The following is a 118862-nucleotide window of genomic DNA, read 5'->3' on the forward strand; positions in this document are numbered from 1 at the left end:
AGGAACTCGGGGAGGACCTCAGCAACATACAAAGTGATCCAGTCAGAAACAAAGGATCCACTAACGGAAATAAAGAATAATTTACAGGGAAACAACAGTAGAGTGGAGAAAGCCGAGAATCCAATCAATCAGTGATCTGGAACATAAGGTAGCAAAAAACAACCAATTGGAACAATGACATGAAGAAAAGAATCCAAAGAAAATGGGGATAGAGTAAGTAGCCTCTGGGACAACTTCAAGCATTCCAACATTTGCCTCATAGGGGTGCCAGAAGGAAAAGAGGAAGTGGGAGTAACTGGAAATCTATTTGAAATAAATAATGGAAGAGAACTTCCCTAATTTGGTGAAGGAAATGGACCTGGAAGTCCAGGAAGCACAGAGAGTCCCAAACAAGATGGATGCGGAGAGGCCTGCTCCAAGACACATCATAATTCAAATGTCAAAGTTGAAAGATAAAGAGAAAAACCTTAAAATCGGCAAGGAAAATGCAGTTAATTACCTGCAGGCGAACGTCATCGGACTGTCAACTGATTTCCCAAAAGAAACCGCAGGCTAGAAGGGACTGGCAAGAAATGCTCAGAATCACGCAGAGCAGGGACCTGCAGCCAAGATTGCATACCCAGCAAAGCTAACATTTAGAATCAAAGGGCAGATAAAGAGCTGCCCAGACAAGAAAAAAAGGTAAAGGAGTTCATCATCACCAAACTATTATTCTGTGAAATGTTAAAGAAACTTATTGAAAACTACGAATAAAATCGCAAAAAAAAAAAAACCCAAACCAATCTGTCAACAGGTGAATTTACAAATCAAACTAAGGAAACAAGAAGAATAGAGACAGAATTCTGTTTGTGGGGAACATTTTGATGGTTGCCAGATGGGAGGGTGCTGTGAGGGTGAACGATTGAAGAGGCGAGGGGATTAAGAAGTACAAATAGGTAGTTACAGAATAGCCATGGGGATGGATGTAGAGGACAGTAGAGGAATGGAGTAGCCGATAAAGTATATGCATGGCCCGAGTACATGAACAGTGGTGTGGGGATTGCCTAAGGGAGTGAGTGGGTCGTGCTGGGTGGAGGGGGACTGAGGGGGAAAAATTAGGACAACTGTGATAGCATAATCAATAAAATATAATTTAAAGAAAAAAGGAAAAGTGAGCCTGGGAAGGACACTCAGACCCAGGATTTCGGTGAGAAGACGACAGCACTTACACCTATTGGATTCTCAAAAATTATAGAAAGTAAATAGTACAAGTATAACCAGCGGGTGGGAAAGTAGGCAACTGATACAATCCTGGTGGCAGGGCAGACTGGGTTGGTTATTCTCAAGGACATCTGCCTGGACTTAGTTATAGCAATAAGAACAGAATCTCTGACTCAGCAGTTTCCTGAAGACATCTAGATGTCTTGTATATAGGGTTAGATATAGATATGGATATAGATATAGATTTATAGATATCTCACGAGACTGTCCCAAAGATACCCTCAGACAGGTCCATAAGGAGTCATGTTGAGAACGTTCTTTGCACCATTATTTATGGAGGCAAACTGGTGCCCCTAGCTGGGAAATTGCCTNCAAGCGAAATCTTATTCTAATGTCATATGCACAAGTAAAAATCCAGGGAAGCAGGCATGCAGTGTTAAATCCCGTAACCTGGGAGCTTGGCGCCCCCTGGAGGCAGCCCACAGAACACAGCTCCGAAAAGGACGTTGAAGTGGAAATGTTCCCAGCTCCTCTAGATTTATGAAAACCAACAAACAGAAACACTAGTACTGTTAAGAACCTTTGAATCCTAATACAATCTCTCCTGAAAAGTTAAAGGTTTCAGTTTGCCACAGCAGTGGCACGTGGCAGGAAGAACCAGGGACAAAGGCCAGAAGCTTAGTTTCTAGTCCCCGAGGGCTACCACAGGTGCATCAGGCAATGCCTCTGGGCCATTTGCTTATAAAGGTGTAGAAGGGGTTCGGAGGGTGGGGACTGTTTGAACTGTTGTGGTGAGTTCTCCCGAGAGTTGGAGGCTGGAGGATGGGTTTCTGTTCAGAGGGGCCTAGTGTCCCCACGCCCCACCCCTTCGAAAGGAGCGTTTCCACCTGCCCTGTTCTTTTGCCACCATTTTCACATTGGGATTCATCTAAGATTTCATTTGAACAAAGAGCGGAGTTCTGTGGCTTAAAAATAGGTGTAAAAACAGCCCTACTGTACTAGATAATCTGTACAGTCATTTCTAGCTTCAATATTTTGATTTGGAGATTTGTTCTTTTTTTATTTTTTTAAAGATTTTATTTATTTATCTTTAGAGGGGAAGGGAAGGAGAGAGGGAGAGAAACATCACTGTATGGTCGCCTCTTGTGCATCCCCTGCTGGGAACAGGCCTGCAACCCAGGCACATGCCCAGACTGGGAATTGAACCAGCGACTCCTCAGTTCATAGACCGGCCCTCAATCCACTGAGCCACACCAGCAGGGCTGGAGATTTGTTTTTAACCAAGGCAGAAAATAAGCCTTTAATAGGAAGAGATTATTTTTAACTGAAGAGCACACCCGGTTGAAGCTTCTGTTGGTGAAGGCTACACACTGCGGTGGTTATTCCCAGCGTTGGCAGGGAGTCAACAGCCTTGACTCGGGCCCGGCAGCACTGAAGTTCAACTGATATCTAGGTAAAGGAATAAACACAATATTTCACTTTTCTGTCTTTTTTGTGTTATTGTCTGAATATGAGTGACACGTATTAAAAGTTCTACACTCAAGGAACTCAATTCAATGGATTGATGGAAAGAACACCAATTTTATTTTGATTAGCTTTAAAAACAAAACTTGTTATAATGAATCACAAAGGCTCTGAAAAAGTTACAGTCCTCTTTTGCCGCCTTAATAGAATGAGGGACATTTAAATACCCTCAAAATACAGGACAGCCCAAGTTGAGAAGTAAGAAACTACTATGAACAACGGACTGCCACTTTAAGCACACTAAGATATGGAATACGTGTGTGTAAATTACTGACCGGTTTTTTGAAGTACAATGAACATTCACAAGAGCTTATAGTACCAGCAAGGTTAAGGCGCCCCAAACATGTTCAGACAAAATAACAAATTCACCTCCTGGGTTCGATTAGGATAGAATGACGAAGAAACTTTTCTTTCACTGGGAAGATAAGCACAACCCAGCAGAAATGTAAATCAGTCCTCGCTGGGGCCCGCACTTCGGCTGAGAAGCAGCTGGAAGAACCCGGCCCAGTAACAGCATCAGCCTCCTCTCTCTCTCTCTCTCCTCGCCCCGAGGTGAGTTGGGAAGACTGGGGACTGAACACAAAGCAGCGCTGAGAACCCATCTGATCTGCAGAGACACGCCTCTTCCTTCCATCACGACAAGAATGAGCACTCAGGCAAAGGTGTGTGTGCAGAGGGTGTGATTTTGTTTCAAAAGGAAATCACGTTTGAATGGGCAGAGATACTTGCACTCTGCCCAAGGCTATTCTTCTTAATTTTGGGTGGAAACCTCTATTTTGAACATGAACACTTTTATACTCTTTTCGGGCCGTGAACCTAGCAGTTGTTGAAATTTTCCTTTGCTTTGTTGACTGCATATTTGGTCATAATAACAATACTCTTTAAGTTAACATTTCCCCCGATTTGTGGTTAGAGAAAGCAAAGGTGTTCCACTGAGGATGATCCACACTCCAAGGGGACTTCAGAAAACAATTGGGCATTTATCAAATGGTTGGATAAGGTTCATAAATCCCATTCTTTAAACTTATTTAACTTCTTACAAGGTGAGCTTCTGCAACATAAACTTACCTCTCCCGCTGGGAGGCAACTACTTTTGCAAGCCTTTGTTGCTTTGTATTGGCACACTTAGTAGAGGTGGTTCGTCTCCCTTCATATGGGAAGATGAGAATGCAAATGTGTGGAAAGGAGCCCAGTAACGAGGGAAAGGAGGACCGACCAAGTTCGCTACGTGATCAGCACACAGTGCACAGGTCTGCAGAAAGGAATCGTGTCCAGCAGACGGGGAACCTGATGCACCGAAGAATTCCACACATTTCCCACGGCTTAATTATGTCTGAGATTTGCTCTTTCATAAATAAAGCCACCGCCCATAAAAGTCTGTATGAAAATATGAAGCACAGTGAGGTGTCAATCTTGTTACTCCATTTTACGAGCACTGAGCGTCATCTCACTGCAAACTGTTTCCAGTCGTGTTGGGTCTCATTCTGCTTCCCAGGAGCCGCATCTCAGGCATGACTAACTATGGTTGAATCTCATCACTATTAAAATCTAGAAAAGGAAGCCCTGGCTGGTGTAGCTCAGTGGATTGAGCGCGGGCCTGTGAACCAGACAATCGCGGTTCGATTACCAGTCAGGGCACATTCCTGGGTTGCAGGCTAGTTCCTGCCAGGGGCCAGTTTCCAGCAGGGGATGCACAAGAAGCAACCATACACTGATGTTTCTCTACCTCTCTCCTTCCCTTCCCCTCTAAAGATAAATAAATAAAATATTTTTTAAAAAATCTAGAAAAGGCTACAAAAAATGTCAGTGCAATTGCTGGCTACCAAGAGCACAGTATTGAAAAGTAGTTCGAACCCCAATGGTACGAGGACCAAATAGGGAACATCAAGTTCATTGATTAAAACTACTAAGTCATTGACTTCAACACCTAGGATGTTTTTTATTTATTGTATCCTATTAGGGTAACGGCCCCTCCCCTTTTTTGCCTTTTTTTTTTTTTTTTTTTTTTTTGTGACTGGAGTCACTGCCTCTGAGTGTCTTTAAGAGGCTAACACAAGAAAAGCAGAAAAAGCACTGGCCTGGGAGTTGGGGATGACAAGGCCCCCGGGCCACCTTCCTGTGGGCTTCCAAGCACGCTCCATGAATTCAGTTCTAATCTTGTGACATGAGGATTAGACTCTATGACGTCCAAACTCACTTTTACCTCTGGGATGGGGATTCTGAGAAATCAAATCTTTTCCATTTCATGTCACAACATATTTTGTTATTGTAGCTGTTTTTTAGTATCATTGATAAGATCGCTTAGCGTCCGTGTACACAGATATAAAAATGCAAGGAAAGGAGCAGAATTATGAAAATACCCATGAGTATTACCATCATGGTTATCAGTTATCAATGAATTCTAATCTATTAGAAAGATTGTAATGATTGAGTAGCCTGGGTGTTAGCTGAGTGACTTGATGCATAAAGAAATGCCGCCCAAAAGCAAGAAGCTCGTGCAATAAATGAGAGCTTCCACCAGACCAAAACCAAAGTCGAGGTGACATCAAGTTCACAGAGCTTCCCCAGAGTCAGTTCTGGTCTTCAGGACCCAGTGAGAATAAGAGAGACAGACACGTCGACTGCGGAAAGAGCGAGAGATGAGATTTTTGAAAGAAAGGCAAAAGAAAGAAAACTTGGGAAAACTGCAAGGAACCTGCAACAGAGAAATGAAACAGTGTGACTGCTCGTCTTCCCACTTCTGCCTGGCTCAGGGCAGCGGTTTTCAAAAGCAGCCTGTTCAAAAAATGTAAGCTTTGTGCTTTCTCTTAGAAAACCACCTGAAAAAAAGGGTATGTGTTACCTGCACACAGCCTGGAGACTCTGTACGGCCACCTTCTAGAGACGGCCACCCCTGCCAAGTGGTGCTGGGCCTGTGGTCTTCCCAGACGTGCAGACTACCATGTCAGTGGCATGTGGCAGTCAAGGGCCACTAGTAAATGCACAGACGGGGGCTGCATATGCGAAGAATCATTCCCACCCAGGGAAGGCCTCACGATGACACCTGACAAGCATCACCCGCCAGCTTTCTGCAGCAGTTTCACAGAGACAGTTAGCAGGAGAACCGATGTCGCCATGTCTCAGGAATCCTCGGCAGTAAGAGGCAGTGACACCCCCTGTTTATTGGGCCCCCACCAGGTGTCAGGCACTGCTCTAAGCACTGTCTTAACTGATTTCATCTTCCCAGCACTCCTCTGAAACATTCTTTTAAAAAATATTTTATTTATTTTTAGAGAGAGGGGACAGGAAGGAGAAAGAGTGGGAGAGAAACATCAGTGTGTGGCTGCCTCTCGTGTGTCCCCTACCGGAGACCTGACCTGCCACCCAGGCATATGCCCTGCTGGGAATTGAACTGGCAACCCTTTGCTTCACAGGCCCATGCTCAATCCACTGAGCTATACCAGCCATGGCTGAAACATTCTTATCACAATGTTACAGATGAGGACATCGAGGTCAGGTAACTTACCCAACATCAAAAAAAGGGTTAAGGAAGATCTGGCTCCCGAGTCCACATTCTGGTTTTTTTTTTAAAGATTTTATTTATTTACTTTTAGAGAGAAGGAGAGAAACGTCAGTGTGTGAGAGATGCACTGATCAGTTACCTCTCATACGCCCCCAATTGGGGACCTGGTCCGAAGGCCCGATCAGGAAGCAAACCAGTGACTTCTCGGTTTTAGGCTGGAGCTCCATCCACGGAGCCACGCCAGTCAGAGCATGAGTCCACGTTCTGAACCACTAGACTGACCCGTCCTTCCCAGTGATAATCGTGATTCAGATCCAATGAGCACACAAGAAGCCACTCAGGGCCGTCCATCCTCTAGTCACACGGCAAACTGCGTTTTGATCTCAGCAAAATATTGTATCAGTACATTTCCTTTGGAATGTTAGTGTCTTGTACTTTCATTTGTAGGTGTTTTGATTTTATCGTTAAGAGTTATAAGCACAATGTATTTATGCCTAATTTGAAGTTACATTTAAGTAATATAATGAACGTCGCTTAAGGGAACTCTTAGGTGTTAGTAGAATCTTCACCCTTAAAGCACACACTCCAAGGAACACTAGGGCTGCTGGAAGCCGGATTCCAAGCCCAGCGCTAAGAAAACTGGATGTGCGCTTGCGCGTGTGCGTTGGTGCCTCACAGCACTGTCCGGTGTCAGTCTGCTCCCGTGAGTTCCCCATAATAACCACACGGGGTGGATGCACACTGGCTCAGTGACGGACGCTAGGATTTTCCAATCACAAGACTCATGGAAGATAAAGGCAGACAGACCCATGAGGAAGGGAAGGCTGGCTGGTCTGTGGGAGGAGGGAGAGGGAGAGGCTGCAGGAGACAGACGCCAGCGTGAGCCTAAGTCCTGTGCAGGCCCAGCCGCGTGGGGCAGGGGCTGCTGCTTTCCAACATGGTCTGTCTGAATCCATCGGTTTGACACTGGAAAAGTTTGATCTGCTCGGGGCTCAGAAGCTGTTTGGGGCCTACGAGACATTCTTACGGGTGCAACACACTACCAGGCATCTGACTTGATCCTCGAACGGCCCTGTGAGGGGAGCTCCATTTTAATGATGAAAAAAATCCAGAACTTTAAAAAGAGTCAGCAATTTGCCTGACATTACTGGACCTGTGAGTGGTAGACCAGGGCTTGGAGCGACAGCAGATCTGCTCCAGGCCAACCCCGCTCCAAGCTGGTGTTATTCCCACACCAGTTCGGGGAGCACTGTAAAGACTTGGGCCAAAGGTGGGAGTGGTGGGAAGAGCAGGAGAGAAAAAGAAGGTCCTCGCCATGGGCTGATGGAACATGGAGCCAAAGGGAGGAAATGCTTAAGGTTACCGCTGTTTACCTATTAGATGAGCAAATATCCAGAAGTTTGATAAGTCAGCTTTCTGTGACAAGGCTGAAGGACACAGGTACATTCCCCATGGCGTGTGAACAGGCAATATCTGTGCAAATTGCAAATCAAACTATTCTTTGGCTCAGTAATTTTGCTTCTGGGAATTTCCTGAACAGAGACAACTGCACAGAACTAAAAAGACCACGTGCACAAGGTGACGGCTACAACACTAAACCCCAATGTCCACTAAATACGGGGCTAGTTAAATAAAATAAGGTTTGTTCACACAATGGAAAAATATGCCACAGGGGGAAAAAAACTCTAATAGGAAAAGACCGCCTCCAAAACAAGGTGTAGAATAATGTATTTATTATGCTAGCTTTTGTGGAAAGAGTGGTGGTGGGGGGTAAAAAATAAATTTTTAAAATATGGCCCTGGCTGGTGTAGTTCAGTGGATTGAGTGTGGGCCTGCGAACAAGATGATCGTGGTTCGATTCCCAGTCAGGGCACATGCCTGGGTTGCAGGCCAGTTCCCAGCAGGGGACACACCAGAGGCAACCATACATTGATATTTCTCTCCTTCTCTCCTTCCCTTCCCCTCTAAAGATAAATAAATAAAATCTTAAAAAAATATGCACATTGGTTATAGATGTATTTAGAAACACTGGAAGAATATTCAGGAAAATAATTATGGTTGTAGGAGTAGGAAAGACTTTTTACTGATTACAACATGTTAGATGTTTTTTTAACCACAAATATACATCATCTATTAAAAAATTAATGTTGAAAAGCTTGAATGGAGAAGGCTCTGCCCAGTCTCCCTTCTCTAGTCGGTGGCATTGCTTCACGTACTTCTTGTCCATACCAGGCTGGGCCCCATTTATCTACCACCTCCTCCAGGCAGCATCCAGGGTTGTGTCCTCTGGGAGGTCATCTGTGAGGTCACAGAAGATCACCCTATGCATCACGCTTCCTTGTGCTTTTTGGAAGATGTAAAAGCTGTGAACTATTGGTTTTCTTCTCTCTAGATACAGAAGACAATCCTATTTTACACTGAGTCCCAGAGAGAATAAGTAATTTGTCACCCAGGACAGAACTAGAGCTTGAACCAGCTCTGAGCCATCTAAACCCATTCTCCTCACTGGCCCCATTTCACCTCCAGTTACAGCTCCAGCAACCTCAGTGCCTGAGGAAGAGGGACATGTTCCCTTTGCCTTTCCTAGCGCCCTAATAGAGCGCAGTGCTCCATGACGGGCAATCACACGTTAGGAAATGGGGGAGGGAAAGAGGAAGAGAAGAAAGAAGAGGAGGTAAGGAGTGGAGGAGGGGTGCTCACTCCTGCACAGACAGGGCTGAGTCATCAGCATTGGCTGTCCCCAGGTCTGAGTCCTCTGACTTGGGCTCCTCAGAACCACCCAGCCCTCCAGAGCCACTCTCCTGGCACAGGAGGCTGTCAGAGTTCGGGCTGCAGGACAGCTGGGACGAACAGGCCGTGTTCAGGCTGAGGGGGGAGGAGGCAGAGAGCCACCTGTTCTGTTGGGTCTTACAGCCCCAGTAAGACTGGGGCTGGACTTTGAGGTCTTCTGAGCCTGAGAATGGGAAGTAGAATGCAGACTTCTTCCGCTGTAGTTTTGCACCAGAGGGAGTGACAGGGTTGAGCTCAGAGAGTGGGCAGAACCCAGAGAGGGCCAGTGGGGTGAGCATCTACTCCTATAAGACGGTGGACCTGTTGGAGAGTTGTTGGGATAAGGATGCTAGGCCCTGCAGGAAGCTGGGGAGCTCGCCCCCTGGGCATCTGGAAGGAGGGCGGTGCCTGACAGCCCGGCACAGGAGGGCCTGCTCCCGGAGGAGCAGTTTCTGGCAGCACTCCTTCTGACCATGGCTGAGGGCCTGGCAGCGACCCGCGTCCCTGCTGACAAGGATCAGGTGCTTTAATCCTGAGATGATGTGTTTGTGGGTGACAGCTTTCAGGAGGGACCAGAAGACAAGCCGAGGCAGAGGCTTCTGGGGGGCACACTTCTTGTCCCATCCCCGCTCCACAATGTGCTCGGCAGGTAGGCCGTGGACGAACACGGCCTCCAGGGCGCTGCACATGGTATTGGCATCTCCATCTTTGCTAGTGCCACTGTGTCTGCTGACACATACTGCTTCTGCAATGCCTTCATGGATACCACTAGCTTCTCCTTGATGACCTGGATGGCAGCCCAGCGGTCTAGTCCACTTCCACCACTGAGAGCAGTGTGGTGGAGAATCCAATGCAAGCTGGGAGCAGGGTGGGTTTACTCCCAGCCACGGCCACCCCAGAGGCTCCCACCCAACCCTGTGGCCTCCTGGTTATGGACAATCTGAGCTGTGCCCAGGTGCCTAGCTCCAGGAGGGCCACGTGCAGCCCCACCCCCCAGTCCGTGGAGCCTATCACAGAGCCTGAAGATGCCATGGGGCGGGGCCAGCGCTCACAGAACCCCAAGGTTCCCAGCCACACAGCCGTTTCAGGAGGCTCCTGATTGGTTACCCTGGCAGGGTGGGTCTGTCACCCCAGTGGGGTGCAGAGAGCTGAAGTTCTCTGTGCAGGCCCAGCCATGGGCAGGTAAGGTTTGGCAGGCCAAACCTTGCCTGCTTCCCCAGGGTCTGTGTCTGAGTAGATTCTGGTATCTAGGTTCCTGCCCTTCCCTGGGCTCCACACCATCTGTGTACCTTCGGGGCTGTCGTCTGGCCGCCTTCACTGAAGGTTGTCCACTTGCAAAATGGGGCCAATAACGCCTACTCTTTGGTTGCCTCTGCAAGGGCCTCATTGCAGCCTGGCGGTAGAGCTCAGGCCAAGTCACGTGTCACAGCATTTTTACAAGATGGAACGATGTGAAAGGGAAACCAGAACGTCCCGTCTGAATGAAAGAAAGCGCTGCGCCTGACTTCAATCTCTCAGGATCTTGGATGGAAACATCCACTAACCTCAATGTTCTACGTCAGACTTTATGTTGAACTTGAAAGTTCCCAGTAGCTTTTATTTGGCTTTTAATTACTGATAGGTTTTTGGTAAATAACATTTTGAAGAAGCAGACTGCGAAAAGACTAGTTTGCCTTCCACCTGATTTTTGGCTCTCCAAGGGAACAGTTCTCACCATTTCTGCTCCTTGAACTAGTACACTTCTCAAAGGGATTTATTTCCAGTTTCGTCAGGTGGGTATGTTGAAAGAACCTGGGATATCAAGAGCCAATGTACCTCAGGTTCTATCTGCTGTCCTTATTAAGTGGAACAGTTTTCTCATCCTTCCAAATATTTTTTCTTAACCCAACTTCTCATTTTCTTTCCTCACAATTATTTAAGTAATTTGATTCCCAAGAGGTTATGATTTCTGAGGAAAATATGGCTGTGTTATGCTATCATAATGAAATATAAGTAGTAACTCAATTTCAAAGAAGAAAATATGTAGACAAACTCATTAAAAGGAATTTTTAAAAAAGACACAGACACTCATCTCTTGCAAAATGGTTCTATGAAATGTACATAAAATAACTGAAGAAGGACAGAGACCAGAAAACCTGTCGAGATCCTGGTTGACTTCAGAGTATTAAAAAGTTAATGAGCACTTTGTGGTTTTCTTTTAGAGTTTATATGATGGAAATAGAATACTACTTAGAAAAAATGAAAATATTAGTTTTCCCATTCAAACAAGCATAATATATGTTAAATAATTATACATGTATATTTAATTTTGGTTTAAGTTTTTCTTCAATTTATTTAATACTCTCAAAAAAAAGGAACAGAACAAAAAATGTGGGTAATTTGCAATGCTTGACTTTTTAAAAAGTTTTACATATTAAGGGTACAATATTCTTTAACTGGAAGGTAGAGGTTGAAAGCCAAGCAAAATAATAAAGTGTGGATTTTGGTCACTTAGAAAATTACAGTGAATAAGTATTACCCAAAAGGAAACTTAAAAATCGCCAACTGGCAGTGATACACACCTCTCTCGGCTTACAGGGCCCATTCTGCAACAATAAGTTAGAGCAACCAGGTAAGACTAAAAACTGGCAGAAAGCTGCATTTGGTGGCTGTCATTTAAACTGCCAACTGGCGATCTGAATTTAATCAATTGCTTACGGAATCACAAATTTGAACTGAATTTACATTGAGGCTTAGCAGTGAGATATACAAACACGACTTTATCACCTTGGAGTAGTTCAAGGCAAGGAAAACATACAAAACTTTTTTTTTTTAACACAACAGAGCTTAAGTCCTCAGAAACAAATTCTACCACAGTAAGAACATCTACATTACAAAAACATGTTACTGAAAACATACAGACATCATGCCTGCATCTCCTGCATGTTTTTCTCTTCGCGGCGGCAGCCACATTGGTGTTATCAGTCCAAACTCACACGAGCAACCCCTTCACTACATACGCGCCAGGCGCCGCACCCAAAAACAGCAGTGTGAGCAGACAATCGGCAGAGCCGCTGACCAAAAGCAAAGCATTGAGTTATGAGGCTTTTCTATAAAAAGGACTTTCAAGTCTGAATGGATCCCCCGAAATTAAAAAGATGCTTGCTTCCACTTTAGGAGGCTCAACCATCCACTGTGAAACGTAAGCGAGAAACAAATCTCACTTTGTTTGAGGGGAAAATGCAAACTATAATGTAAGCAGGGTAAAAAATGTCACCAAAAAAGAAAGTCTAGCCACCAAAATGATCGCCCCTGCATCTTCCCCTAATTCAGAGAAAGGGAGTAGGTGTCACTTCCCTTTCAAGCTGCAAAATGTTTCAATGGCCACCTTTCGAATGGCCTTCAGAAAAACCTCATCATTACCTCCTCTAATTTCAGTCTATGAATGACACCCACAAACATGCATTGCATAGAAAAACTTAAGGAGCGGCCAAAGACAGTTAGGTAAGCGGCAGGCTAGAAGATGGTCACAGCGGCAGACTGCAGTGGCCACCTGACTCACAATCAGTCAAGCTCAGGGCGACACGTCCCCCTTCCAGAGTAGCAGCTCTTCTCTGGGAGGGAGGGAGGGCGACACAGGAGGACAGTGGTGGTGCATCGCCTCCCTCGAGTGCCCAGCTAAGAGGATGACATGCACATGGATTGGTGCCTCCTGGATTCTGACAGTCGAAGCGAATTTGGCATTTCTTCCCCAAAGTTGAGGGGAAAAAAATACTAGAGAAAAATGATTTTCCATGGATTATTCTATACTTCAGGTTTCTTTTCATGCAAAAAATTTTAGGTATACCGAATAACAACTAACCTTTGATCAAGAGATTTCGTTAGAAGTTGTCGTACCAGTGCAACAATACCACACTAGATTCTTAAAACCATAAGACGTTTAAAGTCATAAAAATGGTACTGCACTCGGTGATGATGGTTTTAGCTTTCGGGTACCCAATGCTGCATGGAATCAGGGAAGGGAACATTCCTGGAGGGGGCTGTTTTCCTAATTTGCTACTATTTAAAAATGCTGCACGCTAGGGGCTAATGCTTCGAAGTGCTGTTCAGAGTATCAGTTAAAACCCTGAACAGGTAAAATCAGCCTCTACTCTGGACTGCCACGTCCGCAGTGCAGGCTTGGGGACCGCACTGCGTCTCACAGCCTGCTCACCTCACCTACACCATTGGCAGCAGTGCGCCGGCAGGACGGCCGCGAGCTGGGCGGCTGCCCCCAGGATGGCGCCGCCTTGCACCACCGTACCGGCGGGGCTCACGGAGCACAGCTGAAGGTCTGGGGCTCGCTCAGGGCTGTGGCGGGAGGGTCAGGGCGCCGCGTCTGGGTAATTTTCTGTTTGGGGTTTTTTGTTTCTTCTTCCTCTTCAGTTTCACTTTCACAGACGTGGACCACAACGCTGGGTGTCGACTCAGTTCCTGCGTGGAGTTCGTACTTCTCTCCTGGGGAAGCCAACAGCAAAAAGAAGGGTTTGGTCTCTGAAAACTTCTCCTTCTGCTCCCATTTTAATTGCCGATTTTTGGATTTTAAACCTTTAAATCTCCTGTCAGCGTGTTTTATCTTATTTTAGCATTAGAGCTTTGATCCTCTAAAATTCTCTGGGAAGTTTTGCTGTCTCAAGAAATGAGCTGTAAAGAGCCCTGAGGCCTGGGAGTTAAAATGCTAATTACTGTTCTAAGAACAGAACAAGTGAAACTCTTCATAATGGTGCTGGTTTTTCCTTGGGAGACACTTGTTTTTGTTTTGTTTTGCTTTTTTTTTTTTTTAGTGTTGTTCAAGTATGGTTGTCTCCATTCCCCCCCAAACTTCCCCCCACCCCAGCCAGCCCCATCTCCACCCCTGATCCCAGCCCCCTTTGGTTTTGTCCATGTGTCCTTTAGAGATGGTCTTGAAAACCCTCCGCTCCCCATTACCCCCTCCCACCTCCCTTCTGGGGGACATCTGTAAGGCTCCCGTCAGCATCGGCAATCCCTTCATTACAGAACCTCAGACATGCAAGATCCATCCCTCATGTCTGAATCAAAACGAAACCATTTCCCCTGGCTGGCGTAGCTCCGTGGTTTGAGCACAGGCCTGCGAACCACACGATCGAGGTTCGGTTCCTAGTCAGGGCACATGCCTGGGTTGCAGGCCAGTTCCCAGCAAGGGACTCATGAGAGGCAACCATACACTGATATTTCTCTTTTTCTCTCCTTCCCTTTCCCTCTAAAGATAAATAAATAAATAAATATTTTAAAAAACCACGAAACCATTTTCCTTCAAAATGACTCTTCTGTCCTGTCCCCTGTGACAGACGTGACACTGCCTTAGGTGGACAATGAGTCCAAACCAGCAACGAATGGCACCGATTTCTTATATTATTTTAAAGAGACGAGAGAAATAAAGGAGAAGGAAAAAAGAAGAAATGGAAAATAAATAAAGAGAAGAATTTGGAAGGGATAATATGGTATCACCACCAATTCCTTGAAACACTCTTCATGGGAGAAGCTGGTTGTCTGCAGTCGGACAGGGCGGGGGGGAAGGTAGCTGGTTCTCACCAACGGCTCGCTCAGTACTAGTGGGACTTGTAGCAGTGAAAACTGCAGTTAGAGTTCCGGAGTGTTGTGCGTATATCATTCAATCCTATGACCGCGCTGAAAAGCAGCTATTATGATCCCTAGTTTTTAAAAGATTTTATTTATTTAAGGAAGTGAAAAAGAGAGACAAACATCGATGGGTGGTTGCCTTTCGTGTGGCCGCCCGCTACCAGGGATCTGGCCTGCTACCCAGGCATGTGCCTTGAGTGGGAATCGAACCGGTGGCCCTCTGGTTCACAGGCCAGCACTCAGTCCACTGAGTCACACCAGCCAGGGGTACGATCCCTCTATGAGATGAGAAAACAGAGGCAAAGAAGACTGGAGGCTAAGTAACCTGCTCAAGATCACAAAGTTATTAGCAAATGCTAGTGAACCCGGGCTTGTGCGATTTCATCCTTCACCCCGATTCCATTGCCACTATTGGCTAGAACGCAAATTGCAGAATACGGTCTTCAATACAAAAGTTTCTTTGGGGGAAAAAAAAAGGAAAGAGAGGTGCTTGTTACCTGGTCCCAACTTGGAAACAGCACAGAGCAGATCATAATTTATCAGAGGCATTGAATCTTCACCCTGCTTCCACCCCACCGGAGGGGACGCTGGAGGGGAGATGAGGAACTGTTTGACCGGCTGGGGCGGCAGCAGGTACGACTTGTCCCGTGTTTCACTGGAGGTCTGCACCTGCAGGGAAGGAGAGGCTCAGAGTTCGCAGCCGGGCTACTTTCTTCACGTTCATCCTTACATTAATTGTGACATCTCTTGGGAGAAAATTCAAAATTTCTCTCTAACAGTCTCCCTCTCCCACTGGCTGGGTTTGGTCTTTCTGGTTTTCATCTGGAGTGTGAGACAACACACCTTTCTCTCTCTTTCTTTAATCTGAAAGCTGAGACCAAGAAAAAAACACTTTGCTGAAAATAAAAGGGTGCAGTCACTCCATCAGCAGGGCTCTAATGCCTTCATCTCACCACTTGGTCTGAGAAGAAACTGGCTTCTCAGAGGCACATCTACACGCAGCATCAGTACGGCCAACTCTCGGGAGCCCGCGGAACCTTCGGCAGTTTAAACCCTAAGACGGCTCTGTGGTGCCGGGCTCTGCTGCCTTCCTGCTCGCCCCGGAGGCCAGCAGCCACTTTCAACAGGGCATCTCAGGCGTTCCAGAGCAGAGAAGGCATTACGGGTATTTTCTCAGATCTCCCAAGAATGCTGTATCATGAGTGCCACTCTGGATGTTGGGAGAAAAGTGAATTCCCTGATCTCCAGTGTGAGGGCTTCCCCCTCGTAACACCCCACTTGAGAAAAGCCACCAGAAAAATGAATTCCTTTCACTATTAGTCTAAGCAAGACAGAGTTAGGAGGGCAAATATGCTTAATATATACATTTATATATCTGTAAAATGAAGAAACAATATTTTTATATTATTTGTTGACGGGGATTGTTCCTTTCCAAGACCTCTGAGGGAACAGAGAAAACGGGGTCGGACAGTAGTACTTTGGATGGAGAAGAACAAGGCTGGGAACAGCGTCCTTGGCTCTATGAAGTACCTGCGCGAAATACAGCTTCAGCTTCTTGCCGTTGAAGTCCGTTTCATGGAGCTCTATTCGTGCTCTTGCTGCAGCTTCAGGTTTGCTGAAATTTATTCTGACTCTTCTAAAGCTTTTAAACAACTGAAATGTAACCTGGTCATCGTAGATGGTGAAAAGTGCTTCGAATCTCTCCTACAAGTTGGGGAGTGGCAGGGCAGAGAGATGGAAGGAGAAAGGAGAAAGCCTTTACCAAAAAGAAATTTAAATCATTAACACAGAAACATGCGATAGAACCCATTCTAATTTGCCTTTTTTCCCTCCAAAAAGCATCCTTTTCTTGCAGGTGTCCTGTTACTCACAGGCTGAGTTCTGTAATTTGCACTTATTTTAAAAGCGATTAACTTTTTAGATTCAAACTACAAGATAAATGTAAAGTGTCATAAAAGAAATGTAAGGTATAAAAGCTGACACAAACATGTCCAATTATTGAGCGAGAACATCACCACTGTCTTCAAGCCCCCAGTGTGCGGCTGTTTCCTCCCCCCACCTCATTCCTTTCCTTCCTCCCAGTAACCATTTCCGGAATTGTGTGTTTGTGATTCCTCGCTTTTCTTAATGGTTCTACATTTGTATGCCTTACAGATACAGTCATGTGGCATGTATTCTCCAATAACTTGCTTCCAAGTCCCTCCTTGTTTCTGTGTGTAACTGTAAGCTGCCCTTTTCATGGCTATATGGTACTCCGTTATAAAGCCATACCAAAATTCATCCAATGCTTCTGGAATTTGGACTCCCTCGTTTTTTGCTACTACGATGCTGCTATGACTTTATTTCTTTTGGAGAAATTTTATTTCTTATTGGTTATCCACAGTGATGCCAAGCCCTCAACATTTTTGAGATTCGCTTTTGGTTCAATTATGTCATCAAGTCTCGTAAGTTTTCTGGGTGTCCTTGAATGTTTCCGCAGCTCTTGGGTGCAGGTTTGTAAATATGTGCAGTACGTTAAGCTTGTGTTCTTTAAACGTTCTATATACTGATTTTGGGGGGAGCTCTATTTGAACTATGTATTACTACGAGAGGTCTGTTACAACCTCTCACTCTTAGGTGGGTTTATTTTTCCTTGCAATTTGGTCCCTTTTCCTTCATATACTTTAAAATTCTTTTTTTAAAATTGATTTTTAGATTAAGTAAAGAGAAGCATCGTTTTGCTGTTCCATTTACAGACGCATTCATTGGTTGACTCTTGTCTGTCCTGACTGGAAGTGGACCTGCAACCTTGGCGTATCAGGAAGACGCTCCAGCCGCCTGAGCTACCCAGCCGGGGCTGCCACACACACTCTAAAGTCCTGTTATATTGTTGTGCCCACAGAAGTTCAGAGTTGCTTTTGCCCCCTGGCAGACTGAACCTTTAATCATTGGGTAGTGGTGCTTTTATCTCTAGGAATGCCTTTGCTGTAAAGTCTGTTTTTGTCTGATATTAATACAGCGTCCGTAGCTTTCTTTTGGTCATACCCTGCATGGACCTCAATTTCCATCCTTCACTTCTAACCTTCGTGCACCCTTATATTTTGGATGTACCTCATGTAAGGAATGTGTGTATGCATGAGCCTGACAATGAGTCCAGTCTGACTACCATTGTTTCAGACTTTCTATGTTCACTGTCTGTTTTTTGCTAGTCCCCCTCTGCATAGAATTTCTACGACAGATACTGCTATGCATTTAGCACCTTCTCTCCAGATGCCTAATATCCTACAGACACAGCTCCTCTTTTACAAAAGAAAACAATACAGATTTTCCCTCAAGGTTCACTTGGGAGAATGCATTGCCACAAAAATAGCCTTTTGGGTAAACCTGGATGGTACATGCCCTAAGTGTTTTGAGACGGAATACAGCAAGCAGGGAAGGAGAGCAATATTTGAGTCATTTTATGAGGCTGAGGGAAAAAAGGTTATTTTCCCATTTGTTAATGCACTTGGATAGCAAGAAACCTAACTTCAGTTACCAGAAGAATAGCAACATTAAATTTCTCTACTGGTCACTTTTACACCATAGTCCAGTAAATGAAATGCAACAAAAAAGACCCAAGAACATTCCTGGTACTTTCAGAAACACTCCTTAGGCTTGCCAATAGTAACACAGTTAAACCTCTAAAATGCTTTGGTTTGGGGCTACGTGCAAATCTTCCAATGGCCTGTTGATAGGAAAGTGAAAATCATACGTTCCCTCATGTATTAACGTCTCTCAATTTGACCATTTACCTGCCACTATAAAATACCCTCAATTTAACAAAATATGTCATGATTTGTATATAAATATTTCTTTTCCTCATGTTCAAATATCCCTCATCTTTAGAAAATGACTTTCATCCTAAAAATTGTATTATTTTTGTTCACTCAATAAGAAAATATATTAAGTGACCAAGTGCATGCCAGACCTTGCGCTAAGGGCTGGCTTTCTAATATCCCACAGAGGCGGTGAGCTGTAAGATCAATCCTACTCGTATTCACTATATTATTTCTACACATTACAGTAATATGGACAAATAAATAACATTATAGGAATAGTAAGGATTTTAAAATAGATGTCAGGCCCTGGCTGGTGTAGCTTAGTGGATTGAGCATGAGCTGAGAACCAAAGGGTCGCCAGTTCAATTCCTAGTCAAGGCACAAGCCTAGGTTGTGGGCCAGGTCCCCAGTAGGGGACACATGAGAGGCAACCACATATTGATATTTCTCTCCCTCTCTCTCTCTTTCCCTTCCCTCTCTCTAAAAATAAATAAAATCTTAAAAAAATAGATGTCAGTTCTTAAAAGAAATATAAATGTAAATGTATTAAATACTAATCAGTATTAATACTTCTAGGCAATTTTCATAGTTTTCCCCAGCATCTACTTCAAAGATGGCTGGCTTCGTCACTCTTTAAAAAAATTAGAACTGAGAGTTTGTGAAATTCCATTTAATTTTTGGTAGATGCTTACTTTCAACATATTTTGAATACTAAGTAAATATTAAAATTCTCACATGACTTAGTTAAGAAACACCAACACAGAACACAGTGAAAATGAAAACTAAAGAAGAAATAATGAATCATGGTGTATGAAAAATTAGTATTTTGCAATTCTGTACCCAAAACAATTTTCCTTTCCTAGGGGAAAAGGACCTTATACTTTATTTCTAATTCCCCCAAACAATGAATTTTTTATAGTAACCATAACGCAAGCTATCTTGCAAACTAAAAAGCTACTTGATAATCACATCCTTCTCCCTTTTTCCTGTCAAAACAATTTTTTTGCCATTCCAGAAATACACTGTAGCTGAACGTGATGTGCACAGCCACGACAGCTATGGGGGAACGGCTCTCTCGCTTCTGAATCCCAACACCTGTCAACTAACAGATAATTATTCAAAAACAAAGCCATGTAAGATTTGATCAGTAAGCTTTTTACAAGTTTTGTTAGTTCTCCCCTCTCCTTCACCTCCACTTTCCCCTTTGTATAGCATATGTATGGTTTATAAGATGTTTGAGTTCCACCTGTGAGGTGCTGCAGAAAAATTAATGTAGGGGGAAAATATCGCTGTCTCCTATTTGAGGAAACAAGAGCCCTCAGCTGGTAGCTCTGCTGTCCCACGAATCTGCTGACATGCACGCGTGGATTCCTCAGGCTGTCCCCGACCCCCTGGCAAGTGCACAGGAGCGATTTAGGGGACTGCAGACAGGCGGCAAGGACATCATAATCCATCAACATGGACTAAAGATTACTTGTGATGATGAATAACTGACTTGTGACAAACATAATTCAATGCAGAAATCAAATCATTTTTCTCCTAAGAGTTGTTTTAGAAATAATCCACATTTCTAAGTTTCTGAATTCTTTAATGATACAAAATTAATACCATCCTGTTATAGGCCGACACATTTACTCTGATAAGGTAACGGAGATCCCACAAACTCTGAATCATCATCGACTACTTTCTCAGTGGTCACTTAGTGTTGCCCTGTGGGGCACTGAATCTAGAGGAATAATACCAATATTCCGCTCTAAAAAACAGGTCCCCGAGGCCTTTCCTGTTATATAAAATAAGTTTTCCTCAGAATGCAGACCAGAGCTGCCTTCCTATGCTGAAGTCACCCGCGTAATCAACGTGCAGGAGAAATGACCACACACAACTTGCCCCTAACACAGGCAAGGCCGGCATGGAATCCACGACGTTCTCGGGAAATCAAGAAGCGCGCTCGGGAGCTGGCGGAGCTGGGCGAGAGGCCGCAGGAGCCAGCGGAAAAGGCCCTGCAGGACAGCGGCCACGCGACCTTTTCGCAACTACTCTGTCTTCCCATCCCAAAGCAGGGACCAACCACGCAAACAATTTGGCTGCACTTTTTGGCTTGGACTGAGAGAACCTGAGGCGTCTGCCCACCAACACTCCGCACCGAGAGGCCCCATTCCACCGCGGAGAGGTGGAATCACCCTCAGCGGTGAGCCTGTCTCTGGCGTCCTAAGGCCAGACGTCTTCACAGGCTGGGTCTCTCTGTGGATCCGAGACAGAAGCCTCCGCCTCGCCGGCGCCCGCGGCTGCAGGCTCCTGGATGTCGGCGGCAGTCTCCGCTTCTGCCCGGGGGTGGGCACGGGGCCGAGGGCTCTGCTGGGCGTCAGGCACAGGACGCAGCAGTCTCCAGAGGGAGACTTCACGGGTCACAAAACGCACGTGCTCCCAGGCACGGTGAACGGAAAAACGCAACTCTGATCGCCTGGGCACTTGTACGAGTTCCGGAAAAATGTTAAATCCTGCTAGAACCTTTGTCCTATAGGTTTTATATTGCCTGCATCACCTTTCCAGAACAGAAAGAAGCATGAAACGGAACGGAAATTTCAAAAAAATATAAAATACTCTGTTCAATACTGATTTTTCTGCTTTAATGGTCACCATGTTTATAAATATATACTTGCCTTGTTGGAGGATGAATTCTTAAAGGACTATAATTTTTCTCTCCCTCAGACCTAAAATATACCCTTACCATTAACAGGAAGGTGGTCAAATTAATGACATATATATATATGCCAAGTGGACTCCGCCCTCCAGGATGTCCACGTGAATCCTCACTCCTTCCTTCCGCTTCTTCCCATCCACGAAGGAGGAAAAATTAGGCAAGTCCAGGTTCAGCTTGAACTTCACATCCTGCCTCAGAATGGCGTGTGCCAGCGGCAGATGCCCCAGTGGCCCACAGCCAGTGTTGTCAATGTGGTGGCCTCTTTCCTGTGACCCTGGGGACAGAGCACTCGCATTGCTGAACATACTACACCCTCCTCCCCATCTGAGAGGAGGAAGTGAGAGGACACTATCCATTCTGAGAACCGGAAGCTCTCCGCTCTTTGGTCATCGGCACAAACAAAACTCCCATCTGCACCCTGTAACAGGGCGTTCACTTCTTCAAACATGAGACCACAAGACAGACCTCCGGAGCAGTCTACGATCTGGACAGATAACTGCAGGAAGGTCAAGGGCTTCTACCAGCCTCTCATCTTCTGGAGAACTCTGGAGCTAGGCTGTCTGAGTTCGACTCCCGGCTCTATTACACAGCTGTGTGACCTCGGGCAAGCGGTGCCTACAGTTTTCCTGCCTGCTGATGAGGATGATAAGGGCTCCCAGCTCACGGGTTAATGCTGAGGACAGAAAGAGTGAAAATGTAAAGCTCTCAGAGAGCACCAATACTGTTATGAGCAGAAACAGGGAGGAGCTTGTGCAACAGTCTACTGGCCATGCTGTGCTCCCCCAAAAGAAAGAAAAAGCTGCTCTTCTGCATGACATGGTTCCCGACGCAGGAGGCGATCGGGCAGAGACGACACAATGAACCCGACAGCGGCTGCTATGGGGGTTCCATCAGGAAGATGGAACCTGCCCTTTGAAGTTGTCCTTTAGTAATCTGGAGGCACGGGGCCGCTGGAGCGGTCACCTAGGAGACGTGGCCGCCCACGAGCCCCATGTGGTGGTGAGACTGCACCACCGAGTCATGCGATCGGCGTCTACCCTCCCAGGGCGCTTCAGCATGTGACCCTGGGGAGCAAAGAAAACTGCTTCTCTGTTAAGAGACTGAGGACTCTGTGATATTCTGCCATGAACTTGGGACTGGAATTGAGGGAAAGGATAGGAGGGATTTTGGGAGAGTAGTTACACTCAAATTCTATATATTAAAAAATATAGTTTCACTTCAGTGGCTTTTAACCTTGTCTATTAATTTTATCTTTTTGTTTTGTTTGTTATTTCTTAAAGCTAACTCTTTGATGAGAGCCTTGAAAATGACTTGTTCTGCCTGTATTCACAGTGACAAGCCTACAGAGGAGAACGCACAGCTATTAAAGCAAATGGAAATGGCTGATAGGGAGTCATTAAAGCACATAATAACTGCAAGACGGAGAAAAATCAACTGGTTGCCTTTTGTACATGCCCTGATCGGGGACCGAACCTGCAACCACGGTACGTGCCCTGACTGAAATCAAACCCATGGCCTTCTGATGGACCTTGTAGTATATGAGATGACACTCCAACCAACTGAGCCACATCAGCCGGGGCTGCTGTCCTAATATAATACAACCTATAAAACTAATAAAAATAGCCCTGGCTGGTGTAGCTCAGTGGATTGAGTGCCAGCCTGAGAATCAAAGAGTCACTAGTTCAATTCTTAGTCAGGGCACACGCCTGGGATGCAGGCCTGGTGCCCAGTAAGGGGCACAGAGAGGCAACTACACATTGATGTTTCTCTCCCTTTCTCTCTTCCTTCCCCTCTAACAATAAATAAATAAAATGTTTTTAAAAAACTAATAAAAATAGAAATGTAAATCAGATTAGGAAATAATAACAACACGGTTGCCAAAATTAATTTATGAAGGTCCAACATAAATGCCCTCAGGAGTGAGGGTATCCTGACCCTGCAGACAATCTTCCATTTCATCTTCCATTAAACTTTTCCTCGTACAAGTTTAACGACCAGCAAGCCTCCACAGCCAGGCTCTGCCAGCCTGTGTGGAGGTGACATGTGTGCCTATTCTGAGCTTGCGCACTCCTGAATTACCCCATCCCCACCCATGGGAGCACCTTGCTTCCGACGGATTAGGAACTGACACACATGGACAATCTGGCTGTTTCTTGGAACCCAGGAGCCATGAACCCTGCCTGGATGTGGAGAGCGGCAGATCTTTCCAACTGAAATCGAGGTTATGGGGGGAAAGCTTTGACGCAGGACAGGTGTCATCAGTTGTTTTGATACAGATAAATAGTTACAAGGCATTTTGACTCTTACATAGTGTTACGGAAAAGTGTTAAAAATCCTTCTTCCTCCCTTTGGCTTTGTCCATGGGTCCTTTATATATGTTCCTTGACAAGCCTCCCCCTTCTTTATCCCATTATCCCCCATCCCCTCCCTTCTGGTTAGAGTCAATTTGTTCTTTATTTCAATGTCTCTGGTTCTATTTTGCTTGCTTGTTTGTATTGTTGATTAGGTTCCACTTATAAGTGAAGATCATATGGTAATTTGTCTTTCACTGCCTGGCTTATTTCCCTTAGCATAATGCTCTCCAGTTCTATCCATGCTGTCATGAAGGGTAGGAGCTCCTTCTATCTTTCTGCTGTGTAGTATTCCATTGTGTAAATGGACCATAGTTTTTTGATCCACTCATTTCCTGATGGGCACTTAGGTTGCTTCTAGCACTTGGCTATTGTAAATTGTGCTGCTGAATTGGTGTTTCAGGATCCTTAGGGTATAATTTTTAAGTGTACGATTCAGTGGCATTAACTATATTCACACTGTTGTGCATCACTACTCCAGAACTTGTTCATCACCCCAAAGCAAAACTCTGCACCCTACAACTCCCTGCTCCCCCTCACTCCAGCCTCTGGCAATCACCATTCTGCTTTCTGTCTCCCTGAAGCTGACTGCTCCAGGCAGCTCACATGGACATTTGTCCTCTTGTAACTGGATTGTTTCATTCAGCGCACTCTCTTCAAAGGCTCCTGCACATATCAGAATTTTATTCACTTTTAAGCCTAAATAATATTCCACTGTATGTATATGCTGCATTTTGTTTATTCTGTTTGTTCATTTTGTTTGTTTCCACCTTTTGACTGTTGTGAATAATGCTGCTATAAACATTGATACGTCTGTTTGAATCACTTTTAATTCTTTCATGAATGGACCCATAAGCAGACTTGCCGGATCACATGGTAATTCTACGCCTAAATGTTCAAAGAAACTTCCATACTGTTTTCCACAACAACTGCTCCTTTTTTACATCCCCGCCAGTGTCCCAATTTCTCCGCATCCTTGTCAACACTTTTCTGTTTTTGTAGTAGGCATTCTAAGGGTGTGACATGGTATCTCATTGTGATTCTGATTTGCATTTCACGGATTATTAGTGATGTTGCACATATTGTCACCTGCTTATTGGTGATTTGTGTATCTTCTTTGGGGAAATGTCTACTCGAGTCATTTGTCCATCATTCGGTTGGGCTGTTTGTTTTTTGTCATTGAGTTTCAGGAGCTCTTTCATGTACTTGATATTAATCCCTTATCAGATACAATTGGAAAATATTTCCTCCCAGTCTATAGGCGGCCTTTCACTCTGTTGATCTGACCTTTCATAAACACACTTTTAATTGTGGCAAAGTCCAACTTATTTTTTCTACGGTTGCCTGACCTTTTGGTGTCAGATCCGAGAAATCACACCAAACCTGATGTCAAAAAGCTAACCCCTTAGGTTTTTTCTAAGAGTTTTATCTCTTACATTTAGGTCTTTGCCCCATTTTGAATTAATTTTTGTATGTGGTATAAGGTAGGGGTGCAACTTCATTCCTTTGCATGTAAGTATCTAGTCTTCCCAGCACCATTTGTTGAAAAGACTGTCTTTCCCCATTGAATGTCTTGGCACCCTTGTTGAAAATCAATCGACCTTATAGGCAAAGTTCATTTCTGGGGTCTGTTCTTATTCCACCGGTCAATACACTTGCCTGTCTTTATGCCAGTATCACACTGGCTCATTTTTATTTTTATTAGGATATAACTGACATATAAGTACCTACTCTTTTGACTGCTGTAGTTTTGCATTAAGTTTTGAAATCGGGGAGTGTGAGTCCCCCAACTCTGTTCTTTTTCAAGCTCTGGCTAGTTGGGGTCTCTTGAGATTCCACACGAATTTTAGGACGAGCTTTCCTGTTTCTGCAAGAAATGTCATTGGGATTTTGATAGGAATTGCACTGAATTTGCAAATTGCTTTCAGTGGTATTGACATCTTAACAACATTAAGTCTTCCAGTCCACGACACAGGATGTTTCTCCATTTATTTGTAGCCAGAATGGCTACATATTCAATTAAACATTTACCGAAACTTTATTATATTCCAGGCACTATTAAAAACAGACTCCATTAAACAGAACCATTCTTCCTTCAAATCCCCTTTTCGGTTCCCAAATTTAAAACAAATCCTTTTCTCAAAGAAGGACTTACGTCTTCTGGACTGATGGTTGTGTCAGAAAACACACAATTGATCTAATTTAAAAACCAGAGAATCAGTGCATTCAGTCAACTTTCAAAGACCATTACCTTTTCTTAAATAACACTTTCTCTTCTTCTTTAAACAGAAAGTGTAGAACTAAATACTTGATAGAAAGCTTCATATTGCGCTTATGAGTACACAGACCACAAGAGGTTTTGGGCCAGTTTATCTGAAATCATAATTTTGGATGAAATCTCCAACGTACCACTTCACCTCACTCAGCTCATAATTCTGTTTCTTCATCACAGCACTCATCCTCAGCAACCACCTTACAGAGTCCATTCATTCAACAAACATTTAACAGGTGTTACCCTGCGCTGAGAACTGTATTAACTGTTAAGTGTCCTTGATCAAAAAAGCAGGAACAAGAGAGCAAGCAGAGATGTTTTCACACACCCCCAACCACTGTCATTAGAAAAACAACTCAGACCAAATGTCCTATGGTGAGCAGATAAGCAGAGACAGTTTTAGGGCAGTGCAAAAGGACTATAATCCAAAAGCCACATGCATTTCTTTATAAAGTCAATCTCATCAATGATATTGCTTTGCATTAACATTTACTGAGTCCCCTCAGACACACAAACCTAAAACAAAAAGAACAGTCCTATTTCCCACATTATAAAAACCCAAGCTTTTATTTTTTTATTTTATTTTTTTAATATTAAAATTCAGCAGCTTATCACTAGAGCTTTTTTAAAAAAAAGATTTTATTTATTTATGTTTAGAGGGGAAGGGAAGGAGAAAGGGAGAGAAACATCAATGTATGGTTGCCTCTCGTGTGTCCCCTGCTGGGAACTGGCCTGCAACCCAGGCATGTGCCGTGACTGGGAATCAAACCGGCAAACCTTTGGTTCACAAGCCCGTGCTCAATCCACTGAGCTACACCGCCGGGGCTCCCAAGCCTTTATTTTAAAGCCTCTCATGTTCGAATCAGAAGCCTGCTTAATTTTTTTCTTATTCGAACAAAGAGAAAACTGGAGTTAAAAACAACAAGCAAGTCAGCAAAATCATACTGGGAAATAGACAAATCTGTTATAGAAAAACGAGGCCCTGAACCTGCTACTGATTAGCTGAGCAAACACATAAAAACCACCACCTGTGTTGCCGCCGAAACCCAAACCGAGAGATAAGCCTCAGTTTATTTTTCTTACGGCTTATGACATACTTTACTTTTCCTCCTCCACCTCATGCACACTGTGATTTTCAAGGAACATAGATGAAAATGTGCAGCCAACCCCTGGCATCTAAAAGGAAGACGCACCTGTGTATAAAAGTGGTATCGGTGTTCTTTGGTCTCCTCTCCAGAACGAGGTAAAAGCTCATCCCAACGATTACAAAATTATAAAGACAAAGGGCTCTTCAAGCCAGGGGAATAAAAACTAAAATTCTTTTGAAAATAAAACATGCAATTGCAATTACGATTACCCTGCCCCCAATCCACCAAAACGGCTTTGTTTTGCTTTGTTTTTCCCGCACGTGTGGGTGACCTGCATAAACGGGGTCTTCCGGGGGGGGATGAGAGGAGAGTGGGACGCGGTGAGAAAAACGCCAAGGGAGCATCTGACTCTCCTCACATTTTATATCCAACTGATGATCCACATAATTTTGTTACAGAAATTTTATATTTTACAGTTTCAGTTTATTAGCATTAAGGCTATCATACAGAATTTACGATGACTAAGAATTGTATAAAGCCAACCTGAAGTCCACTGAACGGCTACCAGAATTTCTCCTGATATGATTTCCAATATACATATTTAGGTTGGATACGGGGGTGGGCAAAAGTAGGTTTATAGTTGTAAAACCAATCGATACAATTATTAATAAATGCCAACACAAGAGTGAACTGTGTTTCGCGTACTCCCAACTGTACGCCTACTTTTGCCCACCCCTGTATAACCCCAAACAGTTTATCGTGCTGCTCTCCTCCCACCACTCTGCCTGCACCTGTCAGGTGATCGTCCGAAAGGTGAGTCTGACCAGAGCTCCTTTGCTCGGATGATTCACCACAGAAGGATAAGCTCCTGAGCTTCGCCAGATGCTCCACACTCACCTTTCCTGTTCGATTGCCCTTGACTTTGGCTACATCTCACCTGTGTACCAGCCACACTGAACTGCTTCCGACTCACTGAAGTGGTCCACACTTTTCATGATCCTGTTCTTCCGCTCACCCTCCTACCTCTGGCCAGAATTCGCTTTCCTTTCCCTGCTAACCTCCTACCAACTTTCCCAGCTCTGCTCCAATGCCACGTCCCCGTAAGATCATTTATTCCAACTGACTGTGATTCTCTCTCCACTGATAACCCAATGTACTTTCAAGTGTCTCTAAAGACACTGGTATTCCACCTTCCATCAAATGACTTATTCTCGCTACTGCAGGACTGTAAACTGAGGCGTTTAAGTGCCTGCTTTACCCGCTGCAGCGACCGGCACAGCACCTTCCCCACAGCAGGCGCTCAGGGGTGCCCCGGGTCAAACCCTCGGGAGCTCTGCCCAGGCAGGCCACTGGGAGGAGAACACATTAAGCACAGAGATACAAAGTGGGAGGGCTGCTGACGGCACCGTGAGGAAACGTCTTTAAACACGCAAAACTCACGCCGACACAAGAAATGGGTTACTTTCGTAGGACTAAGACCCATGGGCTTTTGGGAGGTCATAATGGAAAACTAAACACACAAAACCTCTTTCTTTCCAGGTAAATAATAAATGAACTAAAGGAGAGTAACCTTTAAAAAATAAACATAATCAATTTGCCCAAGTCAAAAAAACGCAGAAAATAAAACAAAATGTTAGCAAATCTGTTACAATGAAATTGTAAATAGTCCTAATTATGTAACTATCCCTAGAAAAAGACTTTAAAATTTTTCCTTCTTTTGTGGATCCATTCCCAGGTAATAGGAAGCCACACTAAAAATCAGTGGCTTTTTCTTAACTATACCCTCCAAAAGTGAATGAATGAATGAATGAATGAATTTAGTAAGACCTGATTCACTATAAACTAGTGATTCTCAAAATGCTTGTGGGAAAAAACTGGTTTTTAAGTATATCCTGTCTGTTGCAGGTTTATACTCTTTTTTTTTAAAGATTTTATTTGTTTATTTTTAGAGGGGGTACGGGAGGGAAGGAGGAAGAGAAGGAGAGAAACATCACTGTGTGAGAGGAACATCAATTGGTTGCCTCTCGCACACCCCCAATTTGGGGCCTGGCCCGCAACCCAGGCATGCGTCCTGACTGGGAACTGAACCAACCTTTTGGTTTGCAAGCTGGCACTCGATCCACTGAGCCACACCAGCCAGGGCCAGGTTGATACTCTTATAAAATATAATGAAAACGCTGCAGCAACGTCTGAAGGTTGACGCACACTTTCTGTACTTGTCATGGACCAGTAACAAACTTTGCAAATGGGCAGACGTCAGCCCTGCTCCCCCGAATCCATGCACAGGCAACACCCCACCAGTGGCAGGGAAGGGCAGGGTGTGTGCCTACCTTCTGCTCCGGCACCTCGAACACGGCTTCGTGGACGCTGCACGCGAAAAGCGAGGTGGGCAGATCACTAAAATCCATCATCTCTTCCAAATCCTCTTCATTTTCACCAAAAATCATCTCTTCTTCCTCTTCTTGGTCACTGCCACAGAGATCTGACTGGCTGTCATTCCAGGATTTCATAGTGTCCCTCAGCATTATCCCCTAAAAGTAGATCTTTTCCGTTTTTAAAGTTCTAAGACATCAACCAGGCATCTGCTGCTAAACAAGAAAACGACAGAAGACTGTGAGAGCCAAATAAAGTTCCGATCGATTCTCAAGGAAACAATTCGTCAAAGGCAGCAGTTTCATTCAGTAAAGATACATCAGCATTTAAATCAACTTATTACAGTCTTCATACATGAGTTCTACATAAACTAATTTGATTTGCTTCACCTATTTTGTGCAATACAGTTCACTGGCAATGATCTGATACAAAAAAAAAAGGCAAAAAGTTTTCTAGTGAAATTGAGGGTAAAAAAAGATAACAGAAAATGAGATAACATCAATATGTACGTGAGTTTACAAGGCGTAGGAAGGAAAATGTGAACCAGAGCTGCCTTTACATATTTGTTGTGGGTTTTAGGTCGACAGCAACGAAGCTGGCACGGGGAACGGAGCCCACACAGATTCACTCACCATCTGCGCCCTGAAACGCGGCCTGCAAGGAGCCGACTCTGCCTTCCTTAAGCAAGTTGGCTTTTTGGGTATACTCCCAAAGAATAAAGCTACACACAACCAAAAGTTCTACATAAAGTCAGTTTCTTGTTAATGTCAGAAATATTTACAGCAGACAAAAATCTGACACAGATGACAATCAAAACAATGTCCTTTTCTGAATGGTTAATAACCAATCGTTTTAACCCCAAAGCCTGCAGTTGTGGGTGTCTTCTCCATCAAAGGGCGGGAGAGCGTCTGCCTCCTCCAGTGAGCGGCCCCCACCCCCGCCAAGCAGGATGCCTTGCGCATAACACAGGTGAAGATGCTGAAACAGAGCTCAAGACATCTCGGGCACAGGAAGATTAAGTGCGCGTGATCATCACTACCTCAATGTCACCCAATTTACTTTCCCTCTTACTTCAAAGAACACAAATACATCCCTTAGATAGAGCATGTTACAGAATGTTAATTATAGGATAAAATAGTGTTTATTTTGTTGTTATTCTACTCCATCAATCAGGAAAGGAATTCTGAAAAGTAACATCTTTCATCGCTGTTAGGAACGTTTTCTGAGTGCCTATTGCACGCAGGGATTACTAGGGATATTAGGTAAATAAGACGTGGTTCTTATCCTCACGGAGCTCCCTCCACGCAAGACTTTCTTCTCAACGACACTAGCCATCTAGCCGTGCCTGAAGGATCTTGTTCCATCAGCTGGCTCCCATACTTTCTATGTCTCCGCCTCCATCTGTCCCTTTGCCTCAGCAAACATAGCTATTCAAGACTGCCGTCCCCACCCACCCAACGCTCAAGAAAACCCTCCTCTCGGATCCAACCTTCCCCTCAATCTGCATCTCTCTGGCTCTCCTTCCCCTTTCCTACCAACTTGCTGGAAAGATTACCTACCAATTTGCTGTGTTCGGTTCCAGCTGCTCCCAAATTCAGTGTGGCCAGATTGCCGCCGCTACATGCTGGATCAGACTGCCCTCGGTGTGGACAGAAATGGTTTCCTCACGGTTGGAACCTAATCTCGGGCCACAGCCCGTCTCTGCAGCAGGAACCCTGCCGCCCACCCAAGGCCCTGTGGGACACCCCCCCCTGTGCCTCTGCCTTCTGGGTCCTGGTTCTTCCTGCCTCTTCTTCCTCACCAACTGCCTTTGCCACTGGCTCCTCTTTCTCCACTCACCCTTTACAACTTGTCTCTTTAAAGTGTCCTCCCCATCCTCTTCCTCTTCTTCCCTTTCCTGGGTGGTTTTATCCAAGCACTTAACTACTTCATCACCTGGACATCTCAGCTTTGCTCCGTGCCTGCCCCAGGTGCACACATATCACATGTGTGTCAACACTGTCCCCGGTTCCACACAATGATTCTTAAGCCAGGAAGGATCCACCCAGGTTGAGAGGAAGTGAGAGCAGAATCTCAGGCAATGAAGCGGTGGGGAGTTTGGAAAAAGTACGTGGCCCCACGAGGCTGTGACTTGCCCCTCCGTCTTTCCTGCCCGCGCTCACTGAAGATCACTGCTCTGTATGGTTTCTGTCTTCATTCTCAACCCCTCTCCTGAGTACTAGGCTTCTATTTTTAGATTTCTATGGAATATATCTGCTTCAGCAGCCCCACAGGGACTCCCATTGTTTCAAATTTATTCATTCAATTAGATTACTGTGCTGGAAATCTCCAGTCTGGAAAGGAACCTGCTGAGATCCGCACAATGTACCTCATTGTGGCTTTCATTGTAATCTCTTCTTCAAGACTAAATTGTCCAGAGCAGATGTGGCTCTCACAGCCCTTTGTTTATTTCTCTGTTATATACCTATTTTATGACTATTTGTTTACAAATCACTCCTAGCTACCAGACCGGGAGGGCAGCCGAATCCCCAGTCCCTGGCACAGTTTCTAGCTCCCAGTATGTGCTTAATGAGGAATGCTGAATGAAAGCAGGCAACGCTGCGCTTACACCACGGATGGGGCAGCACGGGCCAAGGAAAATGTAATTCTGCGTGAGACCTGGGACAGCTTCCCAAAGGAGGTTACGGTGAGACTCGAAGGATGACCAGAATTTCAGCCGGAGAAGAACGGGAACTTTCCAAGCAGAGTCAGCAATTCATGGGCAAAGGCGGGAAGATGAAAAGATCCGATTGCACAAAGATCACTGACCTGATGCGGCCAGAGTGTACAGGGTGGGTGGGGTGGCCATGAGACAAAGTTAGAAAGGCAGGTGTGGGCGAGGTGCCCTTGAGAGCAAGGTTACCGCGTCCTGACACAGGACCCCCCAACACCAGCATGCCATTGAAGGTTTTCAGGCAGGGCCACGGTGTGACCAACCCAATTTAACTTGCAGTGTCAGCTGAAGTGGACGGTCTTTGTATCTTAGCTCTTAGTGACGCTGATGTTTTGGATCCCCCGCCCTTCTCCAACCCATTAAAAGGAGGTGAGGAAAGTACCGCGTCCTTTTTGGGAGGGTGGAGAGCTGGGGAGCTCTAAATGGCTAGATTTTTACATTTGAGAAAGTCAAGTGTTTTTCGATATGATTTTTTTTGTTTGTTTCAAGCTTCTTCCTCCAACCCCTTAAAAAAATCAGAGCACAGGAAACAATCTTTTACCTGACTTGAAAAAAAATTTCTTAGAATGTTACATCTTCGTTTCCTGTTTTCTACCTTTGTCTTTGGGTAACTTTTTTGGAGGGGATATAATTTCAAACAAAAGTTTTAAGAACAGTACTAAGGAATTCCTATTTACTCTTTTCCTAGTTACCAATTACTTACGTTTTTGCCCATTTTAAGTTTCAGTCTCTCCCTATTTTTACACATACACTTTTCCTCCAAACCACTGAGTAGAGTAAGATGAGTGTGTTCCCTTAACTCCCCATCACCTCAGTGTGTAAGAACAACGATCATTTCTAACACAAGCCACGTGACAATGATAAAGCCAGGACATTTAACACTGATACAATTCTGTCACCTAAATCAGAGTCCATATCTAAACCTGTCAGTTATCCCAATAAGGTTCTTTGTAGCTATTTTCTCTCCAACTTTTGAAGATTATTGTTAAATTATTTGCTTTTTGCCACAAGATAGTTCAATAATCTTTCTAGTTTGGGTAAATTTTCTTCACTTACACATTACTGTGTATCTGATACAGTTTGTTTGTTTATTTATTTATTTATTTTAAGATTTTATTTATTTATCTATAGAGGGGAAGGGAAGGAGAGAAGGAGAGAAATATCAATGTATGCTTGCCTCTCGTGAGTCCCCCTGCTGGGAACTGGCCTGCAACCCAGGCATGTGCTCTGACTGGGAATCGAACCGCGATCGTGTGGTTCACAGGCCCACGCTCAATCCACTGAGCTACACCAGCCAGGGCTGATACAGTTTGAAAGGATGGATTGATTGATGAAACACCACAGAAACTGCAAACAAGTTTGAACGGTCTTTACGTGCATTGCATCAGACCCGTCTCAGGCTCCACAATACTTTTCCAGATTTAAACTCTGGCTCCCCCAGTACTCAGTTACTGTGTAAATTGCTTTGTTTCTCTTTTGGTTTCCTCAACTATAAAAAGAAGATAATAATAATCCTTGGCTAGTAGAAGAATTAAATGAAAGAACACATGCTAAGTGTTCCGAGTCGTGCTTTGCAGAGTCAGTGCTCAGTAATGATTCTCACACAGGTACAACCTATGGCAATGCATTGTTGGGTTGGAAGGACCCAAATAACATCAGAACCATTGGCGGAACTGACATTAACACAATAAAATGAGCAAAATCCATACCCAAATGATCTCATTCCAAGCAACGAAATGGCTATAAAAGTAAAACTAAGACTTCGGATGTATCATTTTAAGGAAACTGTGCAAGCCCACACCCATTCACGAAACCAGCAACCACAGGCAGTAGCAATACGGCTGCTGCCTGAAAATGTTTCAAGATTTAAAATCAGAGAACTAGCTGAAAAAGGCCTCACCAGATTTTATGTCCTAACTTTTATGTATCATCCCAATGGTGGCTTCCTCGCTAAAGGCAAGCCATGAGATGTTTCTGGCGATAGCTTAAGTCCACATCGTCAACCACTTCATGATTTTTGACACTCTAAATGCAGTTAGATTTGAACAGAGAGATATGATCAAGAACAGCCAGTGGACACGACAATCCCAGCGCATGTGTAAAGAAATCATCTTACAAGGTAACTCCGCTGGTACTTGGTTTTATTAGGCCAAGAAAATAACTACAAAAGTATATTCTGTTTCCATGCTGTTATTACCGGAGTTGTTGCTAACTCTGCCCCCACTCCAACTACGACAAAACAAAGCTGTCCCTTAGTTTACTAACCCAGGGGAGCAGGGACCGGTTGGACACAAAGGGCTGTCCCCCAGCTTCCGCAAGCAAAGTTCACATCACCTGCAGCCGAAAGGCAGCTGTGGCTGGCTTCCGGCAAATGGTTTCTTCATGGAAACATCAAATGAGTGGAAAAGTCCAAGTGGCGTGACCATCTGCTCTGCTACAAGTCTTGTGACAAAAGTAATACATCAAGCCAGAATGTCACGCATATGGATTTGACTTTGCATTTTAAGTTCTGGTCAGAAAAGCTAAATTCCTCCTCCTCCTCCAGGACTTTTTAAAAAAATAATTTTTGAAAATCATATGCTTCTCAAGTTGGTGACCATTTCAAATACCTCAGGCTAGATGCACTTATTATTTTTTGATGCATTCAAAATGCTACCGAACAATCCTGGAAGCAAACAGGTACCCCATTTCCAGTTCTGCAGGGCCCTGAGGCATCACCTTGAAAAAGTCACTCGGCTTTTTGTGTTCTGTTTATTCTTTCACATATAACATATGGAAAATATTCACAGATGCTGTTGAACTACTATACTCCTCTTCAAGACTTCTAAATTATAAATTTAGATTAAGTTTCTTTTTTTAAAAAACCCTCAGGATTATCCATGAATGGCTACCTACAAGCCTCTACCTTCTATTCCCTCTTCATTCACCATTTATAGGTAGAATTTTACTACATTTTAAGAGTTGTGGTAAAAAATAAAATTGGTGCAATTGTAAGGTAAAAGAGGTGAAAATTCAATTTTTTTGGTATATTTCGATGACCTGTGCCCTCATTTCACAGGTCATCTGGAATTGGTCCTGTTGTAGACACTGAGGTTCAGTGCCCCACCAGGAATAGCGGTCGTTGTCAGCACGAGAGAGAACAGAAACAAACACCACAAGTCAACTGTCAGAACATATGAAAATAACGGATTTTAAAGAATAATTGAAGTGGGGATATAAAAAAAACTGATACTATTTGTTCTGCTGCACGCAGTTCATGTGCTCTCACTATAACCTCTACACTGTAAGAGAAAAATGGAGATCCACTGTCTGAACTCCACCTTCTGGGGGTCTAACTCGCAAAGGACATTGAAATTTAGAGCTTCCGTTACTCCACAGGCGTCAGCTGACCTTCAGATTTCCAAAGCGCACTACTTTTCATGTTTGGCTTAAGTCTTTCAACGAACAAGTCCTCCAGCACCATGTGAAACTGGTTCTCATTTGTAACCTTGAAGATCCACATGTTTAACAGCTTTACAAATACGACAATTCGACAGTGGGGGGGGGGGATCCTGTTTGCCCTAAAAGCATTGAAATATCTTCTCAACCTAAGAAAGAAAAGGTTTGCCAACCCAGTAAAATATAAAATTGATGGCATGTCTAAAAAAGGGGCTGTTGTTTTTTCAGGCCGTTTGTGGTCTCCTCGCCTCAGAAGTGCACTTGTAGAATACCGTCACAAAATCCCCACCCCAAAATACAAATTCGCATGATGCACCAACGTCTATATTCTCATTCTCAATATTGTGTTTTTATAATTTAATACAGAACCGTTAGGGCTAACGAGAAAGCCTTCAATCGTATGTAATCACAGCCACAAATAAGTCAGTTGCTTCTTTTGCCAAATGCAGAGTTCTGTGAAAAGGCGGAATAAGTGTAGTGTGCTATTTTCAGTAAGGGGGAGTGAATGTTTTTGGCTTCCTACCACACTAAAACATCACTTTAAATAATCCTGGTCTGTACCTGGAACTCGGATCTGAACTGCTCCCTACACTAGACTCCTAATCCCTGAAGGAGATGATCAGATTTTGCTCAGAAGCTGGAACGAAGCGACGTGAAAACAGCATCGTCGCTCAACCGGTCCAGGCAGCAGATGGAAGCAGACAGACAAGTTTCAAGAAGTTAGGGAGTAAGTAATGCGATGGTTATCCGAGGAGGCGTGAGACAGAAAGAGGGTCTCCAACTTCTGGCCTTTTCCGTTTTACTGACCGCACCTTTCCTGCCTTCAGATTGGGCCTGGCAGCTTTTCAGAAAGTCAAACAATTGTTTGGGAGAAAATTATTGCTCAAGAGGAGACGACAATTTTCTTGTTTTGTTTTGTTTTGTTTTCCAAGACACCACCCTAGAAGAATCCAAGGAGACGCTGGACGCGACAGGGGCTGGACCACCACCTCCGTCAGTGCTGGTCGCAAACCTGGCTCGGAAATGCCAGAGACTCGCCCCACCCTGCGAAGGGGACTCACCTGAGCGCTTGGCTGCTGCAGGAAGCCAAGGGAGAGGACGGGGCGCCACGAGAAGCCGGGCCTGGGCAGACACCACGGACGGCAGCCGGGTCAGAGACGGTGCAAAGAGCCTCACCGCCACGCCCTCGACGCCGGCGGGAGCCACAGCCTAGGCCGGGGAGCGAGCGGCGCCAGGGCCGAGCCTGGGGCTGGCGTCGCGCGCGTGCACCAGCCCGCGCGCTCCCGCCCCGTCTCGCCCGGTCCTCCCGGGAAGCGAGCGCGGCGCAGGCGCCCGAGGTCGGCGGCCCGGAGGGGTGCGCGGGTCCCAGTCGTCGGCAGGAAGCGGCCCCGCCCCTGGCGCGCGGCCGTGGGGGCGGGCGGGGTCTGGGCGCGCGAGAGCGCGCGCTTGGCCGGCGACACCGGTTTTCTTCGTGTTCCGGGCGGTAGGGTGTGCACGGTCATGCTGGGGCGGGGGCGTTAGGTCCTCACGACCACAGGACCTTTGGCGACCTTTTCGTTTTTCATCGTGACCAGAAATAGTTTATCTTTTTCCTGCGTAGCCCATGTGTCAACCACAGGAATAGTAGGAATATATGAGCGTTTATGGAGAGCCGGTTACTATGTACAATGCATCGCGTGCTTCGCGAGCTTTACCTCATTTAACCTCACGGTAAGCAGCAAGCCAGATATTATGATCCTCATTTTATAGATTAGGAGGGTTTCCGTGTGCTTAATTGCCTGAGAAGAGGCTGCTGGTAGGTCGCTGAGCTATAGGTAGCACTTGGATGTGCAGAGCCTCATGCTGAGGCTTAACCACGGTGGGATACTGCCGCCGCCCCTCCACCTGCTCCTCCACGGCTCTCCTCCTCTCCCTATGCAAAGTGTCAATAATGTTTACATTTTTAGTTTCCCGTTTACAAAACGCTTTCCATGCTCAGCTTTGTTTGATTCTCTCAGAAGCTTTGGGAGACAGTGGAGCATAATTACGCTTATTTTATAAATAGAACAAGGGTCTAAGCTGTTCAATGAGTTGTTCAAAGTTACCGTGGTAGGACTGGGGCTTTATTTGGTAGATGATGATATTTATTATTATTATTATTATTATTATTATTATCAAAGACAGCTGGACCAAGCTTGGGAGGGAGCCCGTGTCTCTTTCCTTAGTTTACAGAAAGGGAAGCAGGCACAGTACCAGGAAGGAATTTGTCCTAAGAATGTGAAGTTGGAGAAATCAGCTCTGATCACCCACCTTCGGAGTCAAAGTGAAGTACATTGAAGGTCAAAAATCAAGGAGGCAGTGTTGTCAGGCACTGAGCGCCTGGGTCACGGGGGCCGAAGTAGGATCCACGTCTGTGGAATACACCTGATCTTAAACTAGATGTATTCCACACACATCTGAAACTAAGGACACAGGGCTGGATCACAGTCCCGATCACTTTCACAACTGACCCTGCGCCATTGGATCCTATGGCTGAGGATCACCCCTCCTGCTTCCTGCTCATTGTTTCTGTTGTTTCTGCTGCTCGCAGCTTGGCTGCTGCCCCTGCCTCCCACCTTGGCCTAACCAAGTTCTTCTCTTTCATCTACTTAACAAATATTTATTAAGAACCACTTCTTTCACTGTTGCCCTAAGAAGCACAGTAATTTTTCTTCTCTAAATTCCTCTAACACAGCAACTTCAGCAAAAAAAAAAAAGTTTTTAGGTCAAATGAGTTCAGAAACTGAGGCACTCTGCACCCCTTGTCGGGGATCCATAAGGCACACAAGTGTGCATGGCTCTGAGAAGCAATGGCTCTGAAAAGTCCCCAAATAGAAAGACTGGTTTAGCCCTAACTCAGTTTCCCTGTAGGCCCTGTGCTGGGCACTGGGCTCAAACGGGTGAGGCCCACACAAATCTAGCCCTTCCAGGGCTCACAGTGAAGGGAGACGGGTAAGTAAACAGCTAACTGTGATACGATTTTATGCACGCACTCACAGAGGTATTTGTAAAGTGCTGACAAAAGCAGAGGAAGAAGTGAGCGATTCTGCCTGGAAAATTAAGGGGGAGCTTTGCAGTAAAGAGGCTATCTGAGTAGGAGTTTTCTAGGTAGAGAATATGGGGAAGGGCATTCCATAGAATAACAGTATATTTGGACATGTAAGTACACTTTTGCATTGGTCTTTTTGAGTTACTAAATATTATTCAAGAGTCTTTTTTTTCTTGCATGCAATATACCACTCAAACTAGGTTAAGCAACAGTGGATTTCATTGACTCATGTAACAGAAAAGTCACAGGCTTCGGACATGGCTGGATCCAGGGGCATAAACTGTCCTATTAGGATGTAGTCTTTGTTCTTCATTTCCTAACTCTGTTTTCTTTGAGTTCACTTTTCATTCTCTGGGCACCTTTCCCAGTGAGATGACAGAATGGCTGCTTACAACTTCCAATCACAATCTTAGCGGCAGAAAGAGAGCTTCTTTTCCTCCACGTTGTCAACAAAACTCCAGGGCTGCTGCTTCTTGGTCTCACTTGGCTACTTGTACATCACGCACCTGCTCTCTTGAGAAGGGGCTTGGAGTATTCTCACAGCCCAGGCCTGGCTCACGTGCTTACCTCTAGAGCTGGGGTGAGGTCAGCAGCTCTCAGAGCTCATGGACTGAGTTCAGGGGAGAGGTGGCTTCCTGTGTGAGGTCTTTTCTGTTGCTCCCCTCAGGTCTCCTCTCCACCCTTTTCCTTCCTGATTTGTGCCTCACGATGCTGACCTGCGCAGATGTCTCCAATGGGTGCCTCTGGCTGACAGTTGAATTTATCCAATAGATGACATGGGGAGGAGATCAGCAGGTTGGAGAAGGATGGAGTAAAGGTTGTATTGTATTTCACAGGCCCCTTCCCTTCTAGGTCACTGCAGGTAGGCCACATGCACCTACCAAAGCTTCTGTCAAGTGACTCTTCATCCAGGTCTCTCTCCTAGTTTCGACAGCGTCTCCTTTCTCTTGGCCTAGACTCAGTAATGGCTCCTCTCTGTTGGAATCTCAGAGTACATTACCATCATTCTTTCTTGTTTCCTTCAACAACGTCCTCATATTTGTAAATAACCTTTTCCAAGCTCCCCTCAGGTTAACTTTCTGCTGGAACCCCGAAGGTTACACCCATCAAAAGCAATTCAAGTTTCTCTGACCCAAAGAGAGGGAAGTGATAAGGAACCAGCAACAGCAGTGACATAGCGATCCCGGTTTGGTGGAGCTATTGTGATAATGCATACCAGAAATGATAGTGGGTTGGGCAAGGGTCACAGGGGAGGAAGTGGTGAAAAATAGTATGATTCTGGCTATATTAGAAGGGCCAGGTTAACAAAATTAACCGGTGAATTATATGTAAGTTATGAGCATTAGAGAGGAGTTGAGGATGGAAGTGGATGGAAAACATAGGTCTGGATCCTAAGCATGAACTGAGTCCCAGTGACTTGGGAGGGAGGCTTGGTGAGTCGTTGAAATCATGGGCTCAGAAGAGATGCCCCAGGGAAGGCATAGAATAGAATCCCGAAAGGGCAAAGTGAAAAAATCCGAAACAGCATCAGCCTTTACACGGTGGGCCGAGGAAGGGTTTCCATCTTGCACCTGTCAACTAGGTTGTGAGAACCTCAAGAACAAGAATAGAATCTTCCCCGTCTTTCCTCTTTGCCATTGCGTCCGGCAAGGTGCTGGGCACAGGGCGTAATAAATGCTGCTTATGAATGAACTTTACACAGTTTCACATTTCCAACCCTCCCTTCTTCCCTCTCCTCCCCATCATTGTGAGGTTTGAGTTTCAGGCAGAGAGAAAAAAGGAGAGAAATCGATCGCTTGTGGCTCGATCCACCCGAAAGCTGTGCCAAGGCTGGTAAGTGTTTTGCTGCCCTGGAAAACTGTAGATCTGGAGAAGCTCGTGTCTTGCCTTTCGGGAGAATTTCCAGACGGGCGATTTCATTTCAGATCCTGTCCTTCTTATTCGAGTAGATTTAAAAGTCGGTTCTTTAAAACGCCTGTGTTATGTCCGTATCAGGTGTGTGCTGGGGAAGTAGCAGAGGTGACCAAAGACCCCTGCCTCGCACTCCCGCGCTGTCGGTGGAACGTAAACGGAGATGACCGTTTTTGGAAGCCGTGTGCCACTTTATCGAGCTGAACGTACACCTACCCTATGACCCAGAAATTCTACTCCTAGATATATACTCAAGGGAAATTTAAGTAAATGTCCACCAAACAAAAAAAAAGCTTTGTACAAAGAATGCTCTTTATTCATAATATCCCCAAACTGGACATATCTCAAGTCCCCATCAAAAGAAGAATGGATAAACAAAATAGGGTGTATTCCAACAGTGCAACACTACACTTCCTGGAAGGGGCTGCTCTTTAAAGCATGCTGTCCTTGAATTTGTTGGGAGGCGATATTATTTCCTGGTTAATTTGAGCTGCAGATGGGCCTCGGAGAGTAAGAGTCACATGACCACAGTCAGGAAGAAAGGGGTGCAGAGAGAGCCACGGAGAAAATGGGACATTAAAAGTGGGCAGCTGTACACGAGTAGCCCGGGGATTCGAATTATTTTGATTTTTCTTAACTGTCAGTTAAGGGGAAGTCAGGAGTCATACTGGTGATTTGACCAGGAAGAACTTAATATAAAGAATTGTTATCTAGGGACGCATAAAGTTGTTAACTAGTAACTGAACAGGCTAAAAAGAACTCCGAGGGACTTTGGAAGAGCCACTGCAGAAAGCAGCTACGATTCCCAGGAGGAAAGGAACTGAGGGAAGAGGTGGCAGTTATTAAAAGTTCAAAGATAAGAGGGTCGTCAGCCATAAAAATGAATGAGGTTTGGATCCACGCTGCAACTTGGATGAACTGGGAAGACATGATGCAAGGTGAAAGAAGCCAGACACACAAGTTCATACATCGTGCGATTCCATTCACACGGAAATCCAAATTAGGGAACTCTGTAGAGACAAAAAGTAGGTTAGAGGTTGCTGGAGGCTGGGAGAGTAGGTAGGATGGGGAATCTAAGGAGGTAATAGCAAAAAGGTGCAGAGTTTCTTTTTTTTTCAAGTTGTAAAATATACATAAACGTTTGTGCTTTAACCGTTTTTAAGTGTGCCATTCAGTGGCATGAAGTACATTTGCACTGATGTGCCGCCTTTGCCTCCATCCTTCTCCAGAAGGTTTTTCGCCCTGCCAAACTGAAACTCTACCCAGTGAACAAAAACTCCCTGTCCCCCACCCTGCCCCACCCCCAGCCCCTGGCAACCGACATTCTACTTCCTGTCTCTAGGACTCTGACGACTTGAAGTGCCTCCCGTAAACAGAATCATTCAGTGTCTGTCCTCTCGGGTCTTGCTTTTTCCACTCAGTGTCCTCAAGGTTCACCCATGTTGCAGCACATGTCAGAATTTCCTTCCTTTTAGGGTCGAAGAACGTTCCACTGGGCACGCTCTGCCTTTTCTGCCCCCGCCCCCCCTCTGTGGGTGGGCGTGGCGTTGCGTCCACCTGTTGGCCGTGGTGACTAGTGCTGCGATGAATTCGGGTGTGAAAACATCTTTTGAGTCCCTGCTTTCAATTCTTTTCGTACGCACCCAGAAGTGGCATTTCTGAGTCATATGGTAGTAATTCTACGTTCAGCGCTTTGAGAGTCCACCTGTTCTCTGTAGTGGCTGCATTGTTTTATTATATTCCTACTAGCAATACACAAGGATTCCAGCTTCCCCACATCCCCGGTGACATTTATTTGGGGGTTTCCTTTTGGGTGATGAAATGTTCTCCAGTCAACCAATGGTGATGGTTGCACATATCTGTGAACACACTAAAAACACTGAAATGTACACTGGGAGTGAGTGAATGGTATGGTATGTGAATTATGTCAATAAAGCTGTTTAAAAAAAGGGAGAGAGGTAAGAGGAGCTAGGACCCAGATCTCTGAGGTGGGGGGGGGGTGCTGATGTCGGAGGGGGTGCCACGAAGCTGACTGTGCAGGAGTTGGGAAGCACCGCACAACTCGACTCAGCTGCTGCTATCCTAGCGTGAAGAAGGGTGGCCAGGGTGGTAGGCAAGGAACCGGAAATAGACAGGAAGGAGCCTCCTGCAGCCCGCAGTCCCTCTCGCAGGCTCCCAGCAGCAAGCAGCTGGCAGAGTTCCAGCCGCAGCATCCCAAAGCCATCTCCTAGGAGAGAAAAGAGCCTAAGGCCTGGCTCACTCAGTTCAGGTAGCTACGGCAAAATACCCTATCAACAACAGAAATGTATTTCTCACTCCTGGAGGCCAGAAGTCCGAGCTCACAGGACCTGCAGGACCGGGTTCTGTGAGTGCCAGCTGTTCGGTTTACCGCTGTCTTCTCTGAGCCCTCACGGGGTGGAGAACCAGCTAGCTCCTAGCCTTTCCCAGGGAGGGCACTAATCCCATTCATGGAGGTGCCACCCTCGGGGGCGCTTGGTGAAGGCCTTAATAAGAATTCTGAGGCTGGGAAGATCTACCATTTGAAATATTTTCTGATTCTAGGGTGGAGGCTTGCGTTGCCTCAGTTCTGGGAGTGCCACCGAGTTGGGATTATTTGGGTAGGCAGATGTAAGTCAAGTTCCCGAGGAAAGACTTGCTCTTTCTGGGCTCAGGGTCAGTCAGGTCTGGACTTGCATGTGTTTGGAGAAACCTGGTAAAGAAGAAAGGGATGGTTTGCTGGACCCATGGTGAGGAAACCTACCTGGAGCCAAGTGAGCCCCCCACCCCACCCCACGGTTATTTTTGCTGAGGGGCTGGCCCAGAAGAAGCCATTTCCAGGGGCCATTGAGGGCCCATTCCATGCTTTGGAGGGGGAGGCCCACAGGCTGTCTTCTCCCTAGGACCAGAGGGCAGGAGGTCACCAGCAGGGGGCAGCTGACCTCACGGAGTGCTGGTCTCAAAGGGGCTGCTAGAGCAGAGGTCGTGGCAGACAAGAAAGTCAGAATATGGAGCCCCAGAGATGTTGCAGGGCACCCAGGACCCTGTAAACCCTCCCTGGAAATCTCTCCAAGAAGCAGATGGTGGGGCGGGGGGCGAGAACACACCCTGAAGGGAGCTAACTTCCCGCTCTCGGGCACCTGTGGGACAATAATCTGGGTATGAAGAGGAAAAACACTGCTAGCCAAAGTCGTGGTCTGGTGAGGCCTGTAAGGATGGGTTAAAACCGAAATGCAAATTAGATAAACACATTTATTTTAGTACGTCTCAGACCAAGCTGTTGGCTTCAGCGAGTTGACTGGAGGCGAGCGGACGCAGAGCTCTGACGCGTCTGGCTCTGTAACTTCAGAAGCACCCAAGGAGCTTTGACCCTTTCTGCCTTTAGGAGTCTTCAGTTTTGTGAATGGTTGTAGCGGACTGGAAATGTCCAGAGTAGAGCCCGTTTTCTTTCTTTCTTTGAAGCGCCGTGATTTATCTCAATCAGAATGTGGATCGTGGCTGCCATACGGAGAGAGAACATCCGGGCAGCACGGACAGAGAACATTTCTATCATCCCAGGAAGTTCTACTGGCCAGCACTGCTCCAGACAACTCTGGAAAGCGATTAGCCAAATATGACACTCACACTCAACGGGTATCACGTGGGTTGTTTTAAAATTAAATAGCACTTCATAATTTTATTTGCACCCAGCACACACATTTTTTTGAAAAAATAAGACATGCCATATTAGTCAAGAAGTTAACAAAATATAAGCATCCACATAGAATATGTTCTAAGGTGACTTCATTTACATAGCTTCTCAAAGAAACACACAGTAAATTTTTTTTTGCGTATCAGCCAGTGTTGGACTAGATGTAGAATTCACAAGGTTGCGGGGTGGAGGCGCCCCAACACGGCCGGGACGGGTGACTGGCATCCGCACACCATCCGGCTGGCTGGTTTCCATCAGAAAAGTAAGGGGACGTCAGTCCCCCCTTCCCTACCCAGCATTCAATTCCATGCTGCCAAGCCTCCCACGCACGACCTGAAGCTTCATGGGGGGACTGGCGTCATCAGACCTGGAGCTTCGTGGGAGGGGGTCAAAGGAAGTGGGGCGCTGAGCCCTTGTCAAAACCCGCAGGAACCAGTCTGTGAAGAGCTGGTTCTGATCTTTGATTTGGGGATCCAGAGTCCCAGCCTCTAAATAAACAAGGGGAGCAGAAGGGTAGGGAGAGAAAGGCGACAGAATGACTGAAAAATTTAAACCCAAGTTTAACTGCATGGCTGCTAGGAAATAGATAGGAGATGTCATATTTAATGTTCAAGAGGGTGGGGGGATGTCAGAGCCATGAGAGGACATAAGGATTCAGGCATGTGAGTGTAGAGTTGATGTCATCATCCCCCAAACAGCAATGAAACAATTTTATTTTCCCTTTTGTGTTCTGTCTTGCAGGACTGCTGCTTGACCTTGAAAAGTGCATTTATTGTCCCTTCAGATCCTCCCCCCATACTGCGTAAGTGTCCCTCCTTCCTAATCAGTGTTGATCCTGCCATTCCCTTCCTCAAGAACCATCAATGACTCCCATGCCTTCTAGGGTCACTTTAAACTCCTCACCAGGCATTCGAGGCCCTCTGTGATTCAGCTTCCAACGTTTTTTTTTCCAGGCTCATCTCCCACCCCCCCTCCCTGGCTCTCCTTTCCTGTGATTTCTCTCTGTGCCTTTGCAAATGCTGGTTCCTTCACCTGGGGGGGGGGTGTGGGGGTGACCACCCAACCTTCTATGCTTTGCCCAAACTTTGCTGAGTTTGCGGCTCATCAATGAATGGGACCAAAACCGTCTCCATTTTGAATCCCTCCTTCTCAGCTCAGGGCCTGACCTTTAGCAGGGCCTCCAAAACTCATTATCTGTGGTCCACTGGTGCACTCGGCCTGGCCTGCTGGTTTCCTTTCTGGTTCCCTTCTTGGGTATTTGTGTCTCCCCCAGCTGCTGGCCTGGAGGGTAGGAACCATCCTTACTTTTTGCTCTCACCATCCAGATGCTTAACAAACAGTGAATGAATGCCTCATAAATATTGTTGCATGGAGTTGATACCTGTCCTGAAGGGGAAAAGGTCCTTCATCGCCCGCTGATCTCCTAAGCATGTGTGTAAGACACAGTGCAGAAGTGGCTGAGATGCAATACGGAGGTGTTACCACAGGCAACAGTCAGTTTTTGAAGTCAAGGTACTAAATCAGTATTAAGCACAATCCATAAAGGTTAATGATCTATCAACACTGGTCTCTGAACACTGTTATCTTGCCCGGTAGTTAAAGGCTGCCGTGGGAAGCAGTAAATGTAGCTCTAAGTGGTAATCAATGAACGGAGAAACGCCTCTGCTCCTTCAGGGCCCGCATGACCTGCCTAATGAACCCCGGAAAGGAGACAAGGAATGGTCACTCCAACCTTCTGGTAGGAGTGCATTGGGCCCTGGGGGGTTTAAAGCAGATCATCTCGAACGTTAGGCTTTCAAAGTGTGTGATGCATGGGTTACCTGCATCAGAGCCACCTGTGCTGCTGGTTAAGCATGCAGACTCTTGGACCCACCCAGTCCCACTTGAAGTATCTGTGGTTGGGGTGTAGGATTCTGCACTTGAAGGAAACTCTCTGGGGGATCCTGAGGCTCATTACGGTTTGCAAACCTTTACCTGCCATTCTCGAAGGTGCACAGTCGGTCTAGGGGAAGAAGGCTTACAGCCAGAAAGAAGGCTGTAGCTCCATTTCGGAGCTTGCGTGCATCTCCCAGACTTGTACACATGGGGATGGGGACCCAAGCAGTCTGTGCTGACTCCAAAGAAATTAACCAGTGACTCCAGCTTGGTTTGCTGATCTGTAGTGAAGAAGATGGAGGGAGGTGAGCAATGCCATTTCTGAAAGGAGCCCCCTCAATCTTCCCAGAGGGCACTCGTGTGCAGGAAGACACGTGGAAAACAGCCAGACTTCCTGTCTACTCTTTTTAAGTGATGTGATCCCATTCTGTAGGATGGAGAGGGAGTCTCGCTCCCTTCCGGGCTGGAGTGCCCTCGCTCTGCCCTGTCCCGTTCTCCTCTTCACTTCCCAGTTCCTCTAGGGGCAGGGAGGGAGAGCAAACAAATAGTTCATGGAACCAAAGTCAAGTTAGTTTTCAGAGCAGATCCACTATAAACACATCAAGCACATTTTCACTGGGAGGGCAGACAACGGGAAGGCGGAAGTGCATTTCCTACCGGCAAATGACAGAATGTCCCACCCACGGCTGGCCCCCTGGGCCGTGTGAAGGTTACACGAATGTTATCACAAATACGGAAGCATAAGTGAGAGGGGCAGAGGTCAGGCCCGCACGTGAGGTGGGGAAAGGCAGGACTGAAAGGTCACCAGCCCCTCCCTGGACTCGGAGAGGAAGAGCAGACCCTGCCTCGCATCAGCTCCAAAGACCGTGGCGGCCTTCAATCCATGACTGAGGAAGCACAGCTACCGACCTCAAGGCTGATGAAGGCTTCCCAAGTCCGGCTTGGCTAACCAGGCAGAGGCGGAATACCGTTCCACCCAGGGAATCCTGCTTCTGTCCTCCCCCCTCCCCCCCAGTGTGTGAAATTTCCAAGACCAAGATAACATCCTCTGCCAAAGACAAAGCCCTTTCAAGCTCCCCGTCCACACAGTTCCTGGGTTACAAAAATTAGACTTGAAAGGCAAGTTTCAGAACTAGGAGCCGGACCACTGACAGCACGGCATGAGCAGCTGTAAGTGGAGGGGAGGTAAGGCCCCTTCGGGGCGGGCTCACTCCTTCTTGGTGTGTTCCAGGACTCGGTAGGGAACGCCAGAGGCGCTCCTGGAGCCGTGTTCTTCTTGCATGACGGGCAGTGTGGCAGGAGCATAGATCTCGGAAATGTTGTCGTTGTTTTCCAGCGCCCCGTAGGAGAAAGAAGCTTTGAGGTCGGGCTGGACTGCCATCCCCTTGTCATGCATATTCTGCATACCTGAAACGAAAGCCGTTTCCCCCGAATCATGAGGCCGTGAGCGGGCCTAAGGAGGCCGCACCTCTCTCTCTCCGCCCCCAGACTAATCACAGGGCCCAAGAGCTAATCATGTGCATTGTCGATTTCCTGAATGCTTCAGATTGAAAAAAGAACACCCATAAATATACACTAAAAACATTATGGTTGCTAAGCAAGAAGGGAGCATCTTCAGGAAGTATGCACACAGACCAACCCCTGTCACGGCCAACCATCGGTCGACCTAGAATGGGGGGAATGCCTTCCTGGGCCACCAGGGGGTCGGGGTGGGGGGACCAACACTGTGCTTTGAACATGGTAGATGCCATCATTTTTCTGAGTTAAATCAGGATCCACAGAACGTCATCATATGGTTGACAGAAGAAGGTAACTTTTGCGCCATGGACACGTCGCGGTGACAGATGCATTGCGACACTCAGGGAGAGCCTGGCCTTAACGTGGACCCCCCCCCGAGCCATGCACAGGCTGAGGTGTCATTTCGCTTGTTGCTCTGGCACAGCGATGTTGGGTCTCCACGTACATCTGGGGACAAAGATTCCAGTCACTGACCCCTTTAGCCTTACTTTACAGCCCCCCAGTCCGGTGGGGGCCTGGTGCTTTCTGAGGCCACGTCTGACCCTGCAGGGAACTAAGACCCTTCGAACCCACCTGTCCCCGGGCTGCACCATAAGAAACTCAATGCAGAGTTTTCTGGGAGAGTGGGATGATGGTAAAAACAGAGGACATCTGACAGCTGAATGTGCCTTAGGCACCGGGCTGAGTGTTTTAAGTAGTAATAACAACAACAGGAATAATGACAATAGCTAATGTGTGCTGACCATTTACTTGGTGGCAGACATGATCACAAAACTTTATTTCATTCTATCCTTACAGTTACCAATAAGGAAGATGAAGCATTTGAAGGTCACAACGCGATGATGTGGCAGTGCCAGGGTTCACACTCAGGTCATTTAAACTCTGAAATCCACACTCTTATTTATTTTTAGAGAGAAGGGAAGGGATAAAGAGAGGGAGAGAAACATCAGTGTGTGGTTACCTCACACGCCCCCAACCGGGGGGCCTGGCCCGCGACCCAGGCATGTGCCCTAGACTGGGAGTTGAACCAGCGACTCTGGTTCGCAGGCCGGCACTCAATCCACTGAGACGCACAAGCCAGGGCTGAAGCCCACACTCTTAACTGGATGCTGTGTGGCCACCCTATACACCTGCACTTAATCTCCAAAAATCCTATGACAGGGATGTGCTAAGAGTATGAATCTGAAACAGATTCAGAGAGGGGAAGTAACTTGCCCAAGGTCACACAGCGACGAGAGACAGAGCTGGGATCTGGCGCTGAGGCCTGTGCTCTAATTCACTCTGCAAACGGGCTGGGCAGACCCAGTTTGTGGAAGACGCTTTGCTACCACCACATTGCAAAAGCCTGAGCTCACGGTCATCTGCAGGATGCAGTTTAAGCAGCTGTGGTTTGAATCTGGGGGAGGACGAGGGGAAGCCTACTCCTCAGGGAAGAGAGTGGCCTTACTATGTGTAGTTGAGCTTTTGGATATCGCCAACGTTCTCCAGCCACAAATCACCAGGAACACACCTATCGTCTGACAGTGCTGGCTTCACCAGCTCACTGCAGGGAGGGAGATGGACACCACGGGGAACTGTGGGCTGCTTCAGAAAGAAGGTAGCAGGAAGGACTCATTACTTGGGTTTGTGTTAGGTGATTTTGGGGAGGGTAAGGAAGCAGGGCTCTGCTCTGGATTAAATGCTGTCAGGAAGTGGAGATGATTCTATAATTAAAGCTCTTAATAATTCTTATCTAGGAGAGAAGACCAGATGGAGGCTAATGCTGCGACTGGTTAAGAGCAGCGGTCACTCATGTTGGGGGGATGGTCGGTCCTTTCTGCGGTCGGACAATGTTCACGTGTTGCCTGTGTTCAGACGTGATTCTGGAGTGGCCCCTGTCTGTGTCTCGATCCTTCAAGGTCACAGAGTGGCCTTGCCGATGTGGGTGTTCTGTGAGGTGTGTGTGTGCGGCCGGGGACAGCAAGGCCCAGCTCCTACCCACCAGGCCCTGCTTTTCTCTCTCTCCTTCTCGAGGAGTCTTTCAGGTGCTAGGATTACTTCAAGCCCCTGCAAATTCTGACAGGGAGTGAATTGGGGGGATTCGAATGCCTCTTGAACAGCAGGCACCGGTCTGTTGTGAAGAGACCGGTCCCACGAGGCCACGAGCAAGGCCCCGATGCTGGCCAGGGAAACCAAGTAGCTAGGAAAGCCACTCTGTGTACGGAGCGGTGCTCTCCAGGTTCTACCTGGCCTCAGGCCACACGAATGTTTGAAATGTTCTAAAGCAAGAGGGCAGTAAAACCAAATTCAACCAGGCATCTTCCATGTCCCAGACACTGTGCAAGGGGCCTGTCGCGTGTTATGCCACCATCCTGAAAGGAGGCCAAGGTCGCAGAGTGGGCGGGCGTAGAGCTGGGGTTTGACTCCAGATCACCTGAACTCGAAGCCCATGCTCTTCACGGTACGGGACACGTCTACCCATAGTGTGTGACAGGCTACAGCAACAGGGCAGAGTCTCCTTCCTTCAACACCCACTTCCCACGGGTCATAAAGTACAAAGAGGAAGCACGGGCCACATCCACAAACCAGCCACAGAAACATTGGTCTTCGGGATGACCTTAGGTTACCTTGTTTCCTACCAGGAAATCCGTCTGTATATGTGCATATACAAACACTTCCACAGATACACACACGTACACAGTTCATCAATGCACAGACACACGGACACATACACGGACTTGCACACACACGGAGTTGACACCTCACCTATCTGGAACTCAGCTATCCAGCGCCCTCATCTATCCGGAACACAGCCAAGAACAAGGAAGTAAGCAAAAAAGGCATCTGAGCTGCCGGTTAGACGTTGAAAAAGTCCATGCACTAAAGCCCATGCACGTCACTCCTCGGGGAAACCTGAAGGCCCCATCTCAGGGCGTATTTAATTTGATTCTACACACGATTCAAACAAGTGGGGTCCAAGGACAAGACGGACACGGAGTCACCCTGCTGGTAACAGCAGGAATCACAGGCCGGTAGCGGCAAGAACAACACGCAATGGCTTAATAGCAAGGGAGGAAGAAATGGTACAAAAAGTGGACACACAAACTCGGGGGTCATTTGAGGCAGGGGCACCTCAGTGGGCCCTGAGAATACACCTGCACCACAGCGCTCTGGACAACACAGCCCTCTGTGCCACCAACGTGATTATACTGTGCTCACCAGACTGTCTTCATGAAGCATGGGAAAGAGTCCCATCAAATATATCGAAGATAACAAGTGTGAGTTAACGGTGAAAGCTAGTGGTCCCTGGCAACTCCAAAGAATTTAGGTCAGCAGACTTGAAGGGGGCTGGCCCAGCGTCCTAGCTTTTCTGATCTGGACGCCATCGGTCTGGGCAGGTCCTCTCTGGTTCTCCACTGGCCACCCCACCCCCGTTTCGGGCCGCGCTTCAAGGACGGCACACTCTTACTCCTGTGAGGCCTTAAGGGCATTTGAGCTTGTGCTTCTCAGCATGAACTCTTCCTGGGTCCTAGGAAATTCAGCTTTCCAGAACTCTTTCCTTACACTCCTTTTTGGTGTAAGCAGTGAGGTTATAGTATTTGAATTTCATTCATCCTACTTCCCTTGCCCTCTCTGATCAATCCATTCCAGCTAGATAAACGGGTTTTTCCCTTTGCAGGCGTGAAGCCTGGTGCTGCACAGCATAATTAATGATATCCAGTGGGAGTCAGGGTGGTCTTTAAAAGACCCCCAAACAGACACGGGAACTGGCAAGATGTACTCAGAACCAACTGAGGCTCCTCAGCCATTACCTCCTTTTTGGCACACTGAGATGAAAAAAATTAAGAACAGAGAGACAGTCATACCAATAAGGCACAGCACGCCCTCCCTGGACCACACCCAGCGGCCGGCTGTCTGCTTTCGAACGGGAAGTAGCAGTCACTCTACAGCGACGAGCCGGCCAGCTGGAGACAAGGGTTTTAACATTACCTGGCATGGCGTCCATGGAAATATAGGGCTCAAATGGAATGGCCTTCTTCCTGTTCCGTGTGATTAGGAAGACGCCGAAGAACGCGATGAGGCACCTGAGGGACAGAGAGATAAGGGAGGTGGAGAAGTAAGGCCCCAGCGAGGTTGGGAGGGATGCTTCCAGACCCAGGTAATGGGAAAACAGGGGCACGGAGGCTGCAGCTGCGGAGGGGGTGTTCGCTGCCCAGCGGCCTGCAGAGGCTGCTGGTCCCGAGACCAGCGGGGAGCAGAAGTGAGATGAATAACAACACCCCCACACGCCTGCACTCTGCACAAGCCCTAATCAGAATAAATTAGACTCTCCCAGGCAAAACTCGAGCGGTTCTTCACTCCTAGTTAGCCCGCATCTCAGAACCTTGCCTTAGAAAAGGTTTGTTTTAATTTAAACAGTTCTTCATAGCCCACACTTACTCAGTACAGGAGTGGAGAAGAGTAAAAACGCTGAGCCCTGCACTCCTCCACCTCACTCCCCAGGGAGGCATATATTTTCCCAGTCTTCTTTGTTTTTTTCCATTTCCCTGGAGCTTAAACAAGCACACTTCCTAAAAACTGAGCTGTAATTTTCGTGCAGTAAAATGAACAAACCCTAATTACTGTTTCACGAATTGCATCTGTATACACACACGTGCGATCACCTCCTGGCCGACGGAGAAGACATCACCATCCCCTCCGCTCCTGAAGGTGTCCTTGGGCCCTGACCCAGTTCATGCCACCGTCCCCCAGAGGAAACCACCGTTTGTGGCTATTCTCGCCACAAACTCGATTTGCCAGGTTCTGACCTTCTCCGAAGCTACCTCGCAGCGTGTATGACTCTTTCATGGCTACTTTCTTTCACCCAGCAAATGTTTTTCAGATTCATCTACTTTGTTGTGCATTCTAGTTCATTTGTTTTCATCGTTGTGGTGAGCCCACCGTCTGCATAGACCACAGTGTGTTTTTCACTCTCCTGTCCGTTTGGGCTGTACCCCATTTGGGCAGGTTAGGAATAAAGCCACTATAAATACCCATGTATAAGTCATTTGGTCAATATGCGTACTCATTTCTTTTGGGAATATATCTGTCTAGAGGTGGAACGGTGGGATCTGAGGATAGACTCCACACCAACAGAAAGAGTAACGTTTTCCACCTGATGTATTCCTGCCAATAGACCGGCCTCAGTTTTTCCAAATGGCACCATGCAACTTTATTGTATAAATATACTATAACTTAACCTGTTCCTACCGCTGGGCATCTAAGTGGCGTCCAATTACTTGCTTATGTGCTTCCAATTATGTGAAAATTAAGAAGTAGCCTCATTCATGGGTTTTTGTGTCCCATTTCAAATACTCCCCCAAGATAAATGATTAGAAATGAAATGCTCCCTCAAGAGGACGCTCATTTACAATTTTTATTGATACGGCCAAATTGCCCTCTTCCACATTAAAGAACTTCTCAGGTCTCCTCATCCTCCTGCCAATATGGAATATTGTCAGTCCTATTAGTTAAAATGGTGGCACCTCATGTAGCTTCAATATGCATTTCTTTGATCTGAGGTCAGAGAGCGAGGCCTTTCAAGTACAGAGAGTGAGGCCTTTCAAGTACGAAAGTAGGATTTTTAGAAATGACAAGGAGACTAAAGACCAGAAGAGAGGAAAGGGGAAGGAAACAAAGCCCACAGGGGAGTAAAGCGTCCCCTCTGGGGACAGAGCTCCAGCCCCACCAAGTCACTGGCTCTCAAGCGCTGCCTGAGAGGCCCAGGCCGGACGGGGAGAGGGGCTGCCTGCCCGGCACGCTGCTGCGCACAAGGCCCTGGGGCCAGAGAGGAGGACGGGACTCACCCCAGCGCGAACATGCAGATGTGCAGCGCGTCCTCGCCGATGAAGTCCAGGTAGAACACTGCGCCTGCAGCGGACGGTGGGAGGGAGCTGTTTTCAGACGGCCTGCTTGCCCTGTGTCGGGGCCTGGCTGAGCTCTCTTCCCCGAAGGGAACCAAAGCAATCAAAAACTACTGGGCCTGCACTTACTGAAACCCCAGAAGGATGGAATAAAAGCCATTTAAGGGAAGAGATTGTCTTCTTTCTCCCACTCCTAGGCCCCTCTTATCTTCATCTATTTTTAACTTTTTATTTCGAGATAATACTGGTCTCACAAAAATGGCGGGCTCTCTCTGAGGCGTGCCCACAACTTCCGTCTCAGGCGTGCATCTTTACTTTTCTCTCTTAAACGCTACGCACAGGTGGCAAACACAAGGCCCGCGGGCCGAACCCAGCCTTCCACCTTGTGTTATCAGGCACAGCACCTTGCTTCTACCTGGCGGTGGCACCAAGCTCTCGCTTAACCGTTAAGGAGTAGTTACATTTATACAGTTCTAAAATTATATTCGGTCCTTTGAAGACTACCCTGAAGCTGATGTGGCCCCTGGTGAAAATAAGTTTGAAAAGGATCCCACGAGATTTGCAGTGAGGGGAGCAATGGGCAGCAGCAACTTGTCCCTGACTAAGCCCCCTGGACCTGTCCCCACGGCCCCCTTTTCTCTGACTGTGCACAGAGCCAGCAGCAGCCCCACCTTGGCTCACGTCTTCCCTGTAATGTTGCTAGGGAGCTAGAGCAGCCTGCCGCTTTGAAGATTTTAGTCATCGCGGCCACTTAAAAATGAACTAACTCTGACACGCTTGCAGCCTCTAAAGCCCCCTCAGAAAGAAAATTTAAAGAAAATTAGGGGTGGAGTAGAAGGAAAGGGCAGTATTGTAACAGTGACCATGGACTGAGCCCCTATCATTGCAGATGCTTCCTGTACTAGTGATCTCTGGAATGCACGTGGAAGGAGCCTGTGGGCACGTGTCCCTCGAAGGCCGGGCGGCTAGCAGAGGACAGCGAAACGGTTAAAGAAACCTTGCATAAGCGCCACAACGTCGGGGACATTTGGTTTGTACATATTTCAATCTTAGGAGGTAAGCGTTATTACTTCCAGGTTGTGAATGTAGAACTTAGGCACAGAGAGGTGAAGTGATTTTCCCAGAGCCACACGGTTCTGTCTCTGCGCTGGGATGCAAACCCGGGTCTCTCTGGCTCTAAACCCTGTGCTTTCTCCAGGGGCAGAATGAGTTGGAGCAATGGGCCAAGGCACGGCCGCCTCCCCCGACACTGGGGCACTGCCCCTGCCACTCAGGGAGAAGACAGAAACAGAGCGACTGGCCACCCTTACCTGCGGTGATGGCGATGGTGGTGGACAGAATGTAGCCCACACTGGTAATCAAAGAGGAGTCGTACATCTGCGAGGCTTGACTTAAAAACCTGCGATGCAAAAGCGCTCTGGTCAGCGGGCTGCGGGGCTGCTGGGAAGGCCGAGGTGGGAGCTGTGGACAGCAGCCCTGGTTTGAAATATGAAGACGACCCACGACAGAGCTTGCCCTGGGTGCATAAAGATGCCACCCTGTGCATCTCTGGGTCTGAGGTCCATGCTTTGCCCCTGTTCTTCCCCAGGTTCATAAGCTGAGGCCCATCCCCATTCACCAAGTGCACCGTGCCTGGCCTGACACCTTTGACCACGTGGTTCTCGTAACTGGAAATGTCCTTTCCCTCACCGTTGTGTCCCCTGAGTCCCCTCCACTAAAAAGAGCCACTGCGGGTGGCTTAAACACTCCGAGAAACTCGAATTTCCGTTATAACATTCTGTCTGGTTCACAATGTTTTAAAGTCAAATTTCCTTCTTCGTTCAAAAATACCATGATATCTGTAATATACAGGGATAAGCAAAAGTAGGTTTACAGTCATTTGTGGGGGAAAAGACATGCAGGTCATGATGATAATCACACAAGAATAAACTATTTTGCATATTCACAACTGTAAGCCTACTTTTGCCTACCCCTGTATATAGGAAAAAGAGAGAAAGTTGGAGTTATTCCTGATCTCTCCCTCTAGGGTAAACACTGCCATCATTTCAGAATATATCTTTGTCCTTTCTCTGTAGTATTTTAGTTACTGTGGTTGCTTACTTCCCACTCAGCTGTAATCATGTTCCCTGGGCTGCCCTCAGCAGGGCTGTGGGACTTGAGGATAGTCTGTGCGTGTGGAAGGCCAGGCACAGGCCTGGCACACAGTGGGCCCTCAGTGAACATGTACTGAGTAGGTGACTGAGAAGCTCTCAGGAGGTGGGCAGGGCATCTGATTCGTCCTAGTAACCCCTGAGGTGCTGGGAACAGGGTCTCCGCTTGGCAGGGGCTTGGCGGCGATGCCCAGAATTGATGCCACAGGACTGCGAACAGCCATCATCGACAGAGTAACAGTGGTCATAAGAGAAGATGCAATCTATCTTGCTTTACGTGATTCCCTCAGGCAGGGGCTGTTATTCACGTGTGCATACAAAGAATCTGCCTCGAAGAGAAGCTGAGGGGAGGGGGTGGAGCAGAGGGGTATGGGCCGTGGGCTGGGAGCAGGATGTCAGATCTCAGCTCCAGCACTTCCTGGCCCTTCAACCTCACCTTGCTGTGTAGCCCCTCATGTGCAGAATGAGGGCTGTGGCACCCACATGGATGGGGTGCTGTGGGGATGCAATGAATTCAAGTTCACGTGGAATCAGGGAGAGCGAGGCTGGCCCACGCTGGGCATCAGTCACTCCTACCATCCCTTGAGGCCAGGCTGGTGGACAGTGAGCCCAGGCCTGCCCAGGTGAATCAGCCTCATGCGTCACCCGGAAACCTGAGCAGTCCACCCTCCTGTCCCCACACAGGGTGTCACATTCCCTTCCAGGCCCACTGCTGGTCACCGAGTCTCAAATGTGAACAAGGCCTCCTCGGTATGGCTGCTTCTGACTTAACTCTTGTGCTCAGAGCGAAGTGATCCCCCCTCGCCCTTCCACTTGGGATGATTTGGGGGCCATCCGCTTGGGATGGATGATCTTGAGGACAAGAACTGACGACCTTTTGTTTTTTACCTCCCCGACAAACTGGTGCCTCCAGCGCCGGGAACGCGTGCCTGCCAGGAGCAGGCGGGAGGCGAGGCTGCCTCTGACCAACTCGCACGTTCTGACGCAGAGGGTCAAGCACACGCACTCCAGGCTTTGTCTTTCAAGCAACAGACCTCCTCCACGTGACAGCTCAGCAAGTTAGCAGCTCCACGCTCTCCGCGGCGGGCGCCAGACCCCGGCGGCAGGCTGCGTCTGAACGTTCTGCCTTCCCCACAGCTTCAACAATGAGGAAATGGGGCCCGGACGATGGAAGAGCCCGGCCTGTACGTCGAGGCCCAGCAGGAAAGAACTCGCTACTCACGTGGCTTGATAGACGGCAGTCGTCACCATGCACACGAGCATCACGTAGAAGATGGGGTAGTTCAGCTGCAGGTTCCCCTGGATGGACAAGACAAGCATCCCGGCCACGGCCTTCACTGTCACCACCGTCATTGAGCCTGCAAAGAGGGCAAGCAGGCATGTGGGGACCTGGGGAACAGAGGGAGTCAGGCCCTGAAAGCCAGTTTATCACCCCAAAGGCCTTGGTGAAGAGAATGGAGGGAACCCCGGCACTGCCAACGCAGTGATTCGCACGGCGAGGAGACGCTCTTTGTCCAGCTCTCTTGGACTCCCCACCGTTGGTGCCACTATATCGAAGAAGCAAGGAAGGCAGAGCCCTGACAGGTATTTCCAAATGTCGATTCTAAACTCTACCAAGAAAAAGCAAGAAGTTCGGGTCTCCAAACCCTGGAGTGGGTTCGTTTCATCCCCACAACTCGTGTAGGTGCCCGGGACACGGTGGGAACCACGCAGTCTGTGAATGGATTCCCGGCAACTACAGGAAAAACACATACTGTGTAAAGTGCTCTTTAAAAAACAATCTCACTCAATTGTATTTTTAAAAATCACTTCTTTGGACAGAAGTCCCAAATGTTTAGAACCCTACTCCCAATGGATGGGCACATGCTTTTCCAATACGCATGTGTTTATGCATTCTAAAATTATAGTCATGCAACACTGTGCTGATGTGTGTGTACGTGATGGGACATGTGCAGGAAACACCACTTAAAAGGTGGGGGTGACAACAAACTCTAATATGGTCTTCCTCACTTCATCATGAAGACCACCGGCACAGAAATGACTCCTAACTCTAAACTGTCAGATCCCCCTGCTGAAGCAAGAGTTAAAAGAAACCACCCCCAACGGTGGTGCGAACAGAGCCCCTCATTCTAGCCAAAATGCTCTGCTTCCCGTTTTTCTCAGCTTCTGCTGGTTTTGCCTTCTCCAGCCAACAGCCCAGCACACGCAGCCCAGCACGCACAGCGGCTTCCACGCCCCCTCTGCTCCGAGGCCGGGTTTCAAATGGCAGCAGCCAGGCGAGATAAGCAGCTTCATCAGGCTGCCCTTGTGAGTGAGAAGGGGCCAGGCGGAGAGTGGCCGATGTGCCTCGGAACCTTCTGGCCTTGCTATTCAGCAGGAAAACACGTTTCAGGACCATGATCTTCTGATCCAGTTTTAAAACATCACCAAGGGATGGACTGCTGACATGTTACAACACGGATGAGCCCCCTAAAACACTATGCTCCATGAAAGAAGCCAGTCACAAAAAGCCACGTGAGGTATGACTGTTCATGTGATGCACCCGGAAGGACAAGTCCACAGAGACAGAAGGCAGGTCAGTGGTTGCCAGTGGCTGGGAGGAGGGGGAAGTGGGGAGTGACTGCTCATGGGCATAGGGTTCCTTTCTGGGTGACAAAAATGTTCTGAACTTGAACTATGACAGTTGCGTAACTCTGTGAATACACTACAATCCACCGAATTGTGTACTTTGAACAGGTGAACTTTATGGTATGTGAATTATGTCTCAATAAAGCTGTTTTTAGTCCTGGCCAGTGTGGCTCAGTAGATTGAGTACTGGCTTGTGAATCAACAGTCGCTGGTCCGATTCCCAGTCAGGACTCATCCTGGGTCACGAGCCAGGTCCCCAGCAGGGGGCGTGCAAGCAAGCACACATTGATGTTTCTCTCCCTTTCTTCTTCCCTTCCCCTGTCTAAAAATAAATACACAAAATTTTATTTTTTTAAAAAATAAAGCTGTTTGAAGAAAAATAAAAATAATGCACCCTGTCCCCAGGAAGAGCAGGCGTTTATCAAAGCTCCATTTAGTAATCAAACACTGTGCGGGGTTAGAGCCTTGCCCCAATCTGATTTAGGGACCATTCCCCCGTGGCACCCATCTCTCTAAAAGAAAAGGAAAAAAAGAGAGAACAAAAGCAATCCTTGCCTTTGAATCCAGAATTGCTTCCTGAGCTCTGACTGGTTTCCCACAGACCCTTAAGGACTCGGTTGTGGAAACCTGGCCCACCTGTGACTTCTCTGAAACGACCTCTTCACCCTCTCTGCCCTTACCCTGCCCTTTCCCTCGCTGCACCCATCACCAGCCAAATGTATGTTACTGGGTATCTGTCCCCTTGCTCGCTGCCGTTTCCTCCCTTCACAGTGGAGGCACCTGGGGTTTGTCTGTCCTGTGCATCACTGATGCCAGTTTCCAGCACATTCCTGGCACTTAGGAGACTCGGGACCTGAATGAGAATGCTGGACGCAGCCCGTGGTGTGATGGAACTGACGGGAACTGCCTCCAGCCAGCAGGGACCTTCTGGTGCTACGCGGTGAGGGCGTACCTCGCGCGCCCGGCCCACTTACCGAGTAACGCCACCAAGAGAAGAATCACGATGATGTTGTTGGCATTCCTCTCCTTGTAGAAGTACAGTAGCGAGCAGAACAGAATGATCTCCACGAGCTACGAAAAGCAGCAAGAGGGGGTGGGCGCGTCAGCGGGCAAGACTGGGAGACCCTGGCAGCCTGGGCTGGAGGTTATTCACTCACTTCACTCGTCACAGACACCCAAGGGCACTGAAAGACCCAGCACTCCCTGAACTACTGAATGGATCCCGTGGGAAAGGAGGGGCCACCGCGTGCGTCTCTCAAGTCCCTGGACAACACGGAGAAGGAGTCTGCTCCATGGTTGCGCTCTGAGGGTGAGGGGCTGGCCTCACATTGACCCTGTCTGGGATGGACAAGATTCACAGGCTGAGATGGTCTCTTCCCACTCTATTGCTCTGTGGGTAACCCCACTGGGGTCTGTGGGGGTCGGTCAAAGAGGGAGACACTTGCTCACCGAGGTGAGCCTTCCACACCCCCTGCCCCCTCACCATGCCTCCAATGTGTGTGTCTCTGCAGAGTAGGAAGAAGAGGGCCCTGGTGTCGGGGAGGTCCGGGTGTGGACTTGGACCTGCTTCTAAACTAGTTGTGTGACCTCGGGCAAGTCACTTAGCTTCTCTGAATTCAGTTACCTCCTCTGTGAAACAGGAATACTGATTCTTACCTTTCAGGGCCACAATTACAGCTTACATTTAATGAACACATAGATAAGCCAGATACTATTCTAAGCATTTCCTCTATCCTCAAGTAATTGAGCCGGCACAATAGTTCTATGAAGTAGGCAGTATTACACCCCCAAGCTAGAAAAATGGCAGAGTCAGGATTTGAACCTAGACACTCTAGCTCCAGGGTCCATGCACTTTACCACTAAGCTACACTGCCCGAGGACAGACGACATGTGCTTGGCAATTACAAGGCTCTCAGTCAGCAGACTTTCTATTAAACAATGGCAAATCTAAAGTGTGAGAATTCCCCTCTTTCTTACGGATCAACAACTTGTCCCTCCTACTCCTTATGGGCTCAGACCCTGGGCAGTACTTTCCAAGGAGTAAAGTCAGCCCAGCAGCCAGCAAAACTAAAGCAAAAATATTCGACAGTAGTTTAGCTCCGTGTGCTTACCCCAACTGCCTACCAAAGATTATTTGTTATAAAAACCAATGCAGCGACATTAATGGCACTTTGAAAAAAAAATTTTAGAAAATTCCTCATAATGAGAGACCACGAAACACAGCTGTTTTCATTTTCCTGTTTCTTCCTGGCTTTGTCTCAGTAAATATATATTTTATCTACTCATTGTCGTAGTCTATGCCCAATTTTATATGGGGCTGCTTTTAGTTACCATAAACAACTTTCATGTTTTATGAAGTTGTCGTAATTATCTTTAACGGCTGCAGAATAGCCCATCAGGCAGATGGAGAGTTATTCCTGACCAGCGTGCGTGCGTCCAGGGGGCCCAATTTCTCCGCCATTCTTCACGATGCCCAAATGCAAGCCGGAACGGCACTTGGCATTGTCTCTCAAGATGGTGGCGTCTGAGCTGGGGCCTCCCGATAGGCCGTGAGTTCTGTGAGCGTGCCTCATTTATTTATTTTTTTAAGTTCACAGTGTCTGGCACGTAAAAGACACTCAGAAGTATTTCTTGAATTTGATTTGGCCAAGTCTCTCCAGCTGGCAGCTCTGTCTCGGTCACAACGAATAAAGACCAACTGAGCATCTGCCAAGTGCTGGGTGGCTTCCACGCCACCGGTGTCTCTCCCGGCAGCCAGCCCAGGTCCAGTGACTTGGCTTCCAGTCAAGTGACTTGGCTAAGGTCACACAGCACATGATGGATTTGAGACTGTGTACAGGGCAAACCTTTTCGTGAAGAGGTAGGTCTCTGGCTCTTTCCCACAGACGTGCCTCCATGACCACTGGAGGTGACACAGGCCCAGCTTAGGGAAATCTTTCTTCTGCCTTATGGGCGATCCGAGGAAAGGCGGTGTTCTGAGGCCTGCAGGGAAGTCCCAGGCTGCTCAGGTCAGAGGGGGCACAGTGAACGCCTTCATCAGCGGGCCACGGTGAAGGACAGTGGTACTCGAGGCCAGGCCGGCCCAGCTTCAAGTCCAGCACTGCTCTCATGGGACTTGGAACAAGCAAGCTAACCTCCCTGAGCCCTGGTTTTTCTATCCAGGAAACAGAGAAAAAACACTTCCCTTCCAGGGTTGTCGAGAGACCCCAAGATGACACAGAAAGTGTTGAGCGCAGAGCCAGGCATGGAACAGGGGTGCTCGTGTACCAGTAGCTTTAGCAAACACCTTCCAGGGGTGTCCACCCTTGTGGCGTCTCTGGGCCACACTGGAAGAAGCGGAGTTATCTTGGGCCACACATTAAATACCTTGCGACACTTACTCACAAAATGATCTCACCATGTTTTAAGTAAATTTACGATTTTGTGTTGGGCCACACCCATAGCCATCCTGGGCCTCGGGTGGCCTGTGGGCTGTGGGCTGGACACCCCTACCCCTCAGACGTTTTCCTTGGTTGGTTTACTTGCGACCCCACATGGGATGTACCTGGGGCCGACAGGACTGAGCTGGGCCAGGGGGTGTAGGAGACCCCGCTTCCTGTGTCTCCCCGTGTCTCCCAGCCGTGTGACACCGGGCAAAAATGAATTAATAAATAACACCTAATAACTGTTTAAAATGTTAACTTTTCTTCTTACCATAAAAGGTTTAAATGCTCCCTGTAGAAGTTTTGGATGATACATAAAGACAAAATAATAGACTCAGTCATCATTCTATCTCTTAGAGACAACTACCGTTGGAATTTTCCCCATGTAGTCTTTTATACTTACATTACATGTGCAGCCTACAAACCAAGTTGTCACTGGCCCCGACCAGTGTGGCTCGGTTGGCTGGGCGTTGTCCCACTAAGCCAGAGGTCACCAGTTCTATTCCTGGTTGCAGGTGCAGTCCCCGGCCGGGGCATGAACGAAAGGCAACCCAGTGATATTTCGCTCTCATGTTCTCACGTTGGTGTTTCTCGCCCTCTCTTCCTCCTCCCTTTCCCCTCTCTCTCACAATAAAATTAAATTAAAATAAAGTGAAGTGAAATGAAGTAACGTAGACACTACTCAGGACCTACGAGAAAAAGCGTTTCCCGTGAACTGTGCACCCTGCACAAGCGTCGTGTTCGGTGCTGTGAAATTCACCACGGCTCACGCGGACCCCTGTTGCTGGGTATTCGGGTTTCTGGTTCCTAGAACCAGACCCCCTCCCCCCTCCCCCCCAACACCTCAGGCAGAAGGCCCAGAGGCTTCTCTCACCATGTACAGGAGAAAAGGCCAGCTCACAAGGTGCCTGGTGATGTTCTCGCCGGTCATCTTCTCGTGACTGTTGGGTGCGAATGTCACCAGCAGGTAGGTGCCCACCACAGCCAGACCGCAGCCCACGAAGGACAAGATGTAGCGCCCTGCGGGGAAGGGGAGGCTGTCACCGGGCTCGCCACAGGTACGAACTACGACAGGTCAGCAGCATTGCCCCGGAAGCACACGCTGCCCCAGATTATGTGACAAGGTAACTCGAGCTGAGATGCTTTCTTGGGAGATTGGCCCAAGGTCTAGCTGGGGACCGGGGCACATGGGGGCAGAGGTCACCTGGCTGCATGCTCTAAGTTAATTTGGCGTCCGTCGGTAACGAAGCCTGACTTCTGGTCTCCTGCGTCTGACTGCCGGGTTTATTCCCCATTGTTTTAGAACGCAGTGAGGGAAAGGGGTGCCTTTTATCTGGCTCTCTACCATACCAACAGCAGGTACTTAACAAATATGGATGGAACGGTTTGGGGACCAGGGATTAAAAAACCCAGCTCGCCTGATGAGAGTGGAATTGAGAACCACGCGGGGGAGTGGGAAACGGATCTCGAAATCGGGGTGAGCTGGTTTTAGAATGAGAAAAGGCACAAGCACAGAGTTAACGGGGGCTCCAATCGGTGAACTTACTCAGAAAGTCCTTGGGTTTCCATTTTTCTTTGATGAATATGATTCCTATGATGGCGCTAGCTATAAAAAAACAAAGAACATGGGTAAAAGAATTGAGGCTGCCACCAGTCAAAAGGAGCCCCTTCGCCCAGGCCCACTGGGCTGTCTCATCTGCCTGGGAGGTTGGACCTGACACTTCCTGTCTTCTCGCGCATGCTCCCAAGAGCTCAGGCCCTACCATTTCCCCGTCATCCCCTCTGGACAGGGAGGGGCCTCTCTGAGCCTTCCCGAGGATTTCTCACAAGACCACGAGCACTGGGTGTTTGTCGAGTACTTCCTGGGCAACAGGCAATTGACTCAAGTTATTTCTGGTATGTTCCCCCTTGATCTGGGTGCTATTATTATTCCCATTTGAAAAACGGGGACACTGAGGCTGAGAGAGGTGAAGGACCCACTAAAGATCGTGCAGCTGGTTGGCAAAGGCTGGACTGGAGCCTGGGGCTGTCGGATGCCAGGGCCCTTGCTCCTCGTCCGGCAATGCCTGCCTCTGACATTTTCACCCTGAATCTTGTTTCCCCTGGACCTTCCACATTCGCAGATGTACTCAAACGTCCTGTGACCGCTCTACAGGACGGGGCTGGCCTGCCCTGAGAACACACCTGGCCCTGCGTCCCTGGGAAAGTCAGTTCACCTGGGTCTCAGGTCCAAGTCTATGAAACAGTGTGCTGGATCCAGGCGCATCAGCTGCGGATTCTTAAATACCCAGGAAATTATCGGTGGCTTGAAAACAGCCACAGTCAGGGGTGTTTAGAACATATAAATCGGAAACACTACAAATCAGGTCTTGCTGTTCCACCGTCCCACTTTTCTGACCCTTTCTTCCCCCCTCCCTCCCTTCCTCTCCTTTCCCTGAGTTGATTGATCAGCACACCACGAAAAATACCTACTCTTCTGACCGATAGGGGCAAATCAATGAGCTAATATACGCAAACCATTTATCACACAGTAAGTGCTCAGTAACTGGGCCATTGTTATTACTAAAGTAGTTGGGACAGTGCCTGATGAGTAATAAGGACCAATAAATGGTGGTGATTACTTTTAACACTGTTTCTCACTGGGTAACCTGGGAAGCTCTAAGAGCCTCTTAATTTCCAGTGGCAGACACCAGAATGCCCCTCATTATAATTCAACCCCTTGTTTTGAAGAATTCGATTGTTTGGATTGTATTACAATTCAAAGACTAATATTTAATGTGCCTGGCCACCCAGCCACTTATCCCTCCTTGTAAATAAAGTCCCTAGAGCCCTTTGGCAAGGTCGGCAGTGGGCAGAGGACAAATCTAAACACACACGGGGGGCAGGGCAGTAACCCGGATGCAGGAAGCAGGCTGGACCTAAGACGACAGGGAATGGTTGGGGCTGTGGCCAATGAGTTGCCTCAACTACAGGCATTCAAACTATATTCCTAAAAACTACTGTGCTGGAAAGAACACGTCCGAGGACCTCATTCACCTCGTGGGCTGCCGGTTTACCAACCCTGGTGAAGAAAAAGAGGGTCTCATCCTAGGATCAGCGAAAGCCTGCCCCCGGGGACTGGCAGTGACTGCCTGAAGCTCCAAGGAGTTTGAGCGCCCATCCCGGCTCGCTCGGAATGAATGCTACGATTGATTAATGATGTCTGCCTTGGGCACAGGATGGGCATGCAGTTGCCACGAGTATGCCCTCCCTGGTGTAGAAGAGGCCCTCTTAATTCCAGGCAGAGTAAGATTCGAAATATGACCTTCTCCTTTAAGGGCAGGGAAGAGCTTCCAGGCAGTGCACTGCTTGCCAGCAAGATGGGAGGAAACACTTCAAAGCAAGTTCATTGCCCTTGCTCCTATGTCCACTGAGCTAGTGATCAGCCGTCCACGAACATCTTTCACGTAAGAAGGAAAGAATTATTTTCTAGTTCTGTTTTATTTGTGACCTCGCGGATTTTAAAGCTCCTTTGTCGTTCAGTTGGTTCCAATGTCTGGGACACCGGCCCAGTGGTTGCAGGAGTCACAGGAAGGCGGCAGAGGAGGTTAATGACGTTTTTAAAGTGGCCTCAGTTGACGTATGAAAGATCAGACAACGGGCTGAATTCCTTAGAGGCGTAAGATACCTGAATTCTGTAAAGGCTTAGAGGATCTTGACAGTGTTAGAATGAATGGGTTAAAGTTTAGCTTCCTTCTGTAGGAGAAATAAAAAGCAATTCTGACAAACTTTCTGAATCTTAAACAGATTCTGGAGCCTGACAGCCCCATTCACATCCCAGCCCTGCTCCTCAATAGCTATGGGATTTGGGGTCATCGACTCCACCATTCTGTGCCTCAGTCTCCTCATCTATAAAATGGGGCTAACAATAGTATTTCCCTCAAAAGACTGCCGGGAGGATTAGGAGAATCAATATTCGCAAACGAGTGTCTTCGACCCTGGTGGGGACACTGTGGTCACACAGGCAGCAAGTCCCAGGGGAGGAATGGGGGCACCGGGACCTCACCTATCACGGAGACTGCGCCGAGGGGCACGATCAGCGAGAGCGGAGCGAAGGCATAGGAGGCGAACACGCCCAGCTCACCCAGCAGCATCAGGAACAGGCCCAGCCACCATGTCTTGGTCTTGAAATAGGCCCGGGGGTCCTTGGAGCCTGCCAGCCGGATGTGGCAGTACTTCTGGAACGGCAAGTAAAGCAGCGGCGCTCTAAGTTACTCTAGGACAGGTTTCAAACTGGCTGGGACACCTTAAAAGTTCCCTGGGAAGGTCTGAAAAAAACACACGCTTCTAACATACATCGCGGCTGTGAGCAGTCTGGGTTGGCAGCCATGGTCTCAGGACCCCCCGTGTAGCCTGGCCTCAGGGTGACCTTCTCCCTCTAACCTCAACGCCCAGGAGTCCCCATGTTTGGGTGCCGGCTCAGCGACACTCTCCTCTGGAGGAGTGTCGGCCACTCTGCTGGGCAGGATGTGGGTGTCAGCGGACCCTTGGGTGGAGACTTGGCCCACATCGGGCTAACACCACCCTTTATTCTGGAACTGTGGACTTGGAACTGAGGCAGTGACTAAGGAAAGGCAGGAAGTCACGCTGACGTCGAGGGCCGAGGCTGCCTTCCGGGGAGGGTTGTGACGGGGGCTGGGGAGACGCACATACAGAAGCAGAGATGCTGGTCTGCAAAAGGAAGGGCATGAGGCAGACAAGCAGCTGGGAGGTCATGCGGCCTCAGAAACATGCCCGCACATATGTGTACACAGGAGCTGAGATGTTCACGTGTGTTTACATCCTTGCTCCAGGGAGGGAGAGGGTTCACCACCAGGGAAGGGGAGGTGGCCACCCTGTTGTGGGATTATTCTGTCCACGGGGTCAAGACTTAGTCTGGGTCCCCCAGAAGCAGTCCCTGAAACGAGGTGTTGGGAGCAGGCAGTTGATTTGGGAAGTGATTCCAGGAAGCACAAGTTGGGGAGTGGGAGGCCCCATGAGGAGTGTACTCACGGGTGAGTCGGTGCCTTAAGCACGTGGGGCTCACTCCCACTGGGACCCTCTGAGAATGCTGTAAACTCACCTCAGAACCACCCCACCTGAGGCCAAAGCCTGACCCCCTCCCTTCTCCGCTGAAGGCTGCCCCCTGGCCATTAACTACCACCCAATACATACGCCATGCCTCCCAGTTATACTTGCAGGCCGGAGATTGTGAAGTAATGGAGAGCACTGGCATTAGAGGGGTGATGGGTGGATGGAGTTGGGGCAAAGAATCAAGAGATTCTGGAAAGACCGGCAAGCTACTGTCCCAGGCCCAGCCTGGGGGGTGAAGGGGGGGCAGTGTGGGCAACAGCAACAGAGCACAGGCCGCTGGGCTTGCACTGGGCGCCCCGGCTCGCTGCCTGGACCTCTGCCCCAGACAGCGCCGGGGGCAAACTCACCTGGAGGTTAAGCGCAATGCTGACCACAAGGTGCCCGAAAATCGCCAAAAGGGCGCCGATCAGGTTTTCCTGTAAGGGAAGTCCACAGAGGCAGATTGAGCTGGGCCTAAGCTAAGGGGCCCCAGGACGCATTTGAAACCCAAGTGTTTGCTGCCCCCGAAAAACATCCATCACAAAGCCCCTCCCCAGACCCTCTGCTGGGGTAGCAGTGAGGAGATGAAGGGAAACCGGGCTGTTGTGGGGCCAGCAGACAAGCCGGTGCTGTTTCAGGGAGCAGGTGTGGAGGGGGTAAGACTGGAAAAGAAACCTGTAAACCTCTTAAGGATTAACCAAACTAAGCAGCAAAAACATGGTTAAAAGGTTACTACGATAATAAAGGCTTATGTTTATGGAGCATTTACACACGTCGGGCACGGCGCTAAGCCCTTTGTACGAATCACCTCCTCTGAGCCACAGGCAGCCCTCCAAAGTGGGTGCTGCTAGGAGACCTGTTTTTAACACGTAAGTTGAAAGGAGTTTATAAATGAACAAAGTGAGGCTCAGAGAAGTAAAACAACCTGCCCAAGGTGAGGACGGAAGGGTTTGGAGCTGGAGGTCTGACTTCCGCTCTCCTGGGGATAACTCCTTCTCCAGACTTCAAGATAAATCAGGAAAGAAACAGCCCCACCTTGTGAGTGCTACCTTCCTGCTAATGACACAGGTGGCTGAGGTTTCTTTAAAAAGCCACGTCTATAAGCATATTAGTCTCCACGAATAATAACTGGCTACAGACTTAGTAACAGCGTAATGTAACTAATGCCCTGTCATCCAAGTGGTTCAAAGGGCTTCCTTGACACTAATTATGCCCCAAACCCTTGTGAAGTGGTGACTGGTACAATTTTATGGGCATTTCAAGTCAAGCAAAGAAGCTGCCTCGGGCCCAGGGGTCAGAGTTTGAACGCACACCTCTGAGCCGCCCCCAGTGCCTGGCAAAGGGCAATTCAGAGTCAGGCGCCAGCAAGTAGGACTCCTGACACAGACGTCCCCCTGCAGGGTCAGAGCTTCTGAACTGTACAGAGGGGTGTCCAGGTCTGTCGGACACCGAGGGAAGTGGGGGCAGTGCCCGGCTAGCTCCCACCACTGGATCCCAGGGGGACTCGCACGTCTGCATGGCTCCTTCTTGCTGCGGAACACTCCGGGTGTTTTCATGGCCGTTACCTGCAGTGTTGGGTGTTCATAATGACTCACAGGGGTCTGACCCTGGACCCAGTGTTCAGTGCAGTGAGACACGTGCGGACTGGAACCCCGCTGCTCCCGCTGCCCGGCAGGCCTCCTGGCGGCCAGCCCCTGCACCTGCGGCATCTCTGGTCCTTGAGGTCCTTCGCCCACAACACCACGTGGGGAGGATTCTTCTGAGGCAATGCCTGCTCGGATTTCAACTGAGGTAGAAGGGGGCGGGGACGGGGAGGAGGGCTGTCCTCATTTTGAAGGCAAATTCCTGGGGGATGGGGGGGGAATCTCAGTTACCTAAGGGGGTCCAAGACTCAGCCCAAGTTACAGAGTGAGCAAAGGGGCAAATCCAGACCTGAACACAGGTCTCCTAACACTTGGTCCCCAGTGCATCACAGGCAGGGAAGGGGTGAGGCCTCCCAACTATCAGGACTTCACGTTTAGGACGCATCTAGTCCAAACTGGGGTATTTTGAGAAGGATGGGGGCTTTATCAATACACGTGGACATGGGGCACAAACCAGGACCCTCGGTCACTGTATGCATCACACAGGCCCTGAACAGGAGTGTTTTTGGGCCACGGAAACGGGTGAGGGCACGACAGGCAGGCAACTGCCTGCTTCTAGCCATGGCTTCAACAGACCAAATATGGGGGGCGGGGAGGGGCAGCGAACCCAAAGCCACTTCCCTCTCTGCGTCAGCTACCTCGTGTGGGCTGGGCACTTTGAAAGCCAGCAGACCTGGGCCGGGGTCCTGCCTCTGCCACTCGCTGCTGTGGGACTTCAAGGGAATCACCTTCACTCTCGGAGCCTCGGTTTCCCCTCTGAAAAATGGAGCTGACTGCAGACCCCCACACGGTTGTCACGTTATGTGAAATAAGGCGCACGTTGAAACCGTACATGCCCCATGAGAGATGCCAAAGCGATTCTAGCTGTTACTGTTATTTTTACGATTTTTATTTGTATCGTTGTCATTACTGTTAGCAGCAGTTCTAAGGACCCTTCTGGTTCTCATAGTCTCTGATCCAAGAATTGATCTTGCACCAGCTACAACTCTGAAAGGAAATAAGCTGTTCCCAGAAAAGTAGCCAACAGTCGCGGAGGCAGGAAACGGCTTGGATACCGGTGTCCCAGGGAAAGCTCAGCGAGAATCTCCTGTTCCAAGGGCCACTTCACCTCTGCCAACAACAACTCTTATTTAAATCCCACGGTGACAGGACCAGTCATCACTTGTTATTGCCACTGACCTCTCACAACCCCGCGGGCTTAAACTGCTAACAGTTCAGCACAGGCACCTGGCTTGCCCTGAGGGTTTCTCCCATTCACGCACAGGAGACACAGCAGCCTGGGTAACCAGGCTCTGCCACCCCTACAGCCTGGTTTCAGGCCAGCTCCTGATGTGTACCTTCTCCAGCAGGTAAGGCATTGCCATTTCAACAGTAAACAACCCGTGTCAGGGACAGAAGGGGCTTCCCAGAGCGCTGGCATAATGCAGGCAGCGGGGAGTGGTGGATAAAATCAAGGGCCTTGGCAATGCACAGACTTCCATTAGAATCCCAGCTTTGTTATACCTACTGTGTGGCACTGGGCAAGTTAATGAGCCTCTCAGTGTGTCGGTTTCCTCAGATGTAAAATGGGATTATATTGCACCCACCTTCTGGGGCTTTTGTGAAGATTAGCACAGTCCTTGTCATCGAGTAAGCACTCAACAGATCTTAGCTGCTATTATTATTGTGATGAGATTAATCACTACAGTAACTGTGAATGGGCTATGGATGGAAGTGTGGATCTCGGACCACACTATTTCCTGACCGGAAGGCTGACAAAGGCTTCATGGAAAAGGTGATACCTGAGCTGGAGCTGGAAGGGTGGGTAGGATTTCCAAAGGCAGAAGTGGGATGGTGCGGGTAGCTTCCGTTTCCTCTGTAAACTCAGGCCATCTTCACGACCACCCTCTAGGGTGGATTTAAAACCGACCTGCAGAGGAGTTCCATGGCTTTCCCCAAGTCATAAAGCTAGCGAGTGACAGAGTGGAGATCTGAAGCCAGGTATCTCGGATTCTAAAGGCCGGGGTCCTAATACCCAGCTCTGTCTCTGTTTGTGCACCATATTCTGTCCTGGAGGGCGGGCCCTCGTGGAAATAGCTTCCCCTACCGCCCTGTAGACTGTAAGCCCCTTCAGGGAAGTGCTATTCCAACAGTGCACACAGCTCCCATCCCACCAGGTGCAGGCGTGGATACATAGGCTCAGTTGAAGTGCCTATTTGCTAAATAGAAGAAATGGAGGCCCGACTCCTCTGGGTGGAGGCACAGCCTCCAATGTCAATGACTCGCTGCCATGCTGCCTCGTGGGTGGCTTGGCTGTGGGTCTCTGTCACAGACCACCTTCCCCCAACAACCAGGATTCATTCCCCGTTGGGTCGGGTAGAGCACGGGGCTGCAACTCAAGGCGAGCTGCATGCTCCTACCTCCATCCCACTGATCAAGTTGGACTTGGGGCTGCTTGACGTTCTCCTTGCCCCACAGGAAAGAGGCGGTGTGAGGGCAGCCCGCCCAGCCCACAGGCCCACTTTTCTCTGAGAGCTCCCCACGGTGAAGGGGCCCAGGGATCATGTCTGCCAGATCATGTCCGCCCCCGGGCCACCACTCATTGGACCAATGTAGACACCACTCAGATCTTCCCTCTTTTGAAGGGGGATCTAAGGGTTCAAGTACCTTCCCAGCCCCACTGCCCTTCCTGCCCTTGGGCTTCATGAGCCACTCTGTAGCCTTATTAGATTCCCTGTTTTACCTTAGTGTTTCTGAAAGCAGTTTTTATTCCTGGCAAGCAACACAGCCTGAACAAAATCAAAAGAAGGAGACAACTTCCCTTAAAAACTCTTTTTCTTACCCCCAGGCAAAATGTTTTAAATATTTTATTTATTTATTTTTTTAGAGAGAGTAAGGGAGAGAGATGGGGAGAGAAACATTGATCGGTTGCCTCTCACACGCTGCTAATGGGGGACCTGGCCTGCAACCCAGGCATGTGCCCTGACAGGGAATTGAACCGGGAATCGAACCAGCAACCCTTTGGTTTGCAGGGCGATGCCCAACCCACTGAGTCACAGCAGTCAGGGCTCCCCCTGGCACAATTAACTATACCTGCCTCTGCTCTCTGCACCTTAATATTCTTTTTGATAACCACGAGGCATTTCCAAGTCAGGGAGCTTCTTTATGCCTATACCACTTGGGCTGGGGGCTTTTTTATTGGTCCACACAGCCCTGGAGGGACGAAGGATGAAGGATGGAGGGAGGTATTACTACCACCATTCTACCCATAACAAGCTCTGACAGGTTAAGCCATCACGCCCAAGGTCACTTAGTTAGAAAGGAACAGAGCAGGGACTTGAACCCGGGTCTTTGTCCTTTTACCCCGCCTGGTGTTTGAGATAGCTCACACCCCTTTGTTCACATCCTTGTCTCCCACCTCAATTCTCAGGCTCTTTGGCAGAGTCGGCACAGATTATTTGTTTTTGCTCTGGCACGAAGGCATTTCTATAATAAGTAACTGAATTAATTTGTGATTAAAATGGAAACATTCAACATCTCATCAGGGAGAGTGTTGCCTTTTCTCTGCTTCCGTGTTTGTCTCTTTGGCAACCATTCCACACAGGACCAATTATATTAATACCATTTTCTTATTTTCTGTGTTCTTGGCGCTCTGGCATTGGCGGCCTCTCTGAGTAAGACAGACTGCCTCTCACAGGCCAAGCCATTCTTAGCAGAGCAACGGGACACGCACTCTGGATGTTCGCTGTTTACCGACACCCTGCGTTAGAAATAGTCTGCACACCTGACCGGAGGGGGTCTGCCAGCAGGTCCTGATACGGACGCTCAGCAGATCACCGGACAATCATCCCAACGGCACGCTTTCCATCGCGATTCTACTCAGTGACGTGTGGGCAACCACCAAGGCACAAAACTTCCTGTACAATCTGATCAAATCTGTGATGCCAGAAACAGACTACAAGCAAATAATACTGAAGTATGAGCTTAACTTGTCTATGAGCAATGGGATAGGTAATTGAAAAAAAAATCAAATTTTGCCCTGGCTGGTGCAGCACAGTGCGCTGAGTGCCAGCCTCCAAACCGACAGGTCGCCAGTTCAGTTCCCAGTCAGGACACATGCCTAGGTTTCTGGCCAGGTTCCCACTTGCAGGTACTCAAGAGGCAATTGATTGATGTATCTCTCACACATCAATGTTTTTCTCCCTCCTTTCTTCTCTCTCTAAAAGTAAATAAATAAAATCTTTAAAACAAATCAAATCTTCTAAGTGTGACTGTATTCTTTTAAAAATATTTCTCTACCTCCCTGTATTTTTGTATTTGAATGAGCGTTCCTTTTCTTTTGGTTACACGTTCTCCTGCGTGTGTAGAGAGCCGGCCTGTGTCTACCGGTGACAGGCACGCATGCCCTGGAAGTCTCTGTTAGCTGAAGCTGTGCTTTGTCTGTTACCTTCTCATTAGAGAAATACAAAATTCCAAAACCAAAAAAAAGCGCTCTTGCCTTGTAGGAGAAGGAGCCCTGGCTGGCGGGGCTGGTGCTGCTCGTGGGCGGGAGCTGCTGCGGGGCGGCGCTGTGGGCTCCATCCATGGTGGTCTAACGGCGCATTCTGCAGGCCTGGCTCGGAGGCTGGGGCTGTTGCTAAGCAGGTTGGGGGCAGAAAGCCGTGTCCCCTCGTGGTGTTCACCTGCTCCGACCGGCCATCTCTGTCTCACACAGGAACTGCACTTCAGGGCTCTGCTGGCTGATTTACAGCCCCCTCCTCATCTTTGCACAGAGAAGTGCAAACTTCTCTCTCTCCCCAGCAGACACCCAGGAATGCGTTTCCGAATCTTGCAGTGCTCTGGGGAGGGGGGTGGAGGAACATTAAAAATGCATGTAGCATGAAACAGGGAGGCCAACTTTGTTACCTGAGAATACCAGTGAGAAGTGAGGCCATTTACAAAATTATATCATGACTTGACCCCCCCTTATAAAGACATAGCTCCTCCACCCCAGAATCTTTCTCCTTGGCCCTTAAAAATCCCCTATCATCTCCCCTTCCACTTTCTTCCTCCCATTATATCCTAATTTAAGTCCTACCTTTTCCATAGGCTCCTCTACATAAGAGAATCCTACTTCTCCAAGCCTCAAAAAAAAACAAAAAAAAAAACCAAACCCAAAACAAAAACAAAAACAAAAAACTGCAAAAAACCCTCCACTGCCATAAATAGGGAACATCTGGGTTCTGACCTAGGACAGAAAGAATGAGAAGAGTTATCTCCATGGAAGAGGGAAGAACTGGGCTGCTACCGAGGGTCACAGAGGTGACACTGGCCTGGAAGGTGGCTACGTGACCAACTCGCTTCGCCTCCGGGAGAGTGGGGGTAATAATGTGACTTCAAGTACAACCAGCAATGATGGCAATTCCTGTTAACTCCACTGGACTGATTCCTTTCCGGGGGTCTCAAACTTTTCTACCAAACAGAGTAGAGAAAGTATGCCTCTCGTGGTCTGGGAAGCATGACCTAACTGCCACCCCCAAGAAAATGTGAAGGGTTTCTTTGAGGCCCTCTTATATTGAAACAAAATCATACAAATTTGGGTTCTACTGCAAAGTCCATGTTTATTTTCATAGAAAAATATTTTAGGTTGCTTTTTATCTGCCATGTGCTACTGGTTTTACCTTGGGCAAATCATTTAACTTTTCAGCTAGTTTCCTCTGCTGTAAAATGCAGATACCCCACAGGGTTGTGGGGAGAACTTGCTGAAATCATGCATGTAAAATGCATGCACAGTGAGTAGTGAATGAATGTCAGCTGTTATAAATATTGCTTTTAAGCCCTGGCTGGTGTAGCTCAGTGGATTGAGAGTTGGCCTGCGAACCACACAATCGAGGTTTGATTCCCAGTCAGGGCACATGCCTGGGTTGCAGGCCAGTTCTCAGCAGGGGACTCACGAGAAGCAACCATACATTGATATTTCTCTCCTTCTCTCCTTCCCTTCCCCTCTAAAGATAAAGAAATAAAATCTAAAAACAAATCTCTAAAAAATATTGCTTTTATTCTTACCAGTTTAATTATTTAATTTACCCATGGATATTCCTTTCTTTGTTTCATGCAACAAATATTTATGGAGGGCTTATTATGTGTCTCTGCCATACCCCCAGGCCCCAAAAGGCTGCCCCTGGTCTTCTCTGTGGCCTCAGTTTCTTCCGTTATCTGGAAGATAGCCTGGGTCCCAGGAACAGTGGTTCATGGAATGACTAGCATAGTCATGTGTCATGGGGCGAACACTGTGTCTGGCATCTAGGAGACACCAGATGCAGGGCTTGGCATAGGAACAGCCATGAAGACCACTGGGCCCAGATGTCACGTTATCAAAGGGCCTTCAGATGGGGTTATACTTCTGTGTGTGTGTGTGTGTGTGTATACACACACACACACACACACATATATATATATATACACATGCACACTTTACACTCATCAGGCAACTTCATAACTTACATCCCATAACCAGACCTCCCAGAACATAAAGCCCTAAGAATATTTGTAATCTTGTGAAAAGCATACTTATTTATCACTTCACTTTTATGTGTGTGTGACAAGGGTTATTGTGTTAAATTCTTCATCCCTATTTTAACATTTTAGTACAACAGCCTTAGGAAGAAAGAGTGGCCGAGGGCTCTCTCTACCTCGACAAAATCCTTAGAAGCTTTCAACCTGGAGCTGGAGGGGCACACACTGGCAAGACATCTGCTGAATCCCCTGTTCAGTTGCTCCCTCCCCAGACCTAGTCCTGGCACGATGACTTCCATGCTACCTCCTGACAGCCTGCAGAGGCAGGCCTGTTAAGCACCTGCTGCTGCACTGTGGCTGCTTCCCAATCAAGACTGGTACTCAACTGCAACTCCAGAGATTCAACAGATACACTCAACCCCACCCGCAGGATGTGAGAGAAAGCAAACAGGCCTTGGGGACACACCAAGGGGGTGATGGGAACCCAGGCCTGCTACCCTCCTCTAGACTAGCTGGTTCGGCCAGGTGGATTTGTTTCTGCTTTGTTTGTGATGGTGGCGGTGGTTGCTGTCATTTAATTTGCTTTTTAAAAGCAGCCTCCCTCTCTGCCTCAGGAAGACCAAGGCCCCTGAGGAACTGTCTATGAAAAAGGGCTCTCCCTAGCTGCTAGGAGTTTGGACTAAAAGCCTTGGAGGGACGCTTTGCAAGTTGTCCTTCCTTATAAGGTGCACACACTTCTCCCAGTGGCTCCCTTTTCCTGACTTCAAAGCACTTCCCCAGGACGGACATAAGCCCAAGGGGCAAGGAACTGACTGTCACCAGCCGTCCCTTAATTTTGAGGCCCTTACAGTCACCACGGAGCACAGGGTTCCTGCTGGAGAAAGGAAAGGTATAATTCTCTAGGTGTTTGCTCCACTCCACCCTGTTCGCCTTATCTCAATGAATTACAGTATCTCACCAACCCATAGAGCAGGTTTCACAGAGGAGAGAACTATAGTCATGGCTGCTAAGAGTAAGGTCTGTATCAGAATTTGGCTCGATCTAAAAAATAAGGAAAAATAGATAAAACATGCTCCTCCCCCACGATTCAGCTTTTTTTGCTGTTGAGTGTCAGTTGGTTGCTCCCCAGTCCCTTCCTAGTGAATTGGAAACTGCAACTTCCAGCAGGCAACGCAGATCAGAAATACTTCCTCTTACTGCACCTGCTATTGCCAGAAAGCCCGAGCCAACGTGGATAGGAATAATTTTGGCAAAGTTACTCCATTTCACTTTCTGATTTAGCAAAGCCTGTAATCACCTTCATTATGGCAAATCCATGCCCCCGTCCTCTCACTCCCGATGCCAAAATGGAAAAAATATTTGGAGGCAGCGAGACTCACACTGACAAGGCTGATGACAGCAGGAAGGAGGGGTAATTTATACTAGGGAACCTGAGATAATTACAAATGCACTTGCTTTTCCAGAAACGAAGACTGAACTCAAGTCCCCCCTCTATCAGCCTTAATCACTACTCACCGGCGGCGTCTCCTCCGAGGCCCACCTATCAGAGATTTCAGAGAAATGACTTTGACTCTTCGCGCAACCGGAGACACAGCCCCCTTAATTCCTTCCCCAACTCGGTGCTGCCTGGATCCTGCAGTGTTTTGCTTTCAGAGACCACAATTTGATTTGCTCTGCCCCCTGCCAATCATAAACTGGAGACACTTCGCTCAGACGAGTGGCTGTGAGGAGAAGGGTAGGCGGGTCATCTCCTGGTATTGGCTGCGCCGCAAAGCTTGGTTGAAGCGCAGGGTGAGACTTTGGAAGGCGGCGCCCTGCTGGAGCGCTGTGCTCGCCTGAAGCGGGTCCCCTCTACCGGTCGCAGGAGGGACCTTGGAGCATACTCGGCTCCCCGTCTCCCTCTGTCCCGGAGAGCTCCGGTGGTGGGCAGCTTGCCAGGTGTCCTTCCTGCTTAACCTCAGAGCCACTTCCCGGATTTTGCTCCACTTCCCGGATGTTCCCCTACACTCTCGCCACGATCCAAATCCTGCACATCCTTCTAGACCTGGTCCCCCCCAGGCCCTGCCTGCCCTCCCGGAACACCGACTGGGTGCACTGTATACCAGCCCTCCCGGCATGTCCGCAGTTCAGCAGCTCTTGATAATTTCCGGCGAGCCCAGCTGGCCGTGATGTTTCCCTGATGCACAACTGGAATCCTACGACGAGCATGGAACGTAACACCTTTCCACTCACACGCATTTCACTCCAAATCCTCTGAATGAGACACTGAGCTCACCCCATTTGACCGATGAAGAAACGGCATTTGGGCAGAGCGAGCCCTCAATGGTGACAAAGAGCCAGTTATGCTAGAGAGAGCTCAGAGGGAACACCTGAGAGCGGATCGAGGATGGGACTGGTGCGAGAATTTTCTGGAGCGTGGGTGATAGGAGCTGCCTTCAGAAGGATGATGGGACAGGGATAAGTGGTATCGAGATGTTTGGATTTCTTCCTAAGTTTAAAGGGAAGCCGTAGGAGGGTTCTAAGCAGGGGAATGACAAGATGAGGTGTGACTGCTCCGAAGTGGGTGAAGAGGGACTCAAGGAGCAATACGTGGTTGAATTTGAACCATGGCCCAGAGCAATTGTTTTCGTTTGTTATTATAAACTGGGATTGGATGGTTAGTTCTCTTAGGCTCATTCCTTGCAGTAGGATTTTCGGGTGGACAAATTATAAGGCTCTTTGTCCATCACAAGAGTTTCGAGGGGTCGCGTAGATAAGCCCCTATTAAGTTTCCCCACGGTCCCGGGGTTGTTAAACTGAAGTCTAAAATTCTGGCAGCTTCCCTGCAGTTTTTAAGACGTCTCTAACGATTGGTCAATAACTTTTCTTTCTAAAGAAACAGAGGACACCATTGGCTAGAATTACTCAGGCTGGAAGGCGGACTCTAGAATGTTAGGCCTGTGGTTGCCATAGCGACGGGGAAGGTTGGGCAAGGCGAGACTCGTCCTTGGGAGATCCGAGGAGGTAGGAGGCGGTTCCTGGCGGGGCACGGGTCCCAGGGTCAGGAGGGGAGGAGGACCTAGAGTACCTCATGGGACTGCCACTGAGTCCCCGTGCTCCTGGGTGCTTGTCGAATTTTGGTGCTTTCTAGGTGATGGCCTGAGGGCGAGAAGCCACCGTTGGAGGTGACCCTCCCTGGAATTGTGCCCTCAGAGTCTCTGCCTGAAAAGTGGTGATTATAACCCGTTTGCCCTTCCGACAGAGCTTCTGTGATGGGAGTGGGCATCTGACTCCCCTGCCTCAGCCCCTGCGAATGTACAAACGTTTGGGGGCTGCGGTGCCTGGCAGCTGGTGGGTGACAAAGAGGAGAATTCTAATCCCAGCTCCTTACAGGTCCCTCTGCCAACATCTTTCCTGCTCCGGGGCTCAGTTTCTAGCGCTCTAGAAAACAAAATGTGAGACTGGAATCTAGTGCTCACTAGCCGGCTGCGAAACTTTCCGACACGTGTTCTCAGCTTATGAAAATTATCAAATGGGTTATTTACCTGACAGTGCTTTGAAAAGTGTAAAATATTTCCAAAATGCACCACAGCATTGTAACTGAATGGATAAAAATCTCATAGTCAAAACTACTCATGCAAATGCCATAAAGTAACAGCATACATGGTGTAGCATATATTGATATACCCCATACATTAACATACATGCATAAATGCATAAAATGTGTGATGACAAAGGTTTTTAAAAAACATGGAGGTGGTGGAGTGAAAACATGCCTATGACTGTAGTCATGCAGCTCCTGAAGGAAGGAGTTGTATTAGGGGTACATCTATACACATTGTTGCCAAAATGTGGTTACTCCTAGCAAACACCGTCACTCATTCATTCCACAAATATTTACTGAGTAACTACTATGTGCCAGCAAACAGACCGGGGATTCAGTGGTGGACATTCTCTCGGGGAAGATCCTAAAGAAATATACATAAAATAAGATGTTGGATAGAAAAAAAATGTAATGGGAAAAATAAGGCAGAGGCCCCGGTTTAAGAAAGCTGGGGTGGTGCTTCTTCAGAGCAGTCAAGGAAGTCGCCCCTAAGGTTTGAGCAGAGACCCAGGTGAATCTGGTGACAAGGCCAAAAGACGATGCCCGACGGAGTGCGGGGAGCAGTCCTGGTGCAAGCCACAAGGAGGCGTCACAGAAGCTGAAGAGGTCCCTCATGGAGAAGGGGATTATTAGTCTTTAGGTAGTGTGATATGACAGCCACCTTTACAAACTTGAAGACTAGTTATATAGAACAGTGACTTTCAAATTTTTTTTACTATAACCCGTGGTTAGAAATACATTTTACATTGTGATCTAGTACACACACATACATAACAAACGAATTTAACAAAAACCCACAGGCTATGACCTGGATTTTGAAAATCACTGGTGTGGAAGAAGAATGAACCTTATTCTGAGCTGACTTGAAGGGTTGGAATTAGGAGAGAGAGACAGAAAGAGAGAGAGATGCTTTGGTACGTACAGATAGGGACTTTTTACAATTAGAAATACCCAACAGTGAACTGCCTCAAGAATTTTTGAACTGAGTTCTAGGGAATCCCAACATTCAGTGAAAATTCAAGGCAGCTTCAAAATTAGGAACATGAAAAGGCAAGCCTCTGACTGGGAGCAAAGATTTCCAAAACATTATATATGTTTTGATGAAGGGCTTGTATCCAGAATATACTAAGAACTTCCACAACTCTGTAATAAGATGACCCACTTGTTTAAAAAAGGGCAGAAGATTTGAACAGACAGACACGTCACCAAGGAAGGTAAACAGGTGGCAAATAAGCACATGAAAATATACAAATGAAAGTAACAATGAGATACCACTGTAGAACCACTAGAATGAATCAATTAATGAGATGTATCAGGAAAGTGTTGGTGAGGGTGAGTAGCAGATCGAACAAACGGCCAATACGCGCAACAGCTGGAAGAATCCCCAAAGCATTGTGCTAAGTGGGAAAAAAAAGACACAATAACAGTGTATACTGTCTGATTACATATATATGACATTCTAGAAAAGGCACCAGCTGTGACCAAAAGCAGGGCAATGGACGCCACACACCGGGATTGGGAGGATATCGTCTGCAAAGAAGCTCAGAACACTTTTTTGGGATGGATATATTTACATTTGAACTGTGGTTTGGTAATTCACGCCATTTTAAACATTTGCCAAAATTTAGAATTGTACACGTAGAACTACTGGATTATAACGTATACAAATGATCTCATTGAAGATAGGTTTATAAAATGCAAGCCTCGGAAAGCTCTGGAAGCAGCTCCTGCCGGGAGGTACTTAGAGAGCTCCCCCTACAGGCGCTGAGTGCGGTGCGCTGGCCACTCGAGGTCAGAGAGCCTGGTAAACCTCAGCCCCGCCCACAGCATTTCCTAAGTCTGCAGAGAGAACAGCACTCACTCAACGTAGTTAGCGAAACCATGGGAAATGACCCCTACGAACGCTGTCTTTTGCCATTTCAGGTGCTTGGAAGAACATGTTGTAGTAGAGTTTTTCATCAAATGAAACGCAACACAGAACTTTGCTAATAAAGATGGAGATCTCCACACGGAAAGACCAACAGCCTGGCCAAAAATATTCCAGAATTCTCAGCAAAATACAGAAAGGTCTAGTGAATTTAATAACAGGTGTCTCTGGGAGGGGGTGGTTTGAATATTGTAGTTGTACCTAAACATATCCACTTATACTAATCATTCTATATTTTATATGGGATCCGGCAGGAGTAACGCCTTCTTGAGTGTGGTTGGTAGGGTAATAACATGGGTGTAATAATTTATAGTTTTAATTTGAACATTTCACTTAAAATGTCATATGGTGTGCTTCAGTGTGTTATTGTTATGTTACAGAATTACGTGCTTATTATGTAAGAAAATGGGGGGGGCTGTCATTTGTGCTGGACCCTGTATTTATCCTCATATTCACTATTTTTCAGAGCTTTTTCATCCCTTCAGATGGAGACAGATTCCCAACTGGTATCATTGTTCTTCTGCCTGAAGAAGAACATGTCTTTTTAAAAAAAGATTTTATTTATTTAGAGAGAATGGAAGGGAAGGAGAAAGAAAGGGAGGGAAACATCACTGCGTGGTTGCCTCTCACGTGCCCCCCAACTGGGGAACTGGCCTGCAACCCAGGCATGTGCCCTGACTGGGAATCGAACCAGTGACCCTTTGGTTCGCAGGCCTGGGCTCAATCCACTGAGCCACACCAGCCAGGGCCCTTTAACATTTCTTATAGTTCCAGTTTGCTGGTGATTAATTCTTTCAGTATATATATCTTTATTTTGCTCTTGTTTTGCCGGGTATTTTACAGGGTACAGGATTCTAGGGCAACAGAGTTTTTTTCTTCTCCTACCTTAAAGATGTTTCCGACAGTCTGCTATCTCCTATTTGTTACCTTTGTAGGTAAAGTGTCTTTCTTTCCACCTAATTTTAAGGTTTTTCTCTTTATCACTGCCACAACGTGGTTTTATTCATGTTTCATGTGCTTGAGGTTCATGCACTTTCTTGGATCTGGAGGTCTATAATTTTTATCCAACATGAAAATGTTTAATTTTTTTCTTGAAATATTTTTTTCTCTCTCCCCACATCTCTTTTTTGGGGAGTCCATCGCCTGTATATTAGCCTCCTAGCAGTTGTTGTGCGGCTCACTGGTACTCTGAGGTTTTAAATCTTTTTCTCTCTGTGTTTTATTTGGGGTAGTTTCTAAGTCTTCCCCTTCACTAGCGCCCCCCCCCCCAACAGTGGGTAGCCTTGTGTTAATCTCATCTGGTGTATTTTTTTAACCTCAGATGTCTTAGTTTTCATCTATAAAAGTGTGTTTGGGGTCATTTTTACGCCTTCCACGTCTCTACTTAAAATATGCTAATTGTTTCTGTAGCCTCTGGAAGATATCACATACAGCTGTTATAGACTATTTCTGTAGTTCTCTGTATCATTTCTGAGTTGGTTTCAGTGGTTTCCTCCTCGTGATAAAGTGTGTTTTCTCCCTTCTCTGCATGCTCCCTGAGTTTTCACTGGGTGCCAGACATTCTGAATTGGGTCTGTGTCTACATCTTTTTTGTGGTCCTCTCGATTCCCGTGCTTTATTCTGAGATGCACTTCAATTATTCAAACAGTTTGACTGTATGAAGTCTCACTTTGAAGCGTTGTCCTTTGGATCCAGAGCAGGATTTAATCTGGGGACAATTTCACCCTATTTCTGAGGCCAGACCCTTCCTCACACGCTGCTGTGGGTTCTGTGAATTAAGAGGTTTCCCACTCTGACTGTGGAGCAAGAACGGTTCCTGCCCAGCGCGCACTTCAGGCACTATCCACCCTAATTCTTTCATCCGAGTCTTTCCCCAGCCCTGGGTTGTTCCCTCGTGGGCATATGCTAATCAGTATTCACTTGGGGGGACCCCAGCACCCCTCTTCGGAGCTCCTCCTCTGAGACACTCTCTCTTCTCTGGTTCTGGGTCCCGTGACATCTACTGTGTGGGCTTTCTGGGCTCCCAGATCAGTTTCCCCAACTCAAGGCCACCAAGCTCCACCTGCATTCCTCCTTCCCATGCCGTGGCCTGGAAACTTCCCGAGTAAACAGGAAGCTGAGGGCCATCTTGCAGCAGGCCTTAAATGTTTCCCATTCCCAGGGGTCCCTATCCTCTGTTGCTCAATGTTCAGTGTCTTGACAATTATTGTTGCATATACTTTGCCCATTGTTAATTTTTTCCCGTGTCAGGAGGGCAGATCCAGTCCCATTTTGGTTGGAAATGGAAGGCTACTATCTAGAGAGTTTTTTTTAAATCCTATTTTTTTTTTGGTGGGTCTCACGGAGGGTTGCTTTGACACTGGCTGTCCCACCACAGCCAGGAGCCGGAGTGTTTGATCTTCCTTTTAGTCAAGGAGAAACCTTTCCTTCCACCAGCGGAATGGCCTCCCTTTTACCTTTTTAAATAAATAAATAAACAGCCTCCCCCTTTCTCTACTGCCTCCTCTGCAAACTCAGCTATTCCACTGACTTAGGTTTTTAGACAAAAGCTAGGAGGCCGTGCATCTACTGCCTCTGATGAGCTCTTAGCTCCCTTAAAGAAAAATCACACAAGCGGCCACCTACGTAAACAGGCGAGGGAGGGGGAAGAGAGGAAATGAAGAAACCTACCATAGACGGATACTGCTGAATGGTTCCTAACCAAACATGTCTTCTGCTTCTGTGACTTGTTTCATCCAGAGCCCAGGCACAGTAGGCTAGTTGGCCGCCTCCCAGTATTTCATTCGTTCATTCACTGTCTATGAGCCGGGCTCAGAAAGAGGGGGCGCAGCTTCGAGTTTGGGAGCCTGAGCTCACCAGACACCCTGTGCTCGAACCGCGGGTGTTGCTCTGTGAAGTGCTGCTGTGTGATTGATGAGCAGCTCCATCGCTCTCGGCCTCAGTTTCCTCGTCTGCAAAGCTCGTTGGTCACAGTGTCTCGCAAGGGGCCCCCGTTGGCATCGGGCTCCCCTGTCTGAAAAGCGGTTTTGTTTTTCCAAAAATTCAGAGACTAAGAAGTAGGCCTTCAAGACGGTTTTCATGCAGCCTCACCCCCACCCTAGCACAGCCCTCCTTTCCTGCTCTCGGCTCTCTGAGCTCACCAGACACGCGGTCTTCCAACCTCAGGTGTTGCTCTCCTTGTCACCGCGCACATCTTCTCTCTGAGGGGGAGGCGTGGAGTGCTGAGGTAGCGTGGCCGGCTGTTGGGGACATGCCGCAGTCGGGAGGGCGTCCACCCGGAACCTGGCTTGGATGCCAAGACCCATGATGCCACACACACATCGAGGGGTGTGAGAAGGTTTATTGCTCACGTAACGAGCCTTTCTCAGGGAGAGCAGGGCAGGCCTCCTAACCTGGCCCAACAACAGACGGCAGCGTGAGCGGGCAGGGAAAGGAGACCTACCTGGGGCTCTACTGGGGTTGGGCCGGGGTTGGCTGAACACCTGGCCGGTGCCACGGGAGGGAGCATCGGGGCCTTTCATCAGCTCACCCAGACGTGGGGCGGAAAAGGAAGAGGGACAGACGAGGCTTAAAAGCTCCCAGCAGCCAAACTTTTCACTTCCACTGTGTTACCAAGTCTCACTACAAATTGGAGCCAGTTCTCTCACGCTCACAGGGTAGAGTTTGCCATCAGCCTGGTGTGCAGATAGGTGCTGCCTGTGGAACCAACACTGTGGACATTCTCCCATACGTGGGGAGTGGGAGGAGGGGAAGGGGGATTTCGTATAGTATTTATACCTCACAACCCAGGGGTACAAAATCATAATTTGATTTCCTATAAATGAGGCCCTTCTGCTTTTTTAACCCCATGTCTGCACAAAGCAGAGAGATAAACTTATCCTGTTTTGCTCGGTGCCCTGAAAGTGAGGGGGCCCCACTCTGGGAGCTCCCTGCCCCCCTGGGTCTTTACGGCACGTTGCTGATGCGTGACTCCGGCCCTGGGATGAGTGATGGTTTTGTGTCCCCTTCCTGCTTGACAAGAACACCTTCCCTGTCGGTCTTCCCTCTCCCCCAGGACAATTCACTTTCACTCTGTCACCCAGTCTGGCTACTTTAAGAGCTGGAGGGGGGAAATCCCAAAGATTACCAAGAAGGAAAGAAAGTGGGGGATATTTTAAAAGCCCAGTTTCATGTTTATCTCTTGTCAAAAGGCGAGTGTCTCCTCTATTTCATGTAAGATAAAGCGTTAATAGACAGCTCTGTGTTTTCTGCATTTCTCAATTCTTTGTTCTGTGCTAATTTTTGTTTTGTTTTTGTTGTTTAGGTTTTACTGCTGCGTATCCAACACAATCCTCCATTCCTGTTAAATATAAGTCTTCAGTAATTCCAGAATCAGAAAAAAGAGGATTCAATAGTCAAGCCAAGAGATTTTATCATAAGACGGTAATGACATTGTCTTAGAGATTCTTTATGTTTAGTTCGGATTTAGTCTGTCCGGGGATAAGCAGGCAAGCCTGGCTGGTGCGTCTGTCCCTGTGACCAGCAGAGGGCAGTGTTACCCAAGGGGCCACAGCAGCCTCTCCAGTTGTTCTCCGGCTTGTAACAAGGATTTGGAACAGGCTCATAGACACAGATTGTGGGCTGGTTGCCAGAGCGCAGGGGGCCTGGGGGGCTGGGTGAAAGAGGCGACGGCGGGATTGAGAAGTACAAATTGGCAGTTACAGAATAGTCACCGGGTTGTAAAGTACAGCGTAGAGAATGGAGTCAATAATATTGCAATAACTGTGTATGGTGCCAGGAGGGTGTGGGCCCTGGAAGTATCAGGAAGCAGGGGTGGGGGCGGGGGTGGACTTTGTAGAATATGATTGTCTGACCCAGCGATTTTCAACTGGTGGCCACAAGAGGCACTGGTGCGCCACCGGAACTGTTAAAACAGGCAGCACCTGACATTTAGTCAGGGGCACTGACCTCTTTTCCCTTCTCAGATTGTCCAATAACAAAATGACAACAGCCAACAACACAGCAGTAGTGGTCCGGAGTGAATGAATCAAAGTTAGAGCTATTTTTTGGTCAGATTGGCAAAAAATATATCTTTTGGTGTGCTGCGGAATTTTAGTAGTTTTTGTGTGCCATGAGATTTTTTTTTAAAAAATTGAAAATTGCTGGTCTAACCACTATGCCAAATGCTTGAATCCAATATAAAATTATATTGCAAGTAAAAAAATAAGGAGAATTTTTAGAAATTGGCCAAAAAGATATCAAATCTAGGGGAAGCAGCATGTCGGGACTTACGGCACTACACTGGACCAAAAAAGAATTTTTTAATAAAAAATGTATTTTTAAATTATTATAGAATAAAACATTCAAAAAGATCCCAGAGAAAGTAAAAAGTAAAATAAAGTAAAAAAGATCAAGTAAAAAGTAAAACTCTTTTCTATTTCTCTCCCAGCCTCTCTCCTTATAACATGAAAGGAAGTGAGATTTTCTTCAAATAACATAAAAGGAACAATAAAAATCTAATACATTTAAAATAACCTTTGTGATGAGGGCCCCCTCTTTTGTTAGACTTCTTTTAACAACGTCTCATTACTGTTCCTGCACTTCCTCTGCTCTCGCTCTCTCCCCCAAATATCTGTGTCTCATATCCTCTTTGATCTAGAAAGTTCTGCTTGGCTTCTGAGGGCTCCTCACCTAACTGGGGATTTCTCGTCAGCTCAAGGCTGGGGAAGCGGACCTTTCCTCTCTCACCAGCAGGGGGCTCAAGCAGCTTGCAAACGTTTTGAATTTTCTTTAAAATCCTCATTCCCTGACTCATTTGATCAAGATCTTTAGAATAACTTTTTTTTTTGAGTGATCATCATCTCAGTTGCCTTTTGCTGCATTCTAAAAATGCTTTTCATGTCGCTATCTTGCCAAAATGGTGCAGAGGGAATGAGGAGATGTAGGTTCTGAACGGATGCAGGTGAGTCGGGAGGGAGTTAAGGGGCCGCCCCTTTGCCCCTCGCCTGCTCCTCCTCTGTGAACAGGAATGCCAAACTAGAGACCCCTTAAGTCCCTTCCACTTCTGGCATTTTAGGATTCTAAGAAAGCAAATAATAAACACTATAGTGTGTGTATACACTCTCTCACACACATACATATTTTTAATTACTTGTAGGTTTTCCCCAAAGATGATGAATATTTGCTTGGAATTTTCTCTCTTCTCTCTGTAGTGTCTCTGTGTTCTAACTGTCTGCCTGTTTGTCCCTGTTTTTAGTCTGGTTTCCCATTTGCTAGTTTAACAAAAACATACTGTCCATCTCTAGGGTGTTTGCAGCCCAACTTCCAATGAAAATACTAGCAGTCACCATGGACTGAACCCCGCTGTGGGTGAAATCATTCTGAGACCACATCTCTAATCCTCAGAACAATTCTGCAGGGAAGGGTTTATTATCTTAACAGAAGAGGAAACCGAAGCTTAGGGAAGTTAAGTGACCCGCCCAAGGTCACACCACGCCGGGGTTGGCACATAAGAGGCCCTACATAGATATTTGCTGAATCAATGGAAAGATTTAGACCTCAAACCCAGGTCTAGCTCACCCCAAAGCCTCATGCCCTTGCCACACACGGCGGCACACCCCCCTTTGTGGCCTGGAAGCCGCAGAGCTGATCTATGGAAGGCAGGGAGCGTGTTTCTGAAGAGGACTGAGCAAAACAGACCAAGCTCAAGACAGGGGAAGATGTCCAGTAGCGGGTGTGAGTCTCCATTCTATGGCACCTAGTGCCCAAGATGCTCGTTCAGAAATGGAGTGAGCTGGCTTTTAAAGTCAGTGCCTTAAATTACTATTGGCTTTCAGAAAATTTCTGCTGAAGGAGCCCAGGTACCAGCCAGCCAAATCTGTAGGCAGCGTCAAATGTGGAGAAATAGCTCAGACATTTGATGCGTGCCTTTTGAATATGATCGCATTGGTTTGCCATGGAAACTTTCACCAAAGTGTTTGAAAGCATTTGGTAAACAAGTATAAAATGTTGTGGAAAGGGCAAGAAGTCCCTAAACTGGTTCCCTATGTTCGGTTCTGTTAACTAGCTGCGTGCCTTTAGTCAGCTGACTTTCCCGGGCTTCAGCCTTCTCATCCGACACATAAAACTTGGATTATATCATTTTATTAGGCTCTTCGAGCTGTAAACACAGAAGAAAATGTCTTATTCGATGCTCATGCTTCTTGTCTTTCCTGAGGGAACTGGGCACTGCTAAGTGGAGGATCTTGTTCAGGATCACCCCATAACTGAGTGAGGCAATACGGAGTAAGAGCAGATTTTAAAGCTCCAGTGTCTCACCACCCTTCTTAAAACTGCTCGCCCACACCCTGGGCCTGATCTCATGACTTGGTTGTGGCCTCACATTAATTCTGTGACCCACTCAGCACATCTACCAAGGGCGCCCTTTGACACGCGCTCTTACCTTCTCAGCCTGACTGTGCAGGAAACACCAAGGCCATGTCCCCCAGCTCACCTTCCCCGTTCGAATCTGACTTCTGGGTACAAGGGACCCTTCCCGGCGCTCAGGCTCAGGACTGGCGGCGGCTCTGGCTGCTGGAAGCGAAGTCTGCTTCCTGACTTCGCTGTCACAGTTATTGCATGTCACAGTTATTTACGGGTGTGCTGGCGACTCTCCTGCGTGAAGGGACATGTCTTATCTGAGCCCAGGAGCCCGCTGGACATTTTCTTCCCCCCACCTCCCCAGTCCTGTCCCCGTGTCATCCTGGACTGTGGTTACTGTTTCCAAGCCGTGTAGCACTCAGGGTACCCACTTAACATCTTTGCATCTCTGTTTCCTCATCCTAAAAATAAGGATGTTATCACAGGTAGGCCCTCTCCAGGGATTGCTGTTCTTAGGTTCTAAACCTGATTGATCCCTCTGGGCTCAAATAAACCAGTAGTGGTAGGATGTGGGCACCATTTCTTCCCCCGGACATGCTCTAAAAATACATGTTAATTCCATGCATAGCCTGACGGTCCATCTGCCCTCTCAAGTGGTAAGCTGGTGAATTGGAGTGAAATTGTACAAAGTTGATTCTGTTCACTCATTAACTCAATAAGGCACCGGACTGCAGGTATTTCACATGTCAGGGATATTTAAATGAAAAGAAGCTGACTTTGCATAGACCACCATGTTCAAGGGGGTAATCACCCCAAGTGTGTGCTCAGTTGCACGTCAGAGCCACAGCGCCCCACTCTGGATGCCTGGCTTCTCTACAGCAGTCACAGGGCCCTGCAGAGGGGCCTGCAGCGCACACCCCCAGAAACAACAGCTCCGGCTGTCCCTGCAGCGAGCTGGACTCCCTTCAAAGACCTTTGCAGTTGGGAAGTCATTTAATCCCCATCACAGCCCTGTGAGCTGCCTCCCATCATCGTCCCCACTGTCCAGATAATGACCCTGAGACACAAGGAGGGTTAAGTAACTTGTGCAGCCAGGGTCCAGGCAGAGTGAGGACAATCCCAGGCCGCAGCTCCTGGTCCCCAGACGCTGTACCCTGGTGGCTCCCCTGGGTGGAGGCCAGCATACCCTCCTCTGAACTCCCCAAGCCAGTCTTACGCCCCTGACCACCTTCTGCTTGGCCTGGTGGAAGAGGGTGTGCGCGTCTTATCTCCACCTGAAGTATGAACTGGACAGAATGTATGAAAGCAGGAATAGAAAGTCCAAGCTGTGCGGGCGTCCACAGCTGCAGGCTGTGGGACAGTAAGCCCTCCCACAACCTGGGGAGATCTCTGGGGGGAGTAGGTGAATGCCCCGCTCCCTCTTCCCCTCCTCCTCGTCCCTCTCTCAGCTTGCCCAAGGCCAAGTGAATGTAGGTCTGTGTCTCACCCTTGCCACATGCAGCGGCTGCCCATTTGGAACCTTAATCCTCCAAATGAGCGCTCACAGTGCATTTCAACTGAATGTCACCCGGATGTGCATTCAGTGGGAGAGGGGAGCACACCGACCTGTCGCCCCTTGCTCAGTCCCACTCTGAAGGTCTGCAGCCTGCCAGGGAAGGTCCACTGAGGCTGTCGGCGGCGGCAGTGCAGAGAGTGGTGACGATGGCAGTGGCTGCACCCACCGGCACTGCTGTGACCTCTGTCCCCACGTTGACTCATTTCATGGTCACACCAAGAGGCGGGTGCAGGAGGCAGCAGCCACCGCTGCTTTCAGCAGAGCTCAGCAAGCACTCACGAGAGCTCACAGAAATAGTTCCTCATCCCTTCTCCCTCCCCACACCCAGCTTTGTTTTGTTGGCTTGTTTGGTTTTTTGCCCTGGGGGGTAGTATTGGCCAAGAAACTTTGGGGACGGCTAAGTGCACACCAGTGGCCAGTTGAACTCTCGCTCTCTGGGTTGTGCTCTGAAAGCCCCGCCCCCCCATCACACAGCATCAGTCGCATGACTGTTAGCTCGGGGTGGGAAGGCCCAGATTTTCATGGCCTTCCTGGAGAGCCGTTCACTGCCCCCAGGAGGTGCGGGAGAAGGCTCGGATTCTCTGCAGCTGGACATTTCCCTCCACGTTGCCTAGAAGCCTACGTGGGTGTCCGGTGAGGCTAGCCAGCTGGTAAACCAGCTCTCCCCTCCACCAGGAAAGGCCCCGATTTATAGCATCGGCCAGTTTCTGTGGTGTAAAGACTCTCAATTCTGGAGAGTTAACAGTCGCCCACACAGGCTGCCACGTATGGCCACTGGGAGGACTCGTCCCGGGCAGCCATGAAGAGCAGACCGGCAGCGATTTCCTCTCCAGGCCAAGAGGGATACTCCTCTTCTTATTGGCCTGGACTCAAACCAGTTGGCCACGTGCAGAATTAAAACGTGACTGAGGCCCAGTAGGGTTGCATATTTAGCAAAGTGAAAGTACCGGATTCTTAATTAATTTAGAATTTCAGATAAATAACAGAGACCTATTATACTATAAATATGCCCTAAATAGTGCACGGGATACTTATCCCAAAGTTCCTAACTTTGGGATAATACTTATCCCAAAGTAGCGTTTGTAGTTTATTTGAAATTCAAATGTACGTGGGCAGCTTTGCAGGTCTTGGGTTTTATCTGGCAGCCCTAGCTCCTCCGACACTACAGGGGCCCGGAAAATTCTTGTGAGCTGATGGCCATGTTGAGAGAGTGGCAATAGGCTGGGAGTAGAGGTGTGTATCTTCACTGCTCCCTGCTTAAACCCAGAAGAGAAGAAAGCAAAACACAACAAACAAATGAACCTAGAACAGTCACAGTCAAATTCTCTGCCTCAACTGTGCCTTGGGTTAGGGACTTTGAAAGCTAACAGGCACTCAAAGACATTTAGTCCAACATCTCTGATTTACAAATGAGGAAACAGATCTAGGGAGGTGACTGGCTCAAGGTCACCCGACTAGTAGCGGCCTTGGGAACAAGAATTCCTGATTCTTAGCCCAGTGAAAATGTTTGCTTTTATCCTACACATTCAGAGGTGAAGAGCAGACTCTGTACTAAGACTGCCTGGGTTCAAACTCTGACTTTGACAGCTACTGGCTCCATGGGCCTTCCCTCCTACGGCCCTGGCTTCTCATCTTCCAAATGGGGAGGAAATGAGCCAATGCATGGAAAGTACTCAGAACAGTGCCCAGCACGCGGTGACCCCTCCGCAAATAAATGCTAGTCCCGCACCCAGACCCCCTAGAAAAAACTCTTTCTCATTTCCCTGCAGCCCGTCGATCTGTACCCGCATGCCGGGACTCTTCTGAACTGGGCCTGGGGTTCAGTTCTGAACGGGGTGCTTGTGCCCCCAGTTGGGCTGATTCTTTCATGGCCTGCCTCACTCTCCCAGGCAGCCAGTCCTGCCCTGTCCCCCAGGGGTCACCTTCACCTACAAGACAGCAGCCAGCTCCCCTGCCACCATCCGCAAGGCTCCAAGGATCCCCTGCATTTAAGTTTCGGCACAGAAGAACCTGTTAATAGCACAGATAACCTTATCCTTTATATGAAATCATAATCACACACTGCTCAGGCCAGAATGGAACGTCCTTAAAGGCCCTGGTGATGCCATAAGCTTTCACTGTGCCCCAGGGAAGGTGCTAGGGACGGCGAGGACAGCAGGACAAGCCTGCGTGGCAGAACTTGGAGAGGGCGAGCTCTGCAGTCGCCATTTGCCCCTGTCTCCTTATGACGGGCCCGATCGTGCCCCCACAGCAAAGGACTGTGTACACCCTGCGCTTAGCACTGGATCCAGGTACCACCTGGAGGTGCCACTGAGCACGGCGGGGCCCTAGGCAAATTCATCTCCACATGCCGCGGTGTCTCCGTCTGTTAAGCGAGGGCAGTGGTCCCTTCGGCATCAGAGGGTGTGATAAGACGACCTTCAGAAAGCTCCTGGCACCGAGCTGGCGTCCAGCAAGCCCTCGAGACAGAGCAGCATCCTGATCCCTTCATGCTTCTTGCCCAGCCAACTCCTGTCCGCATGGACTTCCCCTGGTGCCCAGTGTGGGAGAGGAGGTGAAGGGTCAGTCCACAGCTGCAGCAGGAATAAGCCTCGAAACCAAGCTTTTGTTTATTCCTAACACACCGCATCGCTCAGCACCTGAGCCCTGTGCACCTGCCTCTCTCGGTCTGAGAGTTGGAAACGGCCTTGTTCAGGATGAAGGTTGTTTTTGTTTCATTTTGCTTCATAAACAGAAACACTCCCTGATTTCTCCTCTGAAAGGCTGAGGAGGAAGCTGAGTCAGGTGAGGTGTGGTTACGTGGAATCGGTTCCCCTCCCCTCCCCATGGGCTCGGCTTACCCAATCCATGTACACAGACATTTTATGCTCATGTCTCTAATGGTGGGAAAACGGCAGCAATGTAGCACGTAGTAGGCAGGAAGAGCGAGGGCTTTGGGGGTCCCAGCCCGGCTCGGAATCCAGCCTGAGCACTCGGAGGCCGCCACAGCAGCGGGGCAGGTCGGGAGGTTCTGGAGCCCGGCTGGCACTGGGAAGTGGCAGCGGTGCCCGCCCTGGCGGATTACGGTGAGGCTCCGTGTCAATGGGTGTGAAGCTTGGGGAGAGGCACCGTGGAACCGAACACGCACGTCCCGCTGACACCACGCACTCTTTCCTTCCAGGATGACATCCCGGGTCCTGGGTTCTACAACGTCACTCACCAATCTCCAGTGTCCACCAGCGTCTCGCTGTCCAAGAGAGGGACGTGCGCTTTCCCCTCCATGGTGAGCCCCCTTCTCTCGAGTTCGGGCAATAACCGATCAGTGGTTCCCTTCGTATGGTGCGTAATCGCATATTGCGCAGCTGATGCCTTCTCTCCAAAGGCCTGTGGTTCTAATTAGGAGAGTAACCGCCTCCTCAGATTTCATGCAGGTAAGTTAGAGCCCGTGTCTTTACTTTTCCCCCTTGCCATCACTACACGTTGCCAGAACCTTATCATCCAAAATCAGCTTTGTCATCGTGGAGCAGACGAAGCAAATGTCGCCCTGAGATTTTTCAGGCATACCAGCAAAAAGCTATTAGTATTCCACACCTCGCCCTAGTACGATGTTTTACACTGCTTAGACTAATTGGATTATCCAAATTATTGAGAAATCCAATGGGACCGAAAAGAAGGCAGGCAGGGGGCCTGAAATGCAGCAATGCTCCTCCCCTCCCCATTTGTCAGACATGGCTCTTCATCTCCGTGGAGGCTGACAGGGAAGCAGCTGTGTGAAGTGTCGCTGTCCTTGGCCAGGCTTGGGCAGAGGTAGCTTTTATTTGAATATTTGTAAATTTGCCCCCCCAAAAGATATAGCAAGGAAAAGAGTCAAACTAGGGTAAGACAGACTGAAGTTAAAAAGTAAAAAAGNGGCCTGAAATGCAGCAATGCTCCTCCCCTCCCCGTTTGTCAGACGTGGCTCTTCATCTCCGTGGAGGCTGACAGGGAAGCAGCTGTGTGAAGTGTCGCTGTCCTTGGCCAGGCTTGGGCAGAGGTAGCTTTTATTTGAATATTTGTAAATTTGCCCCCCCAAAAGATATAGCAAGGAAAAGAGTCAAACTAGGGTAAGACAGACTGAAGTTAAAAAGTAAAAAAGAGCCCTGGCTGGCGTAGCTTAGTGGATTGAGCATGGGCCTATGAACCAAAGGGTCGCCAGTTCGATTCCCAGTCATGGCACATGCCTGGGTTGCAGGCCAATTCCCAGCAGGGGACTCATGAGAGGCAACCATACATTGATGTTTCTCTCCCTCTCTCCTTCCCTTCCCCGCTAAAGGTAAATAAATAAAACCTTTAAAAACAAAAGTGAAAAAGGGAGCGAACCCAAACCCTAGTATTAACAAAACACATAGGCCATCTCTTTCCAAATTGTATTATAATGCCTGACATTGGAATTGATGTTTAAAAGCACACACAAACAGACCATTGAAGACGCGCTGAATGGGGCTACTTATTGGAATTCAAGTTTGGTGGAACCACATGCTCCGGGAGTGAACCGACCCCGAAGCTGCCTCCCTGTTAGCAAAGATGTGGGGACCACGCAGGCTGCAGGCTGCACAGAACAACAGGCCTGCACCCCGCTTTCTGCCCCGAGCCCCGAGAGCAAAGAGACTCAAGATGAGGGAAAGAAGCGCCTCATCTCACAGTGTCCTGGCAAGAGACACATAGGCGAGAGACAAGACTTAAGGCCTAACCCTGACTCCCTGCTGTGGGTCCCTGACGTGACCTCCCGCACGTCACCCTCCTGTGCTGAGCTGGCTCATGAAGCGGAGACTGCCCGGAGGCGCTGGGCACCTCAACACTGCGAGGAGTGGAAAACCCTTTGAAACTGCAGAGCATTAGAAACAGGTTAAATGTTATGATTGTTACCACCTGAGTCACTCACACTACTTCCTGCAACACCCAGGTTTTCTCCGTGAACTTCTTTGCCAAGTAGTGGTGCTGCCCATTCCTCCACGGTGCCAGAGACAGTGCTGAATCAGAGAGCGCATGCAGCCGGGTCCCTGTGAAGCTCTGTGGCCACTTCCCAAAGGACGCGGCTGCGCTGTGGGGAGGAGCCGGGGCCCACACGGAGGTCTGAGTCCTGCAGAATCGGATCAGGCCTTATAGATCCCGAAAAAACTTAAGCCAAACCCCAAACAAGGCAGACATTGGGTTGTTCAGGCTTCCTCTCCCCTCCTTGACGAATGTGAGAATTTATATTGGTGTTTACAGACACGTAAGTTTTTATATCCTTAGATCTGTCAGGGGGTCCTCACGCCTGACCTGGTTTCTTTCTGAACTGGCTGTGAACTTCATACCCGCGCCCTCTCTGAGTGGCTTGTGCCTCTAGCAGCGCCTCCGGTTCTGAACCCGACGACTCTGAGGAAGTGAAGAATGGCCCTCGTCAGGGAGAGAGCTGCCTTGTTGACACTGGTCCCACCAGGAGGAGCGTGACTGTGGGTGAGGCTGACCAAAAAAACTCTGGGTCTGTAAATCTGAGATGCTTCCTGGTGAGTAGGGCAGCGGCTACACCCAGCCTTTTCAGAGACCTGTCATCTCGCTCAGTCCAGACTGTACATGAACTTCATCAATTGTCCCCCATCTCTGCTTCAGAATTCCTCACAGGACCAGGGAGGTACACGAGGCAGGTGGGAGGAGACTCTAATGGCCTCTCTATGTTTGCACAGTGTCAGGAGCAGTTCTCGAAGAGATCGTGCCTGCATGCCTGCGTGCATGCTGGGAGAGGTTCCCAAATGCCAGCGTGTGGCCAGAGCAGAGGCCACAGGCCTGGCAGTTAAAAGAAAGCCAAGGGCGGGGAGGGCTGGTGGGGGAGTGTCACTTCAGCTGTACTCTGAGACAAATTACAATGCTTTACAAAACATCACCTCTACTTGGAATGTTTTAGAACAGCTTCCCCCAAAATGTACATAAATAGGTTTTCTAGTCCAAGAGGATTCAATGGTCCAGTAAATTGATGAAGTCTGGCCAGGTTTCTGTATCGCAGGCCATCTCGGAGCGTTTAATACGTCAGTGTGTACTGCGAACCTTTCCAGTGGGAGCACGGACTGAGATTTCTCAACGTTTTTTTGACTGGCGAGCCCCGTCCCAGCTCCTGCCGACACCAGCACAACCTTAGCACATGGAACTGGTTCACCAAGGAACGCACACTGGGAAGTGGTGCTTCGGAAACTGGAGCTTGCCTGCTCTGTCTGGCAACTCAGATGGCACCACCAGGGAAGGTCTGGCCTCGCCACCCTTCTTCCATGGAAGTTAAAAGAAGAAAGAGCGAAGGTTTGCTCACTGGGCAGAGGAGACATGGGGCAGGGCTGCTTCTCGAACGACAGCCTCCCACGGTCATTCATCAGTTGCTCCTCTTGGCCCGTTCTCTCTGGAGGGGGTACCTGGGCCGCGTCACATGGTGGAGGCCGGCTGCCTGGCTGAGAATGTTGGCTCTGCCGCCTGACCAGCCGATAAGCTGAGTTTCCTCATGCTTCCATACGGTGAGGATAATCATGATATCCACCACCCAGGGTTGCCATGGGGAGTAAACGCAACAACCCCTGAAAACTGCTCAGTTAACTATTGCCCAAAGTGCAAAGGCAGCCCTGACTGGTGTGGCTTGGTTAGGTGTGGTCCCACCGAGTGAAAGGTCTCCAGTTCGATTCCCGGTCAGGGCACATGCCTGGGTTGGGGCCAGGTCCCCGGTTGGGGCTGAGCGAGAGGCAACTGATTGATGTTTCTCTCTCTTTCCTTCTCCCTCTCTTCCCCTCTCTCTAAAACTAACAAAGAAACAAAAAGCAGCTGCCAAGTGAGTACAAGGCTGGGGTGACCTTACTTCTGGGAGCATCAGTGAGTCTGTACAAGCTGGGGGAGGCAGAGGTGGACTGAAACCCAGCTTTGACTCTGAGCAGCTGAGACCCTGGACCAGAGCGCTCCTGCTCCTGGGGGGCGGCCCATCCCCCACACACCACAGGAGTCCTTGAACCTGGTGTTGAGAGCAGTTGCCACCGGGCAGGGATGGAGGAGCTGGGGGAGGTGCTCACGCCTTCCCGTCGCCACCCGACACCCGCACTTTCTCTGCTTGTGTGGTTTCCCACCTTACCAAGCCGAGGGAACCCAGAGCAACATGCCTGAGCTTTTAGCTGGAGATTAGTGAGAAATATTGGGCTTTTCTGGGCTCCAACCCTGGCCACACTGTCCCAGGGTGAAGTGATGTTATCTCCCAGTTTCTGTGGCTTTTGTCCCTTTTCATTGGCAAACATTGATTCTGTTTGTTTTTGGTTTTGTTTGTTCTTCTTTTTTTAAACTAAAAGTGGTTTATCATGGCTTCCTGGAAGAAGTAGAATTGATTCTGTTGAGACAGCAAAAATATTGCAGGGTTTTATGAAGTCAGTAATGAGGCGGGGACAGGAGGTGCCGGTGGACAGCCATCTCTCTGGAGCCCGGTACCCAGAAGACAGAAGACAGAAACAGACTCATTATTTAGGCAATTCAGATCATTTAACCTGAGAAAGAAGGCAGGCTGCTTCCTTCTGAGTAGAAGGAAAGCTTCGGTTGCAAGAAGAAAGTCTACAGGTTCCATCTTATTAATTCCCCAACAGCTGATGGTGAGTCAGCTGTCAGTGGCTTGAAGCAGGATTGGGTGAACATGCATCCACGGCAAAATTATTTTGGTCAGGTCCTAAACATAGATGAGTAATTTGGTTAGTTTACCGAAGTCCAAACGGGTCTGAACTTGCGTTTTCCCCGAGCAAATCCTCAAAATCTGATGTCAGCTGATTGTTGTTACCTGCTCGAGCTTGACCTTTCACACAATGCTTTCAGACCTGTGGTTGAGTAGCGCCACTCTGACACCTGTCCTGCGGAGCCATGTTACGTGACAGTGCTGATTCCTTTGGCTTTCTCCTCACAGCGTGCCCGCCTGGACAGCATCGTTTCTAAGTACCCGGCAGCTAATGCATACACTCTCCCGTCACGTTTTGTCTCAAAGAAAGACTTCAGCAATTCCTGTTCCAGCATGTTCCAGTTGCCAAGCTTTGGGAAGGTTCTCAAAACGGAAACGCCTGCACCAAACCATTACAATGTAAGAACATTGCGTATGCTCAATGAATCTATATCGAAGGAGTGGTTTTACTGAAATAAAAGGAAGGAAGCAGGAACTGGGGGAAATAGTATTTTAATGCAATTGGTAAACCAGTCAGCGTCTGTTGGGTACCCAATGGATACGTGAGGCTGGTGCAAGACTCGTGGAGGGAATTTACGGAACCCAGAGGAAACCATGGCTGCGTGGAGGCCAGTGGAGGGTGCGGGAGGACTGTTCCCTGGGGAAAACACCGGACTCGCTCCTGCCAGTGTGTCACACCTCTGGAAATGAGTGTGTCAGTCACCCCTTTACCTGCAGACACTATTCGTTTAATATTTAGACTCTTAAGAGGAAAATGAACCTCTTTCTTTCCATATCGGAAAACCCAGTTTTTTAAGAGTAGCCCTCTGCCATTTATGACGCTTTGGAGTCACGGAGGCAGAATGGNCAGTGGAGGGTGCGGGAGGACTGTTCCCTGGGGAAAACACCAGACTCGCTCCTGCCAGTGTGTCGCACCTCTGGAAATGAGTGTGTCAGTCACCCCTTTACCTGCAGACACTATTCGTTTAATATTTAGACTCTTAAGAGGAAAATGAACCTCTTTCTTTCCATATCGGAAAACCCAGTTTTTTAAGAGTAGCCCTCTGCCATTTATGACGCTTTGGAGTCACGGAGGCAGAATGGTATATGATTCATGGCTTGGAACAAGTTCAAATCTTGACTTTACCACTTTCTAACTGTGTGGCTTTGGGCAAGTTCCTTAACTTTTCAGGACTCAATTTATTCGTCTGTAAAATGGGGAAACGTGTCTAGACCATAGTGTTCATGCAAATATTAAGTGAGGTAATCTGGGCTGAGCCCTTAGCACATGTAAGGCATAAATGGGGCATGAGATAGCAGTACTGTTGTGCCATATTTCAAAATATTTTGGTCTCACATACTTTATTTTTCACTTCCTTTTTCTTCTATATTACTTATAAATACTTATTTTTTTGACCGCAAAGATCCCGCCCACTTTCTATGACAGAACCAATCAATTACAATGTGCTCAGAGATTGTGAGTGGCCGCCAGGCCAGCACTGTCCAGTAGAAATGGGATGGGAGCCACATACATCATTTAAAATTTCCTGGTAGCCACATTTAAAAGTAAAAAGGAACAGGTGAGATTAATTTTAATAATAATTTCTATTTAACCCAGTATATTCAAAATATTATATCTTATCAATATAATATTATTAATTTGATGTTTTATATTTTTCCAGAATACTGTTTTTCAAATCCAATGTATATTTTATATTCGAAGCACATATTTTTAAAAGGATTTATTTTAATTATAGTTGACATATAATATTATCTTAGCTTCAGGCATACAATATAGTGACTGGACAGTTATGTAACTTACGCAGGGGTCACTCTGATGAGTCTAGGACCCATCGGACACCACCGGGCAGCTCACCTTGACCTGGACCAGCTGTGTGTCCAGTGCTCAGTAGCCACCCGTGGACAGTCGCTACTGTGTTGACAGCACAACCCCAGGGAGCCTTCCTCTGGGGTAACCAGGGCCTGAAGAGGGTGACGATGCTGATGAAGCACTTTGCATGGCCTGTGGTGTCCTGCTCTCATCTTCCCTGGCATTCACAAGAATCCATGGGATTATCTTATTCTCAGTTCACAGAAGGGGAAACCGAAGCTCAGAGAGGTAAAGGGACTTTCCCAGCGTCGCCCAGCTCAAAGGGACCCTTCGCACATTAGTGAGCTTAGGCAGGAAGCCATGGCATAAAGCTGGGGAGTGGTCAGAGTCACCCCGTCGCAGCCCTGCTGGGCACCCCTTTACAGTGCCCTGCTCCCGGCCACTGATGCAGCTTAGGTTCTACTGGGGACCTCAAGGCAAGGACTAGTGAACAGACAGGTAAGAGCTGAGCATGGTGCCCAGCTGTGAGAGAGAAAAACAGCGAAGCCTAAGAAAGAGAGAATATGTGAGGGGTGGGCAATGACATGTACTTTATACTGGGTGGTCAGAGAGGGCTCTGAGGCTGGGACCCGAGGACTGACGGGAGAACCAGAGTTGGGGGCCCAGCATACGCAACAGTCCTGGGAAACTACAACAGCAGGCGGCTTAGCCCCTGGGGAACTACAAGAAGGTAGTTTGAATGGCATTAGCTAGGAGGGGAGGGGATGAGGGGGTCAGGGACCAGTCTGTCGGGACTCTGAAGGCCCCGGAGGGAGTTTGAGTTTTGTTCTCTGTGTACTGGGAAGCCCTCGAGGGGACTGGGAGGTCTGGGATGATGTCATCTGGTGTCGTTTTTAAAGAAGCTCCCTCCAGCCTCTTTATGGACTGTAGTGCAGGCCAAGAGTGGACTTTGGAAAACCAGTTACGAGGCTGTTATGTTAACAGGAGAGAGGTCGCGGCCTGATAATGAAGTGATCATGAAGATTCTGGCCGTCGCCCCTTTTGCGTGCCTTGCAGAGGCAGCCCGTATCTCGTGAGGGTGCTTCCCCGCCCCACGGTGTGCTCCTTCACCCGGCTTCCTGCCTGCAATGCCCAGCACAGGCCCCGACATTCAGTAAACCCGCAGTAAATGTTGACGACATCCAAGGAAGAACGCCCAGTAATTAGGGTGCAGTTGTTCATCTAGAAAAGACCATTTCCCAAGTCAGCTCTGTCCTTCTGCCAGCCGATTAATTTCAGGTGCATGGGTTTTTTTGGTTCATTATTATTTTAATGTGGCTCTGAGAATAATACACACTCCTCATAAAATATTTTCAAACATTATAGAAACGCATGAACTACAAAGTGGAAATCCCTTAAAACTCTGCTCGCCAAAGCAAACCACCATCAAAAACAGGGTGCGGTTTCTTTCACAGTCTCCTCCTCCCTCGCTACCCGCCCCCCCCAGCGTCAGGATTATACTGTCCACGCTACGTGTGTATTTTCTACTTAACTACATAGCTACACTCCCCCAACCCCCCATGCAATACAGTAAATCAGCTTTACTCCCCCTCTTCGAACCGCCCATGGGGCTGTCTTTCTAGTACGGTGGTGCCATCTCCCAGTGACACACACTCAGCATGTACAGAAATGCCCTCTTTTCCCACTGTTTTTCTGTCGGGGTGAGGCGGGGGAGGAAAGCTGCAGTACTGCTGGGTCTCCAGGTGGCTTTTTTCAGACCTGGAGAACAATGGTTGAGCCTACTGGCGAGGAGCAGAAAGGCGATAATCCTGTTAGCCACACTGCGCATTGAGGTCTGCCCAGGCCTTTCTTCGCCCCTGCCTGCCACGATCCCCACTTCTCCGCTGGAATCCTTTTCCTTGGTTCTGTTATTACTTCCTCTCCGGCAACCTGGCTCCCCTCCCTATGTCCAGTAATTAGCCTGCTCCATCCGATCTCTTTGTTGGCCGGCTCTGCAGGCAGCCCAGCCATTAGGACCCTGGGAAACACTGAATTCCTCCACCTTTGTCAACACCAAATCAAAATGCCATCTGCATTTCTTGAGCAACATTTTTCTGACAAAGGAGTATCACAGACAAATCAACCCATCCTGGCCCCAGCAAATATTTTCACTCTTCGGTAAATATTCCCAGCCAACGCAGGAACGGTTTTTATGGTATGCTTTATCTAAGGAATACAGGAGACTGACTGCGAATTGGCATTTGAAATATTTATGATTCATGTGTAACATAAGAGCGATCTCACGGCTCTTTTTTTCTTCTTCTTCTGTTATTTTTAGAGTTCCAGCAGTTGGATGCTCTCAAATGTATAGTGTGTGGATCGGCCAACATTCTTAATTTCTGGTCAGTCCAGAAAAATCAAGACAAGAGCCGTGCTTACAAACCCAATCGTAACCTTAAAGCACACGATTTCCGAGTGTGCCCCAAGGCCTGCGTTTGTAGGGCTGTTTGAACAGTAGGGAGTCAGGTGGGGGGCGGCTAAGTGTTCTAAAAGAGTAAGGACCCTAGGGAAAACAATTTGCATGTGCAGCATTACACAGTTAAAAAAAATCAATAAAATATATTTAAAAAAACACACAACACTTCACTGTAGATGATTTCCAGGGACCTCCTGCCCCCCAGCCCCACCTCAACCACCCTCTGTTGGGGAGAAGGGGGGTCATCCGAGCTGTTTACAGAGGAGCAAACTCAAGTTCAGGGAAATTAAACCGTGCGTGCAGGGTTGCCCACCCTGGGTGTGGCACCGCGAGCCTGGAAGCCGGGTCTGCAGTTTGTTGCTCTGGGGCGCCAGACTCCTGCGGGCGACCCCAGCTCCAGGACTGCTCCGGCTGGCGTGGTGGTGAGGCACTGTCCGTGTGGCCTTTCTGCTCACGTCAGTTCATGTTCTGAGAAGGACACGTTTAAATTTGATTTTGTACCCAAACGTGACCCTCGTCCAGGCACGGTGACGAAGACGAAGGAAGGGAAGGCACCGGGCACGTCATGCGGAGTTTCTCTCCCCAGGCCTCTGTCTCGTGCTGCAAGCAGAGAAACAATGTCAGTGCCCGAGCCGGCTTTGTGTCCAAAACCCAGAGGGGACTTTGCACTGCTGCTGAAAGAGCACCTGCCCCAGGTAAGCAGCCGCCTTGCACTGGCCTGGACCTAAGGGCTCCTGTGCAGATCTGAGCTGTGGGTACCCATTCCTCCAGGGGGTCTCTGCAAGGAGCTGGGCCTTGGGGAGGTGGAGGTGGAGGCAGGTGTCGAACAAAGAGGAGAAGGTGGAGGCAAAGACCAGCTGTCCCCCTTTGGGGAAGAGTGGCTGGCTCCTGCAATGTCCCCAGAGCAGCCTGGTTGGCCTCCCCTTTGACACTTGCCTGGGACAGCCAGGTGGGGAAGTGTGCACATTCCTGTATCCCAGGCGCCACCACTGGGGGCGCACGACACCCAGTGCCCTGGCATTCAGCCGCAGGACTCTTTCCTTCCTCTGCCTGGAGGTGGCCTCACCATCCAGCCCCCAAACAAAGGAAAACAGCCCTGGTCAATCACCCAGCGCCCACTCCCTGCGGCCCTCACATGCCTGTCCTCACGGTCCGCACTCCTGGGCCTGTGATCCAGGTGAGGAAGGGGCTCAAAGAGGGGCAGTGACTTGCCCAGCGCCACAGGGCCGGCGACCTAAACTCCGAGGTACCTGACTGAGGAGACTATTCCCCTGTCATTCCGCTGTGACTCCCGGCGAATCATCAGGATTCGGGAGCGCACGAGGGCACGCCGGCAAGTGTCTTCCAGGGTGACTGCGCCCGTCCCGTGCCCCAACCTCCCCTGCCCCCACCTGCCAGTCCAAGCAGAAAGTTTTCACCACAGCACTCATTCTATCAGACTTTTCTAATGGGGACCCAAGACCCCAAGGGACCCTGGGGCCCCGGGAGGAGCAGGAGGGTTTGCCCCGGCAGTCACGCTTCTCGGAGAGGGGCGTGGTTGAAATTGCAGCGCACGTCAGATTTCAGATTTCGGCAAATCCAGATTAGAGCTGAGATCAGTCTACAGCCGAATAACAAAAGCAGCCCTAATTAGGAGGCTAAACCTCCCTGGAGCTCCCCAGCCTTGCATCATCGAGGGCACAGCCCCGCCTTGTTTGTTTACACAGGAGAACAAAGCCGGTGTCCCTGGGGTTTGGCCAGAGGCCTGCCAGGGAGCCGCGAGGTGTGGGCACCCCCACAGCCAACCACCTGTGCCCACCCTTGGGAGGGGGTCGNGCCTGGTCAGTGCCTGCCCTGCCCTCAGGCCTGGGCAAAGTGCTCACCTCTACCCATTCGCTGCTTGGCTTTTCCAAAGTTTGCATGTACCAACTGCAGAGGGAAATGCCTGTGCTAAAGTGCCATCTGAAAAACGTGGGGTGCAGAACTGAATCTGCTGCGTGAGCCCTGCGGCATTGCGAAACAGAGTCCCACGACCCTCGAGAACCAGAGCGTCACCCTCGGTCCTCTCTGAGCCCCGGCGGCAGGAATGCCTTTTTTCTTCTGTCTTTCAGCATTTTATAATCAAGCATTGCTTTAACCTTTTTTTTTTTTTTTTGGTAGGGATAGATGGGAGACAGGGAGAGAGGGGGAAAAAAGGAACAGAAAAATAACATGAGAGACATAAACCAATGTTATAAATGCTGCTGGCTGGACCAGTGTTACAAATGTGCTTAAAAAAAACCTTAAACTGTAGGCTGGAAACATCTTTTCAAGTTATTAAAAATCCTCCTAGAACATCATTTTAAAAATAGATGGATAGTAAAAGGGAAAAGATGTACATGATCTGAAGGGGAACCAGAGTGTATTAAAACAGACGTATAGTATTCCATGTAAGGGGAACCCCAGGTTAAGGAACAAAGGAACAGCTGAAATGTCAGCTGTTTTGAACTGATCCCTGACATAAATACAGCGGCAGCAAGCATCACTGTAGTTCACAGCTTGGGTACAATCGAGATTACTTCCGCATGTGGATGGCTTAAAGTCAAGTCTGCCGAGTCAGAGGGATGGGACATATTTCAGGTCTCTGCTACTTGTGACCAAGCTGCCCTCAGCCCAGGGACCGTGTGTCCTCCTGCTTCTCTGAGGCACTGTGTCCCTTGTCCTTGCCCTCCCCGTGTGTGACCGTCCAAGTAAAATCTTGCTAATCGGGTAGTGATGTTGTTTTCACTACCTTGGCAATGAAAAGTACATTCTATTTAAAACCAAATTAACTGCTCAATGTTTAGAAAATTTGGACTATTTCTCCCCCTGGCCCAGAATGCCACTACTAGTATTTGAGGTCTGTCTGGGAAAAGTCCAGCCATTGTTAATACAACGAGAACAGTTTGCACGAGATCCATGTAACCTGGCAGCCAAAGAGAGTGGACTGGAATGCGCATGTGTGAACAATGATGACTTCACTGTATTAGTCAGTGGGGGTGGTAGACACCATTCAGTGAGCATGTGTGCTGTATGGCCATCACATTCAAACTGACTGAGCGAGTAGAGCAGTGAATCTGCATCAGATTTTGTGTTAAGTTTGAGCATTCCTCACTGGAAAGTATTGGGATGATTCAGAAGGCCACAGCTATGGGCAACTGGTGATTGGCAGCTTCATCACGACAATGCACCTGCTCATGCATCACGTCTCATACAGAGTTTTTTGGTGCTACAGCAAATCATCCAGGTGACTCAGCCCCCCTACAGCCCAAATTTGGAGCCCTGCAACTTCTGGCTTTTCCCAAAACTAAAATCACCTGTGAAAGGGAAGAGATTTTTAGACCGTCAGTGAAATTCAAGAAAATACAATGGAGCAGCTGGTGGTGATCGGGAGAACTGTGTGAGGTCCCAATGTGCCTACTTGGAAGGGGAGTGAAGTATCATTGCCCTATGTACAATGTTTCTTGTATCTTGTATCTTGTGCAATAAATGTCTCTATTTTTCACGTTGCATGGCTTGATACCTTCTGGACAGACCTCGTAATTACTTCCACTTTCCTGGGTTCCTGCCTGTTTTTATTCAGACATGTCCATTTGTACCCAGATGTCATCACAGAACATGTAGACTTTCAGGCTTTATTTTACTTCTCGCTCCCCTTTATTTTATTTATGGTCTTCATATTTATCATCTTCAGGCTGACATTCCCCCAGACTGGGCTGCAGACACTTAGGCTATCCTTCCTTACGGTGTAGGGACCACTGTGATGTGCATCCCGGTGCTTAGAGCCTTTCCATCACTGGACCATTTTCTTGACTTCTGAGTAGGGGGGCGCCTGGGTGTGCAGACGTCTTCCAGGCTTCTGCCGAGCACTGCTCTTGGACTGCGCAACGCCTACCCCCAGTGACAGGGCTCCCGACAACATAGGGCGAAACTGTGCCTCAACACCCCAGCTCAGACCGTCCTGTTCTTCCTTGAAGGCTGTGCACAGTCAGATCGCTTTCATTCTGCCATAGTTTCCTGAGACAGGGCATGGTGGGGAAGCATAGACTTTGGAGACAGACGGCCCTGGGCCCGCAGAGTAGGTGTTCAATAAATATTTGTTGACTGCAAAATACCTATGAAACAGCTACTATGTGCCAGAATAGTAGGTACAATAGTAGGTACAATAACCTAAAATGTTATTCAACTGTTATAACCAGCTGTTGTTGGAAGAATTATTCTTCTTATTGTATAGAGGAGGAAGCTGGGCTTAGTCCCTGGTTAGATTAATGTCTCTGGGCAAATTATTCAGTGTCAGTGAGTCTCGGATGGCTTGCGTTTTGAATGGAGGTGGTAACACGCATGTCACTGGGCTGCCGGGAGGGTCCAGTGAGCTACGTATGCGAGTCAGGTGGCTCGTGTTTCGTGAGTGGCCGCCTTCCATTTGATCATCTTGGGTTGATGTCGCCTTCCAGTCATTCTCTGTGTCCTTCCGTGTGAGGTATGGCTTTTTATTTACTTGAGAAGACTTTCTTATTCTGTTTTAACATTTCCTTCTCTTTAGGGCATTATAATATCAATGAATCCCTTGTGAAACCATCACCAAAGGTATTAATGTCCTGTTTTAAATCAAAAACTGGCCGCGGATTCAGAGTGACATCAACAGGCCCGGGACCCGGTTATTACAACCCCAACGAGTACATCAAAATTCCAACAAAGACTGTCATCCCGTGAGTCCTGATTTTTCTGGTTTCTTCTGAAAGGTGGTTCTGGGAAGGACCCCAACGTGGGCGGAAAAGGAAAAGGAGTCACAGTTTGTCAGGACACTATGCCAGATTGCTCTCCAGGACACTTGTTGACACATAGTAGGTGCTCAATAAATATGCATTGAAAACATGATATTTATTGAGCAACTACTATGTTCCAGGAACTTAACATCTCATTCAATTATCATAATAACCCTGTTGTAAGAGTTATTCTTCCTAGAGGAGGAAGTCAGGCTTTGGTGAGACGGAGAGACTGGCCCCAGCCCACCCCCCTGGCTGGAGGTGCTGCAGACACAGGGCTCAGGGCCGTCTGGCTCTTCCCACATTCCCTGTGAGGCCGCACTCCCCTGGTGCCGACTTTATTCTGTTTCACAACACAAAACCTCCCCTGGGGGGTGGGGCAGGACATACAGAAGCAGTGGCGCAATCCCAGTTTTGTGCTGATGGGTTAAAAGCCTAGACTTTGAAGTGGGTCAGACCTGGATGGAAACTGCACCCCTGCCGTTTCTATACTGTGTGACCGTGGACACTGTGCGAGCCCCTCAGAGCCTCCATGCCCTCGTCTGTAAAGTGGGGATAACTCATGCCCCTTAGTGTTGTTTGCAGATTTAAAAATAAGTATTTGGCATATGCCCTGACTGGTGTGGCTTGGGCATCATCTGATAAACTGAAAGGTCACCTGTTCAATCCCTGGCCAGGGCACATGTCTGTAATGCAGGTCAAGTCCCTGGTTGGAGGGTGTGTGAGAAGCAATCGATCCGTGTTTCTCTCTTTCTCTTTCTCCCTCCCTTTCCTTCTTTCTAGAAAGAAGGAAATATGTATACACACACACACACACACACACACACACACATATTTGGCACATGTATAGTAGGTACAAATTGTGACTTAATATTAATACAAATTTAAAAGACAGGGATTTGTGTTACCATTTTTAATATCCTGTATATTTAATGTTACTTTCACCTAAGAGGCTAAAAACTCATGAGGCTTATTTCTTCCTCAAATGGTCCCAGAACTTCCACAACTAATGGCAGTGAAGGACAGGCCTCCTGTCAGCATCCAAGACCTCAGCCCTGTACAGTCTTCTCCAGGCAGCACTGGCCGCCGGGTGGGGTGGCCGGGAGGGCTGACCAGGAGGGCTGGGACCAAGTATAGAGGCACCTGAGCACCTCAGAGCTGGTGAGTAGGCTCGTGGCCACAGGAGGTCAGAAATCTGGGCACCCCAGGGAGGCCGGCAACACTGGGCACACTCTGACCAGGGTGAGGAGTGGGGAGCCTGGGAGAGGAGCAAGACAGGAACCCGACGAGGGCAACTCAGGATCCCGAGGAGGGATCCCGGCCTCGGATGGAGCCCACAGGGCAAGCCGCTTCTGCCCTTTGGTTCTGGGGTCCTGCACATTGACCCTTCACAGGCTCCAGGCCTCAGGACTGGGGCAGGAGAGTCTGCAGAAGCAGGCAGTCTCTGCACATCAGGGACTTCCTGCCTCCAGCTTCCCCGAGAGCACCCGGCACACTGCCTGTCCCCTGCTCCGCCAGACAACAGAGCAGGTGAGAGGACCGGCTTGGCGGACCCGAGTGGGAGCCCTGGCTCTGTCCCTTGCAGACACTTCTGTCTCCAAGCCTCTGTTCCCACGTTGTCAGGTGGAGATGAGAACTTCATCTCGGGGTGCCGCAAGGATTAGACGAGAAAGTGCTTGCACACAGCCGCTCCCAGTACAGCTGCTGCTGCTCTGTAACTTACAGGTGCATCAGGACACAGGGCGCAGCTGGTAATCGGCTGGGCCACCAAGCCCCCAGCCCGCGCCTGGCAGCTGCATCAAGGACATGGTGCAAGGAGCGTGGCAAATCCTCGGTGTTTAACGGCTTTCCCCGGAGAGGTGCCACTCGGCTTTGCTTCAGTCAGGATGAGTGGTTTGAAATATTCTCATTTAATGGCATTTGCATCTGTCAATCAACAGGCTCTGGAGGTTTCAGGTTCTGTGCTGGAGGCTGTGGAGTTGCTCAGGTGAGCAGAACACCACACACACCTTTGGCCAGGCCCACCTGGGAGCAGCTCAGGGTAGGGGAGAGGAGCGTGCTCAGGCCGGGCCATGTGGCCCCACCTCCCCAAGGGCAGTCTTTCCGGCTGGGCAGTGCTCTGGGGCCAGGTGCCTGTGGGTGTCCGGCCCCCTGGCTCTCTGGGACGCTTTGTGCATTGTGCGTCCTTGGTTAAGAAGCCTTGGAAACCCTGCTAACACACCCTCTGCCCCTGGGGCCACTGCAGAGAGCGTGGGCGTAGGAAAGGCTCTGAGAAGGCCTGCAGGAAAGGAACCTGTCAAGCCCGGATCTCTCAGGCTCGGGTTTACTTTGTTGAGTGGATGGTGTCCCAGCATCTGTGGCAGAACAGTCGTTTTCGCTGGCTCTGCGGTCCAGGGCTGCTCTCTGCACCTCGCTGCACCGCCATCTCTGCGCGTGTGAAAAGAGGGGAGCTCTCTTCATTTCTAACACTTCGTGACCCCGGTGCGTTCAGCATGCCACTCAGGAGAGCATGGAGGGGACAGTGACCGTGGAGCCAGCCTGGACCCACAGAGGAGGTCCAAAAAATATAGTTCTAAATTGACAAGGAGAGGATGAAGATGAGAGATCTGTGGTTTCATTTGAGAAACAGAGCACAGAGCTGAGGTGTGCTTTGGGTTATTCTAAAAAGGCATCCATCCTTGTATGTTGAATGGTAAAGGATGTAATATGAAGAAAAGATACAGCTGAATGTTGGAATATTGAGGAAATGTCCAAATTCAGCCTCTTAAGTTCGAGTTCGGTGAGCTCTCCCGTGTCCCTGGAGGAAGGAGGGACAGGAGTGCCTGGGCGCTGATGGTCCAGGATTGTCAGGCCCCTGAGAAGATGTGCGTGGCTTCCTGCCGCCGGCACCAAACTGCACGTGACAGTGTGTCTTTGGTTGGAAGTGCTTGGCTCTGTGTTTTGGGGTAGGGCTCCAGCTTGCAAAGTGGTGTTTGGTTCTGCTTTCTCCAGGAGGAATGGGGGAGATGTTCATTCTCCCTGGAGTGGTCAGCTCGTGTTCCCCACCAGCAGAAGTGGGTCCCAGCAAGGTGAGAGGTTGGTGATTGACAGGAGTGCTCAGGAGGCTGCCCGGGAGCCCTCCCCCCATCCATCCCCTGCCAACCTCCTGCCTTCCCACTCACCAGCTTTGAGAACCAAGGGTGAGGGTGGGGTTGGGGGGGGTGGCTTCACTCCCCAGGAAATGTAAATTCATTCTCTGTGAATTAGAGCAGTTACTCATAAGGTGCTTGCAAGAATAAAATAAGGTAACCCACACAGCGCACCAGGAATGGCGCACAGCTGAAGAGGGCCCTCCACACTGGACTGGTGTTTCTGGAGTGAGGGGGCCCCTGCAGGGCAGGTCTGTGCCAAGGGCGGGCAGGCTGTTAGCAGGGCCATTTCTGGGGTCCTTGGTTGGAGAACATGTCACGGGGTGTCCCTTCACTATGGCTCACCTTGCCGACTCAAAACCTAAGCTGATGTGTCCGCTTCCAGGGGTGAAGTGAAGTGTCAGTCGCTTCTCGGCCTTTTGGCTAAGATCAAGTGAAGTGTCAGCCAAGGTGTCCGTCTTCAGGGCTGGAGTGTGTGTCTCAGTGCTGACTCAGGCAGTCAGGGTGAGCCAGGATGAGGGCTGTCAGAGATCAAAACAGTCCCTCCCAGCTGCCGCCTCCCAGCTCACACTCCCTGGTGAGGAGGTGACACACCCACTGACATTCTCCTAACCTCCGAGCCACTTCCCGGAGGTTTAGGAGGTTTAAGTCCCCAGCTTTGCGCTGACACGCTGCACTGTCACAGCTAGGGCCCAAGAATCAAGCCTGCTGGCCCCGCTTCAATTTGGGTAATTACGGGGGACCCACCTGAAGTTCCCCTGGGATTTTCAATTAGACGTGGGGTGCTTCTTCCCAAGCACTGTAATCTGTCACCTGCTACCCTGTTAAACAGATACTGCATTCCACCCCAGAGGCATCGGCTGCCCTTTAATGATGAGAAAAAAAAATTGCCCCTTTGTCCCTGCAGACCCTGGGAATCCCCGAGGCAGAGTGAATCTGTGCCTGGGAGTGTCCCAAGGTTCCCCGGAGCCTCCCCCCAGCGACCTGCTGAGTCCTCCGAGACATCCTTTATTCTCTCCTTTATTCTCAGGAGATTTGCTCACGCTGGAAGCTGCAAGCACACTTAATCTAGCTGTGGCCACCGCAGAGCCTTTGACAGATATTTTCTTTCCACGGGGCAGGGCCGAGTTGGCTTTCACAACTGAGCGATGAGGCTCACGAAACCCCCAGCCACAGAGCACTGAGGGCTGCCCGAGGTTTGATCGGAACTGACCTTTGGATTTGCCCAGTCCTGCTGCCATGAAGGGGGCAGCCCTGGGTGAGGACAAAACTGGGGGCCAGGAGGACGTTTTGTCTGGGCTCCCCTCCTTGCTTCAGCCCCTCTGCTCTTCTCTGCCCTTCAGCACATATCCCAGAAGCAGGGACAAGGCCCCAGAGACGAGTCAGGCAGACTCATCTGGCAGAACACTACCCCTTAAAGAGCTGGGCAAGTGAGGAGCATAAAAAATGCAGCCCGTTTTGTGCCAAGAAAAGAATAGCTAGAATGTGTGGAGGGGCGAGGTACACCGATATTATCTGGGGCCAGGCTTCCGGGTCCTCTGCAGGCGGCACTGTACGTGGACTGCACAGGTGACACGTGGACCTGCCCAGGTGCTGGAGCACAGAGCAGAGTCCAGGCCCGTGGGACCCCAAAACCTGCTCCCCCAGGGAGCCTGGTGGGGTGGGGGTGGGGGTGGGGGAGAGCGCCACAGCCAGAGACGGTTCCCTGCAGGTGGCGAGCAGTGAAGACTGAATCAGAGTCTGCAGGGGAAGGGGGTGCCCCTGGCAGAAGGGACAGCGGGGTGAAGGCACGGAGCTTCTGCTGTGTGGTGTGGGGCGTTTCTGGAAGGTGGCATGGGAGCAGGTTCGTAGCAGGTTGGGCTGGATTGAGGGCCGTGAATAGAAGCTTTTCCTAGCCCTGGCTGGTGTGGCTCAGTGGATTGAGCGCGGGGCTGTGAACCACGTGATCGCGGTTCAATTCCCAGTCAGGGCCCATGCCTGGGTTGTAGGCCGGTTCCCAGCAGGGGACTCATGAGAGGCAACTATACATCGATATTTCTCTCCTTCTCTCCTTCCCTTTCCATCTAAAGATAAATAAATAAAATCTTAAAAAAAGAAGAAGAAGAAGAAGAGCCTTTTTCTGTAGCTTCTCATCAGGGTCTGTGAGGGCAGATGGTCAGAAACAAGCAAACAACCCAGAAATCACAGGGGGGACTGAGGTTTGAAGGCAGCCTAGGTGGTGCATCTTTTGCGTCCTCGTGACCCAGTTCCTGTCACATGGGGCTACCGCTTTCGCCCCTGCTCTCTCCTCTGCTGGAAATGCCGTCTCCCCCACATATTCAACCTGAAGAATTCCAGCTTCCCTTTTAGGGCTAATGCTCTCTCTGCTAGGGCAGATCTCTGGACTCACTCAGTCGCAATTAGTCTCTCTTTCTCTGTACTCCCAAGGTAGTTTGTATCTCTAGTGTTGCATTTCATATTTTCAAAAAAAAAAATAAAACAATGCCGGTACCAAGCACTAGCTAGTTTTAATGACAACCCTGGGTGGCAGGTATCCTGACCCACCATTTTACAGAAGGAGAAATAGGCAGGGAAGGGCAAAGAGACTTTTTCAAGGACACACAGCTAGTGACCAGGGAAGTCCGTCTGAGCCCAAAGCCCAGTGCGACCGCCACAGTTGTCACCAGCATGGCTGTCCCTGGCAGTGGGTGGCTACCCCTTCAGGAGCTCGCAGGGTCTGTGTCTTCGCACAGAAGAGCCTGGACCCCCCAGAGTGCCGGAGTGGAGATGCACTCGTGGCTGGTGCACTCTGCAGACCCAGAGAGCAGAGCTGGCGGTGTCGAGCCCCGCCCCCGGAGGTGCTGAGGGTGTGGGGGGCACGGGGCCGCTCCCACCCAGTCTCCCCAAGAGCGCTGACAGGTCCCTCTCCCAGGCTGCTCAGTCTCCCGCAAGCCATCTCCAGCTGGGAGAGCAGACCCCTCGTGGTGGTCTTCTCAGAGACTCGGGCTTGGGGGTGACCCGGACAGTGGGGTGACCTCCTACGGCGGTTGGCTCATTCAGACCTAATGCCCAGGAATCAAGCCTGTTTCTCAGGGATGCCAGTGGCACACACATCCGATTTCTGAGGGCGCTTTGAAGGGGTGACCCAAGCCAGAACAAGGAGCAGCCAGCTTTGATTTTTAAGAGGAGAGCTGGTTGGTCACACACTATAACCAGTTCTCCCATGCCAGCTGGAGGGGCAAACAGGAGGCCATGTGTCTCTCCCCTTCCTACAGCACCTTTGTTCTAAATATAAGCGTCACAGCTGTGTGAGCCACGGGACGGTTTACTGTGGCTTTCAAAGACTCCCAGGGAGTGGGGGCGTCCAGTCTCCGGGGACTCTGGGAGGGAGCCCTCTGGTCTCCGTGTCCTGAGGCTCAGTGGCTCCTCGGAGGCCAAGCAGAGGTGCTGCAGGGATCGTAACAATGACAATGACATTTATTGAGCACTTACTGTGTGCTGCCGGGTGCCTTTCATGCCTTTCCCCCGTTCACCAGCTCTGCTGGGAAGGGTGGGTGGTGCTGTGCCCTGCTGCGGGCAGGCCGGTCAGCGGACTGGCCGAGGTCGCACAGCCAGTGAGGGGCACGACGGGAATTCAGACTCAGGTCTGCGTGGCTCTAAAACCCAAAAGCTCCCCACCCCTGCCATGGTGCCTTCCCCAAATCGGTGGGCAGCTGACATTTGGGTTCTGGCGCCGGCATGACCTCTCATCTGCTCTGCACTGTGGTGACTTGCTTTCTCTGGGCACCAACTTCTTTAGCAAAACAAGGAGGTTGGAAAAGACATTTCTAGGTCCCCTCTTGCTCCCCAAATTTAAGAACATCTCTATTCCAGAAGGAGCTGGCCAGGGGACAGCAGAGCTTCAGTGGCCGGGAGGCCCCGTTCCCTCCTCTGTTCCGATGGGTTGGCTTTGAGCTGGGGGAGGCTCCTGTGGCCGTTCAGGGCTCTGGGGACTTTCCATTCCCTTGTGCTGAGACACCTTAGGAGAAGCTTCGGGTGTGAGGCGGAAGTGTGCAGCCCTTCTGTGGTGTGGCCAGGGGAGCCGTATGACTCCCATAACAATCCCAGAATTCCCTGGGCAACCCAGCGGACCCCCTTTGAGTCAAAGCTTGATGAAATGTCACAGCTGCAACGGACCTCAGAGGTCATCAGGCCCAATCCCCTCATTGTACAGATGGGGAGACTGAGGCACAGAGTGAATTAGCGCCAGAGCCAGGTTTTAAGTCCAGGTGCCATTTCTCTCTCACTTGTTCTCTCGACACCAGACATGAAAGCCCCCCTTTTCTGGAAGAGGGGGAGGCAGACCTAAAAACAAACAATTGCCACATAAGCGGTGAGTGCTAGGCAGACGTCCCTTAATGTCCAGCCCAGTATTCTCCTACTCGCATGTCCTGCCTTGACAGGAGGTATTTGGTAGGACTCCAGAATGCCGATGTTGGAATGGCCTCTAGAGATCTACTGGTTTGGGGTAGCAAATCCCGGGAATGTGGGAAGTCTGTTTCCTTTCCCTGGCCGTGGCAGACATCACAAGTAGATTGCCGACGCTCTCCCCATAGAGCCCCCATGAAGCCTCAGTCTTCACACAGAGCTCCAGCCAGGCACTGCCCATGGGACAGAGTTGACAACAAGCTGAGTGCCACCTGTCATTCCTGAGTGGCTCATAGTGTCATTACGGCCACAGTGTGTCCTCAGCTCCCACTTGGGGCTGGGCTGTGTTCAAGTCTTAGGTGTAGTGTCTCAGGGGACCCTGATGACAGGCCCATCAGGCAGGTAGCAGCACGACCACCATGGTGCAGACGAGGAAACTGAGGTCCCGGGGCCCCAGTGCCCTTGCAGCAGAGCCCCAGGAAGAAGCAGGTCCCTGGCGCCATGTTCCCAGTCCCCCCCAACTCCCACCACCACCCGGTGCCATGTCTGGCCCTCTCGCAGACAGTGTGGGGCAGGTCTTGGCTGTGTCTAAACACTCCCATTTCCCCAACAGACGGCTTCAGTGACAGCTGCACATTTTGTCTTTTCTGAAGGAGAAACCCCAACCTGAAGTTCTCCGCCCCGCCTCTGCCTCTGCCCCCGGCGCCGCCTCTCCCAGGCCCCGGTCAGTACGAGATCGTGGACTACAAAGGCCCCCCCAAGCTTTTCGTCTCCAGCGCATCGTTCGTGTCCAACACCAGGCGGTGGACGGCAGTGCCGACCCAGCCCGGCCTGCCTGGCCCAGGTCAGAGGAGTGTTTGAAATGATCGTAAAAACCGAATCTGGAGCTGTTTGTCATTCCTGGGCCATCAGATGCCACTGATTTGTAGGCTGTTTGCCAAACAGGTTATAGGGGTGAGAGCAGATTTAGAAGACTTTTCAGCTTACACTTTCAGGTCTGAAAGGGTTTTTTTTTTTTCTTAAGGTGAAAGGGTTCTCAGGGATGATCCGGGCCAGGGATCCACAACCAAGGACTGTGAGCATCCAAGAGGCTCAGAGACGGGCACCAAGGGGGTCTGGGTCTGGGACCCTGAGTTGTCTGCCGACACTGTTTTCTGGGGAAGGGGCCGTGGCTCTGGCCAGGTTGTTAGAAAAGCCCATGTTCTTAAAAATGCTGAGACCTACCGGCCTCGTCTGGCTGAGTCACTCTCCGCACGGGGAGGGCCTAGAACGCAGGTCTCAGGGAGCGAGGGGCAGGGCAGAGCCCGGCCCTTTCCCCCCATGCCTGTCTGGTCGATTCACTGAGGCAGCCTCTTTCACGGCACCCGGTTCCATTCCCTTTCCACAGTCAGCGTAAGCGGTGACACCCTGTCTGCTCTGGGACCTACCTGAGAGCTAATAGCTTAAGGGACTCGCTCTGGTGGGTGGTCTCTGTACCCACCAACCTATCCATAGCTGTCTGTAGGTCCCATTAGCTCTTTATCACCCCCTGACATTGACCAGACCTGGTGGCACAGGACTGACGGGCGTGCCGGTGGGCAGGTGGTGTGGGCGGAGGAAGGTCTGCTGTGTGCAGTCTTTCGGGGAGTGTGGGAGCTGCTCACGCCCTGGGGATGCGAAGGCGACTTAAGCCTGGTGCTTTCCCCCAGAGGTGTCCATCTGGTGGGGGAGACACCTTCCCCTCCAAACACACCTGTGAGTAGGGTGTAAGGTAGACAGGACAGGAAGAAAGTCATTCTCATAGCTCTGGCCTTGGAAATGTAATCAAACCAACAAGCCTGCAGAGATTTGACCTTAACTAAGGTCATCTGGTCAGTCCAGATAGAACTTTTGTTCGGCAAATGTACTAATGTCCCAGACAAGTGGTGAGCTCCGGCGGGTGGTCGCGGAGGCAGGGGAACCTGCGCACAGCCTCGTCTGACCCTGTTGGGCCCCATCCCCGAGGAGCTTTCTCTCGGTAACTTCTCAGTGCCGTGCCTGGTGCAAGACACCTGGCAGGCTGGGCAGGCCAATTGTCCACCCCAGGGTGGGCTTCCCGGAGGGGCCTCCTGGGTGTGAGCACATGAGACATCTGCCTTCTCAGCTTCCGGTGGGTGCAGATCTGCCCGGACCGCCGTGTGCCCCCAACAGCAGCTCTGTGGCTAACCAGCCGGGCCCTGCACGGCCCCTCAGCAACCAAATGAGCATTGACAGAGAGTCTCCCCGGCGGGTGGTAGTCCCGTCGCCCCATGCGGTCCTGGCAGCTGGCGGCCTAGAGTGCCCACGATGTCACGGCTCTTGCTTGTCTGAGAATTTCTGAACTACATCCAAACAAACCCCACCAAGCCGACACCTTGCTTTTTTCAGAGTATGGCTTCACTCAGTAGATTTTTTCCAAATTTCACAGAAAGATCTTTGGTCAATTTTCTTCTGTTAAAGAAGTTAAAGTGAGTTAAAGAAGGTGGGAAGCCACGTTGGAGTCCTGCCGGGCCAGTTCAGCGCCAGACGACCTTGGGCAGCAGCTTCCTCTGGCAGCCTCCCCACACGTCTGGCACGAGGGCTGGGACCGGGGCTGCTGGCCTCGCCAGCTCTGACGTAGAAAGAAAGAGACTCCAGCGACCGGCCTTTTCTCTTCTTCTTTTTAAAAAAAAATACATTTTATTGATAATGCTATTGTAATTGCCCCATTTTCTCCCTTTTATTCCCCTCTGCCCCACACCCCCCTTCTCCCCAGCTTTCCTACACCTTCTTAGTTCACGTCCATGGGTCGTGCATACGAGCTCTTTGGCTTCTGTATTTCCTATACTGTTCCTTGGCCTTTTCTCTCTAATGCTGCCCTGCTCTGTCCCCATAGCCACGTACCAGCCGGAATTCCCTGGCAAGCAGTCCTTCCTCTACAACGAGGACAACAAGTGGATCCCAGTGCTGTAGAGGGCCTCAGACAGCCACGGCGAGGGCTCCGGCCACCAGCCGCCCCACCCAGGTTCCCCGGGACATTCATTCAGAGAACGCCTATTTTATGAGTGACAGCTGATGACGTCCGCCACCCCTGTCTGGTGTTACAGCTAAGCTGCTGTGTTTGTCCTGGCCCCCAGCTGCCTCCTGGAGATTGGGCCCCCATCCCCGCTGACCCCTCGGTTTCCTGAACAGAAACGAGGGGTGGACAGAGCCACGGGTCCAGCGAACTGTTGCCAGACGTGCAGATTTTTCAACAGCATCTGGGAAACCTTTAAGAGCAGCCTCTTCATTTGAGATGTTCACAACCACATTCCAATTTAATTTTTTTTTGTTTGTTTGGGCCAAAGGAAATGCTTCTGCAAGCCATTAGTTGTCCCCTTGGGTGCTGGACGGCCTGGAAGGCCCTTCAAAGCTGACGCCTGGAGCTGTGCCTTTCCTTGATCCCAGACTCTTAGCAATGGGGCTAAACCCCAAGGCCATGGCTTTCAGGTCCCTCTGACCCTGGGGAACCTTAGCAGGCCATTGGGCTGGAAGCNTTTTTTTTTGTTTGTTTGGGCCAAAGGAAATGCTTCTGCAAGCCATTAGTTGTCCCCTTGGGTGCTGGACGGCCTGGAAGGCCCTTCAAAGCTGACGCTTGGAGCTGTGCCTTTCCTTGATCCCAGACTCTTAGCAATGGGGCTAAACCCCAAGGCCATGGCTTTCAGGTCCCTCTGACCCTGGGGAACCTTAGCAGGCCATTGGGCTGGAAGCAGCCAGCCCTGCGGTCACCGCAGGCAGAGGCTGGGGGTGACGCATGGGAAGACAAGACAGGCTGTCCTCCCCCTGAGCAGCTGGGCTGAGCCCTGTAGATGAAGACCGTCCCTCCAGAAGGAGCCCCCTCCAAGCAGGGTCAGGGAAGAAGGGAGCCTGGGAGGAGAACAGCCGGGTCTGTGTTCTGGAGAAGACATGACTGGAGCTGAGGCCATGGGCTCAGAGAGGCTGGGTCGTCTCCGTCCCCTCTTAAGATGACGTAGGCCGCTCGCAGCTCCACGCAGCCCACTGGTTGTGAAGGCCTGGCTGTTCGTATGATGCCCTCGGGGGCTGCTGCAGGGACAGCCTGCCCAGGAGGCCCAGACCCTCAGAGTTCTGACTGAATTGATCTGGGGGAGGGGCTGTGGGTCGGTGTCTTTATTCAAGTTTTCAGCGTGGTTATGATGTGTCTGTTTAGGGCTAGGATACACCGATAGTTTAATAAAGTGTTTGCAACTGTGACTGTGCATGCAGATCACTTGTTAAAAAGGCAGATTTCGTAGATCTGGGGTCGGGCCGAAGAGGCTGCCTTTTTTTCCCTTTAAAAAAATTGAAATATAGTTGACACAGAACATGGTATCAGTTTGAGGTGGAAACGTTTCTTACACGCTCCCAGGTGGTACTGATGCTGCTGGCCCATGGGCCACACTTAGAGGAGCAACGGTCTGAAAAATACACCCCATTATTCTGCCCTTCATTTGGCCTTCCATTTGTCCTTCCCCCCCTCCCTTCCTCCCTCCCTCCTTTCCTCCTTCCTTCCTCCCATCTTCCCTTCCTTCCTGTTTCCTCATTGACTCACTCATTCTTGCCCGCACGTGGGCTTTCCTCACCCATTGCTTCCTCCCCTCACCCACTGACTGTGTGACTAGTAGGTCGACACTCCCTGCAGGCGGGGGGTGCTCGTCCCACCCGCCAACAGCAACTTTTCTTTAGTGGCCCCCTTTCTTACGTTCACCCCTGTCACCTTTTTCACTCTTTGGAGGGAAGGACAGGCCCTGAGTGGCTGCTCTCGGGTTTGAGCGTCTTTCCTGGACCCTCTGGGAGGGCAGCACTGCGTTTCCTCCCAGCCAGTGGTGCTCTCTCCTCGAGATCCAGGGGGTCTCTCCTCGAGGTCCAGGGGGTCTCTCCTTGAGGTCCAGGGGCTCTCTCTGGGCCCGATAGCCCTCGTGTCCTCATGTGGAGGGGAGGAGAAAGGCCCCGGTGGCTCTGCTGGCGGTGGTACAGTGGCTGGGAGCTGCCCGCCCCTTCCCTGAGCTCTGCAGCAGGCTTCGCACCGAGACTGCCGGTTCCCTGTGCACATTCCTCCAGCCAGATGCCAGCGGATTGCAAAGGATTCACAGCCTGTACAATTCTGGCCCCTTCAGATCTCGAACTTGATCTTGGGATGTAATCACCCAGGGGGCTTTCAAGGTCCTGAGGCCTGGGCCCTACCTCTCACAATTCTGAGTTCATTGTTCCAGGGTGGGGTCTGCGCTGAGACAAAAGCTTCCTGGTTGATTCCAATGTGCAGCCAAGGGTGACAAGCACCGCCATCCAGCTTCCCAGCTGGCTCCAGAGGGGAGGGGGCAGGGAGCTCAGGAAGGAAGGAAATGAACAGGCGCGGGGGACCTCAGTGTGCCCGGCCATGTGCTGGCCCTCTGCACCCACTCAGCCGTTTCACCCTCACCCATCATGCTGCTCTGGCCACTTGGGTGGTGTCGGAGCAGCAGGGGGGCCTGCAGCGGGCAGGGTGCCCGCTCTGGGTGCTCCAGGGGTCCCCGCGCCGTGCCAGGCAA

The 118862-nt window shown here is 49.1% G+C and overlaps 3 protein-coding genes across 7 annotated transcripts; 1 reads left to right on the forward strand and 2 right to left on the reverse strand.

Annotated features, from left to right (window-relative positions):
- Nucleotides 1–11819: 11819 nt before the first annotated feature.
- On the reverse strand, nucleotides 11820–36712 carry RCAN3 (RCAN family member 3). Of its 2 annotated transcripts, none has more exons than XM_037032795.1 (5): nucleotides 36409–36712; nucleotides 29154–29408; nucleotides 16145–16318; nucleotides 15112–15283; nucleotides 11820–13471 (listed from the first exon to the last, which is right to left on the reverse strand). In XM_037032795.1, exons 2-5 carry the CDS (start codon nucleotides 29346–29348, stop codon nucleotides 13287–13289), a joined length of 726 nt encoding a protein of 241 aa, XP_036888690.1. In that variant the 5' UTR covers nucleotides 29349–29408; nucleotides 36409–36712; the 3' UTR covers nucleotides 11820–13286. The 2 variants fall into 2 exon arrangements, with proteins under 2 accessions (XP_036888690.1, XP_036888689.1); XM_037032794.1 differs by having other exon boundaries at nucleotides 29154–29411.
- A 7429-nt stretch (nucleotides 36713–44141) lies between these two features.
- Nucleotides 44142–87732, reverse strand: NIPAL3 (NIPA like domain containing 3). 2 transcript variants are annotated; one of them, XM_037032685.1, is made up of 12 exons: nucleotides 87627–87732; nucleotides 72700–73039; nucleotides 66948–67016; nucleotides 65534–65705; nucleotides 63035–63094; nucleotides 62363–62508; nucleotides 59041–59137; nucleotides 56661–56796; nucleotides 54599–54687; nucleotides 53232–53295; nucleotides 51376–51470; nucleotides 44142–47295 (listed from the first exon to the last, which is right to left on the reverse strand). In XM_037032685.1, the coding sequence occupies exons 2-12, from the start codon at nucleotides 72784–72786 to the stop codon at nucleotides 47096–47098; spliced, it is 1215 nt and encodes a 404-aa protein (XP_036888580.1). In that variant the 5' UTR covers nucleotides 72787–73039; nucleotides 87627–87732; the 3' UTR covers nucleotides 44142–47095. The 2 variants fall into 2 exon arrangements, with proteins under 2 accessions (XP_036888580.1, XP_036888579.1); XM_037032684.1 differs by lacking the exon at nucleotides 87627–87732 and adding an exon at nucleotides 76212–76357.
- STPG1 (sperm tail PG-rich repeat containing 1) lies at nucleotides 77653–116704 on the forward strand. 3 transcript variants are annotated; one of them, XM_037032687.1, is made up of 9 exons: nucleotides 77653–77699; nucleotides 80203–80346; nucleotides 84510–84628; nucleotides 92260–92361; nucleotides 97009–97179; nucleotides 101632–101740; nucleotides 105586–105751; nucleotides 113976–114166; nucleotides 116195–116704. In XM_037032687.1, the coding sequence occupies exons 2-9, from the start codon at nucleotides 80274–80276 to the stop codon at nucleotides 116269–116271; spliced, it is 1008 nt and encodes a 335-aa protein (XP_036888582.1). In that variant the 5' UTR covers nucleotides 77653–77699; nucleotides 80203–80273; the 3' UTR covers nucleotides 116272–116704. The 3 variants fall into 3 exon arrangements, with proteins under 3 accessions (XP_036888582.1, XP_036888584.1, XP_036888583.1); XM_037032688.1 differs by lacking the exon at nucleotides 77653–77699 and adding an exon at nucleotides 78067–78130; XM_037032689.1 differs by lacking the exon at nucleotides 97009–97179.
- The last annotated feature ends 2158 nt before the right edge of the window (nucleotides 116705–118862 follow it).

Source organism: Sturnira hondurensis, unplaced genomic scaffold (genome assembly GCF_014824575.4).
Source record: "Sturnira hondurensis isolate 20B ecotype Veracruz unplaced genomic scaffold, ASM1482457v3 Scaffold0021555, whole genome shotgun sequence".
NCBI lineage: Eukaryota > Metazoa > Chordata > Mammalia > Chiroptera > Phyllostomidae > Sturnira > Sturnira hondurensis.

What these genes read in the sequence shown, in the direction of transcription:
- STPG1 (XM_037032687.1), top strand. Translation starts at nt 80,274, where the DNA reads ATGGAGATCTCCACACGGAAAGACCAACAGCCTGGCCAAAAATATTCC. An exon ending in CTGCACCAAACCATTACAAT is followed by an intron (nt 97,180 to 101,631) that starts GTAAGAACATTG and finishes TTCTCTCCCCAG; the next exon opens with GCCTCTGTCTCGTGCTGCAA. An exon ending in CCAACAAAGACTGTCATCCC is followed by an intron (nt 105,752 to 113,975) that starts GTGAGTCCTGAT and finishes TCTTTTCTGAAG; the next exon opens with GAGAAACCCCAACCTGAAGT.
- NIPAL3 (XM_037032685.1), bottom strand. Translation starts at nt 72,786, where the DNA reads ATGGATGGAGCCCACAGCGCCGCCCCGCAGCAGCTCCCGCCCACGAGC. An exon ending in AGGGCTCCTTCTCCTACAAG is followed by an intron (nt 67,017 to 72,699) that starts GCAAGAGCGCTT and finishes CTTCCCTTACAG; the next exon opens with GAAAACCTGATCGGCGCCCT. An exon ending in TTCCATGGACGCCATGCCAG is followed by an intron (nt 47,296 to 51,375) that starts GTAATGTTAAAA and finishes CTTTCGTTTCAG; the next exon opens with GTATGCAGAATATGCATGAC.
- RCAN3 (XM_037032795.1), bottom strand. Translation starts at nt 29,348, where the DNA reads ATGCTGAGGGACACTATGAAATCCTGGAATGACAGCCAGTCAGATCTC. An exon ending in TCGAGGTGCCGGAGCAGAAG is followed by an intron (nt 16,319 to 29,153) that starts GTAGGCACACAC and finishes CCCAACTTGTAG; the next exon opens with GAGAGATTCGAAGCACTTTT. An exon ending in TGAAGCTGTATTTCGCGCAG is followed by an intron (nt 15,284 to 16,144) that starts GTACTTCATAGA and finishes CCTTCCCTGCAG; the next exon opens with GTGCAGACCTCCAGTGAAAC.